Here is a 123,703-nt window from a genome sequence, read left to right as displayed (position 1 = left end):
ACCGCTCTGCTGGCCTGGGCCCGGGTGGGAGCTCCTTCCCACGCAGGCTGGAATCAGCAGGGGAGCCCATTGCGCAATTTGTATTCTGGTGCATCTGGGGAGCCCCTTGACACCCGCCAGGTTCCCAACAGCCAGACACGCCTGACTCAGAGGCTTAGGGAGGCGGAAGGCCTGTGCGGCAGGTTTCTCCTGTAGGTCTGGAAATGCAGGCCACCTCAGCCACCCCCACGGCCTGGCCGCGCTCAGCCCCAGGCCACTGGTCAGCAGGGGCGGTGGTGACCTCTAGTGGAAGCAGAAGGCAGAGCGCCGGGAGTGTCCCTGACCAGGGGACTGGGAAGCAAACCCGTGGGCAGGGAGGGGCCGTGGAGGGAGGGAGAGAGGGAGGAGGGAGCGGGCGGCCAGGCAGACTGATTGCGAACCTCTGCCTCCCCCGACAGCCTGTAAACCAGCGTCTGCTGCCAGTGTGCACCGGTTGGCTCTCGGAGCAGAAACAGCTAAGGGGAGACAACCTCAGGCCTGCCTGGGAGGGGCCCGTGCCCAGGGCCCTGCCCACCACCTAGGTGGAACCTGTCCTCCCTGGCCCCTGCTGTCCTTTCTTCTGAGATTTTTACAGGACAGGACTGGAGTCTTCTGGGCAACCGAGGCAGTGTGAAGACCCCCATTCAAGCCCCGATTCTTGCAGTAAGTCAGGAAGATTTCAGAGCAACAGGCACAAGCCCAGTAGAAGGGATGGGCAAGGGGAAGGGGCCACTCTGGAGGGAGAGGGAGGGAGAGGGGCAGCATGCCCCTTCTGCTCCAGTCTTATCAACAGTCCCAGGGAAGCTTCCAGGGAGTCCCACCCAGGTCCACCTCTGACTGACAGCAGGATGACATCAGATTTCAAGTCCCCACTGCCATGACAACTCTAGGCCACTTGGGCCCATGCTGACCAGTCCTAATTGGACTCTGGGGGAATTATCCTTATCTCCTGAACTCCAGGGTCTGGTCTGCGGAAGGGCCACAAGTCCTCCCCTTTAGGACTTTGTGTTCCTATTGACATTATTTCAGACCTAAATTTCTCCTGCAGATAAGGGGTAGTCTGCTGAGGAATGTGACGTGTCCTGCCCACTGAGGCCAGGCAAGGCTGCAGGCAAACTGCTTCCTGGAAAAGAAGGCGTGTGGGGTCGGCATGGAGGGCCTGTCAGAGTCACTCCACCTGGGGTCTCGTTCCTTCAAGACTGGGGACGGCAGCCGGCTGGCCCTCAGCAGCCCAAGGGGCACTGTGGGCTCGCTCGCAGGCCTGACTCGGACGTGCTCTCCTTCCAGCTCCTTTTGGTGAGTGCACCATTCAGGGACGGCTTGGGGCCACAGGACAGCAGTAAGGGGCCAGCAAAGCTGGCTTCCGGAAGCAGCTGAGAGTGCAGTGCCCCTGTGCTCAAGCTCCAGAGCCTTCTAGAACCCCACCCCGAGTCCCCGCTCTCCAGACACCCTTCATCTGGACAGGTTGTTGGTGTCAAACCAATGGAAAGACTGCAGACTGCATCCTAGCACGTCCCTGGGGATGGTGACTTCCCCCAAGGTGTCCTACCCTCTTTTAAGCTGTCCCTGAAGGTACCGAGTCCTCCTCCACCTCTGCCCTTGCTACTGTGGACAAAGCCCCAGGAGGTAGGGCCAGAGCGCACGTCCTCGCGCCCAGGGTCAGAAAAAGGTAGGACAAGACTCTCAGAATAATTTATGTTTATACTGCATTTAAAGCAGAATGGCATCGGGCTCAGTGGGTAGGGCGCTTGCCTGGCATGCATTAGGCCCTGGGTTCACTCCCAAGCACCACAAATAAATAAAACAAATAAAACAAATAAAACAAAGCAGGACGGCAGCAGAAGAAGCTCAGGCTTGGGGAGCTGCACCCTGCAGACGTTCTCTGCACCGCAGGGAGACAGACGAGTTGCACCCCACCCAGCCCCCCAGCAGGGGTGGCTTCCTGACACCTTCAAAAGGCACTGAAGAAGGGAGGCTGAGGCAAGAGGGTCTCAAGTTCAAGGTCAGCCTCAAACTTAAGAGAGACCTTGTCCCTAAATACAAAATAAAGGGCACCGAGGAACCATTCCCAGGCTCAAACCTCAGGAGACACTGTCCCCTGGGGACAGTGCACAGAGGGAAGCCTGGACGGGCCTTTCCAGCTGCCTAGAGCACTTCCTGTCTCCACCCAGCTGAGTGAATGGGCTTCAGATTCCAGATTCAGCTCTGGCAGAGCCCCTTAAAAGCTGGGTATTTCAGGGAAAATACATAGGAAACATTTTAAGGCAAATTGGTACCTATCTGCTTCTACCTCACCTCCCTCAGCACAAGCAATGACCGTCTCCAAACCTCTGCAACCAACTAACCCTCCACAGCCTTTCCATTTAGCCGCTGCAAAGCCCTGCGACCCCACCCACCCTCCTCCACCGTGAGCCAGGCCCAAGCAAGGCTCAGAGCTGCGTGAGGTGTGTGACCCAGGACCAGGGCCCCGCTGGCGCCAGGAGACCAAGGGCCCCTGCCTGGGGAGGGCACTCGGCCGCCTGCGCCTCAGGCTGCAGGTGTTTCTGCACACTGGCGTCTGACGGGCTGGCAGTCACACCTCATTGGGTGCTTAACCCGGGCTTCATCCAGAGCTGTACCCCAGCTGACAAGCAAATGTCTCCAGAGTAATTTACAGAAATCTCAAATTCTGCTCCCCAGAAAAGTCTCCAGAGTAAAAACAAACCCAACCAAGCTGCAGGGGTAAGACACTCACATCCTGAGTGCCAGGCGCCCCCAGAGCAGCTGCAGAGGTCATGGCTCAGAGGCAGCCTCGGCTTGGGCTGTGGGAAGGGCCCGTGCCCGAGGGTCTTGGGAGAGGCAGCTTCTCTGGCCACTACTCTGTGGCCACCTGCTGGGGGATGTGGGATGTGCTGGCCGCGTCACCAAGGGTGTTTCAAGGGCCCAGGCTCCTCCACCCGCTCCTGCTGCTCCACTGTGCCCGGCCCCTCCCCATGACCCCTCCCCACGGCCAGATCCGCTTTCCCTCCAGGGACAGAAATGACTGCGGCGAAGGCAGAGGTGACTGTGGGTGCGTCTGTTTATTATGACATTCTGAACACATCCCGAGCCTGCAGACACCAGGGCCAGGTAGCAGCCCGCACAGTGGCCTCCGCATCTCGGTGCAGCGCGGCACGGGCTCGGCAGCAGGGTGGCAGGGTGGCAGGGCTGCGCAGCTTTCCAAGGACGGCGGCATCACGGCTCCCAGAAGCAGCCGTCTGTCTGGGCGTGGAGGAACAGACCCGGTGAAACGGACCCCAGAGGCAAGGCCGGTGCTCCAAAGGGATGCCTGCCAGAACTTCCTGGGCACCTGCTTCTCCGGAGACTGCAGGCCACAGGCACAGGGCTTGGTCCCAGGACCCCTGCTCTGACCGCGACAGGTGCACCCCTCGCCCTGCTGCTGCAGGCAGGGGCCCCCAGCCTTGCTGGGCTCCGCGGAGAGACCTGCCTGCTGCGGGAGAAGCCCCGCACCCCTCCCCAGGCGGGACCTGCAGGGCCGGGTTGGGAGAAGGGGCCGAAGCTTGCTCTAGGCCGCCGGGAAGCCGTGCCAGCAGCAAATACAACACGAGGTATTTCTGCCCCACTGTCCAGTCCCCTGGTGGCAGCTTGGCATTCCGCGAGGCTGAGGCCGACCAGTGAGGCAAGTCACAGCCAATCACTGGCAGGCCGAGCAGGACGTCAGGTGAGGGTCGGCCGCCTCCAGAAACATCCCCAGCCGAGATCGCCCCTGCTCTGTCCTAACTGCCAGCCAGCAGAGTCTGCAGGACACGCCCGGAACAGCCCGCGACTCCAGGGCCTCCGATGACAGCCAGGGTGCAGGGGTGGCCGGCAGGGAGGACACACAGAAGCCCCTCGGGTCCTGAGCTATGTGCTGCTCTGCTCTCCAGCCGCAGCCTCCTCCCTCTGGGCCTTTGGGCGCTGGGAGGCGGCAGCCTCTCACGACCCTATGTCCCAGGCGCCAGCCTCTGACTGAGGGGGCAGCACTGGGCACCAGGGAAAATCTAGGCCTGAGCTAGCAGGAGGGCAGGTTTGGGGACGACGATGACAGTGACTGGCGTGGCACTGACAGGACAAAGACCCGAATTACCATCACAGAGTCCTGGCCACCGACACAGCGGAGTGCATGTATTTCCCGGGGGCAGCACTAGCGCTGTGAGCCACCAACACCGCCACACGCAGCTGCGTGGCCACAGCGGGTCCTCTGCCGGGCACAGGCCCTCCGCAGGGAGGGGCCCGCAGCCTGTGGGAACAGCCAGCTCAGCCGGGCAGGGCCCCTCCAGGAGACTCGCGGAGAAGTCTGCAGCGGGAGGCCGGCCACCAGGACTTACAGCCTGGCCACCAAGTCACACGGCCCGCGTCTCAGCCTCGATCTTCTGCTCCCCGTGCAAGCTCTCGGGGTCCTGCAGCTGGACCACACTCTGCCGGATGGCAATCTCCGGGCCGCCCCCGTACAGGCTGCTCAGGTAGGCCCAGGTCTCCTCCGAGATCTGCCCGTAGTCAGCCCCTGTGGGGCCAAGGGCACACTGGGGCGGGGCCGTGGCTTGAGCCGTGGCCTGTGGCCTCAGTGGTTCACAAGTGCAAACTGCAGACTGTCCACAGGGACACGGTTTTCTGCGGACCCCGAGGACACACCTCTGACTGCAGTCCCTATGTCCCAGGGCAGGGCTGATATAAAGGGTGGGGTGGGCACGTCTGAGGGAGGGGCCTGGAGGACCCACATGCAGCCCTGGGGCCTCGACCTGGGTGGGAAAACAGCCTAACTCTGAGGTGGGTGGCAGGGGGCTCCTGCCGGGATCAGGACTAGCAACCACCTGGCAGTCAGGAGGGACAGCAGCCTGGCTGGCCTGGAGCCTGGAGGCTCACCTTGCTTTAACTGGACGTGGCCACTTCCTTTGACCTGCGCGATCCTGCTATTGTCAATGGGTCCAGGAGGCTCTGGAGGAGAACGGGTACAGACTCAGCACCTCCAGGGCCCTGCGTGTGACAGAGCCCTTCTCCAGGGAGGCTCCGACGCCTGTGTCCCGCAAGGCTGTCCCAAGCCTGAGCCTCGGACAGCTTGCAATCTGCTTGTTTTTTCGGTACTGCAGGTTGAACCCAGGGGCGTTCTACCACTGAGTCACACCCCAGCCCTTTTGAAATTTTAAGACAGAGCCTCATTAAGTTGCCCAGGCTGGCCTGGAACTTGTAATCCTCCTGCCTCAGCCTCTCAAATGCTGGGATTACAGGTGTGCATCACTGAGCCCAGCCAGCTCAGAACATTCAACAGGGAGGTGCCTGGAGTACCAAAGGGTCCTCTGCTGCAGTGTGAGCCAAGGGGCCCCGGCATCCTTGGACCCAGCAGAGGGAATTTCCAGGATGCACATGATCACCTCAGACCCCAGCATACTGGCAACAGTCTGGCAGGTGAGCGATGTCCTAATCTCTGCTGGCAGCTGTCATGAATCCCCTTTCCATGAGTCCCTCCATTTAACCTTCAGAAATCACAAGGTCAGACTGTTCCTTCAGACAGAAACTGAGGCCTGGCCCGGCTAGGCACTCCGCAGGGCCAGAGCTGGCGGGTGGCGAGGCCCGTGGCACGGCCAGGGCTGGGGCTCCACTGTTGTCCTCAACTACAGCCACGTCTGACTGCTTTGGCCAATGCTAGGGAGGCTGCCGGTGTCCCTGGAACCCTCTCCCTGCCCGTCAGGGGCCAAGCTGTGAGACAGTGAGATGCAGCCCCTCCTGAGCCCTGGTGGGTGCGTGTGCGCCCAGCGGGTGGCCGACATGCAGGACATGGATCCACTGAGTCTGCTGACCTTGCCAGGGTCAAGGGGCCTGGGGGCCAAGGGTGGGCTTCAGGGGAGCAAGGGTGTTCCCATCCAGGCCAAGGTCTGTCCCTGCTGATCTTTGCTGGGGACAGTGGGGGACCTGGGAACTCTCTGGTCATGGGGTCTGTACTACCTCTAAATCTGAAGGCTCAGAGACAGTAGCAGAGCCTTTCCTGAGAGTCTGGGACAATCGACTGTGCAGGGCCCAGGGACCCCCAGGACTGGCCTTGCAGGAGAGCGGGTGGCAGCCTGGGTGTCAGTGGGGAGTGAGCGAGAGGGAGGGAAGGACACCTGGAAGGGCACCGAGTGCTCTGCTCACCCTGGAGGGCAACAGAGACCTTGTCGGGGCCTCGCCTCCCAGAGTCCCTGCAGGTGGCCAGCGCCAGGCGCGGAGGGCGGCTCACTCACCGCTGTCCTTGCCCTTGACGAAGGCCTCCCACTCCCGGAACCACTGCATGCTGATGCAGAAGATGACGCTGGGCGACTCCTCCGCCTGGAACGCCTTGTTCAGCTGCGGGGCGTGGGGCGGCAGGTCAGCGCCTCTCCCTTTGGCGGTCCCAAGGCCCCAGCCCAGCCCCAACACCACCAGACAAGTCCCATGAAATGTCGACGGTATCCCACACCAGGCGCCCGCTGCCACACTGCCTCTCGAGACCTGCTTTCCAGGGCTGGGCGGAGCCCAGGCAGGGTGCGTGTGAGCAGGCCGGGGCCTCTCTCTAACCGCGGGACGGCGGGCAGCCACGCTTCCCGGGGTCGTGGCCTCCCGAGGTTCCTCTTGCTCACTGCCATCCCTTCGCAGCAGGCGGCACCCTGCTTTGCTTTTTGCAGTGCTGGGGATGGAATCTAGGCTCCGCACGTGCCGTCATGGGCCGCACCCCAGGCCCTGACGCGAAGTGGGCGCCACGTGGCTGGGCCGCACCCCAGGCCCTGACGTGAAGCGGCGCCACGTGGCTGGGCCGCACCCCAGGCCCTGACAGTGGCACTTTCTTTTGCTGGGGCTGAACCCAGGGAGCCACATCCCAGCTGACCCCCAGGACCCCACCCTGGCGAACCTTGATGAAGGTGTCGATCTCGACGCGCCTGCGCTTGGCCAGGGCCTCGATCTCCACCTGACAGATGGAGCACACGTACAGGTGGTTCACGGCAGGGCCGCCCCCAAACCTGCACTCAGGGAGAGGGAGAGACGTGGCCCTGAGGACAGGGCAGGTGGTGGCTCAAGCAGAGCAGGGCGCCCTCCACAGTCCCCCTTGCTAGCTGCGTGCCACCGCACTGCTGTGGAGGCCTGGCAGACTGCAGGTCGCGCAGACCAGGCAGCCTGGCCTGCTTCCTCTGGGCGGGTGCCGTGTGCTTGGAGCCCAAGACGCCGTCCTAGGGAGGCTGCAGGCAGGAGAGTATGTGTCCCTGGCCCAGGGGGCCCCACAGGATCGAGGGACACATCTCCCTGTAAGTTTCTGACCCCCTATTGGCAGCTGGGCAGGCGGGAGGTGGCTCTGGCCTGGGGACGGATGTGGCTGGGCTGGCCTAGAGTGGGGCCAGGGCAGAGAGAGCTGACCCCACTGCCCACCCGCTGCAGAGGGCCTGGCAGGGCTGGGCTGCAGCAGGAGAGCCGCCTCTGGATTCTGACAGTTCCCGGGAAGGGCCTCTACGGGAGGACGAACACACCTGCCTCTGTGGGAGCCTGTTTCCCATCCCTCACACGTGTGAGGGACCAGGTGTCCTTTTTGAGAAGAAACACTAACAGGAGGGCTCCACGCCACCCCCGCAGGACAGTGGCCCCAGCCTGCCTCCCCGGCCTCCCCAGGCCTCACCTGTTGTAGAGGTGCTCCCACACGTTCTGGGGCAGGATGACCACCAGGTCGTCGATGTAGTGGTACTTGTTGGGCGGGATGCCTGTGGAGCGGGCACAGGGAAGCAGAGCTGGGGCTCAGCCCGCGCCCCATGCCAGCATCCCCGGGGTAGGCGCCTCACCTCCGTGGGAGCAGAGGAAGGTCTGGTTGGTGATGGGCCCCGGCTCGGCGAAGGTGTTGAACTTGTTGAGCCACTCCCGGGACACGTAGAACCGCAGCAGGCTGGGCTCCCGCATGGCGGCCAGGGACACCACCTGCTGCCGCTCCCGCACGGCCTCCTCGCTGCTCTTCCTGGGGAGGGGAGGGCGGTGTGGGCGCGGCCTGGCCTGGTGCTTCCGAGAGGCCAGGCACCAAGGCGGCCGGCCGCGCCCACCTGTAGAAGAGCACGTAGGCCTCGGCGTGCTGCACCACCGTCTCGTGTACCTCGGTGACGTACTGGTCGTCAAACTCGTACCACTGCCCGTTGATCACGTTCTGGCAGTAGGCGACGTAGTGCCCGCCTGCAGGAGAGCGGCCGGTCACAGGGCCTGCGGGGGGCAGGCGGGCGCAGGGGCCGGCCGCGGGGCTGCCACTCACTGCCTGCCGTGCCATGGTGGCAGATGACGGAGAGGAGGTCGTAGGTGGTGATCTGGGACGTGCACTCCTTGGCCAGGAAGGGGCGCAGGTCGAGGCCCTCGAGGGGGAAGGAGACGTGGCTGCTGATCTTGAACGAGTACATCACCTCGTGCCGGAAGCGCTTCAAGTGGATGCACAGGATCTGAGGGCAGAGGGCAGGTACGGTCACCCCACTCATCTTGGTGGAAATGACGAGAAGCCCCCTGCTGAAGCCTCGAGCAGACTGCTGGACACCAGGTCCCACGAGGCAGCCGGACAAGCCCACTGTAGGTCACAGGCTCTGCTGCCAGAGGCCAGGCTGAGAGCTGGCTGGTCCCTACGGGAAGCTGAGTCTGTTACTGGCCCACCAAGTGTACCATCCACGAACACCGCCAACCAGCCCTGCCGGCAGGACGCCTGGCAGCTACTCCGCAAAGGCTTCTGGATCCTGCGTGCCATCTGGGCCCGCATCCTGGGACAGCCTCCCAGTTACTCCTGCCACGCCCATTCCTCCTTAGGGCTGTGCCCATCTTCCTGCCTCATCAGGCTGACAGCAGCCTCTACCCTGGAGGTGCCACTCAGAGGTCACCTCCTCAGAAGGGCCTTCCCTACTGCCTGCAGGCCGAGGCCCCACGCAGCTTCCTTCCAGGCCTCGCGCGGGCCTCAGTGCCCAGGCCACAACAGGACACCTGAGGAGCAGGCCCCCACGGGCCGCCAAGTCTCTCGGCCTCCCGGGACCTGGCCCTCCTGGATGCCCCTAGCAGCCCAGTGCCCACCACAGCGTGGAGAAGGAGCCGGCCAAGCCACAGCCGCTCACTCACCTCGGGCAACCGGAGGACTTTACAGTACTTCACGCCGTTGCGCAGCCTGGGAGGAGGCATGAGGGAGCACGGTCAGCGTCCCGTGGGGAGCAGAGGGGCGTGCTGGCAGGCCCGCGACCCCGCCACTCTGGAAGCCGACTGGAGCTCTCGGGGTGGGCGGGGAAGCATGGAGACGGGAGGATGCTGGGAAGGGGGCTGGGAAGGGCCCGAAGGCGCACTTACTTCCTGCACCGCTCGCAGCTGTACATGTTGTCACCTGCAACAGAGAAGCGAGGCCGGCTAGCGGGGCGATGGGAGGGAGGGAGCAGAGCAGCAGGCCAGGGGCGCGAGGGGCGGGACCCCACAGGGCACAGAGCGCGAGTGTACCCTGGGGACCCTGAGATTCCACGCAGACAGCGCTAAACACGGAATTAGAAGTTGACGGGCAAAATGTGAGGGAAGTGCGACGTTAGAGCCAGAAAACACTTCCAAAGCTCTAAGGCTCGAGGGGCCTCGCCTGGCCTCCCGCCCTCACAGAAGCCAGCTCAGAGGGGACCGAAGGCCTGGGCAGACGCGGGCAGAGCTGCAGAGCAGCACGGTCGACAGCTGGCCTGGCTCCGCCACGGCAACGGAGGCAGAAGCAGACGGTGCAGCTGCATCAAAATCCAAGATCCCCATGAACCAGAGACAGAGGGAGGTGAGCACAGGACGGGAGGTGTTGCCACACCAGCACCAGACGCAGTCCCAGTCGAGGGCAGAAGAGCCCTACTGCAGCAGAAGAGCCTGATCGCAAACGGACGGGGCTGGCGCAGACCCTCCCAAAGCCCAAGCCGTGCAGAGGAGGACCGGCACTGAGCAGACGCTCCAGGTCCAGGCCGCCCCACCGGCCAAGGCCAACCTGACCTTGGGAGACGCCACTACCTGCAGGTCTGCTGCAAGGGCAGCGCCACAGCAGAGGTGAGGTGCGCAAAAACCTGAGCCTGGGCACCAGGCAGGATGCACAGCACCGACCCTGCAGGAACCCGAGTGGTGGATCCTCAGAAAGTCGCAGCTAGAACCGCCACGTGCTCTAGCAATCCCACTCCTGAGTGCATGCAGTGGAATTCAAAGAGGTGCCTTGCTCACAGCTGCATTATTCACGAGAGCTAGACCCAGAAGGAACCCCAGCGTCCACTGAGGGGCCAACGGATACACAAAGTGTAGTGGAGCCACTGAATAGAATATTACTTAGTCCAGAAAAGGAAGTGCTGGGGTGCGACTCAGTGGGAGAGCACCTGCCTGGCATGCACAAGACCCTGGGTTCAACACTGCAAGAAACAAAAATAAAAAGGAAGGAAATTCTGATGCACACTACATGGGTGAACCTTGGGGATACGATGCTCAGCAAGTCAGTCGCCAACAAGCCAGCATTATGACTCCACTTATATATGAAGTACCTGGAAAGTTAAGTCTGCCATTCAGAAAGCAGAATGGTGGCCACCAGGACTGGGGTGGGGGTCATGAGCTGCTTAACGGACACAGTTTCTGTTTTGCAAGATGAAAATGTTCTGAGCGGGGTGGGGCTCATGCAGAGCACTCTCCTGGTGTGCACAGGGCCTGAGTTCCAGACTGAAACCCCACGTATGCACACACGCACATGTACACAGGTAAAAATGGAGGGCTGCACTGTAAGATGACTACTCAACACCACACGGCGGAACACTGTTTGGAACAGCACTGAAACAGGCTGGGATGGTACATGCTGTGTTGTCTGTATTGGGCCACAACTGGAAGTTGAAAGTTTTCCCAAAGATGAACATGATACCGAGCAGCCAGGAGGACGGGTGTGGGAAATTGCAAAGAAATACAGTCGATACATTTAATGAAAAGGATTCAAACTCATCGACAATCAAGGACATGAAAACCTGAAGCAGAATATCACTTCTGCCACCAAACTGGTAAAAAGATGAGCAGATGAACCCCACGAGCCATGAGGCATGTGCGGAGGGCAGTGGCCACAGGGACTCGGGCAAGCTCAGCCCACGCTGGCCGCACGCTGCCTGTGGGGTGGGGCCCGCCCGCCCGTCCCCCTCCGGCAACCTCCCCCCGTCAGCCAGGCCTCTCACCCTTCAGCTCATCAGCTGCAAAAAAGGCGGCGAGACAGTCTTCCAGGGTGACCACAGGCCCCCAAAACCAGCTTGGGGTACAGGACACCACAAACCTACAGAGACAGAACGGGGGTGCGGTGTGGCCAGGGCCTGGGCAAGAACAGGACTCCGCTTTGCTGGGCACTGCTCAGGCCTCAGGCCCAAAAGGTCCAGGAAGCCCGCTTGGCAGAGGTGGCGCAGGAGCCTGGAGTGGACCCCACCAGGTCCTCCCTGGCGTGACAGGTTCCTCACGTCGGACACAGCAGGCACCTTGGCATGCAGCAGGGCTCGGGAAGGCCACCCGCTGCTCTTTCCATGGGGCAGGCTGGCGCCCGCTGCTGCCCCACCTTCAAATGCCACTTGGCCCCTTGCTGCCCCGAGGCGTCCCGGGAGCTCCCCCCGCTGCCCACCCAGCACGCTCCCGCACCTCCTCAGCCCAGCTCCCTCCCGGCTCTCCCCGGGCCAGTCTGTGTCCCTCTCAGCAGAGCCGGGCAGGCCCTGGTTCATGGCCCCGCGGGTGGGAAGAGGGCATACCGCCGGATGTACTCCACGATGAAGGCCAGCCAGCCCTGGGTGGCATAGCTGTCCCCACAGGCACCTGGTTTAGCCGGTGCGCTCTGGTAGATAGCCGAGTGCAGCTTGGCCAGGTCCTCCTTGCCAGGGATGGGCAGTGACAGGTCCTGGAAGGTCTCCACCGTGGTCGACACCTGTGGGGAGGGTCAGCCTGGCGCCCACCTTCTGGCAGCCCTGGACCCCAAGCCTGCTCCAGGCCCTGGCCCCAGAAGCCCATAGCCAGGCCCTCCCCTAGAGAAAGGCAGGCGTCCGCGGGACGGCCCTCCCAGCCCGGGCACCCACCCGGTCACAGGTGAGGCACTGCACGAGGCTGAGGATGGAGCCATCAAAGATGTCTGAGATGACGCTGCGGTAGTGCTGCTCCTTCCGCCTCCGGCTGCCCGTGCTCGGGGCCTGGGCTGGGGGCACAGCACAGGACTAGGCCCGGCCTCCCGTGACGGGCTGGGGCAAGGTGCAGACACTGTGCCTCCCGTTGCCAGGATGTGGGGTCAGGTAGGTGATGGGCGTGTGATCCAGCTCAGGCACCGCAGGCCACCATCTGGGAAGCGGGGCTCCCTGCCCACATCCCCTGGGTGTGCCCACGTGAGGGGCACTCAGCCCCGGCAGCCACGTGTGCCTTGTCCACGCCCAGCCCGAGCTCACTGCCCCTGCTGGCCCCGAACCTTTCTTGAGCGTGTACGATGGCCCCATCCTCATGGGGCTCGCGCGGGGAGGGCTGCTGGACAGCTTGGCGTGGCCCTCATGGTGGTGGACCGGGCTGCAGGGGCGAGAGGAGCTGCGGATGTGGGCATCATTGTCCGGCTCTGGGGGCAGAGGAGGGATGGTACCAGCCAGGGAGCCACGCAGGCTCCTCGGGCCAGGAAAGGCCCTGCCAGCACCCCATCAGGACCAGGCCCCTGCCCACCATCCCACCTACCCTGCGCCCCCGCGACCCCACCAAACACAGGGCACGGACTGCCCTTCTGGTTCCCAGGGGCCCTCATGGATCCAGCTGCTGGTGAGAGGCCTGGGTGCTGAGGCTGCGTCTCACCCGTGTCTACCTGGGGCCAGGATCCAGGTGGGCTGCTGTGCGCTGGGCTTGGCACACAGTGGCTACTGGGCAAAGGGGCTGTGACCCCCGCAGGCCAGAGTGCTCCAGGCTCACCGATACCTGGGGTCCGGCAGGGGCTGGTGGACCGCGGCGATGGTGGCTGGGCCTCGGTGGGCTGCTCATCAAGGGCGGCCATGGCGGTGTCCACGTCTGCATCCTCGTCCAGCTGCTCTGAGTTGGTGCGCTGCTGGCCCCAGGAGAGCTTGCGGTCCTTCATGCGCTCCTTCTCGGAGATGGCGCGGCCGGTCTCTTCCGGGATCAGCAGCTCTGTTTCGGCCTGTGAGCCGCCCCCGCCGCGCCCCTGCCCGTCGCCCTCACCCCGGTCACTGCTCGAGTCACAGGACAGGAACTCGTCCTCTGAGGGGCTCCGGTCGCCCTCCCGCTTCTCGTCTGTGTCGCTCGAGTCTGAGTCCCGAGCCTCTGTGAGCAGCGCCATGGCGGCCACCGCGGGCTCCTTGAGCTCCTCATGCAGCTGGTCCATCAGGCAGCGCAAGAACTCCTGGGTGTCCTGGAACCAGGGGCTCTGTCAACAGCCTCCCCGGGATGGGAGGAACCAGCCGCACCTGCCCACCGCCTCTGCCCACAAGGATGCCAGCTGCTGCTAGCGGGTCCTGGCAGGACCCGGGCAGACCAGCTTCTCCGGCCCTCGGGGGGCCTCCAGGGCGGTTCTGTCCTCATCTCCAGCCTACTGAGCAGGACACGCGATTCAGAGAGGGTGGGACCTCCCAGGTCTCACAGCTACCAAGTGCCAGGCAAAGCCAGGTGCATGCCACACCTGCAGCACAGTATCTCCCACTGAAGTCACCTGTTCCCTAATGAGAGGCCAGTGTGGGCAGGTGGGGAGCCCCAGGGTAGAGAAGGGCAGGACACTGAAGGGCAGGCTTGCAGAGCCCCGCAGGAGGAGCGCCACCCGGCAGGCCCGCTGCCTGCGTGCTCCACCCATCCTTGGTTCTCCTGATGTCCCCGTCCTGCCAGGCCCATGTGCCTGTACCTCCCCTTGCCAGGTCACCAGGCAGCAGGGAGCCAGGGAGCTGCGCTCACAGGAGGGGGTCTGAGGGGTTCCTGGGGGGCGAGTATGACCCGCCTGGACAGCTGAGGGCACTGGAGGAGGCCCTGGGTCCCATGTCCAGTTCTAGCATTGATAGTCCCTGACCCGTCCGGGCCCACACAAGGCAGGGAGGGTAGTGCAGCAGAGCCAAAGAAGCCAGCCAAGCCCCCAGCCCAAGAATGGAGGCCCCAGGATGGCTTCCCCTCAGCAGGACCAGAGAGTCCACCACCAGCCTGTGTGTACAGGGAGTACACAGGGGCCTGGGACACTGAAAGGTCCTTGGGAAAAACAGGTCCTCAGTCACCACATGCCTTCTGGTCCTTCCTTTCAATACAAATATCATATGTTCTTCGACAAATTCTCAAGTGGAAGCATGAGAGTGTCCCTCAGCCACGAGAGGCCCACAGCTGCACAGCATGTCAGACTCAGGAGACCCAGGGAGGGCGGCTGTGGTCGGGTGCAGGCGGCGGCCACGCAGCACAGAGCTGCCCCGACGGCTCCCTCACCCAGGGCTGAGGGACAGCAAGGAGCCTCGCCAGGGAGGCCAGTGCCGTGAGGGATGGGCTCCACAGGGCCCCTAGTCCCTTCCCTGCTGAGGTGCGGAACCTCCCCCAGGTGACAGTGCCCCCTTCCGGGTGGGCAGTGCAGGTGACGGCCGAGGATGCTCCCTCCCTAGGCAGGGCGCTGTCAAGGCAGCGTGGGCTCCTCCCAGGGCGTGAGCAGAGATAGAGCCAGCAGCCCTGGCCTGGGATGCCTGGCAGGCATGTTGCGGGGAGAGCGTTGCACCCGGGAGGCCTCTGCTCCACCCAAGGGCCCCACGCTCACGCAGCACCCAGGAGATGCAGACAGGCCTGGCTGAGAAGCCCTGGGGACCTGGAGCTGGGACTCGCCGGCTTAGCGCAAGGCTGAGGCCCACCTGTGGCTGCCTGTCTTGGTCCCACAGTGTGTGAGTGCGCATGCACGTGCCAGGGGTCAAGCCCAGGGTGGCGTGCATCCTGGGCAGGCTCTACTGAGCTGTGACCCCTGCACTAGGCCTCGTGGTTTTACAAAACAGGAAAAGATACAGCTGGTTTCAAAGGAGTTCTCTAGATTTAAAGAATCATAATCGAGATCTTTAATACAAGTGACTCTCCACCTGAAGTCTGTGCTGCTGAGTGCAGGGCTGGCAGCACACCGCAGCCAAGCTGCCCTGGCTCAAAGTCCCCTCCACTGCACATTGGCTACGCTCCAGGACTAGTGACAAGGCCCCTGAGCCTCAGCCTCTCTGTAGAGTGCGGCTAAGCACCAAAAGGCAGCTGGGAGGCCCCACGTCCCGGCAGGAAGGGCTTACGCAGCGTGTGCGGTCCAGGGCCTGCCCATTCAGGCCCCTTGCGGCACTGTGCTGGGTCCACTCTGGCTAATGAGAAGATGCTGGGTGTGCCTCGGGCAGCTCAGTGGCTTACCTGCTGGGCATAGCCTCGGAACATCGGGTTAACCAACTTGATCCCATGGGACAGGCTGGTGGGGACCACATAGCTTGGTCTGTGGGAAGACCAAACCCATGAGTCCAAGTTGCCAGCTTCAAGTTACTGGTGCTGAGATGCAGGTGACTAGTGAATCTAGGATGGCCTACAGGCACAGGCACCTGGCCTGGTATGGGGGACACCACAGGGGTGTGTGCAGCTCTGCAGTCAGGAATGAACCAAGAGTCTGGCTGCTGCCTCGACAGGCAAGGAGCTCTGGGCTGGGGAGTACCATTCCCCTCCTGCCCAGATGAGCCAATCTGGTTTTTTTTTTTTTTTTTTTTTTTTTGGTACTAGGGATTGAACCCAGGAGTGCTAAATCACTGAGCCACATCCCCAGCCCTGTTATTTTGTCTAGTCAGGGTCTTGCTGAGTTGCTTAGTGCCTTGCTAATCTTCTGAGGCTGGCTTTGAACTTGTGATCTTCCTGCCTCAGCCTCCAATGTGCTAGGATTACAGGTGTGCACCGCCACGCCCAGTCAACGTGGTTTTTTACTGTGAAACATCTAGAATGTTTTTTCTAATTTTAAGAGCCATACCCTGCCGGGCACAGACATCTGTGAAGTGCTGCCATCTGGGTTCACTGCCACCCTCAACCTCAGTTCTGTCTTTCACAAGCCCCGTGACTGTGAGCAAAAGATCTCAGCACCTCGTGTCCCCACTGGTAAAACAGGGCTACGTGCAACCTGCTGTGAGCATCCCATGGGTCATGTAAGGCAAGTGCTCAACCCAGGACCAAATCCAAAGGACGTGCCCAATCAAGACAACTGACAGAAATCTAGTCCCCGTGTACCTGCCCAGGTCAGGGGCTCAGTCTCTCACCGTTTCTTGTGCCAGACCTCAGAGACCAGCTTCTGGTAACTCTTGCACAGGGCTGGCTTCTTGTCGGTGCGCACCAGGCCGCCACATTCCAGGAAGAACTGGGTCAGCGGAGGGCTGGGGAAGGGAGTATGAACCAGGTCAGAGGAGAAGAGGGAACGAGATCATCTAGGAGGAGCTGGGCAGAGAGCAAACGCCCCAAGGGACAGAGCTCCCACATCCAGAAATGCCTGCAGATGATCAGAAGGACCCCATAAGGACTAGACTGTAGCCCCCCACCAGCTCATTAAAGTCCTAACTCCTAGAACCTCAGAGCATGACTTTACACAGCTACAGGGCCCTTTTTTCCCCCCTAGTACTTAAGGTTGAACTCAGGGACCTCACTGAGTTTCCCAGACTGGCCTCGACCTTGTGATCCTTCTGCCTCAGCCTCCTGAGTCTCTGGGATTACTTTAAAGAGGAGCGATGTTAGAACGGGGCTGTTAGGCAAGCCCCAATCTGGTTAGACTGGTGTCCTGGTAGGAGGAAAACCAGGCTCAGGGCCCGTGTGCACACAGGAGAGGCCATGTGAGGACCTGGAGGAGACAGCAGCTGCCAGTCAGGGAGAGGCCTGAAGAAACCAGACCAGTCAGCACCTTGGTCCTGGGCTTCTGGCCTCTGAAACTGGGGCAGTAGGTTGGTGGTGGTGAAGCCATCAAGCATGTCACTTGTTACCCTGGGACAGGAACACAGCCCTGTCTCCTGGGTCAGATGCGACTTCTGCTGAAGGGCCTGAGGCCAGGGGCACGAGCTGCATGGAATGAGCCGAGGACGCCCTTTCCCTGCCTGCCCATCTGCACAACCTCCCAGGCCTGGAGGCGCCTCCCCCCTTCCTTTGGTTCATTCTTTCAAAAGTTACCTGATTGTACAACATACATTTGCTATTTTAAAAATTAGAAAATACAGTAAGCAAACTATAACAATTGACCATCTGGTCACCGGTGGACAGCTACTCTGAGCATTTGGGGGTTTTTCTTTCCAGATTTTTCTACATACACATATCTGTTCCCTCTTTCACCTATAGATACTGAGTCCCTTCCCAGTGGGAAATCCTGTGCCAGGCATGGGCGACACCCCCAGCCAGGTGGAATTGACAGCCTACCCTCCAAGGAAAGATCTCCCCTGAAACAGACCCACACCTGTTACCACAAAGCCTGGTAACCCCACTTTCCCACTTACACATTCTGCACCCTTTCCTGTTGCAGGAATGCTGTCATATGCCATTTCTTCCTGCATTTCCTATAAGACTGGGCTACCCAATTTATACCCCTTGCAAAGGGGCTTTTTAAATTTTTTTTTGATAGGGAGCTGGGGCGGAACCCAGGCCCTTGTGCACACCAAGGACTCTCCCCTGAGACATGTCCCAGCCCCAGGTGGGCCTCCTGATGGTGCCCAGCAGAAAACCCTGGCAAGCAGCCTCACACACATCTGCTCAGCTCTGCAGGGGGCGCTCCGACAGGAAGGACTAGGAAGGACTGCGGGTCAAAGGCCACGCGTTCAGGCCAGCAGCTTTGCCAGGCCGGGCGCGGCCAGCCCTGGGAGGAGGGGACCACCTACCAGTTGGACAGGGCCTGAAGGGCGGCGTTCATGTAGCAGGAGTTCCCGAGGTTCTTCATGCCCGTGAGGCCTGGGGGACAAACACCCGGGGCGGGGTCAGAGCCCAGTCCAGAGAGGCCTTGCGAGGCTGCCCAGAGGCTCTCCACCCAGGACCCGCTGAGGATGGCGGGAAGTGCCCTCCAGAGAGCCTGCCTAAGTCCCTGCGGCTCGGTCCCGTAACTCCACAGGCCTGAACGCGTGAGGTAAACGGGCTCCTAAGCCATGCTGCCTACCTGGCCACTCCCGCCCACACAGGCCACGTGGCCACCTGCAGAAGAGCCACCTGCCCAAGGCCACACAGCTGAGGGAGGACACCAGGCCTCTAGGACCTCAGCTGGGCAGGCTACCCTCCCAGGGAAGCTGCTGTGGCTGTCCCTCCCCCTGACCCTAGCGCTCCCAGCCCCCAGCTCCCCTTGTTCTGTGGCCGATACCTCGAGGTTTCAGGTCATCGTCCTCTGACTCAGACTCTCCTTCGTCAGCCACAGCAATAGGGACAGCTTTCAGGGGGTGAGAGGGTGGCGGAGAGTCCTGTGTTCAAGACCCAAATAGAAGAAAAATGGGGCTGGTGGGGAGAAGGGCGGGGGAGGGGGCCACCTGCCTCCTCAGGGCCGGCCCGGACCTCAGCCCCACAGCAGAGTGGACCAAGTCGGCCCATCAGAGCAGGGGACACCCTGGAAGAGAGGTCATCAGCAGCCTAACGTGAGCACAGGGTCACTGACTTGTATCTTCTGTTTGCAATAATGAATAATTTTATTTCTAATACATCTGGGGAAAAACAGGAACATACAGAAAAACTTCCGTGAGAGGAGCTGATGACTCTAACATGCAGACTGCAAGCTGCTCACACACTCACTGCGAGCTGGGTGCTGCTTTATTGGTGTATTTTTGTTTTCATCTTTTGTTTGAGGCACTGGGGATAGAGCCCAGGGGTGCTCTACCACTGAGCTGCAGACCTTTTCCATTTTTTATTTTGAGACAGGGTCTAATTAAGTTGCTGAGGCTGGCCTTGAACCTGCCATCCTCTTGCCTCAGCAGTGGACCCTTATGCCTGGCTGTATATACTGCTTTATAGCCTTTATTTAAAAAATCCATAAATACTTCCTGTGTTTAAAAGTGTATCCGATAGGGGCTGGGGTTGTGGCTCAGTGATAGAGCACTTGCCCTGTACGTTCGAGGCACTGGGTTTGATTCCCAACACCACATAGAAATAAATAAATTAAATAAAGTACAATCAACAACTAAAAAATATTTTTTATAAAAAAAGCACATTCAGGGCTGGGGAGATAGCTCAGTTGGTAGAGTGTTTGCCTCGCAAGCACAAGGCCCTGGGTTCAATCCCCAGTACCGCCAAAAAAAAAAAAAAAAAAAAAAAAGTATATTCAATAAACGCTCATCAAGCACCTATCATGTGACCGTCTAAATGAGGAGGAGATACGAGCGGCCTGGCCTCCCCTGGGTGTTGACTCCAGTCCACTGTTGTGACACAGCTGGCTCCCTGGCCACTCTGGAGGTTGCCCGGGGCCTGGCTGCTTGCAGGGACTACTCTCTGGCTGCCATGGCACCCAGGCCACCTCCCTGTGTTTCCCACAGATGAGCACGCTGCAGTGACCACTTGTGACCCCTCAGGATATGCTTCAGGTCTGGGACAGTCAGGGACCATCTGTGACCTTGTCAAGCCCCCCCATAAGGCCTGGGAGGTCCTTGGGGCCACCCCAAGGCGGCTGGGCTCCTGAGGGGACCCTGCTCTAGGCCACTCTGCACCCTCAAGCCCCAGGCGGCCTTCAGACACAGGAGGGCCTTGACACATGGGGGGCTCGGTGAGCGTTGTCAACACAAGCTCCTCAGACACCCGAGAGCTCGCTGGCCAGGAGCACTCCAGGGCTGGAACCCACTGAGCACTCTCCACAGACGACTGGCCCCCACCCGACATTGTCAGAGCACCAAGGCGACCCGGCTCACCTGCTCAGAGAACTTAGGCGGGGAGCCGGGAGGGTGGGCCGCCAGCCGCTGCTCCAGGAACACCTCCCGCTCGCAGGCGTAGCACCACACCCGGAACGTGGTCAAGTTCACCGTCAGGTTGTGCTTCTTAGCCTGGAGGTGAGGTCCAAAATAAGGCCCAGGAGACCTGGCCTAACAGGTGGGCAAGCTGTGCCAGAGCCGCCTCGCTCTTTGGCCTCAGAAGAGGTCACTGGGGTCGGAGGCTGAGAGCAGGTTTTGCCCGCCCTCCAATCAGGAACCCAAGGACCGTCTGCAGGTCAGGCGCCTGTGCAGCGCTTCCTCCTGCCCTCCCTCTCTCCTGTTTCTCTGTGGCTCCCTATGACTGTCCCCACTTCACAGCCCTAGCCACTGAAGCCTGGAGCAGGCAGATGGAGTGGCAGGCTGCCTGACTGCATGGCCTGCGCTCTGGCCACCACACCTACCTGCGCGTGAATGGTGCTGTGGTCAGCAAAGGACTCTCCACAGCCAACGTAGGGGCAGGCAACCTGGGAGGGAGGAGGTAAACGTGGATTGGGACCAGCAGAGGATGGTGTCAACACAGGAGCCCCTTGCTCCCCCCAAGCCAGGGTGGCCCAGCTGTACCCCACAGGCACCACAAGCAACTGAGGTGCTGCTGCCCAAAGGAGTACAGGTCTATCCACCTGCAGCTCAAAAGGGGCGGGACAGCCACCATGAACAGTGACTTGTGTTCCTAGTGAGAGGGCAGGGGCTCTGGCCTGGTGCTCTCTTGCAAGAAGTCCAGGCAGGGTCAGAGCTGGAGTCCAGCTGCTTGGGGCCCACACCCTGTCCTACCAGAACACACTTCCTACCAGGCACAGTGGTGCAGGCCTGTAATCTCAACTACCTAAGAGGAGGAGGCAGGAGGGTCATAAGTTCAAGACTGACCGGGGCAATTTAGTGAGACCCTGTCTCAAAAATAAAAAAGGCTGGGGGTGTAGCTCAGTGGTAGGTGTAATCCCCATCACCAAAAACCAAAGCACAGGCGGAAGGTGGCTGGGGCATGCTGACGCCACGTCTCAAGGTGCCTTTAGCCCTGTGTTCTCCTCTCCAAGATCTGCCCATTTCCCAGGCTCAGCTCAGGTATCTCCACTACGGAGCTGGCAGTCAATGGCCAGGTGTACCTGCCCCTCCCTGTGAGGGCCTGGTGTCACTTCCATCGAGGGTCAGCAATGCACAGGCTGAACTCTGGTTTTTGTTTTGTTTTGTTTTGGGTTTTTTGGTAGTGCCGGGAATTGAACCCAGGGCCTTGTGCATGCAAAGCAAGTACTCTAACAACTGAATTATATCCCCCACAGGCTGGAGAAATGTTCTGGGAAATGGCTTTAAGCTGAGTTCACGAAGTCATGGCCAAAAGGCACCACTTCCCACGTAAACTTCCGACTGTCTGTCTGGAGGACCTTGGGTTCCCCGGAGGCAGGGCCACATCTCACCCTTCTTGCTGTCCCCTGGGTGTCCAGATGCTGTCCTGCAGTCTACATCATGCTAAGTGAAGGCCCTAATAGAAGAGGCCAGAAACCCACTGGGACCTCGTATCTCCGGCAAGGACTGTGTCTTGAGCCCCAGTGCTACTGTCCTTTTTGCTTCTACTTATGGATTTTAAGAAACTTTAGGAAATTTTTTTTTTACTTGATTACAAAATCTATGATTATAAAATGTAATATATACTAGAGAAAATTTGCAAAATGTTACAAAGCCATGTAGAAAAAAATGGAAATCACTTGTAATCCCACCACCCAGAGGAAACTGCTCTGTTAGACGAACCCACTTAGTGTGATGAGCAACGATCACAACACAACACCACCGATTTTCCTGCATGCTATCTGGGCTGTGCCCATGCCAAGCCAGTCAGGGGCAGCTGTCTTGTCAGGTTCTACCTGAAGGCCATTTGTGGGCACGGCTGTGGGTGAGACAGTCCCTACTTTCCATGTGGGCAAGGGCAGGCCCAGCCCAGGCACCCATGCGGACTGCACACATCAGCAGAGCTCCGCTGTGGGTGGAGGAGGAACCTCAGCCTGGCGTCTTCTCCAACCTGCTCTTTCCTCTCGTTACTCTTGACAGCAGCCAGAGCAGCCTGCCCAAGGGCTGGCACTGCCAGCAGAATCTGGACTGAACCCACACCCCAAGGGCTGTGAGGATCCCTTACCTGAAGACAGGCCCACAGGTTGGGCCCAGCAACACCACACGACTGGCAGGTTCCCTGTGTGAGTGGAGGTGAGAGAGAAGAGTGAGAGAGAGCCACCCTGGGGGCAGAGCCGGGTTACCCTGCCATCTCCACTGGTCTGAGCTGCAGATACCACCAAGACCCCCTCTTCGTGGATGAGAAACCGGGGCTGAGAGGCTCATGCCCCTGCAAAGAGCAAGGTCAGATGGTGAAGCCAAGGAGCCTGGGCCCCAGAGCAGGAGTCATCCAACACCCAACGAAGAAAGCCTGGTTCCTCCACGGTGGCCATTTGGGCTCCAGGCCTCCACAGGAACTTCTGTCCAGGCTGCGTCCAGGACCCTCAGTGGGTTCAAGTGAGGAAAATGGAGCCGAGACCAGTAAGGCCTGCTCCCTCTCACTGAAGATCACCGTTCAGTCTGGCAGAGCCAAAGCAGCAGCGGCCTTTCCGAGCCTGCGCCTCTCTCACGAGATCTGATTGCACAATCCGCCCTCACCTCCCAGGTGATTTCTGTTCAGGCATCTGCCTGCTTGGTGTGACAGCTCATCTCACACACGTGTGCTGCATGAGGGGCGAGGCACACACGTGCTGGAATAACTGAGTCCGTCCCTCTGTTCATCCTTCGCATACAAACATGTAGGCATAGACCTGGGGGCACTTTTGGCGGAAGTTAAGGTCATACAGAACACCTCTCTCCGTAAGCGGTCCTGGCGCCTGCTGTGGTCTGTGCGTGGAGACCACACCTCGTTCTTGGCAGTTGTGACACCAGGCCCTCCTTGCCCAGTCCCTCAGGGACGGCTATCAGGCGGCCACCAGCGTCCTCCTCCACGAAGGTGCCTGATAAATGCTGCTGTGCCTGTCTTCAGATACACGTGCACCGGACGGAGCCCAGCCCGCCTCCCCTAAGCAGGGCAGTCTCTCTGTCCCTGTCCATCTGAAGATGGCAGCGCCGTTTCCTGACGCCTCAGGCAGGGGAGGCTCCCGGACAGCAGCGCTTCCCTTCCCTTACTGTGCACTGCCTGCTCAGGTCCTGAGTGCTGCAGAACAGCTGGGTGTGCCCAGAACTTCCTGGACGGTCGGGGAGGTGCTGAAGATAAGCCGAGTCTTGCACTCCAGGACACCAACAGACTTCTGGAAGGCCCAGGCCAGGCCTTCCCAGGTCCCACCCCCAGGCCTGGCCATCTCCTCCTCTCTGCTGTCTGCCCTGACCCCTGCCTCCGAGGGGACACCCTCTCGGTTGCTCTGCTCTTTCCTTGGTGGAACTTGGAAAGAAACCCAGCGACAGTGCACAGATCTGCACTGGAGTCTCACTGCCCTGGCCGACACCACCAGATGCAAACTCACTTTGGAAGCAGCTGCAGACGCTGAAGAAATTCCCTGCACCGGGCCCCACAGCCCTGCTCAGGCCAAAGGCCACCGTGCGGAGAGGCAGAGCTGGAAAGAGCCCCAGCACATGCCGGGAATCTGCCCACACAGCTCTGCCACGCCACAGCGACATTCTGAGGCCACAGTGCAGCCATCCCCCGAGAGGGGCAGTCACCGTGTCCACAAGGAAGCACTGCGAGGAGGACAGGGCCTCTCTAGAACAAGGTCGAAGAGCTCCAGAGGGGCTGCTCTGTGCCTGAGGCACTTCACACAAAGGGACCACAGTCTGCCTTCTTTTTTGCAAGATAGGGCAGAATGGAGTATTTGCATAAGAAACTGAAAAGGTACAACACCAAGGCAGGTGTTACCTAGGGGCCTGGGTGGGGTGGGGACTTCCTGACATGTACCTTCTCCTGCTATTCCATTCTTGACCATGTAACAGCATTATTTTTCAAAATATTTTAATTCAATAACAAAAAGACAATTGCAGCGCATCCTCCCACTCAGAAGCAGCCTGTCTTCCACTCAGGAGTTCTGGGCCTGAGGCTCCTCCCCACACCACAGAAGCAAAATGAAGCTGAGCAGCACTCAGTCCTGGCCTTGCAGAGGCTTGCTCGGCCCCAACAGCTAATGGCCTGGTTCAGGCTTACTTAATGGCGTCGGCCCCGGCCCTGGAAGACGCCAGCCTTCCCATCTGCACAGAGGCAGAGCGCCCAGGGCAGACAGCGCTGCCTGTTTCAGCACAGTGGCCCAGGGTGCCAGCGCTGGCTGTAAGGTCTGCCCCTTTACCTTAGATTTGAGCAGCAAGTCCTCTTTGGTCACCTCCCCTATGGAGTCCAGGTGAGGGCAGAGGTCCCTGGGGTCCCCCATTCTGGCCTGGGCTCACCTGCAAAAAGACACAGGCCATCCCCGGTCAATGGCAGCCTCTGCTGGTGGGAGGCAGGGCAGCCTAGATGTGAAGCACCTGACTGGCTTTGAGTCCGGCTCTGCCACACACCAGCCGGTGACCCAGGGAAGCCCTCAGCCTCTCCGAGCCTCGCTTCTCGTCTGAGAAGCTGGAGCTGCCCCAGAGGTGGCCAGGACGACTCGGGGAGACCAGCAGAGCCTGATGCGGGCGGGAAGCTGGGAATCCTGGGCAGGAGGCGGTCCTGCCGGTGCTCAGAGCTACACACTGAGGACAGAAGCTGGGACTGCTTCCTCAGCAGGAGGCCACTCACCAAGAGGGCTGGCGGGGGAAGGCTGTGTCTCCAGAGGACAAGGACCAGACGCTGACCGGGGCCTGGTGGTCCTGAGAGCCCGTGGGAGGCCCAGGCCCTGCAGCCCTTCTCCTATGGCTGCATTATCAGCAGGAACCAGGGAGGCAGGTGACCGGCTGCCTCTGGAGAGTGTCCAGGGAACAGGGGGACAAGCAGAGCACAAGGCAGCAGCCACCTAGGAACCAGGTGAAGAGTGCTCGCACAACCTTGGAACAGTGTGTCTGGGCAGGTTTCAAGCAACGGGCAAACAGCTTTGTTGCTTTTGTTTAAGTGACCTAAGAAAATACCGAGTATAAAACAAGACGAGTCCCTGAGGCAGGGCCAGGCCCCTCCCCACACTCCTGTCGCCTTAGGAATACGTGGGTACCTGCCCACTTACGCAGCGGCACTGGGGTCCCTCCCAGGGCCTCACATGCACTGGTTAGTGCCCTCAATAAGCTACACCCGCCCTGTTTTATCTTATTTTGAGACGGGGTCTTGCCAAGTCACCCAGGTTGCTCTTAACTCGAGACCCTTCGGCCTCAGCCTCCTGAGTCGCTGGACCACAGGTGTGGCCGCTACTCCCCATTATCTGCTTCCTTTTCTTTTTAGATCAACTTTGTTTTTTCCCCCTTTTCCATTTCCTTTTCTTTTTCTTTCTTGCAGTCTGGGGATCAAACCCAGGAGTGCTCGACCTCTAAACTACAGGCCAGCCCTTTTTACTTCATTTTGTGACAGTCTCACTAAGTTGCGGCTGGTATTTGTGATCCTCCTGCCTCAGCCTCCCAAGTAGTGGGGATGATGGGTATGTACCACTGTGCCTGGCCCAATTCTTCTACATACCATTTCTCTCTCTCTCTTTTTTTTTTTTCCCCCCTCGGGGGAGAGGGTGCTGGGGATCGAACCCAGGGCCTTGTGCTTACAAGGCAAGCACTCTACCGACTGAGCTATCTCCCAGCCCCCTCTTTCTCTCTTAAATCAGACAAAAAAAAAAAATTATTTTGGTTTGCAAAATTAATGCTTCATACTACAGTGACACAGCCACATCATTTACAGCAGCTCAATTCACAGTAGCTAGCTATGGAACCAACCCAGGTGCCCTTCCACAGTTGAATGGATAAAGAAAATGTGGTACATATACACGATGGAATATTACTCAGACAGAAAGAAGAATGAAATTATAGCATCTGCAGGTAAATGGATGGAATTGGAGACCACCATGCTAAGTGAAATAAGCCAATCCCTAAAAACAAAGGTTAGGAGGGCTGGGGTTGTGGCTCCGTGATAGAGCACTTGCCTCACACTGAGTTTGATTCTCAGCACTGCATATAAGTAAATGAATAAAATAAAGGTACACAACTAAAAAAATTTAAAAACAAAAACGAAAGGCTAAATTGTTTTGCCTGATATGTGGGTGCTGATTCTCAATGGGAGGTGGGTTTAGAGAATAGAAGTATTTTGGATTAGTCAAAGGGGAATGAGGGGAAGGGAGGGGGGATGGGAATAGGAAAGACAGCAGAAGATACTGGACATAACTTTGCTATATTCATATATGAGTACACGGCCAGTGTGATTCCACATCACGTACAAACAGAAGAAGGGGAAGTCACACTCCATATACGTATATGTCAAAATAACACTACTCTCATGTACAACTAATCGGAATAAATTCTTAAAAATCAGAGCTTGGCTAGAGGGAGCACCTTGGCGGTGAAGAACCAGCGGTGTGAGAGCATGGTGGATGCGCAGACCCATGCGTGTGCTCGACACACGTTCACACCCCACGGGGTCTGCAGCGCCTGTGAGACCTGGGCAAGCTGGGCTACACGGCATCCCCCAGCGTCACACTGGGGCCAGGAGGAAGATGAGGATGAAGATGTGGTGCCCTGGGGACCTCTAGGTGCATTCTCACGACTTCTATTAATCTGTCGATTTCAAAACAAGACATTTCAAACTAGACAACGATGGTGCTCCAGCCCCCCAGTGTGTCCAGAGTGTCTGCAAAGTCACTCAGCAGCCCACTGCGGACTCCAGCCCTGCGCTACTGTCAACAGGCCCAAACCAACCCCACGTGTGAGCAGAGCCAGGAGGCACCAAGGCAGAGAGGGTGGGCACCAGGCCCCTCCTGAGGCCACTGCCCACTCCCAGTGGCCAGCCAGGGCAGACGGGCCCAGGTCCCCAGCCAGATTGTGGGGCGCTGAGCTGATTGGAGCCAGCCCCAGGCACTGCCACAGGCTCTGCTGCTCCCCGCAAGGAGGACTAGGGCCTTGCGGATGGGCACAGGGGAGCACAAGCTGAGCCCACGTCAGCCAGGGGCCTGCAGCCCCACCCTCCTGCGCCCTCTTCACCTGCAGGAAATGTAAGTCCACAAAAGCAGGTGTAGCCGCGCACGCACTCCCAGGTGCCCAGCATCACGGAGCACCAGCTCACGCCCGTCCACTTCCCCCGCCTCGTCTTTCTTCCACTTCTTACAAACGTCAGGCACACATGAAATCACATTCTATCTGCACATTTTCTAAGAGATGGGGACTTGGAAAAAATGACCCATAAGTGCAATTCCATTACTTTATCAAAAAAAAGAGATCCAGCTTCCTCCCTGGTCCCTGTCTGGGCGGTGTGCCTGCGGGGGCTGCCGGCACTCGGCTTCTCTGCCCACAGCTGATGGGACAGGCTGTGGTGGTCTGCAGCAAGGGCCTCTTGCAAGGAACTGGGGCCAACCCGGCTGCACAGTTCTCTTATTCCAGAACAACTCCTGGCACCAACTGGAGAATAGAAATAGTTGGGAATGCACCCTAGAAGGGGCAGGTGCTGGGGATGTCCACAGGCTAGACGCACCCAGTCCATCCACAGGGACAGGAAAAACGCCCCCAGGACACTGCTAAGCTGGGCGGTGCTGGGGTGGGTGTGGACCCTTCACTAGGCACTGCATTACCTCTGTGACCCCCGGAGAGGAGACCCTCTCAGGCTGCTCCTTCTGCTGCCACTGGGCTGCCACAGCCTGTCAGCCCCCTGGACGGGAGGGCCTAGCCACTTCCACACGTGCCACTGGGTCCCTCAGGTCATCCTCTGAGCCTTTCAAGAACTCTGTGCGGCTCCGAACCGGAGCCCCGAGTCTTCAGCAAGCCCAGGCCCCGGCACAGGGCTCATCGCACATCAGCACTGCTGCCTTCCTGGGGGGCCGCAGTTTTGCAGGTGTGGGCAGTTCACAGAGGGAGAGGCAGTTAGAAGGTGACATTTAAAACAGTCACATGACAACACAGGGTTCAAGGTTCTAAATTCCAAACCTCGCTGGAAGCAGGTTCCTTGTTTTAATCTTTTCTACTGAGGCCACGTGCCCTGGGTCGGCACTGGTCCTCAGCTATTTTAAGCACAGGGTGATTTTTTAGTGTCTTTGTACATGCCCCCTCTCTTCAGCTGCACGGCCAGGGCAGGCGGGAGCCAGGGGATCGTCCTGATGCCCAAACCAGGAGGAGGGGAATAGGACCCACTTCTGATTCACAGGAGCAATCAGACTGGCGTTCCGGCACCTTCAGAGAGAAAAAGCCGTCTGACTAACGACCCTAGGGGACTTCCACAGACGAGAAGACAGGGCTGAGCCGAATCAGCTACAAAGGAGCTCAGCCAGGTCAGTGGCCCAGGCAGTGAGTGCCTGGTGATCAGACGTGTCCAACGCAAAGCCTGCCCCACAGCAGGGCTCAGCAAACACTCAAAGGACCAGATAGCGGACAGCTGAGGTTCCATGTGCCAGATTAACCTTTGTCAATTCATTATCTTTTTTTTTTTCTCCTAACCCTTTAAAACCATTCTCAGTTCACGGGCTGGGGCTGTACGTGTGAGACACAGGGTTCGATCTCAGCACTGCTTATAAATAAATGAATAAAATAAAGGTTCATCAACAACTAAAAAGAAAATTCTCAGTTCAAAACTGTACAGCACAAGCCTGGCCCACTGCGACACCCATCAAGGATCCACACTGCTGGGCCTCCCGAGAGCAAGCGCACAGCACAGGCTGCACAGCCAGCGGCGCCAATCCAACAGCTTACACAAGGCCAACGGCAGAGAAGACAAGGGAACCTGGCTCCAGGTCAGAGGAAGGTAAACCAGGCGCACATGAAGACACAGGCTTGCTCTGCAGCATTGCTACTGATTGACAGGAAGACAGACACAACCTACGTGACAGGCACCCGAGGACACGACACGACATGCTGCTGTGGCCACGGCCCTAACAGACACGATGGCGTCGAACCCTCCAGACTGAGAAGTCAGACCAAGATAAAGGAGAGACGCCATGCTCATGGGCGAGCAGGCTTGTGCTGTTGAGACATCCACTCTCCCCAAGTTACCTACAGATTTGAGGTAATGCCAATCAACATTCAGGCAGGCATTTCACAGAAACTGACAAGCAGATTCTAAAATGCACACGGAAACACAAAAGTCCTACAACAGCAAAACAGTTTTGGAAAAGAAGAAAGTCGTGGGACTCACACTGCCAGACAAGACCGTACAAAGCTGAAGTGACCAGGACACTACGGCACCGAACAAACACAGACATGAGTGTGTGAACAGAGTCTAGAACCAGGCCTGCACCCGCATGGCCTGTTGGGACTGATGTGCTTTGGCAACAGATGGTACTGGAACAATGATACCCCTGTGGGGAGAGATGAACTTTAACCTCTACCTCTTCCATACATAAAAATCAGTGAGAGCCAGGGGTAGTGGCGCATGCCCATAATCCCAGCAACTAGGGAAGCTGAGACAGGAAGATCACAAGTTCAAGACCAACTCAGCAATTCAGTAAGGCAAGCAACTTTGACCCTATCTCCAGATAAAAAACAAAAAGGGCTGGGGATGCGGCTCAGGGGTACAGTGCCTCTGGGTTAAATCTCCAGATTCCCCCCACCCAAAACAATGAGAAATGCACAGCAGACTTTAAAAAAAGTAAAACTCTAAAACTTCTAGAGAAAAATACAGGAAAAAGTCTGCAACTCTGAAGTAGGCACAGGGCACAGAAGGCATCAGGATGAAAGGGAACCTGATAAACTGGACTTCATCAAAGTTAAGACTTTTCAAAGATGGTAAGTTCATGAAAAGGCAAGCCACAGCCTGGGGGAAGAGGTTGATGATACTTATATTTGATAATGAGCTTATTTCTAAAATACATGAAGTGGCTTTGTTTGTTTCGTTTTTGCAGGGCTGGGCTGGACCTGGGCCTCATGCATACTAGGCAGGTGCTCTACCACTGAGCTACACCTCCAGCTCCTTTTATTTTAAATTGCCCAGGCGGGCCTCAAACTTGTGACTCTTCTGCTACAGCCTACTGCGTCACCAGGATTACAGGCATCAGCACCACGCCTGGCTATAAAGAACTCTTTTATCCCCAAAAAGATCCAGCAACTCCACTAGAGGGTATATATCCACAGAAAAAGAAAACAGCACGCCAAAGAGACACCTGCACTCCCGTGTTGACTGCAGCACCATTCACAAGAGCCAAGCGGCGACCCACCTGGGTGCCCACTGCACATGAATGGATAGCGAAAACATGGCACTGTACACAATGGAGTAACCAGCCACAGAAAGAGAAAAAGAGTGAACTCCTCTCACCTGGCAACGTGGGTGGAGGTAGAGGACAGTGTGTGAAGTGCGCGTGGAAAGAAAGCGCTGGGCGGAGGACAGGGCTCGGTGGTAGAGCGCTCACAGGCACGGGAGGCCCAGGGTACCATCCGGCACCCTCCTGCCCACACACAGACACAAAACCACAACAGCAACAACAAAAGAAACAGAAGCACAAATGTTCTCACTTACATGTGGAGGCTAAACAATCTGATTTCGCAAAAGTAGAAAGTAGAACACAGGTTAGCAGAGGCTGGGAAGGGTGGGGTGGAGGCAGGAAGAGGACGGTCACGTGCAGGGTACAGGTGGACAGGAAGACTCATTTCTGATGTCCTGTGGTATGCTATTTGAAAACGGCCAGTAGGCTTTTGAATAACAAACACCTGGGATAATGGATGTGCCAATGACTGATCTGATCTTCACACACTCCACGTGTGTGCTGAAAGAGCACACTGTACTCCAAGATGTTACAGCTATGCATCAAGTAAAATATACACGTATCTGAAACAAACAGCCCAATTTTAAAATGGGAAAATGATTACCAGTTACTTATCAGTTAAAATGGCCAGTAAGCCAGGTGCGGTAGGGCATGCCTGTCCTCCCGACCTCGTGGGAGGCTGGGGCAGGAAGATCCCTTGAGCCCAGGAGTTTGAGGCCAGCCTAGGCCACATAGCAAGACCCTGTTTAAAACACACAAACAAACAAACAAAAACCCCACAACAACCCCAGTTTCAGAGACATTCAAGTTAAAACCACAGGATAACACCTCCCCACTAGGATATGAAGCTGGGAAGACACCCTCTGCGCAGTGCTGCTGAGGATGGCTGGAGACCACGTAAGTTCTGAAGAGAAGGTAAAACGGCACAGAGGCTTTGGGAAGGCGTGGCAGCTTCCTACAAAGCACACCCCTGTCACGAGCTTGCAGCCCCCCACTCTTAGGAGAAACGAAACACCTGTCCACACAAAGGCCTGTCCGCATCCTGCCAGCTCTACGTACAGGGCTGAAGGAAACCAGAATACGCTTCCCCAAGACGTGCCTGACTGCCCTCCCCATCTGCCTAAAACCAGGACATACAATTGTAAAGCAGTCCCCTCCCATGTGGTCCAGGAAGGACAGAAGCTAACCACTGGGCACAGCCTGTCAGCCCAGTGAGCACCAGGACAGGAGTCTGCAGACCCACCTGGGCGTGACTCTGTTCCATGCCAGTCTCTTCCGAGGTTCCCACCTCTGAAAGCACAGGGCGCTGTCCCTTCTCCTGTCACTTCTCAAAGTGAGTGTGCTATGTTGAGGCTGTTCCATAAGCTAGAGTCCAGCCCTGCTCGAGTGACCTTTCATGGGGCTTTTGTCCCATGTGATGTGCCCTGCCCACGTTAATAAACAAGCTGGCTTTTCTTGTCGATCCTTTGCTGCACGGGACTGTTCGTTATGAACTCACAAGTGTTGAGAAAAAATTATCAATCCTGCCAAGTGTGGTGGCAGGATCCCTGGGAGGCTGAGGCAGGAGGAATGCAAGTTCCAGGCCAGCAGGGGCGACTTAGCAAAACCCTGTCTCGAGGAAAATAAGAAAGGGCGGGGCCGTGGCTCCATGGTAGAGCACCCTGGCCTTATTTCGCAGGATGGCAAAGAAAAAGAGGAAAAGGAAATTATATGTCCTCCCTCACAAGTTTTTGGCAAGACAGCCAGGATTTCTGGTATAATGCACTGGTTCTGGAGCCTGTGGATGGATCCTGGTAACTGGCAGAAGCTGGCAGAAAAAGGCAAGAATTCATAACAAAGTCAGCTCTCCTGCCTCTCTACCTGGTGCCTGGGAGAGAGAGAGGTGAAGGTTTTTCCCTGTTCTTCTAAACTCAGATTTGCAGGAGAAAGAATCTGTGAAAATTCATTCTTAGAATTTGCAACTCGTATAGAGGCGGGTGGGGCACCTATTGGTATTGATATTTAGCCTCCGAGAGATGGTCTTTGTTTCCCTTTGTCTTTAATGACATTTGTCATAAAGAGGAGAACTACAGGGAAGAACACAGGCGCACACACTATGAGCCTGTCCCTTGGGCCAGTCTCGCAGACTGGTCCATTGATGTCTCTCCCCAGACTGGCATCTGAATAGGCAAACTCAGCTATGGGTCCCCAACCGAAAAGTGGAGTGAAGTTTTCCTTTGGTCTTATATCCTGAGAACTTGGCTTTGTGACCAGAGAGGACAGGTGTTCTGGACTCTGTGAAGCAATGGGCACAAACTTCAGGGTCAAAATAAGCGTTCTGAGAGCTCCGGATAAGGACCAACCACTTCCCTCCAGAAAGATCCCATAAGGATACCTGCCAGCAGCGCATGAGGGCTCAACATGGAAAGTCTCCCCTCCCCAACATGAAAAGCTTAAAGCTTACTAACCTTTTAAAAAATTAATGGTTAAAAATTTGTTAATGTGAACACAAAAATCCAGTGTTAGTACTAAACTTTGGGTGCTTAATGTTCCACCTGTGGGTCCGAAGATCCAGTAGCACACCGTCTGCAGGAGTTACAGGTCTCTGTTGTCTGAAAGTTACCATTTGCTTTGCCTTAGCACCCAGCCAACATGGACCAAGCACGTCCTCAGGGCCAGTGAGCTGGGGCCTTGAAGGCCAGGCCAGGTCACGCCTGGGCCCTGCTCTCAAAGGGACACAGACCCTGGATTCTGACCCTAGGCTGCCCACAGACACACACTGGGCAACTGCCTCTTCCTGAACCCTTGCCACAACTCAGCTGCCTCACACACAACTCTGGGCATGACCACAGGGGTTACAGAAGGCAGTAACACAGGTGGCCAGCTCGGGTCCAGCACCCCACTGTCACTTGCAAGTTTGTGGCTTTAGATAAATCACTCAATCCTCAATTTCTTTATCCATAAAATGGGGACAACTACAGCAACTAGATCACTGAGAAGATGACGTAAGGCAATGCACAGGAAGCATTTAGCACAATGACTTCTGACCACAGACTTTCAGAGTGGCTCGGATTGCTGTTGATCAGCATGGCAGGAACACTCAAAAAGTGTTCAGTACTCTCAATTGTGTTGCTGGCCGTGTTAGATCAGGACACTGGGATTGTAGGAAGTCATGGGCCCAAGGTGACGCAGAGGGCCCTCTCCAGCAGACTTCACTCAGGGCTCTGCAGGCCCACCAGCCCAGCAAAGAAAAGTGGTGACCTTGGTCAAGTTGGACATGAAGCAGGTGACTGACGGGTGGTAACTCCGATTCTTGGAGCTACTTTTTAAGATCCAAGCTCACCTCCTAATGCTTTTGACATCAGAGAAAAAGCCAGGAAGGGTGACCCCATGGACTAGAATCAACCTTCAAACAGCTTTCTTCTCCTGAGAAGCCAGCACCTCTGACTCTATGTTACGGTTTAGATGTGAGCATTCCCCCAGAAACTCACGTGAGACAATGCAAGAATTTTCAGAGGTGAAAAGCTTAGATCATAAGAGACAGAACCTAATCAGTGGATTGCTCCACGGCTACAGATTAACTGAGCAGTAACTGTCGGCAGGCAGGGTGTGTCTGGAGGAAATGTGGGGGCAGGAGATGTGCCTTTGGGGTGTATGTTTTGTCCATGGTGAAGAGCTCTCTCTCTCTGCTTCCCGGATGCCGTGTCCCAAGCTGCTTTCCTCTGCCACACCCTTCCACCATGATGATGTGCCTTATCTCAAGCCCACAGCTATGGAGCCAGCTGACCATAGATGGGATCTCTGAAAGCAGGAACCCCAAATAAACTTCTCTTTTTCTAATTGCTCTTGTCAGTTTTTTGGTCACAGCAACACAAAGCTGACGAAACTACCCCAGTGCCTCTGTGCACCCCAGCTCTCCTGTGCCTGGATAATTCACTTTCTCAACAAAGGCTGAGAAACTGCTCCAGACAGAAAACTCAAACTCTCTGTGGATCAAGGGGGCAAATGCCAAAAAGAACAGCACTGGTCAGAATGAAGTGGCCCTGACTTTCCAGCCGTGTTTGCATTCGTGACAGGGTAACACCACATTATGCATGACCACAAAAGTGGGACCTGACACAGCAAGTCACTTTACGTAGATTCCGCCAAAATGAATTCGACTGTCGTGTATGACTAAAAATAAAACTTAAAAAAGGACAGTATTAAGACAATTGGAAAATGTGAATATGGACTACATATTAGATGACAGCATTTATTATGGACTGAGAATACCCCCCAACCCAAACTCATATGCTGAAGTTCTGACCACCAGTACCCCAGAATGCAATGGCATTTGGAGATCAGGTCTTTGAAGAGGTCATTAAGTTAAAATGAGATCTATTTTTTTGTTGTTGTTGTTTTTTGTTTTTGTTTTTCTGGTGCTTGGGATTGAACCAAGGGCCTTGTGCATGCAAGGCAGGCACTCTACCAATTATATCCCCAGCCCTAAAATGAGATCTTTATGTGGCACATGGTGGCACTCACCTCTAATCCCAGTGACTTGGGAGGCTGAGGCAGGAGGATCATAAGTTTGAGGCCAGCCTTGGCAACTTAATAAGACCCTGTCCAAAATAAAAATAAAAAATAAAAAGATATGAGGATGTAGCTCAGTGATAAAGTACCTCTGGGCTCAATTCCTAGTACCTAAAAATTAAAAAGGGCTGGGGGTATACCTCATGAGATCTTTACTGTAGGCTCTAATCTAATCAGACTGCTATCCTTATGAAAATAGGAAAAACTTTCTACACAGAGGCACCAGGGGTGCATGCACACAGAGGAAGACCAGATGAGCACAGTGTGAGTTGGCCATCTCCAGGCCAAGGAGAAAGGCCTCAGAAGAAGCCAAACCCATCGACACCTTGATCCTGGACTTCCAGCCTCCAGAACTGTGAGAATATAAACCTCTGTTTAGGCCACCCAGCCTCTGGTGCTTGGTCATGGCAGCTCTGGGAAGGGATCACAGTTCTGTAGCAACATTAAAAGTTTCTGAGGATGTGGCTCAGGGGTAGAGTGCTTGCCTAGCAATGCACAAGGCCCTGGGTTCAATCCCCAGCACTGCAAATAAATTAACCAAGGGTCTATGATTAAAAAAAGAAAAAAAAAAAAAAGCCAGGAGTGGTGGTACACACCTGTAATCCCAGCAGCTCTGGAGAACCGAGAGTTCAAAGCCAGCCTCAGTAACTGAGCACTGCACTAAGCAACTTAGCAAGACCCTGTCTCAAAATAAAAAATAAAAATAAGGGCTGGGGGATGCAGTTCAGTGGTTAAGCGACTCTGGGTTCAATCACTGGTACCAAAAATTAAATTAAATTAAAATAATAAAAGTTTCTGAAGATGAAAATCACCCTCTGGTTATACAGGATAACATCCTTATGCTCAGACGATTCCCTGAGGAATGCAGGATGGAGGGCCATGATGCCTGTAGCTTACTCCTATAAGAACCAGCAAAAATAATTATGACAATAAGCATGCAGACAGAGTCCTTCTAAATAAGGCTAAAATGTTAGTGATCGGTGAATCTAGGTGAAGGGGTAATGGGGGTTCATGGTATTATTTCTGCAACTTTTCTGTAAGCTTGCCATTTTTTCAAAATGGAAAGATTTTTAAAAGCCCAGCGTGCCAGCACTGGCCTGTAATCTCAGGAACTCAGGAGGCTGAGGCAGGAGGATTGGAAGTTCCAGGCCAGACTCAGGAACTTAGTGAGCCCTGCCTCAGAATAAAAAAAGAAAAGGATGGGAGGTATAGCCAAGAGGCAGAACACCCTGGGTTCAATTCTCAGTACTGTAAGGAGAGAAAAAAATCTTTAAAAGATTCCCTTCCTCTCACTGAGGTGGGAGCAGGGAGGAGCAGCCCAGTTGTCGATCCAGGATGCAGGCGGGCCGGATGCCAGGCATGCGCACAGTGCCTCACCTGTACCGTTTCCTCGAACACCTCCCTCTCAGGCCAGGGAAGCTGATGGACAGCTTAGAGAGAAAGAACGATTCACCTGCCTGAGACCACACAGTAAGGAAGTGACCGGGCTGGAAGGAGCAGGCTGTCTGCCTTCACGGCCTCCCACCTGTGCCTCTGTGCAAATAAACTGGATGTGCACAGCAGGCACTTAATAAAGGCTAAAGGGGCAGGCAGCAGTGCTGCTCAAAGAACCAGGTCTGTGTACAGACCCCCTTGAGAGCCGCTGGGCCCCTGGGAAGCGGGTGGGCTGCAACTTGCCCTGGTACCCACTAGTCCCTTGGGGCTGGAGAGCGCCGGAGATGAGACTCTGGCAAAGAGCCCGCCATTCTTGGCTCTGGCTGAGACTTTCAAGATGCTTCTCCTGATGAAAGGGAGGCACTTGGCCCTCCCACCAGGGAGGGGCAGGTGTGCCCAGTGCTGCCTGCCGCCCCTGGCAGCCTCGGGAGCCCTTACTCATCATTTTCCCAGAGGTTCTGGGCACACCCTCCTCCTACCAGGGAGGAGCTAGTCCCTCAGGGCCGGGAAGGTGGCGCTGTTGAGCCCTCCAGTCATGCAAGATGCCTGGTCCTCACACTAGCCAGTCACAGCCGGGTCCCTGCACCCGGCAGCCTCCGCCCCTTGGAACTGTGCCCTTTCTCTCCCTCCTGCTCCCGCTCTCCCTTCTCCCCAAATTCCAGACGCTCGGTCTTTCTTTCGGAAGAGCCTACCATCCTGACTGAAGCAGACCCTCAGGCCTCCTCCACACTGAGCAGCCCCACTCCTGCTCTGCCCAGCCTGACCCACCTGGCCCCTGCCCTGATGGCCCAGTCCCCATCTGACACCAACAGCTGTTCTCCCACAAGTGACCTGGTGGATCCTGACAACCGTGCCGGGAGGCAGCAGTGAGGCCCATCACTAAAGGTGCGGAACCGGCTGAGGTCATGCAGCTACTGAGCTGCAGAACCAGGATCCAGTGCTCTGAACCACCCCGCAATGTCCCAAGAGACCCGCCAGCCTGCACGGGGAGGGTCTCTACCTCCCAGCTCCAGATGCCCAAGCAACGTCTCAGGAGCCTCCCCAACTCACCCAGCGACACAGAGTGCGTCTCTGCTCAGCTCAATTTCCATACGTCCAGGATAGTATCTTTGCACAGCTCAAAGCCTGACACTGCTCCCTGCTCGGGGTTCCCGGAGAGTCACTTAATTGGAGAGGGCACAGGTTTGGGGCTACCCCAGGCTGGTAGTCCCTGGGAGTTATCTGGTCAGGGGAAACAACTGGCCCAGGTCACAGGAGGCCCCAAGTTCTGGGCCTTAGTGTGAGCAAAAATTCGGCTCAGAAATTCAGACCTCAAACCTCAGAGGTCACCAAGCTAAACTCCTAACTATGGGCCATGGAAACCAAGAGCCAGGAAGATCCTGACTTCTAGGACTTGAAATAAGACCCTCCTTATTAAGGTAGTATGATCTGCATCCTGCTTCTGCCAAGCCATCTGGGAATTTAGAGGGATTTAGGGAGCATTCATCTTCCTCTGGGCCTCGCATGTGCCAGGTAGTGCTCTACCACCGAGCTATGCTGCCGGCCTGAGTCTTCCTTTTTCCCCTGTACTGGAAGACTGACCCAGGAGCATTCTACCTCTAGCTACATCCCCAGCTCTTTGTTTTGTTTGTTTAAAAATTTGAGACAGGGTCTCACTAAATTGCTCAGACTGATCTTGAATTTGTGATCCTCCTGCCTCAGCCTCCAGGATAGCTTGAATGACAGGCATATACTGCCAAGCTCTTAGGATGGGACTGTACACCATAAAATCCCTGTTGGTTGTTTGTCCAAACTCTCTTTGAGCCCAGCCATTGATGATAAAATCACCCTATTCCCAGAGGGTGACTCTGGTTATTTCAGTCTTAATAATAAATGGAAATTGGCTTTCCTGAAATTTCTACATACAGATTCATTCCCACTCACTGCAAAGAGAACTGTCACTTTTCTGTCTTTTAGTGTCTGTTGTCAACTTTCAAATCTCCTACAAGTGCCCTCTTTTCATGCCAATGTGAACCAGTTGTGTTTGGTTTAGTTTACTGTCTGGCCAACTTGAAAAACTAAGAAAAGCTTGACTCTTCCATCACTGTTATACAACCTGAGCTTAGAATGTATACTGCAAATAAGTACTTTTGTAAAAGAAAAAATTCAAACGTTCAAACCTGAAGACCCCAAATGCGATCAAGCAGCTGAGGGTTAGAGGTTCACACCAAAGGTCCCAGAGCTAAGCAGGTTCTCCAGTGAGGAAACAGACTCCTAGCAGGGTAGGCTCCTCCAGACTCACAAGCTGACTAAAGTGGGACTTGAACTTGGGGCCTGCAAGTCAGCCCACTGCATCCTGTTGCATTACCAACCAGATCACAAACCAGAATACGATAATTTAAATTTGTAACTCGTCTCTCCATGGCTGATTTCTTTGCAGAATTCTATTTTTTTTTTTCTCTTTTCCAAAGTACTTATCACCTAACACACTAACATACTTTACTTACTAAGTTATTAGAATAAAAAACTCTACCACATTCGGGATCTTATGTCTTTTTCATTCACTGATGTATTTTAAGCAGTGTCTGATTCATGTAGTAAATGCTCAATAAATACCTCTTTTCTTTCTTTTGTTTTGTTTTGTTTTTTCCTTCAAACTTAGAATGGAACTCATGGGTGCTCTACCACTGGGCTACATCCCTGTCCTTATTAATTTTTTTTTTTACTCTAAGACAGGGTCTTGCTAAGTTGTCAATACTGGCCTTGAACTTGTGATTCTTTTGCCTCAGCTTCCAAGAAGCTGGAGTTTATAGGCATGCTCGGCAGTAAATATCTCTTGAATAAATAAATTAGTCCAACAAGCATTTATTGATTACCTACTAAGGCTGGGCAGTGAACTGAATCACTCTGTTGGCTCCCAATCCATCCAGACATCACATTCCCTGAACCACGTCATCATTTCATCTAGTGTCACAAAGAGCTAGTGAACCAACCAAAACCCAGGTTTCTTGAACAACCAAACTCCCAAACAAAATTAAAACGTAAGAGTCATCTTTGAACTGAAAAGAACCTAAATTTCCTGGAGGCCCCCTCTCAGAAGCAATCTCGTTCCTCAACAAAACAGAGGGACTGCAGTCCCTCAGTCCTGCCACCCATGGTCAGACTGACTACTGCCACTTTTCCGACATTACTTTTTTGAGGTACTGGGGTTGGAACCCGGGCCTCATGCATGCTGGACAAGTGCTCTTCCACCGAGTCACATCCCACCTTCTTAATGGTGTCTAGTACCCCCAGATGGGAGGGTGGCTAAGCAGACAAAGCAGAGCACCTCTGAGAGTGAGAGAGCTGAAGACCCTAAGTCCCTGGTTCCTGCAGCAATTCCCAAGTAGCCTCTCCTGTTGACAGGAACACAGTGTCCAATGACTGTCATGTGCATCTGGGCTTGGTTGAACCGGAATGCAGAGAGCAAGACTTAAGACTTTTGATGTATAGCTTTTGATGGAAGTCAAAGGCTGTCTCAAGAAGTCCTAAGTCTATTTGTTCCAGTCCAAAAAAAGAGAACAATCTCAGAGAAGACTGTTCCAGAGAAAAGTAAGGCATTCCAGAAATGTTGCCCTGCTTTAGAATGGTCTTCCAGAAAAAACAGTCTCCATCAGCCCCTCCCACAGCCAACTGGAGCTGCGGCGGCTGCAGCCGCAAACACCAACAGAAGCCAACTGTGCCAGGTACTGCACAACCCCTAGACAGAGAGACACCTACCACTGACCCCTGCTCCACCTTCAGGCTGTGCATCCTCCTTCATGAAGCAGAAAACAACTGAACCTGCTTCGCAGGATTTCTGGAAGAAATCGAGGAGACAAGGCTTAGCCAGTGCCTTAACAAGAGGGTCTTCTTTTAAAGAAGCGGTCCCTCATGGAGAGGAGAAAAACTATTACTAGAAAAACTATTACTAAGCATTTTTTGCACTTTTTTATTTCCTAAGCATTTGCTGATACCCGTTTTTCATATGAACTTTATCCTCAGAGCATCTGCGGGGTGGAAGGTGCGGAGGGCAGAGCGACCGTCCTCCTGGTAGGAGAAGGAAAACAAGGCCTGTGCCAGTGCAGGAAGGAGGCCAGCAAGCACCCGAGGTGGAGCCCGGGCCTCAAGCCCTCCCGAGTGGCTTCAAGACGTGCGAGGCGTCTTTCTGGAGAGGTGGCCGGAGGCCATTACTACCCAGGCAGTCGGCATTGCGACTGACACTCACCACCGTGAAAAAGTGGTCATCTTTTGTCCATAAAGGGAAAAAAATGCACGTCAGGGGCCAAAGCTGGAGGAAATAAAGTCAGCGCCGCAAGACGCCATGCGCACGCTTTCAACGCTGGGTCAGGCCCGGCAGACGTGAGAGAGATGGACGGCCCCTGTTTGGAGGAAGCCTCGGGCCCTCCGGGGCTCGACGCGGGGCGCCCGGGAGGCCCCTGGGCGCCGGCAGGAGGCGGGGAGAGGGGCGGCAGCGGCCGGGGCATCCCGGGCTCCGCTCACCTGGCCGCGGCGTTCCGCGCATCTGGCAGCGCCAGGCCCCACGGCCCAGAGAGGGACTGCGGTCTTCCCTGCTCAGAGAGGCCCAGACCCCCGAAGCAGCCGACGGCGGCCCGGAACTCACCTGCCGTCGCCACCGAGCCGCCGCCGCCGCCTGTCAGTCAAGCGCGCCCTCCGCTGCGCCGCGCCGGGCCGTGGGGCCCGCAGGCCCGCCCCGCCTCCTCCACCTCGGCGGTCCAATCGGAAGAGGACGACGCCACGGCGGGGGCGGGGCCAGGCGCGAGGCGTCCGGGGGCGGGGCCGGCGCTCTGACCGCAACGCCGCGCGCCGGAAGCGACCGGGATCGCGGCGCGGCTCCTCGGCGGCCGGGCCCGGGGCCGCGCCACCATGCGGGTCACCGGGAAGACGTTCCGCCGGCGCCGGGCCGACTCCGAGTCGGAGGAAGATGAGCAGGATTCCGAGGAGGTTCGGTGCGTTTGGAGCGGGGCTTCCAGGGGCCAAGGAAAGCGAGACCGGCACGGGGACTGACCACTGGTCGGGCGTCGCCTAGACAGTTAACTGTGAGCCGGGGTTGTCCCTGCTGTGGACAAAGAAGTTGAGGCTCCGCGGGATGAGGCTGTCGCCCCAGGCCGCACAGATGGGGCGGTGCCCCGGGATGTGCCTGGATCTGCCTCCCAGTGATCCAAGGCGCAGGGTCCCTCTCAAGCAGCCTGTTGGCTCTGGGTTCTACGGGGGGGGATCTCTCAGCCTAGGCATTGCTTTTTTTTTTTTTCCCCAGGTTAAAACTGGAAGAGACCCGAGAGGTGCAAAACTTGAGAAAGAGGCCCAACGGGGTGAGGTGGGTACCACTGAGAGAGCCAGGTCATGGGCGGTGGTGATGACAGACATGCCCCAGCCCGGGTCGTCATCGCAAAACATCTCAGGCGTAGCTTTTCTTAACACATCTGCACATACTGCCTGGAGAGGGGACCGACGTTGTTTGGAGACTTTTAATCATGACATGCCCAGAGAATGGTGATCTTGGGGGGTGCCCTAGAGGTACAGAAACAAGTCATGAATTCGAATTTTAATTTACCCGGTTAATTGTGAAATACACATTGACTATTAAGAGTTTGGAAAATAAAAAAAGTTTGGAAAATTTAGAAGAATATAGTCAAACAGTACCAGCTGGGCATGGTGTTGGCCACCAGTAATTCCAGAGACTGGGGAGGCTGAGGCAGGAGAATCACAAGTTCAAGGTCAGTCTCGGCAACTTGGTTAAACCCTCTGCAGCTTAGGGAGGTCCTGTCTCAAAAAAATAGAAAGGACTGGGGAGTAGCTTAGAGGTAAAACACTCTTGGGTTCAGTCCCCAGAACCAAAAGATAAAAAAATGAACAGCACTCATAATTTGCTAATCCAGAAGTAACTAAGGTTAACATTTAATGTTCTTTCCAGTGTGTTTCCTCTATCTCTTTTGTGAAGATTGTAAGCAATTTGATATACATACTTTTTCCCTTTTTTCAACTCATTATGACATTGTGGGCATTCACTCATATTGTGGAATACTTTTCAGAAAACCTTTTTTGAATGGCTACATAATATTTTGCCAAAACTATGTGCTGTAATTTGCTAACAAATCTGTGTAGGTCATTTATAAATTTTCACCATTGAAAATGGCTGCAGTAGATATTCTCTTGCATTTATCTTGTACTGCATTTTCCCTGATGACAGAATCTTAGAAATGAGATTTCCAGGCCAACGTAATGACAACTGGTTTTATAGGAAAGTGTACTACTTTCTCCTGCCCTCAGCATCCACAGTGAGCCATTTTATTTTAACTTAGTCGTGGGATTATCCAGCTGGCTTTCCTGTTCATCCCTCAGAGCTTTCCCTTTATACTAATGTTGTATCCTGCAAACCTCCTGACTATTCCTCCTCATTGCTGAATTGTGATTTCTTATTTTTTTGTTTTGTTTTGCACAGTGCTGCTGCCCTGCTGGTGGGAGAAAAGGTACAAGAAGAAACCACACTAGTGGTAAGTTACGGGATCCTTCTGGTGGCTGCTCTTTTGTAGGGGATTGTGCCTGTTTAAAAATCAGTGATGATTGCCAGGCATGGTGGTGCACGCCTGTATTCCCAGCGACTCAGGAGGCTGAGGCAGGAGGATCACAAATTTGATGTCATCCTCAGGAACATAGTGAGGCTCTAAGCAACTTAGCAAGACTTTGTCTCATAAACTAAAAACTAAAAGGGCCTGTGGAGGTAGCTCTGTGGTTAAGTATCCTGGGATCAATCCCTGGCGCTGGAAAAAAAAAAAAATTAATGATGGTGATTTCACTGCCATTGCCATGTGTGCTTCCTCTAAGCTGTGCTTGCTCTCTGCAGGATGATCCCTTTCAGATGAAGACAGGTGGTATGGTGGACATGAAGAAACTGAAGGAAAGGGGAAAAGATAAGTATGTGCAGGACAGACAGACGCAGGTTCATTCCAGCCTCAGCACCCTCAGAGAGTGGGGGGAGGGAGCTGCAGTGGCACCTTTTATGAAACATCAGAAGTAGCCTTTATGCTTTGCAGAGGGCATGTTATTTAAAGAAGGGCACTTGCCTAGCATGCTCAGGCCCTAGGTTTGATCCCCAGCAACCCCCCCCCCCAAAAAAAAAAAAAAAAAAACTCAAACAAAATTCTAAAAGTTAGTTCAGAGCCAATAAGTAGGTTGTTTGTAAAAGTGCCTCGTTCATTACCTTTCAAACCCATATGGAAGTTTTATAAAAGAAAACCATTATAAAAATAATACATTCAAATATTACAAAGCTTGAAAAACAGATTTCTCAGAGGTATCACCAGAAGCCAACAGTTTGCCTCAATTTTAGTTTTTATATCATGTCATATATTTTTGCCCAACCATAAAGAGAATATTATACTTTCTGTTGTACTCTTGTTTCCTTCTTATGTCATAAAAGCTGGCCACACTGAATTGTGACTGGGAGTCTCTGCCTCACTGCTATTTCTTTCAGGATCAGTGAAGAGGAGGACCTTCATCTGGGTACATCATTTTCTGCAGAAACCAACCGGAGGGACGAGGATGCAGACATGTAGGTGCCAGTCTGTTTGGCTGTGAGTGAGTGGGACTGGGCTGGAGTCAGACAGGGTTAAGATACTCAGTCACGTTTGACTTTTCTAGAGTTATCTAGAAAACGCCAAAGTTGACCTTTCTCCCCTTGCCTCTCAGGCTCGAGAACTTTGAAAGCTTCTTCTTTTTTTTTTGGTGCTGGGGATCGAACCCAGGGCCTTGTGCTTACAAGGCAAGTACTCTACCGACTGAGCTATCTCCCCAGCCCCTGAAAACTTCTTTTAAAAGCTGGGCATGGTGACATACACCTGTAATCCCAGAGACTCAGGAAGCTGAGGTGGGAGGATCCCAAGTTTTAGGCCAACCTCAGCAATTTAGCAAGGCCCCAGGCAACTTGGTGAGATCTTATCTCAAAATTAAAAAATAAAAATAAAAAGGGCTCGGGATATGGCTCAGTGGTTAAGTGCTTCTACGTTCAATCCTGGTAGAAAGAAAGAGAGAAAGAGAAGGAAGGAAGGAAAGATGAAGACTTCTTAAAAACTCTTTAGGGGCTGGGGTCATGGCTCAGCGGTAGAGCGCTTGCCTAGCACGTGTGGGGCACTGGGTTCTATTCTCAGCACCACATACAAATAAGTAAATAAAATAAAGGTTCATCAACAACTAATTAAAAATATTAAAAAAAAAAAAAAAAAACTCTTTAAAGGGTGATTCTTGAGATTTTAGATTCCCTGACTAGTGATATTTTCCCAAAATTACAGGGATAAACATGAACTTGCTATATTATTTTGCCAAGTCCTTTAAAAACAAATAGCAGAAGGCATGGTGACACATGCCTCTAATCCCAGCAACAGGCTGAGGCTAGAGGATGCCGAGTCCAAGACCAGACTGGGCAACTTAGCGAAATCCTGTCTCAAAATAAAAAAAAAATTTTAAAGGTGGGACTGAGGATGGAGCTCAATGGTAGAATGCCCCTGGATTCACTCCCCAGTGCAGCAAAAACCAAATATAACTACCGTCTTTTTGTCTTCAAAGACTTAATACCATAGTTCAGTAGGACATGACGTAGATTGGTACTTTAAGTTGAAATTTTCTAACTTGAAAAACAAGTTTTTTTTTTTCTCAGTTCTCTGAACTGAGGAGTGTTTCTTTGTGGACCATCATGGGTCTGTGGGCCAGTGTTGGGGACTCCTAATTCAGAAGATACCCAGCATGAGCTCCTGCCCTCTCTGATGCCTGTGGGTTTCTGTTTTCAGGATGAAGTACATTGAGACAGAGCTAAAGAAGAGGAAAGGGATTGTGGAACATGAGGAACAGAAAGTCAAGCCAAAGAATGCAGAGGACTGTCTGTATGAACTTCCCGAAAACATCCGCGTCTCCTCTGCAAAGAAGACTGAAGAGATGCTTTCCAACCAGATGCTGAGTGGCATCCCCGAGGTGGACCTGGGCATTGAGTGCGTGTCAGACCCATCTGCCTCTCCCTGCCCTGGGGCACTCGGAAGAGCTGTCTGCTTTCTAGTTAAAAGTTATGGGGACCATTTCTTCTTTGTGACCTTGGAAATCCACAACATAAATTCTGTTCTTTCTGGAAGGTTATTGCCAGGAGTTTCTCTGGAGGCTTGGTCAGAGTGGTCGAGACCTAAGGGACCCTGACCACTGAAAGAAAAAGTGCTTCCTTGGCATTTACTCGCAGCCTTGGGCTTTTATTCTGGTTTCTTCCAGTGGGAGCTGTTAAAGGCTCCCCCAGGCCTCCCTAGTGATCCTCCTTTCACTTTTAACTACAAAATACCTGCTTTAGAGGGGGAATGTCACAAAAGAAATACAATAACCCACACCCTCCCTGAGGAGGGTGGACAGGAGACTTTGGGTTCTCACCTCTTTCCTGGCCTTGCTGACTTTGAATCGTGGGCTTGATTTCCTGTTGATCAGAAGAGAGGAACAGCTCCTGGTCTCCCATGACTATAAATGGTCCACAAGAATGTGGCTGTGAAGGCACCTGGTGAACTGCAGAGAGCCTCGCCCTGGGACAGACCATTTCTTTATGCAGGGGTGGGCTGCCAGCCCACCAGTGAATCACGCCTGCATGCCAAAGGGCTTGTGATCTAACGTGGGGTGTGATTCTTCTCTCCCCATAGTGCAAAAATAAAAAATATCATTTCCACGGAGGATGCCAAGGCCCGCCTGTTGGCAGAGCAGCAGAACAAGAAGAAAGACAGCGAGACATCCTTCGTGCCCACAAACATGGCTGTGAATTACGTGCAACACAACCGATGTAAACACTCGGGAAAGCAGCCCTGCCGTGCCCCGTTGGGATAGGTGCCCAGGAGCCCCATAGTCTGACGTGCACCCTGCTCTCTTTTGGTCCAGTTTATCATGAGGAGCTCAATGCCCCCATCCGGAGAAACAAAGAAGAGCCCAAAGCCCGGCCCTTGCGAGTAGGTGACACAGAGAAGCCAGAGCCTGAGCGTGAGTACAGCCGAGGCCTCAGTTCTTGGGTGGCCTGTGTAGGCCAGGTGGGGCGGGAGAGGGCAGAGCTCTGGCTTTTTTTCAGCCCACGCTCCGGCCCATCCCTTTCCAAGTCTCAGCTTCTTCGTCTGTACAGTGGGGACAGTAATAGAACTTCACTCCTGGGGTTGTTCTGAGGATTCACTGTGCTACCAAGTACAGGGGAGATAAGCCAGGGAAGTTCAGAGGGCAGAAATGAAACAGGTACCCACCCCAGGCCCTCTTGTGCTCCTGAGCCCTGACCTAGGCCAGGGAACAGGGGACGGCCCTTGCCTTTAAACAGCTGAGACGCGTGGCAGGTTCCAGCATGGCAGACTGTCTCCTGTTCTCCTCAGGGTCCCCTCCTAACCGCAAGCGTCCTGCTAATGAGAAGGCCACTGACGACTACCACTATGAGAAGTTCAAGAAGATGAACAGGCGGTACTGAGACGTCGAGGGGACGTGACCAGCTCGCTGCCGCACAAGGCCCAGGTGGGCCGCTCCTTGGCTGGCACATTCAGTGTTGGGCAGACGCAGTGCAGCTGCTTCCTGCTGGCTTTTCAAGCACTGAATTTGTGACCTTTTGAAACAAAACTGGGTAGTTTTCCTATTTGTGGGCAAACTGTTCTTACAAGCATCATTAAATCTTTTTTGTAAATGTGTTGACTTAACGTTGTTCTTGCAGGAGGCAATAGCTGTGTGCTCCTGGTGGGATGATGTCCTTCAGATTGTGCTTTTATGATCATATGTGAGCATGTTGTCTGCTTTTGTGTATTTGGAATGGGGTTCAAGTCTGCATCCTACTTTGCTTGGAGTGGGTCCAGCAGACAGCTGGAAAATTATGGAATAGGATCAGAGATTGGTATTTTCAGACTTGTACAAAGTTACCTGTATCTCTTTATTAAAAAAGAAAAATTGAGCCAAGCACAGTGGTGCACATCTGTAATCCTAGTGGCTCAGGAGGCTGAGGCAGGAGGATTGCAGGTTTGAGGCCAGCCTGGGCAACTTACACCCTGTTTCAAAAAAAAAAAATAAAAAGGGGTAGGGATGTAGCTCAGTGGTATGCCCCTGGGTTCAATCCCCAATACCACAGAAAAAAAGAAAGGAAAAACTGCATTTCTTACCACTTTTAAAACTTTGATTAAATTGAAAATGAAACCAACTTTATTGTTTGTGTTGTTTCTTTACATTAACATCAGGTGATGTTTTCAAAGCCTGGGGTGGGGCAACGCAAATGTAATTATTAAGATAGATCTTCTCCTTGAGTTTAAAAGAAATGGACTTGCCCCAACCTGCTTCCTGTCAAGTTCCTTCCCAAACTTGCTGCCATCTTCCCTGAGGTGTCAAAGCCACCAGGACGAGGAAAGAGCAGTCCGTTGACCCCTGGGCTGATTTAGCATGGGCACTGGCTGCAGGAGCTTGGCTCTGAGGTCAGCCAGAGCCCTGCTCACAGCTCACCGTGTTCTTGGGCCAGTCCCTTCCCTCTGAGCCTGTTTCTTCATATGCAGTAGAGAATGTCCCCCTTCGAGTGGAATGCAGGGTCACAGCAGGCAGGAGCCATTTGTGCCTCATGTTTTTCTTTGAATCCCTGGAACCTAGTCGGAGAGACACAGGCAGTCCTCCAAACTCCACGTGAGGGAGGAGCCCTCGTTCCTCCAGCGTGCAGCAGTGAGCACGGTCCGGTGGTGTCGCTTACAAGAAGTGCTCGATACTGTTCACTACGTTCAATACAACAGGAAAAAGATGGCCCTTCACAGTGTTTACAGAGTATTTCAACAAGCATCAGATTCCCATGATGTGCAGGGGAACACCAAGTGATGGAGATACCAAGGGCCTCGCACATCCCCTGGAACATAGGCACACAACAGATATTTATGGGATGGGAGGGCAAAGAAGCGCATACACCAGAGTTCCCTTTACTGGAGCGTAGCTCAACTTGAAAGTGGCCCCAGAGAGTAGGAGTCAGACTTCTCATGCTGGAGTGGGGTTTCACAGACAGGTGAGGGACACACCACCCACGGGATGGGCGAGAGTTGGAGATGTCAGTGGGAACTCACGCGTGGCTTCATAAAGTACGAGAGGCACACGTGGGAACAGCATAGATCTGTGTACGCAGACATCTCATTGGTATCAACTTAGTCTGGAAGAAATAACGCCTCAGTAGCAAGCAGCACACTCAGCACCCAGATCTCCAATAAAGGAACTTACTGTAGATAGGTCGATTCTAAGATGGGCAGGAAATGCATAAGATGAGCCAACAGTGCCGGAAAGTAAGGAAGTGCTCAAATCACACCCCAGCAAACACTGATACTTGTCGGGTGTGTGGAAGGAGCTCAAGGAACCAACTTAAATGCCCAATGGCCCAAACAAGAACTTCAGCAAACAGTGGTATTGGACTATCCAAAGTATGAAATAAATTATGGGTCTGTAGTGATATAAATGATTGAATAAATACATAAGGGAGAAGAGACCAATCTTCCAGGCAGAATTCCAGATAATTTCTGTAGACTCTGCCCTCAGTGAGGTGGGACACAATTCCCCACTCTCCTGGTAGGATAGTGGCTTTCTTCCAAAGAGTACAGTAGGGAAAGGAAGGACAGGAGGGAGGAACTGACAGCTGAGAAACATGACAAACACTGCTGAGTCAGGTGATCAAGGTCAATGTGGCTGGGTAAACCATACTGACAGTATTGCTCTTGGTATGATACCAAGAAAAGAGTACTTTATCTCCATGATCCTTCTTCCAGAACCCATAATCCTAGGCTTATCATAAGAAAAATATCAGATAAATGCCAACAAGAGGCATACTACAAAAGATTTGAGGTATTGGGGATATAGCTTGCCTGATGAACAGGACTGTGGGCTCAGTCCCTAGCTCCCCCTGGCCTCTCCCACCAAAAAATAATTTAAAAAATCAAATATTAGAACAAGAAATCTTCCTAGCACCACTATAAAGCCTGGGTGGGTGTAGCTCACTAGTGAAATGCTTGCCTAGCATATAGCATACCTGTAGGGGCCCTGGGTTCCAACCTCAGCACCACCAAAAAAAAAAAAAAAAAAAAAAAAAAAAAAACATTAGGCCAGGCCAGTATTTCTCAAAACTATCAAGGCAAGATCTTGGGGGCGGGGGAGTAAGTAAGTCAATTTTACAGGAGTCACAGGTTGATACATTACAACTAAATGTGATGTGCAAAAAAAGACATTAAGTAAGAGAATGACTTTAGTTAATATATCAGGAGTGGTTCATTAATCGTAACAAATGTAGCATAGTGATATAAGATTTTAATAAAGGAAACTGTGGGGGAGACAGGATGTGGGAACACTCTGAAGTATCTTCTCAATTTTTCTGTAAACCTAAACTGTTCTTAAAAACAACATCCCCCCCAAACAAAAACAAAAACAAAAACAAAAACAAAAACAAAAACAAAAACAAAAACAAAAAAAACCAGTGACTGTTAGCGCATGCCCACAACCAACACTTCAGAAGCCTAGGCCGGGGCGGCGCGGGGCAGGGGTGTTGAGGGGAGGGCGGTGGAGGACCCTGCCCCTAACAAAGATGGCGGCCTCCCGCGTCAGGGGCGGGACTGCCACGAACAAAGAGGGCGGCCACGGCTGGGCGGAACCGGAAGCGCGCGGCTGGCGGGGGCGCGGGTGCAGGGTCAGCGCAGGCTCGCGCAGGGCGGCGCGGGTCCGGGCATGAAGCTGGGCCGGGCCGTGCTGGCCCTGCTGCTGCTGGCGCCGTGGGTGGTGCGGGCGGTGGAGCCCATCAGCCTGGGGCTGGCCCTGGCCGGCGTGCTCACCGGTTACATCTCCTACCCGCGCCTCTACTGCCTGTTCGCGGAGTGCTGCGGCCAGAAGCGGAGCCTGAGCCGGGAGGGTAGGCGCGCCGGGCGGGCCGGGCTGCGGGGGGCTGCAGGTGGCACCGGCGCGGCGGCCGGCAGCGTCTGACTGGGGCCGGGGCCTGCCTGGGGGACCTTCTCGCGGAGCGCCCGCCGGCCGCCTGCCCGGTGGGAGGAGCGGGCGGGGCCGAGTGCCCGCGGCGGCCGGGAGCGAGCGCGGCCGGCAGGGCGCTCGCCGGAGCCCGCGGGGCTGCCCTGGGCTGCTCTCGGCAGCCGCTCCTGCCCTCCCTCGACTGGCTTTGTCTTTCCCAGCGCTGCAGAAGGATCTGGATAACAAGCTCTTTGGACAGCATCTTGCAAAGAAAGTCATCTTAAACGCTGTGTCTGGTTTCCTAAGCAACCCGAGGCCCAAGAAACCTCTCACGCTCTCCTTGCACGGGTGGACCGGCACGGGCAAAAATTTTGTCAGCAAGATCATCGCGGAGAATATTTACGAGGGCGGTCTGAATAGTGACTACGTTCACCTGTTTGTGGCCACGCTGCACTTCCCCCACGCCTCGAACATCACCCTGTATAAGGCAAGGGCAGAAATTTGGAGGCCTTCCTGGATGAAGCTGGGTGTAGGGTCTCTGTTGTGGGTGAGACTTGGGGGTACCGTGTTGAAATGAGTGAGCCTGAACATGGCACCAAGTGTCGGTTCCCCTTTGAAAGGTGTGGAAGTTACAGAGGGTTGAGGTCCCCAATCTACACCATCAGAATTGTGGTGGTTTCTGAAAGTAGGCCCAGTGAGACTAAGCATGGTCATAGAGTTTTAGAGAGGGAAATGATTAAATCCAGCTTAAAGTTTGTCACATCCTACTCGTTTTATGCAAAAGGGAGCATTCTAGAGAGGGCTAAGCTTACTTTAACTTCACTGCTGCCGAGTGCTTTTTACAGTTTAGTCCACTGAATAATCAACCACCCAGGCTCTGGCAGCTGACACCTGGACTCAAATCCTGACTCTCCCTCCTAGCAGCTGTGTAGCCTTGGGAAAGGCACTTGACGTCTCTGACAAGCAGGTTCTTCATTACACTGTGGTGCTTGTGAGGATTCGGTGAGCTCTGTCAGTCCAGCAGCATCATGCTTGGCGCTCGTACGTTAAACAAGTTCAAGCCTGTTGCCTTTTAGGATCCACGCAACAGACCTGCAAGATAGGCAGATTCCTCAGATGCTTAGTCCTCACCCCTCGAACACATTTTCCTTCTGCTCTGGTGAGCATCAGGGTCACCAGCTGTCTAGGGCTCCTGAGGTTTTGGACTTCCAGCATTGAAACTGGGCAAGTGCTCGGCCACTTGGGATGAGTTGATTGTCACAGTTAGGATTGAGGCACCACCATCTTAACAACTGGCTTTGGGCAGGTTGCTCAACCTCTGTGCCTGCATTTTCTTATCTGTCAGAAAGAGAATGCAGTAGTGTTCGCCTGATGGCCTTAGTGTCTTGCCATAGTGAGTGCTGTCTACATCGGGGTAGCACAGTGGGAACTCCTTGGCTGTTAGGGCCAACTGAGCAAAGTGAGTCCTTTGTAAACAGTGACTCACCAGAATCTCAGAGCCACTTCAGACTCCAGAGTGCCGGTGTAAGTGGAAGCTAGTTCAGACCTATAGAGCAGGATCGCGGCTTAGATTAGACACTCACAGGGACCATTGTAACCACAGTCACAGTAGCCAAGGAAAACCCCAAAACAATAAGACAAACACTGTAACTTCCAGAATCTTCCTTAGAAAACAAATAGCTGATTTTCCTACCTCACCTGGAGGGGAAAAATGTCTCTGAATTTTATAGAACCATACCCCAACTTTCTGATGAAAAAAGCTTCAAAGGTCTCATTCCTTCCTTTGATCGCTTAGTATTTTATAAAATACTCTGGACTGGGGTGTGGCTCAGTGGCTAGTGTGCCCCAGGGCCTGGGTTCCATCCCCGGCACACACGCAGATAAGTACCCAAATGTGTTCATGGGTATATTTCTGGGTAGGCAAGTTCACTTCAGGAACCCCCAGGAATTGTGCAGAAAGCACCTGTGTGCCACCTCAGCAAGACATCCTCTCAGTGGCATGCCCTGGACTCGAGCTGCCTGTCCTGAGGGAGCGGGACCACTACCTCTCCATCCATAGTTAGGGCCTTGCTTCTGAGGGAGGGCAGAAGCCATTCGATTTCCATCTTCCAGAAAGCTTGGGGCACACGGCCTACGTGTTTCACTGCTATCTGAGAACCAAGGACCAGCACCAACTGACTGTTGGTCTCACAGCAGAGGAGTCGTCAGAGTGTGGGGCCTGGAGTCAGGAGGGGCGGGTTCAGATCCTACTCTGCTACCTGTTGTGTAATCTCGAGCACGTTGACCAAGCTTCCTCTGCCTCAGTGTCCTCATCTGGACCCTGAGTGGGATGTGCCCGCTCCCGGGTGGTCACGAGGAACAAAGGAACCTACGCATGTCAAGTTCTTGGTGCAGACTCCCAAAACGTACCTGTCGTTCTTGGTGGCAGAAGTCCTTTTACACGCTGCGGTGTGGCTCAGTGGTAGATCGCAGGCCTAGCATGCAGGAGGCCCTGGGTTCAGTTGCTAGCACCGTGCTTGCTGGGGGCTCTGAACCTGCTTTTCCCCTTGTAATTCAGGACCAGTTACAGTTGTGGATTCGAGGCAACGTGAGTGCCTGTGCGAGGTCCATCTTCATCTTCGACGAGATGGACAAGATGCACGCTGGCCTCATAGATGCCATCAAGCCTTTCCTGGACTATTACGACGTGGTGGATGAGGTCTCCTACCAGAAGGCCATCTTCATATTCCTCAGGTGGGTCAGGACTGGGACATGGCTGAAGGTCTGTGAGCGAGCCCGTGGGCCTCGGGAAGCCCAGTCCTCCCTCACTGCAGCTGTTTTACAGCAATGCTGGAGCAGAGAGGATCACAGATGTGGCTTTGGATTTCTGGAGAAGAGGGAAGCAGAGGGAAGAAATCAAACTCAAGGACATGGAGCACGCCTTGTCCGTGTCAGTCTTCAACAACAGGAACAGTAAGTGGGCCCTGTGCCCCTTCATAGTCCCACACCCCTGTGTTTGGAAGTGTCAGCGTCACCATCCCTGGGAGCTGGGTAGAAAGGCACTTCTCAGTTACCTTCCAAGTCAGAACTCCTAAAGGGAGTCTGGTGACAAACTCCAGGTGACTTTTATGAACACTGAAGTTTGATCAGTGTTGTTTTGAACAAAGAGGGAAATTGTTGAAACCTTCAAAATTAGTTCTCCATTTTCTTTAGCTAAATATTTTCTCTGTTGTGGAAAAGCAGAGGAGGCTGCTGTGGGAGGCTTGTGGGGAGAGGGGACCCCAGAAGGCCCCTTCCTTTCCTGGCTTTGCCTGGCACTCAGGTCCTGTGTCTGAGAACACAGAGCCAGGGCGGGCCCTCACCCTGTCCGGCCATAGGCCCAGCTCCCCCCGCATCGCCTTGCTGAGAGGTGGCTGCCTCCCACTGTACAGAGGAGGAAAGTGAGGCGCAGCCCGTTAGGTGTCTTCGCTTCCAGAACCTGAGCTTTAGACTCGTGGCTCAGCTGCCTCTCCAAGCAGTGTCACACAGACCTTTGACTTTGAACCCTGGGAGTGTTCAGGCCATGGCGGGGCTGACTCACTGGTGATGGCTCACTCAATGCAGGTCACCTGGTGGCATCTTTACTCAGGTTCTTGAGACTTAATAGAAGGCCTTGGGAGTTTTTTGTTTATGTGTGTTTGGGTTTTTGGGGGGTTTTTTGGTAGTGGGAATTGAGCCCAGGGGCTTAACCACTGGGTCATATCTCCAATCCTTTTTTTATTTTATTAGAGACAGGTCTGAGTCTGAGTTGCTCAGGGCCTCGCTAAATTGCTGAGGCTGACTTTCGAACTTGCAGTCCTCCTGCCTCAGCCTCCAGAGCCAGGGATTACAGGCGTGTGCCACTGAGTCTGGCCCAGAAGGCCTCGTTTGAAACACACTTGCTGAGAAGGTCATAGTGGAATTTCAGGAATAGCGTGGGCATTTTATGTAAACTCATACCAGTGGAGTATTACTGAGGAAAGACAGGTAACTGTAAAATGTTGAAGTCTCTCGTCATGCCAGAGACACGAGCAGGCGTGAGGGGAACTGCAGTCGCCAATGGCCACGACAAGGCCTGGGCCGAGACCATGCTGGCAGGCTGCACAGTGGCTGCGGGGAAGACTGGGCTCAGCGGCTGTGGACCGCCCTTGGCGGGAACTGAATGTTTACCCCACGCATGCTCACTGAGCACCTGCCAGGCACCGGCCCGAGAACTGGGGACAGATCTGCCAGCATACAGGAGTGCTTACCCTCAGACCTGCCGAGACGATGACGAAGATGGCGGGTGCATGGGCACGAGCGTGTGTCCCTCTAACCCGCAGGTGGACACGTGCACCCACACGTGCATATCCCCCCCGTGGGAAGCAAGAAAGGGCCTGGGCCGCTGGATAAGTAGCAACCATGCCTGGAGTGCCCTGGGAGGCTCGGGCGGCACTCGAGCTGACCCAAGGGAGCGAGCTCTGTGGACAGCTAAGGGACAGGGTGCCTCTGGGACTGCAGGTCTGGCCTCTGGGGTGGGCACCTGCTGGGGTCTTGAGATGGACGGTGGTGAGGAGATGAGCCCTGGCCTCTTGCCCCAACTGAGGAGAGTGCCTGGAGGTCTGGTCCCCGTTTCTCGTGGGACCCTGGCCACTGTGGAGAACGGATTGAAGATGGCAGGGGCAGAGAGACCGGTGTGGTGGCCGAGGCCTGGCCGGGTCTGGGTGTGCTCTGAAGGTAGGAGCCAGGTTTCCTCCCTGAGAGAAGTGCCCCGCTGGAGCGCGGCTTGTGGGGGCCTCAGCTTCCCTGCATCCCCAGCAGGGACACCCCAGGGAGGTGTCCTGGCTGGAACACAGCTCCAGAAGTCACAGGAAGTGTCCTTGGTGCTTCTGCTGCTGGGGCTGGACCCAGGGATCGCACCTGCAGGCAAGCGCTCCACTCACCCCACCCCCACTCCTTTTATTTTTTGCAGCAAGTTTCTCTAAATTGCCCAGACTGGCCTTGGGCTCATGATCCTCCTGCCTCAGCCTCCTGAGCAGCTGGGATTACAGGGGTGCACCACCGCGCCCAGCCAGTAGGTGGTTTTTAAGACCGTAGCTGAGGTTACTGGTTCTGCTCTACACTCTCTGGGCCTATGTGGTCAGAGCCTTGTCATTATGGCTGAACTCAGAGGTCGCCTCCTTCACTAGACCCTGCCCGGCCACCCCAGCTGCCTGATCCACTTCATAGTGTTCAGTGCTCCTGGCCCTGTGGGAAAGCGTGCCTCCTGCCTCTGGTGGTAAGCCCCGTGCCAGCAGTGTCCGTGGCTGGCTGGCTGGCTGGCTCTGCTGTCCCCAGAGCCCAGTACACGCCTGGCAGTGAGCCATCCTACTTGTTACTGTTTGGCCCTCACTTTTCTTTTCCGTGACCACGTGCTCCACCCCATCCAGCTGGTCAGGTGGATTGAGCATAGTGGTGTGCAAGGCACTGTTGAGAAGAAAGCCTAGACCCAGTCCTCAAGGAGCTGGCATTAGGGGTGGAATTGCAAGATTAACCAGCCAAGCAGAGGATGTGGAGAATCGTGGGCGATGGCGATCCAGTGGGTGCTGCGTCATGTCGCAGGGAGTATGCACTGGGTCAAGAGTCCCAGGAAGCTGGGTGCGGTGGTGCACACCTGTAATCGCAGGGACTCAGGAGGCTGGGGCAGGAGGATTGCAAGTCAGAGGCCAGCCTCAGCAACTTAGTGAGGCCTTAAGCAACGTAACAAGACCCTGTCTCAAAATAAAAAGGGCTGGGGATGTGGCTCAGTGGTAAAGCACCCCTGGGGTTCTGTTCCTGGTATCAAAAAAAAGTCCCAGGACCCAGAAGGGATAGGCAGGGGCAGGGAGACCCTCAGGGGGAAGGCCTGGCCGGGCCTGTGCCCTGGTGTACAGCGTCACATTCACACTTGGTGCTCGGAGTCCAGCTTCTGGCCCTGGGATGCTCTGCATGTGTGGGCTGCACTGTGGCGGCGGCTGCTTTCTGCCCGGCTGCTAGTGCACGTGCCAAACTTCCAGGAGAGGCCAGTGTTTCCAGGACTCGTCCCAGCTGCTGTTCCAGGGCACCAGGACACTGGCCTGTGACTGACGCTTCCCCCCCTCCTCGTATCTTTCAGCCTCCCTGGGCTTGCAGTGGGGAGGTGGAGGTTTCCCTTTGCACCGTCACCCTGCCCCTGCCCCTGGTAGAAGTGTCACAGCCGTGGGTGTTTGAGCAGCCCTAGTGGGTACGCGCTGATGGACGGACTGGCAGGTGATGAGGGGTGAACAGCACCTTTTCCTTTTTCCAGGTGGCTTCTGGCACAGCAGCCTGATTGACCGAAACCTCATTGATTATTTTGTCCCCTTCCTCCCCCTGGAATACAAACACCTGAAAATGTGCATCAGGGTTGAGATGCAGGCCCGGGGCTATGAGATCGATGAGGACATCATAAGCAGAGTGGCTGAGGAGATGACGTTTTTCCCCAAGGAGGAGAGAGTTTTCTCTGACAAGGGCTGCAAGACGGTGTACACCAAGTTGGATTATTACCTCGATGACTGACGGCCAAGACGTTGCTTTCAGGGGAACGTGATAAGTCTGCTGCAGCTCTTTTCCCGGGAAGAGCAATCAAATGGATGTTTCCCAGTGGATTGCAGCAGGAATTCTGGGCCTCGTTCCCAACCCTGGGAGGCCACCACGCCACACCTTACAGACCCTGGATTGTGGACAGGAAGCTTCTGGAGCCTTCAGAGGAGAAACTAATAGCTCCTAGCCGACCAGCTCCAGGGCTCATGATTTTTAAAAAATTATGTTTTAATTTCACTTGTTTCTGTTTCAAGGAAAGACAAATAAGTTTTACTGGAAATGTGGTAACTTTATTTAAGATGGTTTTTAACATTATGAGGAACTCTTCAAATTGTTTCTGGCTTCATGTGATTTTTTTCAAATCCCCATCATTCTACACCATTCATGTCTACTGCATTAAAAACAAAAAAAGCCCAAACACAGATCCTTGGCATCTGTTCTGTCAGATGGCAGAACAGGGGACCCAGTGCTGTCCCAGGATGACCAGAGCCCTGCTGGACCCAGGGAGTGTGCAGACAGGACTAGTACTTAAGAGGGTCCAGGTGGGCCCTGCGGGTAAGTCCCATGTCCTCTCCTGGGGTTTGCATCTCAGCAACAGTGTGAACTGCGGGGTGAGCTTGGTAATGCTGCATACATCTGTCAGAATTTGAGTCTTTTGAAAGAAACTTTCAGAGCCTGGCACAGTGACACCCGCCTATAATCGCAGACTAAGGCAGGAGGATCAGAAGTTTGAGGCCAGCCTCAGCAACTTAGACAGCCTAGTGAGGACAGGGTAGTGAGACCCTGTCTCGAAAAGAGCTGGGATGTAGCTTGGTGGCAAAGCATCTACAGCTCCACAGCGATCATACTGGGTTGGTCCCCAGTACCACCCCCACCTGCAAAAACAAGAACCCTCCTGCCCGCCCCTGCCAGCCTCTACCGTCTCCCCGCAAGAGATGGGCTTCTGCTGGCTTCTAAGCTGTTGTGTGGTGGGTTTTCGCATACTTTTAAAAACTCTCATTTCATTTGTCACTAGTTTTTGTTATGTTAAATCACAACTCCCAAAATCTAGGAGAGCTTAGCTGCCCCCCTAAGAAGGCCAAGAACAGTGTTTGTAAGTGCTTCCACTTTACAAGAGAATTCTCTCACCCAGGGCCTTGCACACGCTAGGCGAGCGCTCTAGCCCTGGGCTGTGCCCCAGCCTCACAGACTCTTGGATGCGTCGCGTCGTCTGTGGATATGTTTTTGAGTGTGCTGGAGATGGAACCTGGGACCTCACACGCGCTAGGCAAGCACTTGGCCACTGAACTATCCCCACAGCCTTTTGAGTATTTTTTTAAAGGGAAAAAGCCCTTCACCATGGGCCTTGTGAGCTTAGGCCAAGTGAAGACCAAGGCAGTTCAGGTGGGAAGGAACCTCAGTCCAGCCCTCACCTAGCTGCCTAGGGCAGTGCACGCCACTGCCAGGACCCATGGAGCTCCTGGCACCTAGCTGTGGCGCTGCAGTCCAGCTAGATGCAGGCAGTAGAGGGCTCCTGGAGGCTCGCTGTGCAGCATGTGTGCCCGCTGAGGGGCGGGGCTCCTGGGGCTGGTGTGGAGCGCGCCCAGGAAGGCTCAGTTGGCTTCGCGGTCAGGCGCCAGGGGCTCTATGCAAGGCCCTGGGCTCAGTTCCAAGCACAGAAATAATGCCAGCCTGGCTGCTGGGCTCCATGGGAGCCCTCTACCAAGGGCTTGTCTCTAGGGCGGCCTGGTCTCCCTAATGATGGTCCAAGTGTCCCCAGCAGTCACAAATGAGCTCCAAGCAGCCATCTGAAGATGGCAGCCCTAGCACCTGTTAAGTTCCTAACTAGGAAACATGGGTCCTCTGACTTCATTTTGCAAAGTTCAGTCTTAGCAGAGGAGGCAGTTTGGGGTAGTGCAAAAACTGCCTTAGGCTGAGAGCCAGACTAAGAGAATAGGTCCCCTGGGAGCTGAGCATCTTCAAATGAGAAATGGAGGAAGAGGGCAGAGTGATGAAGAGGGTGTGAACTTTCTAGAAAGCTTCCAGTCCTGTGAAGAGTCCATGATGAGATCATTGCCAGGCTGAGTGCTCAAGGTAAGATCCGGGTAACCAGGTTGTCATTGTCATTGTGTTCTAGTTCTGGGTGGGGACAGCCAGGTGTTTCCTCACCTGTGCTGGGGTCCTGGGGCTTCAACTTCGGCATCCTGTGTTAACCTCAGGATGTATTTGCTAGAAGGAAGCCCACCTGGGTCCCAGGGAGCACCTCCATCAGCTAACTCGGGGGCTAACAACCATTGAGGCAAACCTCAGTCGAAATGCAGAATGTGGGGCAAGGTTCATCTAACGACATAAAAATGAGCTACTGAAAGGCCTTTATTCTGCGCTCAGACTTTGCCTCCGCATAAACTAGGGGCAGAAAAAGGGACATCTCGCAACATGACATTTAGGCTTTATTACTCTCTATTGAGGAGGTCAATTCACAAGAGGTCCACATCTCACAAGAGGCAGGAAGCTGGGCCTTTGCAGTTACAAATCAGCAGCCGCAGTCCAAAGGTGGCCGCACGTGTGAGCTTATTGCATCACTGTAAACAGGAAGCCTGCCTCCTCCTGACCACAGGCCCGAAAGGCTATGAAAGGTAACTCAGCTCCAACGGGAGAACACATCCTGAACCTCAGGAGCCTCGCTATGGCACTTGCGTTTGTCTTCTTGGTGGTCCGGAGACGGAAGCCAGGTCTCGTGCATGCTAGGCCAGCACGCCACCTCCAAGCCACGTGCCCTGCCCACCTTGGCATTTTTAGACTACACGTGATACCCCATAAGGCATTTCCATGATGTAAAATCTTCATTCTTGCACATTTAACACATATAAAAACTTGACAGTTTCAATGACATGTCTACAATTACAACACAACTGTGGGTCAGGCAGGACACACTGGCTAGAATTTTCAACTCTTTATTTCCCAATGATTGGAGCCATCCAGCCTGGGGCTGGCATAGAGGGTCAGCATCAGATGACACCCAGACCAGCCATCACTCAGATGACCTTCTTTGATCTATAACTGTGACCATATAGTACCTGGCACTTAACAAAATTCATGCTTTTTCCCCAGCACAAAAAATAAAAATAAGAAACCTACGCTATTTAAGAGGATCTGAGAATTAGCAATGATTCCATTTTGTGTCTTTCCCAGGTTTAAAAATATGCGATATCCTCTGTGTTATCCTCTAAGATTCAAAAGTAAAAACATCATAAAATATACCTGTCTCCGAGAAGGCAAGCATTCTTCTTCCTTGCAATCAGACTCCGCGCAGCCCACTGCAGCCCAGGGACCCAGCCCGTCCTGCCAAACTGCATGTGACCACATGTGACATGTGACAGGCAAATGTAGCATGATGGAACAAGGGCACGGTTTCAAAGCAGCAGTCTTGTTCTGGTGACTAGTGACGATGCGGCTGAGGGGAAACCTGGATGCAGTGTGGGGCGCTGGCAGGCTCATCAAGGGGGAGGTGGGGCTCCATGGCCAGGCCAGACCTGAGGGGCTCTGGGTCCTGGTCCGCTTTCAGGGCCTGGGTGGGAGCCCCCGCCCTCACGATGACAGTCCAGCCCAGGACAAGGGTGGGCGCCATGCAGCACCACATCTTCCTCACAGTCACCATCTGTACCTGCAGGTGCCACCAATGTCAACTAAAAATAGTGCCAGTCCGTGAATGCTCTCCGTGCAAAGAAAAGGCAGAGCAGGACGATTCTGGCACATGAAAACATGATGCTCCCAACTGTGGCAGGGCCCCTGAGCCCCTCAGTCCCAGCACTGGGTCTGAAGGCCAGGCCATGGGTCACCAGTGACCCTCCACCTCACACACAGCTGTTTGCAGGCACTTCTGTGAAGCTTAGTAACAGTGCATGAGGATTAAATGCTCATGTTCGACTGCAGGCAACAGCTGCACTGCCATCACGCAGCACGCACGACATATTAGTGTCATTTCAATAGTCGACTCTTAGAAACTTCTAGATCCCGAGTTCACAGGTGCAAATGTGCAGAACCCTGAAGAGGTCATCAAAGTGCTTCTGAAGGGTAACGCCCAGGTGTGGGTGAGCGCTCAGTGGAAATCTAGCCGGGACTGCACGGTCTTGCAGCCCTTGTCTGAGTAGATTTTCTCATCTTTGGGGAAAAACGTCATTTCCTCTGCCACCCTGGTCACAATGTCTTCATCTACAGCAGCACCACGGGCCCGCATCTCTGCCCTCACACACATCTTCACGTGTCTGTACTCCAAGGGCAGGAAGGGGATGAAGTAGTCAATAAGGTTTCTGTCTATCAGTCCGCTGCGCCACAGGCCACCTGCAGAACAACACAGAGCTGTCTCCTGCCTGTAACTGCCACCTGGTCAAACTCCACACCTCATCTCAGCCCACAGCATCTTCTTCATGTTTTCACTCCTTGCAACAGTCTGTTAAGTATGCGAACCCTGCTGATGCCTAGGAAACCCCACGCAGCACAGCCCCTGGCAGGTGGGCTCGGTGGCTCTGCAGAACACTTAGGAGAGCAGACGGTGCCTGCTGGCTCCTCGCCCTGGGGACTCACTGTGTTTATTGTTGAAGACTCCCACAGACAGCACAGGTTCCAGGTCCTTCAGCTGGATGTCTTCCCTCTTTCTTCCCGCCCGCCAGAAGTCCAGCGCCGTCTTAGTTATGAGGTCCCCACCTGCGTTGCTGGGTTGGCCAGGGAAACAGATTAAATCACATATCAAGACGTCTGTGTTTCATGGGGAAACGAACATGCTCTAAGGTTTGTTTATTTTTCTGGTGCTCGGAATGGAACCCAGGGCCACATACGTGCTAAGCGTGCCACTGCTGTGCCACTGAGCTCCACCCCCGCCCCTCAGCTTCGGTCTCTCCTGGGAGTGCTGTGGGTGGAACTCGGGGTCTCATGCATGTTTGGCAGGTACTTACCACTGAGCTACACATCCACCCTCTGATGCTTTCTTCTTAGGCCAAATTTACTAAGTGCTACTACACAAAAAAACTGCCCTCAAAGAACTTAAAATCTGTTTGTTTTGTTTTGCAGTACCAAGTATTACACCCAGGAGTGTTCTGAGCTACACTCTCAGTTCTTTTAAAATTTTATTTTGAGATAAGGTCTAGCAAAGTTGCTGAGGTTCACCTCAAACTTTGAATCCTCCTGCCTTAGTCTCCAGAGTCACTGGGATCATAGGCATGTACCCTCCGTTTCCTTTATTAATTTATTATTTATATTGGCACGGGGATTGAACCAGGGGCATTTTGTCACTGAGCTGCATCCCCAGCCCACCTTTTTTTTGGTACTGGGGATTGAATCCAGGGACACTTAACTACCTAACCACATCCCCAGCCCTGTTTTTTAAATATTTTATTTAAAGACAGGGTCTTGCTGAGTTGCTTAGGGCCTTGCTGAGTTGCTTAGGGCCTTGCTAAGTTGCTGAGGCTGGCTTTGAATTTGCAATCCTCCTGTCTTAGCCTCTCAAGCCAGGCGATCACCATCCTTTTTTCTTTTTTATTTTGAGACAGTTTTGCTAAGTTGCTTACAGCCTTGCTAATTTACTGCGGCTGACCTTGAATTTGTGATCCATCTGCTTCAGCCTCCCAAGTTGCTGGGATCAGAGGTGTGTGTCACTTCACCCAACACCATATGTTTCTTTATAGCTTTCTGTGATCATGCTGTGGTTTTTATAACCCTCGGAAACAACATGCAGTTAATAAAATTGTCTGTTATCAGCAATTACTTCCTCAGCTCATTCATCCCTGCCCATTCTATGCCATGCTGGTTTTTGGGAACCAAAAAGTTAAAGTGACTTTTACCAGGCAGGCACTTCTGTCCCTGGTAAACAAAATGCAGTTGGTCACAAGGACCTCCTTCTAGCACTGGGGGGATGAAGGGCTGTGTGTCCCCAAGAAACTGCTTCTCGCTGACCTGAGAAAGATGAAGATGGCTCTGCAGTAGGACACTCCATCCACCTGCTCGTAGTAGTCCAGAAAGGGCTTGATCGCGTCAATGATCCCGGGGTGCAGCTTATCCATCTCGTCAAATATGAAAACTGAGCTGGCACACGCACTCACGTTTCCCCGAATCCACTTCTGTAGCTGCTCCTGGACCAACCATAAAAGAAAGAGGTGGTAAAGGCTCAGAGCACGCACCCAGGGGGCCCGAGCACCGCCCTGCTCCTCTGCTCCGAAGGACCAAGGAGGGGCTCTCTGGGCTTTGTCAAGAACTCTCAGAAGTGCACCCTCACCTCTATTCCCTGAGTATTACCTTTTCCAAACTCCACAAAAAGTGTAAATGGGCACAAAGATAAGTGCTGAACTGCAAAGACATTTTTCCGACTTCAAATATCATGCTAACTTTAACTTTTTAAAGGTCTAAAAGGTAAAGAAATGGTTACCCTTCACAGTGACCACCCTTAGCTTTCGCCTCACTGTAGAACAAAATCTCAAGTCAACACTGCCACATACACTGAGGAATAATGAACTAGATTAAGACCTGTGCAGTGCTGGAGACCAAGGCTCTGGACTAATGCAAGGAACTGACCCAGATGACATTTCACGAAGAGTCTGTTCCCAGGCTCACTGGTTTTATTTTTTTTTTCAGTGCTAAGGATCAAACGCAAGGCAAGTTCTGTACCACTGCACCTCACCCCAGCCTTGATGCTCTTCTTGAAACAAAGACACCCAAGCAACAAGCTCTCAAACCCACAAACATGAAAGGCCATGACCATGAACTGCCCTCAGATACACTTTCATCTATTTTACCATATTTCAAGAGATTTACAATACAATTTGAAAAAAAAAAAAATTATTTCTTCCTTTTGGCAATCTTCCCTGTTTGAGTAGTAAACACTTTCACTTCCTTGTTCAGTTAAGTTTCTATTTCTCATTTTGGTTGGCATCTAACAGCAGGAATAATAACCTTGTTAAGGACACATTCATTTAAAGAACATTTAACACCTTAAACATGGAAAGAGTATCTCAAAAAGAGAAATACTCATGAGGCTTTCTTTGAGCAAAGGCAAGGACTTGAAGGTTGGGAGAAACAAAGTACAAAAACTATTTAGGAGGGGAATAAAATCCTCTAGTCTACCTTGCAAAATGCAGAGGTACGCTGAAACCACCCTGGGAACAGGGGGCTTTAAAGGAGGCCACGCCCACTCTAGCTACTGAGACTGCACTTACTGCAGAGGGTGGCTGCCACCAAAACAGAGCTAGGAGGTTTGAGTTCAAGCTTTTTCTCTGCCAAAAGGTCACAAATATTTTAAGGAGCAAGTCACCTTGCCTCTCTTGGTTCCATCTTTTAAAGGAAATTGCATCACCTACCCTGCTGGATTATTAAGGAAAAATTTGTAGGACACCTTCATAGCCACCCTGGACTACATGTGCCTTAACTCGACAGACTCTGGGACTAATGCAATACAAAGAAAAGACAAGTAGAGACCAGAGTAAGCAGGCAGGTCACCCAGGCCACTCTGAGAGGCCTGCCAGGAAGTAAGAGTGGGTTGGTTCTCTTGCCTGGTACAGTTTTATCTTCTGCTCATGAGGGAAGTGCAGAGTTGATACAAACAGGTGGACAAAGTTGCTCTTCAGGCCTTTTGGGTGAAGATTTTCAGCCACAATTTGACTGGCAAAATTCTTGCCTGTACCCGCCCAGCCATGCAAGGACAGGGTCAGTGGTTTCTTGGGATTTTTGTTGTTCTTGAAGCCAGACAGCGCCTTGAGAATCACTTCCGTGGCCAGATGCTGTCCAAACAGCTTCTCCTTCAAGTCCAACTTGAGGGCTGCGGGAGCCGACCCCCGAACAGAGAGAAAAACACGTTAAAAATGCATCAGAGAAGCGGCACTTTCCCAGGCGACCGAAGCGAGAGGCAGTTTAGCGAGCGATCCTGCAGGGTCTCTGCCAAACCCCGAAGCCGAGGCTGGAGGCGGGGGGCTAGCGTCAAATGATGCCGCTGAGGGCCAGGTCCTGTGGCGGCGCTCCCGAACGCCCACGCGTCTGGCAAGGAAGCCAGAGGGCTCCTTCATCCAGGGCGACCCAGCTCCCGGCGAGCTGCAGGCTACTTTCCCGCCATCCCTGCTGCCTTGCACGGAAACCAAGCGCCAGCGCGGGCGGCCCGGGCGGCGCTGCACGGAGGGCTGCGGGGGCGCCGGGCCGGCCGCGCCTCGCCATCGCAGACTGCTTCCAGCCGCGGCCGCCCGGCGTCCCGGCGTCCTCCCGCCCGCCCCGCCGCGGGGACGTACCCGAGGCGTTGAGCGGCTGCTCCTCGCGGCAGCACTCGGCGAAGCGGCAGTACAGGTCCCGGTAGGACAGGTAGCCCGTGAGGGCCGACGCGGCCCCGATGGCGATGCCCACGCTGAGGGGGTCGAACGCCGCCACCAGGTGAGCGGCCAGCAGCAGCAGCAGCGCAGCGGCGTCCCCGAGCCGCCAGACCAGCCGCATGGCCGCCTCGCCGTCCGCAGCCGCTGCGCAGGACCCCGGCCCGCCGAGCGCCGGGGCGCACTTCCGGCATCCCGTCACTTCCGGCCGCAGCCCACTCACGCCGGGCGCCATGTTGGTGAGGGGCGGAGAGACGGGCGCGGCGCCATCTTTGTGAGTGGCAGGAAGGTGTCCAGTGGTACTTCTCTTGCCTGGAGCTCTGCTTCTGTCCCTTAGGAGTTTTTCTTTTCTCTTTTTTCTTCCCTTCCCTTTCCCGCTGCTGGAGATGGACCCCAGGGCCTTTCGCAGGTGTTGTACACCTCAGCCACATTCCCAGACCCTCATGTGTCTCTAGAGCCCGCTGACTTTGCTGTCACCCCTCCCCGCGAGCTGTGATGAGGCTCTCAGATCTGCAGGCCTTCCCCTGCGGCCTTCCATTCATGCTCACCGTTCCTGCGGCGTGCCACGTGGCAGGGAGAGAGCGGGCCCTGCGTGGGCGGGGGCGTCCAGGCCAGGGCAAGGACCACACTGAGCGTCACAGTAAGGGGACCCCGGTGCAGGGAAGGCTTTTGTTGCCTAAAGGAGGATCGAAGGAGGTAGTCAAGCAGAAAGGGAGGAGTAGAGTTCTACAGAGAACAGGATGTGTAGAGGGTCAATTTGGGGAACTGAAAGCATCTCACGTGGCGGTGTATGGAGCTGGGCCCTCTGAGAAACACAGGCAGCGCGCAGACCCCCGTCAAGCCCGGACCCTGTGATCAAGTGAGAAGGGTTTCGGACATGTCTCAGAGCACAGAATGAATTTATTGAAGTGATAGGAAAGGGGAAGGGGATACTCTCAAGGGAGAGATCGGGTCCTCTCAGGACAGGCACAGTGTGCCTCTCCTGCACTCCAATTTTATTGGGGATCCCAGAAAAGTTTCTGGAGAGCCCTTTCAGGTCCACCTCTTGACTTTTGGCTGACACGGGGTGACATCAGACTTTCAATTCCTCATTGTCATGGCAACTTTAGGTCACCTTGGCCCATGCTGACCAGTTCTAATTGGATTCTTAACCATATATTCTTACAATTTCTGTGGTTAGGAGATACTACCCTTGTCTCCTGGATTTTCAGGATCTGGAAGAGACGAAAGTCTCTTCCTTCAAACTAATTTGGGTTCCTCTTATCAACATTATCTTGGGCCTGAACAGATAGATTGCTGAGGAATGTGGCATATCCTGTCCGCTGAGGCCAGGCAGGGCTGCAGGTAAATTGCTTCTTGGAAAAGAAGGGATGTGGGGGTCAGTACAGTGGGCCCAGTTTATGGACTCATTCTCTTAACGTCCTGTTGCCACGACCCTCATCTGTCTGTCCCCTAACAGTGGAGGTGGTGAGAGATGGAGGCAGAGAACTAGGCGGAAAATGGATCCTACTGTCAAGTATAACTAAAAAGAACCAACAAAAGAGAGAAAGAGAGACTATGACAGAGATGGGAATTTGAAGAACTTGCAAGTGCTGTAAGGAGTTTGGCCTCTGTTCTAGAGGGTAATAGGGAGCCACAGAAGGTTTTACATAGGGAGCAAAATGATCAACTCATACATCCTTCTGGCTGCTGGGTTCACCAGAGACAGAGAGAGGGCAGAGGCCAGTGAGAAGGATGTTGTAGTGGAAGCTAGGATATCCAAGATCAAGGGGCCACTGTATTCGGTGTCTGGTGAAGACTGCTCTCTGCTTCCAAGTAGCTGCTTGTTGCTGGAGGGGAGGGACCCCCCCCCCCCCCCCGCCCTTGCCTGGCAGACAATGAAGGGCAAAAATGGCCTTACTGCTATGAATCCCGTTTGCCAGGACAGTGCCCTCTAAAGGCCTCACATCTTTTATTCTTTATTTATTTTCTCGACGCTGAAGGTTGAACCCAGGGGCACTCTATCACTGTGCTACACCCCCAGCCCTTTTTATTTTCTATTTTGAGCCAAGGTTTCACTAAGTGGCTGAGGCTATCCCAGAACTTGCGATCCTCCTGCCTCAGCCTCCCGAATTGCTGGGATTACAGCACCCGGCTCCTTTCAGCTTTTATATGTAGTGCCAAGTGATCTACACACACTTATATGTAGTGCCAAGTGATCTACACACATTGGCTCATTGGGGTAAGCTCGAACGGGCTCGGTGGGCTCAACGCCGGGACCAAATGTAAATTCGGCGGGTCTCAGCAGGCACAGTTAGCAGCCAAATAAAATGGGACAGAAAAGTGGCAGAAGCAAGCTTTATTGGAATTTGGCTCTCGGGCAAAATTCCCAGACCCCCGGGGTATAGGAACCCGGAGAAAATCACAAGTGGCCCTGACTGCCCAGGGTTTTTATAGACTAGGATGGGAGGGGGTCCTGTTGAGTGACAGATGGGCGTGAAGGGTCTGTGGAACTTTCCATCCACCTTGCTGCGAACTTTCTGGTCACCTTTGGCGGGCTGGTCTTTGTTCTAGCTGCTCAGCTGTGCTCCCTACAGTTGCCAATTTCCGACCACCCAATTGGTACCCCCAACAACTCCAAGAAGGAACTGTCCTGATCGCCAGTCTACATGTGGAGGTCCAGGGAGGGAACATCCCATATCCAGAGCCACTCAGCTAGAAAGAGGGAACAAAACCAGGTTCTGTGACTTCTATAATCCCCACCTTTACTCCCCCTCCCAACTCCGTCCTCCCATGTTGCAAAATCCCTGGAGACTGCAGAGCCGACCCTTTACCTCTGCAGGGGAACACGTGAGACTTTCTCCACTGCGTACCTAAGACTCTGTTCGCAAAGCCAGCTGGGGAACAGATTGGATTGAACAGATAACTTGGTCCTGGTAGCCACCAGCCCTGGCAGTAAGGCTAGTCAGATGACCCTGGAAGAGACACTGACAGCTGACTTCCTCTGGGGTTGGGGTGTCAGCCTTTTCCTGCCCTGGGCCAGCTGACTCCAGCCTGTGTGTGTTCCCTGAGCTGGGAAGACTTCCCAAGACAAGCAAGATGGGAAGGACCACATCCCAGGTGGCACCTCCTCCTCCTCAGGCTCCCTGGGAAGTTGAAAATCATTTAGTAATTTCCTCTGGGGATACACTAAATAATTGGAAAAGAGGGCGAGCACCCCATCCCTCTCATTAAGAGACACATTTTCCCTAAAAATTGAATGCTTCATCTAATAATAATTGTTTATTAAAAATTTATCACACATTTGGGCTGGGGTGTGGAGGGATAAAGAGCTTCCCTAGGGGCTAGGGAGATAGCTCAGTTGGTAGAGTGCTTGCCGTGCAAGCACAAGGCCCTGGGTTCAATCCCCAGCACCCCCCCCAAAAAAAGTGCTTGCCTAGTGTGCACAGGGCCCTGGGTTCGACCCCCAGCACTGAAAACAAAGCTGATCAGTGACTTGAATTGTTTTATGTTTTATTGTGCAAAAATATCTCAATGTGTTGTGCTACTGGTTTAACAGGAGGGAGGGTGTCATTTGGAAAGGACAGTGCCTGAGAGACGCTGGGCGGTCCTGCCGTGTGCTCTTTGAGTGTGATTATCGTTTAAAAACTGAAGTACCCCAAATTGTGCCAATGCTCCATTTACCAGAATAGCTTAAATGAGTGTCTAGAGAAGAAAGTCTATTAAACATACAGTTCCACAAATATCAGTATTATTTTAATGAGCCTAATAAACTGAAATCCAAAGTTAGAGAAAACTGACATGAAACACATTTTCCATAAGAAATGTGGCCTTGTCGAGCAAGCTGGGACTTCCATCTTTTTAATTTTGTCATAAAGATTGTGTCATTTTCAAAGTTATTGTTTATCTACTTATTTATTTATTTCTAGCACTGGTAATTAAACCCAGGGGTGCTCTACCACTGAGCTCTTTTTTTTTTTTTTTTTTAGTTCTCGATGGACCTTTATTTATTTGTAAGTGGTGCTGAGAATCTAACCCAGTGCTTACACATGCTAGGCAAGTGCTCTGCCACTGAGCCATACCCCAGCCCCTTTTTATTTTATTTTTTGGGTACTGGGGATTGAATTCAGGGGCACTTGACCACTGAGCCACATCCCCAGCCCTATTTTGTATTTTATTTAGAGTCAGGTTCTCAGTTGCTTAGAGCCTTGCTAAATTGCTAAGGCTGGCCTCCAACTTGAGATCCTCCTGCCTCAGCCTCCTGAGCCACTGGGATTACAAGCGTGCACCACTCTGCCTGGCTTATTTTTCATTTTGAGACAGGGTCTTGCTTGGTTGCTGAGGCTGGCCTTGAACTTGGGATCCTCCTGCCTCAGCCTCCCCAGTTGCTGATATTACAGACATGTGCCACTGCCCCCCAACTGTTTCATTTCCAAGTATAAAGAACAGTGTAATGTACAAAGCTGCTCTCCCTGTCCTTTCCATTGCAGCCATTTTCCCCGCCTCCCAACTACTGTCAGTCTGTGAACATCCTAGCTAGCTATTGGTTCATCAGTCAGCTTGCAAGTATCCTCCTCCGTTATTTGGTCCCGTTAGCCCGGCAGAATTCAACTGCTTCGCGGTAGCTACCCCGCCATCTTTTCTCTTGCTTTTCTCTCCTACACACTTGCTTACTTCTCCTCCTCCCTTTTCACACTCTTTCTTGTACGCACATCTTTCTCTTCCCTTTCTTTCCTCTCATTTTCTCTCTTACCCTGCAGGGAGACCCTCTGTTTGCTTAATAAACTCCCTTATGTGATTTCCCGTGTCCAGCGTGGTTTTCCTGGGATTCCTCACATTGGTGCCGCGATCGGGATGGGCCTTCCACTGTCTCTTAAGCGAGTGGAACCCCATCTGAGCCCCAGTGCCCCCGGACACGGCCCCACCTTCCATCTGCCCGGACGCTCTGCTCTGCATCCATCACCGGACTTCAGGTTGGTGAGTCCTCTAGGCGGGTTCCCTTAGGCCGGTTTATCCCGGACCCTCGAGGCGGCTGAGGGGTGGGGGTACCCCAGCCAGAACTTTTATAGTCACGCCTGGCCCCTACAGTCGGTCTTACCTGCCGGGTGGATTCCTGATTTTATGCTGGGGATTCTCTCTCAGGGTTGACGCTCATCTCGCGCTCACGCACTCACTCGAAAACCCTGATATCAGGTCCTCGACCCTTCTCGGCTTTTGCCTGGCCCCACATGGATGTTTGTGTGACGACACCATCTATGTGCTGCCTTCTCATCTCCAGCCGACGACTCTGTGGCCTCAGGACGCCCTGGCCACAGACGCGGCTGTATCAGTCTCCACCATGGGACCTGGGTCCTCCATTCCAGCAGATTCAACCCTTTGTCTGACTCCCGGCTTTTATTTGGCCACGTACCCTTCAGATAACCAATCCAAAATGGCCACATAATGGCCACTTTTGTGTTAAATATAAGCGCACATAAAAATTAAAATTTAAAAAATGTATCCAAATACTTTTAATTCATGTGACTTAAAAGCTTCAATATAAATTGTGTAAACTAATAGAAGTAAAATGTCTTTAAAATTAACTCACAAGTCTCTAGGTGGTCAAACTAATAAAATGTTGATGTTTATAAAATGTCTAACATCAATTTTTCTAGGACTTTTCTTCAACAGGAAAGAGACGGCAAATACTGTTGGTACACTTGTCTGATATCTTGGTTTTTTTACAATAAGAGAGTGAATTAGAGTTGACATGTATGGGATTACTCAAACGTGTTCGTTAGAGACATCTGATTAATTTACAAAGTTATTCCATGGAGTAACATACTTAAAAACATTATTCTTTGTATATTAAATGTGTTCATATTTTCCAGGTGTACAGCCTTTAAAGCAGAAAATTTATCAAGCTGCTATTATCCAAATTAAACTTGTCTGTAATGGTAAACCTATCATTTAATGTTCTATTATAGGACCTGTCACCAATGGGGTATATGTAAAATTTGTTAAATGTATTTCTAAAAGTTATTGAGAGTCTGATTTGTTTAAAGGTTAAACATGAAAGCATTTTGCCACTTTGGACAAAAGGACACAAAAAGGACACACAAAAGGACAGTTAAAACTTTATTTTCTAATACTCCTTTGCCCCTCACTGAACTTGAGAATTTGGTCATGCTGGTCATGGCAAAAGAGGAAAAATTAGCTTCAGGATTAGAACATTTTACCTAAGATTTGTGAGAAGCCCTGCCTTACCTGAGATAAGGCTCTGCCTCACAACCCTGCTGCATGTTAGAATGGCCCCAAAATAAGCCAGACTTTAACTCACTTAAAGTTGTGTTCAAAAGTTTGATGTTTTTTTGTAAAGATTACTGTGATCTCAAATGGGATATAATGAATAACTCAGCCAAAATTCAAGATAGCTATTGCACACACTGAATGTTTTACTGTTGGTGATTCCATTTTGTATTTTCCTTGTAAACTCTAATTGTTGCCTCATATTTTGCAGAAGTACACCATAGATTAACTTGAAAAGCCATCACCTATGGGACAGATAATGTAGACCCCAATTAGATAAAAGGGGGTAAATAACTGTAAAGTTATAGACATTGAAGTTAAAGCCCAGTACTCTTACTTTATGACCAGTGAGACTGGCTTGCTTGATGGTTAAGATCAAACTTAGAGATTGAGATTAAATACAGAGGTCAAGAAAGGCCAAATTTGGGTCTTGCCCTCAAAGTCAGCCTGAACCCAGGGAACAAGAGGACTTCTGTAAGGAGCTTTGCAACTCTGGGTGGGTCACACAACCTCCTGATCAAGGAGATTGATGAGGCCACTAGAGAATGAAAAGCCACTCAGTGCACCTGCTGCAGATGAGGATCATGGAAAAAGGGAGACAACATCCCTTGATGCTTCCAAAGGAAGCCACCTCATTGAGGAGACCCTGCCTAACCAATGGCACTAATGGAGCTAAGAAGCTGCTCTTAAGTTCTCTATGAGTGACCCCTGTGAGAACTCAGCTGACTCTTTAACAGACAGGAACAGGTCAATTTGACCAGCTTGGTCTTAAACACCTAGCAAAACAGTTAAAACCAAAATATAGCCATTCTTGGGCGTTTCAAAGAAATAATAGTTAAATGTAACTTAGGATGTACACTTGTGTTAGCCCACTAGAATAAAGACTAAAAGCTACAAAATAGATATTCTTATGCAAATGTGCCTGATAACTATCAAGAGAAACTGCCAGTCAGAAGTTTTTTAGTCAGTTTAAGGCCTACAGACCTTCCTAAGCTACACAAATAGGCTTAATCTGTGTTTGCTAGTATGATTATCTAGCCCTAAGTAACAGAAGTATAGAGATCTCTACTAAACACAGGTTACATTCCTGATAACCTGGACAATGTTAAATTTCCCAAGAAAGGCCTTGTCCTTTCCAACTTTGCTAGGCCTTGTTATGGGAACAACTTCTCAGTTCTTCCCCGCCCCCCAGTGAGGAATTATTGACTTCTGTCATCTGTATGATATGCATTGGCATGTTCCAGATTCTGCAACATTTATATTGTTATCAATCTCATTTTAGTACTCACATCTTTTTGTTCTTCTCTCATAGAAGCACCCATCCCCAGATGCCTTTACAACCTGCTCTTCCCCAACCAGACTTCTATCACCAACCCCTCTATTGACTGGATTTCTAAAAAGGGAACTCTGAACTGCTTGCCCCACGCAGCCCCCTTCCAGCTCAAAGAAGCCAGAGCGGTCATCAACCCCCTTTCCCTATAGCAGTAAAGGAGTTCCTAAAATTATAGGGGTGAATGAAGCCAGACTTGGGGACAGGGAGTTAGTGTAGAAATAGGGGATAAGTCAAATCGAGGAAATGAAGTCCTTGAAAACCATCTGCCTTTGGAAGTCTGGAAGGAGAATGGACTTTTTACATCTCACCTGCAAAACCAGCCCCAGTCACTTAGGCAGGAAGGAGAAAGAAGCCTTCGGAAAGAACTGGAGGACAAAAGATTTTCTTATAAAAACGGAAATGGGGGGAATGTAATGTACAAAGCTGCTCTCCCCACCCTTTCCATTGCAGCCATTTCCCCACCTCCCAACTACTTGTCAGTCTGTGAACATCCTAGCTAGCTATTGGTTCATCAGTCAGCTTGCAAGTATCCTTCTCCATTATTAGTCCCCTGTTAGCCCAGCAGAATTCAACTGCTTCACAGTAGCTACCCTGCCATCTTTTCTCTTGCTTTTCTCTCCTACACACTTGCTTACTTTCTCCTCCTCGCTTTTCACACTCTCTCTAGCATGCACCCTTTCCCTTTCCCTTTCTTTTCCTCTCATTTTCTCTCTTACCCTGCAGAGAGACACTCTGTTTGCTTAATAAACCCTCTTATGTGATTTCCCATGTCCGGTGTGGTTTTCATGGGATTCCTTACAAACAATTTTGAAATAAATGAGTGGAGGAGAGATTAATCACCCATGCAGAATAATTCCAAATCATTTACACAGATACTGTACCCTCTAGGATGTGAACTGACGGGAGATCCAAGATGGCAGACTAGAGGGAGGCTACATTCCTTGTCGCTCTATAACTCGGGTTTCGAGCAGAATAGATCTGTTTCTCTGTGAGGCAGTCTTTGATGATTATCTATCCCCTGCTATTTACCCCATTTGTCCACTAGGGCACATGCAGTCTGCTAGGATATCGACTACTTTTTGAGTTAAGATTGCTTACTGACTGGCGCCTATCATCCACCATTTGCCCGTTTGCCTGCCTCTTGCCTGTCCATCACCTGCTTTTCGCCAACTCATCACCCACCACCCGAGGTTCACCTGCTGATCATCCACCGGTAGCCTGCAGATTGACTGCAGACTGCCAGCAGATTGCCAGTTGCCTGCTGTTGCCTGGAAGTCCCCACCTCCAGGACCCTCCCTGGCTGACCACACCCACACCCCTAGCTGCAGCTCCCCATTTGCCAACACATTTGGAAGCCAGAGCAGCCATCTTGGATTATCCTGGAAGCTGTAGCTCCCATCTTTAGGTGGGGCAAAACCCATCCTGAGACGCCTGCAGGAGACTTGAAGCTCATTGTTAGGTACCTCTCATGCATCAGGCTACTGAAGACTGGGAGGTTTGAATACTATAGAACTGTTATAGTGCAGATTTTCTTTTTTCTCCTTATTGAACAATTTAAAGTTTTTATTTCTTTACTTTTCATGCTCTCTTTTCCTTTTGTTTACCTGCTCCCTCAAAGTCTTTCTCCCTCTTTGCATGCTAACAACCAATTTCTTTTGATTATACTCTCACTCTTTCTATTATCTAGAACTTCTATATATTATTTTATTATCCCATTAACAGCTACATCCTACATCCCTCTGCATCCTCTTTGTCCTCCATTAGAATTGCAGACCTTATTGCAAATCTGTTTGTTATACTGAAAATAATAATTGAACTCATTCTGTTTATTATGCCATTATTGTTAATGTCCTCTTAGGGACTATTTGGTCTAGGATTGCATAGTGTCTGAATTGGGCACTGCTAATATTGATCTCCCCTTAAAGAAAAGTTTTTGGAAACCTATAGGGCCACTATAAACCTATAAGGGGGAATCTGGAATACCCCAGATCTGCACTGCTAGAGGGGAAGATAAATGAACAACATGAAAAAGCAAGGGAAGAAAATAGTCCAAACAAATCTAGATTCTATATTCATAGAATCTAGACAATACAATGACAGTATTGTAGAAGAAATGTCAGCAAAGGACTTCAGATTATACATGATTAAGATGATTCATAAAGCAAAAGATGAGATAAGACAGCAAATGCAGACAATGAATGATAAATACCAATAAGTAGTTGAAAGAGCAACTGCAGGAAGCAAAAGACCATTTCAACAAAGAGAGATTTAAAAAAAAAAACCAAATGGAAATCCTTGAAATGAAAGAAATAATAAACCAAATAAAAAACTCAATGGAAAGCATCACCAAAAGACTAGACCACTTGGAAGACAGAACCTCAGACAATGAAGAAAAAATATTTAATCTTGAAAATAAAATTGACCAAACAGAGAAGATGATAAGAAATCATGAACAGAATCTCCAAGAACCATGGGACATCATGAAAAGACCAAATTTAAGAATTATTGGGATTGAGGAAGGCACAGAGATACAAACCAAAGGAATGAACAACCTATTCAATGAAATAATAGCCAACACCAAATGCACAAAATCACAAAAGATCCACACCAACGTACATTATAATGAAAATGCCTACATACAAAATAAAGACAGGATTTTGAAGGCAGCAAGAGAAAATCATCAGATTACATGTAGGGGAAACCAATACGGATATCAGCAGATTTCTCAGTCCAGACCCTAAAAGTTAGAAGGGCCTGGAACAACATATTTCAAGCTCTGAAAGAACATGGTTGCCAACCAAGAATCCTATACCCAGCAAAACTAACCTTCAGATTTGAAGGTGAAATAAAATCCTTCCATGATAAACAAAAGTTAAAAGAATTTATAAATAGAAAGCCTATGCTACAGAATGTTCTCAACAAAACATTCCATTAGGAGGAAATGAAAAACAACAATGGAGGTCAGCAAAGGGAGGAACTACCTTAGAGAAAAACCACTCAAAGGAGAAACCAAGCCAAGTTAAAAACCAAAAATAAGCCCAAATGACTGGGAATACAAATCATATCTCAATAATAATCCTGAATGTTAATGGCCTAAACTCATCAATCAAAAGACATAGACTGGCAGAATGGATTAAAAAGAATGACCTAACTATATGCTGCCTTCAAGAGACTCATCACATAGAAAAAGATATCCACAGACTAAAGGTGAAAGGATGAGAAAAAACCTACCACGCACACGGACTCAGTAAAAAAGCAGGGGTTTCCATCCTTATTTCAGATAAAGTGGACTTTAAGCCAAAGTTAATCAGAAGGCATAAAGAAGGACATGTCATACTGCTTAAGGGAACCATAAATCAGGAAGACATAACAATAGTAAATATTTATGCCCCAAACAATGGTGCATCCCTATACATCAAACAAATCTTTCTCAATTTAGGAATCAAATGGACCACAACACAATAATTCTGGGTGACTTTAACACACTGCTGTCACCACTGGATAGATCTTCCAAACAAAAACTAAACAAAGAATTCATAGATCTCAATAACACAATCAATAACCTAGACTTAATAGACATATATAGAATATTCCATCCATCAATGAGCGAATTCACTTTCTTCTCAGCAGCACATGGGACCTTCTCAAAAATAGATCATGTTATGCCATAAAGCAGCCCTTAGGAAATGCAAAAAATAGAGATACTGCCTTGTGGTCTATCAGATCATAATGGACTGAGAGTAGAAATCAATGACAAAATAAAAAACAGAAATTACTCCAACACCTGGAAACTAAATAATATGCTATTGAATGAAACATGGATAACAGAAAACATCAGGGAGGAGATAAAAAAAATTATTAGAGGTCAATGAAAACAACGATACAACATATCAAAATCTCTAGGACACTATGAAAGCGGTGCTAACAGGAAAATTCATTGCATGGAGCGCATTCCAGAAAAGAATGAAAAGTCAACAACTAAATGACCTAACATTACACCTCAAAGTCCTAGAAAAAGAAGAACAGAATAACAGCAAAAGTAATAGAAAACAGGAAATCATTAAAATCAGAGTTGAAATCAATGAAATTGAAACAAAGGAAACAATTCAAAAAATTGACAAAACAAAATGTTGGTTCTTTGAAAAGTAAACAAAATAGATAAACCCTTAGCTACACTAACAAAGAGAAGGAGAGAAGAGAATCAAATTCCTAAAATACATGATGCAAAAGGAAATATCACAACAGACATCACTGAGATACAGAACATAATGAGAAGCTACTTTGAAAATCTGTATTCCAACAAAATAGAAACTGCCGAAGACATTGACAAATTTCTAGAGACATATGCTCCTCCCAAACTGAACCAGGAGGACATACACAATTTAAACAGATCAATATCAAGCAACGAAATAGAAGAAGCCTTTAAAAATCTACCATCCAAGAAAAGCCCAGGACCAGACGAATTCTCAGCCGAGTTCTACAAGACCTTCAAAGAAGAACTCATTCCAATACTTCTCAAAGTATTCCAGGAAATAGAAAAGGAGGGTACCCTACCGAACTCATTCTATGAAGCTAATATCACCCTCATACCCAAACGAGGAAAAGACACATCAAGGAAAGAAAATTTTTAGACCAATGTCCTTCGTGAATATAGATGCAAAGATCCTTAACAAAATATTGGCAACCGTATCCAAAAACATATTAAGAAAAATTGTGCACCACGATCAAGTGGGGTTCATTCCTGGAATGCAAGGATGGTTTAACATCCGTAAATCAATAAACGTGATCCATCATGTCAATAGACTTAAGGATAAGATCATATGGTTTTATTTCAATTGACGCAGAAAAAAGCATTTGACAATATACAACACCCCTTCGTGCTGAAAACACTAGAAAAATAGGGATAGTAGGAACATACCTGAACATTGTAAAGGCTATTTATGCTAAGCCCATGGCCAACATCATTCTTAATGGAGAAAAACTGAAACCATATCCCTTTAAAAACGGGAACAAGACAGGGATAGTCCTCTTTCACCACTTCTATTCAACATTGTCCTCGAAACTCTAGCCAGAGCAATTAGTAGACTAAGAAATTAAAGGGATATGAATAGGAAAAGAGGAACTTAAGCTGTCACTATTTGCAGATGACATGATTCTATATTTAGAGGATCCAAAACCTCCTCCAGGAAAACTTCTAGACCTCATCAATGAATTCAGCAAAATAGCAGGCTATAAAATCAACACACATAAATCTAAAGCATTTTTATATGCAAGCAACGAAACAGCTGAAAGGGAAATGAGGAAAACAACTCCATTTGCAATAGCCTCAAAAAAAAAAAAAATACTTGGGAATCAATCTAACCAAAAGAGGTAAAAGATCTCCACAATGAAACTACAAAACACTGAAGAAAGAAATTAGAAGACCTTAGAAGATGGAAAGATCTCCCATGTTCTTGGATAGGCAGAATTAATATTGTCAAAATGGCCATACTACAAAAATGCTATACAGATTCAATGCAATTCCAATTAAAATCCCATGATGTACCTCACAGAAATAGAGCAAGCAATCATGAAATTCGTCTGGAAGAATAAAAAACCCAGAATAGCTAAAGCAATCCTTAGCAGGAAGAATGAAACAGGGGTTATCGCAATACCAGAACTTCAACTATACTACAAAGCAATAGTAACAAAAACAGCATGGTATTGGCACCAAAATAGGACAGGTAGATCAATGGTACAGAATAGAGGACACAGACACAAACACAAATAAATACAATTTTCTAATACTAGACAAAGGTGCCAAAATATGCAATGGAGAAAAGATAGCCTCTTCAACAAATGGTGCTGGGAAAACTGGAAATCCATATGCAAGAGAATGAAACTAAACCCATATCTCTCACCCTGCACAAAACTCAACTCACAATGGATCAAGGACCTTGAAATCAGACCAGAGACCCTGCATCTTATAGAAGAAAAAGTAGGTCCAAATCTTCACCCTGTTGGCTTAGGATCAGACTTCCTTAACAGGACTCCCATAGCACAAGAAATAAAACCTAGAATCAACAACTGGGATAGATTCAAACTAAATAGCTTTCTCTCAGCAAAGGAAACTATCAGCAATGTGAAGAAAGAGCCTACAGAGTGGGAGAATATCTTTGCCTCTCATACTTCAGATAGAGCACTAATTTCCAGAATATATAAAGAACTCAAAAAACTCTACACCAAGAATACTAATAACCTAATCAACAAATGGGCTAAGGAAATGAACAGACACTTCACAGAAGAAGATGTACAAGCAATCAACAGATATATGAAAAAATTTCACCATCTTTAGTAATAAGAGAAATGCAAATCAAAACTACACTAAGATTCCATCTCACCCCAATTAGAATGGCGATTATCAAGAATACAAGCAACAATAGGTGTTGGAGAGGATGTGGGGAAAAAGGTACACTCATACATTGCTGGTGGGACTTGCAAATTAGTGCAGCCACTCTGGAAAGCAATGTGGAGATTCCTTAGAAAACTTGGAATGGACCTAACCATTGACCTAGCTATCCCCACTCCTCGGCCTATACCCAAGGACTTAAAATCAGCATACTACAGAGATACAGCCACATCAATGTTCATAGCAGCTCAATTCACAATAGCCAGACTGTGGAACCAACCTAGATGCCCTTTAATTGATGAATGGATAAAGAAACTGTGGTATATATATACAATGGGATATTACTCAGCTATAAAGAATAATAAAATTATGGCATTTGCAGGCAAATGGATGAAATTGGAGAATATCATGCTAAGTGAGATAAGCCAATCTCAAAAATCCAAAGGAAGAATGATCTCACTGATAAGCGGATGATGACACTTAATGGGGGGTGGGAGTGGGACAAGAATTGAGGAAGGAGGGACTGTATAGAGGGAAAAGAGGGGTGGGAGGGGTGAGGCGAAGGAAAAAATAATGGAATGAATCAAACATCATTACTCTATGTAAATTTATGAATATGCAAATGGTATGCTGTTACTCCATGTACAAAGAGAAACAACATGTATCCCATTTGTTTACAATAAAAATAAATTAAAAAAAAAAAAGCCCAGGACCAGACGGACTCTCAGCCGAGTTCTACAAGACCTTCAAAGAAGAACTCATTCCAATACTTCTCAAAGTATTCCAGGAAATAGAAAACGAGGGAACCTTACCAAATTCATTCTATGAAGCTAATATCACCCTCATACCCAAACCAGGCAATGACACATCACGGAAAGAAAATTTTAGACCAATATCCTTGATGAATATAGATGCAAAGATCCTTAACAAAATATTGGCAAACCGTATCCAAAAACATATTAAGAAAATTGTGTACCACGATCAAGTGCGGGTTCATACCTGGAATGCAAGGATGGTTTAACATCCGTAAATCAATAAACGTTACATTGTGGTGGGACCTGCAAATTAGTGCAGCCACTCTGGAAAGCAGTGTGGAGATTCCTTAGAAAACTTGGAATGGACCCTCCATTTGACCCTGCTATCCCACTCCTTGGCCTATACCCAAAGGACTTAAAATCAGCATACTACAGAGATACAGCCACATCATGTTCATAGCTGCTCAATTCACAATAGCCAGACTGTGAACCACCTAGATGTCCTTCGATTGATGAGTGGATAAAGAAGCTGTGGTATATATATACAATGGAATATTATTCAGCCCTAAAGAATGATAAAATTATGGCATTTGCAGGCAAATGGATGAAATTGGAGAAATCATGCTAAGTGAGATAAGCCAATCTCAAAAAGCCAAAGGAAGAATGATATTGCTAATAAGTGGATGATGACACATAATGGGGGGAGGGAAGGGTTAGTGTTAGGGTTAGAGTTAGGGTTAAGGAGGGGGGCAAGTATGAAGGAAGGAAGCTCTTTATAGAAGGAAAAGAGGGGTGGGAGGGGTGGGGGGAAGGGAAAAAAATAACAGAATGAATCAAACAACATTACTCTATGTAAATTTATGATTACACAAATGGTATGCCTTTATGCCATGTACAAACAGAGAAACAACATGTATCCCATTTGTTTACAATAAAATTTAAAAAAATGATAACAGCAAAACAAATATAAAAAAAAATCAATAAACGTGATCCATCATGTCAATAGACTTAAGGATAAGAATCATATGGTTATTTCAATTGACACAGAAAAAGTTTTCGACGAAATGCAATACCCCTTCTTGCTCAAAACACTAGAAAAAATAGGGATAGTAGGAACATACCTGAACATTGTAAAGGCTATTTATGCTGAGTCCACGGCCAACATCATTCTTAATGAAGAAAAACTGAAAGCATTTCCTTTAAAAATGGAAACAAGACAGGGATGTCCTCTCTCACCACTTCTATTCAACATTGTCCTTGAAATACTAGCCAGAGCAATTAGACAGACTAAAGAAATTAAAGGGATACAAATAGAAAAAGAGGAACTTAAGCTGTCACTATTTGTGGATGACATGATTCTATATTTAGAGGATCCAAAAACCTCCTCCAGAAAACTTCTAGACCTCATCAATGAATTCAGCAAAATAGCAGGCTATAAAATCAACACACATAAATCTAAAGCATTTTTATACGCAAGTGACGAAACAGCTGAAAGGGAAATGAGGAAAACAACTACATTCATAATAGTCTCAAAAAATAAAATAAAATACTTGGGCATCAATCTAAACAAAGGGGTAAAAGATCTCCTCAATGAAAACTACAAAACATTGAGGAAAGAAATCGAAGAAGACCTTAGAAGATGGAAAGATCTCCCATGTTCTTGGATAGGCAGAATCATATTGTCAAAATGGCCATACTTCCAAAGGTGCTATACAGATTCAATGCAATTCCAATTAAAATCCCTATGACATTTCTCACGGAAACAGAAAAAGCCATCATGAAATTCATCTGAAAGAACAAAAGACCCAGAATAGCCAAAGCAATCCTGGGCAGGAAGAGTGATGCAGGGGGTATCACGATACCAGACCTTAAACTCTACTATAGAGCAATAGTAACAAAAACGGCATGGTATTGGCACCAAACTAGACAGGTAGACAATGGTACAGTATAGAAGACATGGAGACATACCCACATAAGTACAGTAACCTCATTATTAGACAATTGTGCCAAAAACTTGCAATGGAGAAAAGATAGCCTCTTCAACAAATGGTGCTGGGAAAACTGGAAATCCATATGCAGTAAAATGAAAGTAAACCCCTATCTCTCAGCCTGCACAAGACTCAACTCAAAATGGATCAAGGATCTAGGAATTAGACCTGAGACCCTTCACCAAATAGAAGAAAAAGTAGGCCCAAATCTCCATCACTTTGGCTTAGGACCAGACTTCCTTAACAAGACCCCCATAGCGCAAGAAATAAAAGCAAGAATCAATAAATGGGATAGATTCAAACTTCTTTCTCAGCACAGGAAACAATCAACAGTGTGAAAAGAGAGCCTACAGAGTGGGAGAAATCTTTTCCACACACACACTTCAGACAGAGCAGTCACCTCCAAAGTTTATAAAGAACTTAAAAAACTTTACACCAAAAATATAAAGAACCCAATCAATAATGGGTTAAGGAAATGGACAGACACTTCACAGAAGAAGATACACAGATGATCAACAAATATATGAAAAAGTGCTCATCATCCCTGGTAATTAGAGAGATGCAAATTAAAACCACCCACAGATTTCATCTAACTCTAATTAGAATGGCTATTATCACGAACACAAGCAATAATAAGTGTTGGCATGGATGTGGGGAAAAAGGCACACTCATACATTGCTGGTGGAGTTGCAAATTAGTGCAGCCACTCTGGAAAGTAGTATGGAGATTCCTCAGAAAGCTTGGAATGGACCCACCATTTGAACCAGCTATCCCACTATTTGGTTTATAGCCAAAGGACTTAAAATCAGCATACTACAGAGATGCAGCCACATCAATGTTCATAGCACCTCAATTCACAATAGCTAGATTGTGGAACCAACCTAGATGCCCTTCAATTGATGAATGGATAAGAAACTGTGGTATATATACACAGTGGAATATTACTCAGCCATAATGAAAAATGAAATTATGGCATTTGCTGGTAAATGGATGAAGTTGGGAAATATCATGCTTAGTGAAATAAGCCAAGCTCCAAAAACCAAAGACCGAATGTTTCCTCTGATAAGTGGATGACAATATATAACGAGGAGGGGTGAGGGGGAAGAGAAGAATGGAGGATGGTGTAGAGGAAAAGGGGGTGGGAGTGGGGGTGGATGGGAAGACAGTAGAATGAAACAGTATTACCCTGTGTACACGTATGATTACATGAATGGCATGAATCTACATTGTGTACAACCATAGAAATGAAAAGTTGTACCCCATTTGTGTACAATGAATCAAAATGTGTCTGTAAAAATAAAAAATATTAATAAAAAAATAATAAAAAAAGAGAGACTGCTCTAGAGAACAATCACAGCAAAATATCCCATGAGGAGGAAAAGAAAAACAATGTAGTCAGCAAAGGGAGGAACTACCTTGAAGGAAAATCCAACCAAAGGAGAAACCAAGTCAAGTTAAACACCAAAAATAAGCCCAAATGACTGGGAATACAAATCGTATCTCAATAATAACCCTGAACTTGAACGGCCTAAACTCATTCATCAAAAGACAGAATAGCAGAGTGGATTAAAAAGAAAGACGCAACAATATGCTGCCTTCAAGAGACTCACAGGCTAAAGGTGAAAGGATAGGGCGTGGACTGGAACCTCCTGCCCCCTAAATATGAGCTGCTCCTGGCGCCCGCCTTCCACAGGAGGAACAGCATGGAAAGCGGGAAGAAGGGGCAGTAGCTACCGAGGAGAAAGCCGGCAGGCTGGCTGCAGTGGGCCAGGGTCCACATGGACAGTCATCAGTGTGCGGGTGGCAGGCACCTTCCACAGGACCTGTTGCAAGGACAGCACTCAGCGGCCTCTGTGGTCCCCCTCCTCAAGGCCCAGAAGCCCAGTCGAGTCATGAGGGTGCAGTTCCCAGTGTGCCCAGTCCTCTAGGTCCCCAGGTGCCCCCGCCCGGCTGTCTGCACCCCGCTCTTCCTGTCAGTGCCTGGGAAGATGGATGAGCCCAGCTCGAGTCCAGCACTCCTGGCGCCCGTGTCTGACCCGGTCTTCCAATCATCCCAGCCTTTGGGGGGATTCTGGGGGAAGACGTCGGGTCTGCAGGCCCCTTTCAAGAGCTTTCAGCTTTCCCATTTCCCCAGGAGCCCAGCCTCTGCCGACCTGATGGGCAGCGGCTGGAGCGGGCTTGCGTCCCTCCCCGTCATGTGCTGGCCAGAGGCGGGGGCCCGGGCCCTGGAGCGCATCCTAGGCCACCGCAGGGCACCCAGGGCTGTCCGGTGGTATCTGCGTCCATGTTTTGTCACGAGAGAACCGTCACCCGCCTCTCCCGGAAGATGGAGCGCGGGGAGAGTCACTAATTCCGAATCTGAGTTTCTCCGAGTGCCCGGGCTCCACTCTGCCATTCCCAAACGCGCTCTCTGCCCAGGTCTTCTGCTGGTCCTGATGCTCGGGCCTCCCCGGGCGTGTTAGAGGGACACAGGGCGACTCAGGAACATTCAGCCAAAGGTGCTGAATGACAGCTAGAGAGGGGCAGGGTCCGGGCTGGGGTGTGGGATTCATGGCGGGAGCCCAGGGGCCCGCCGCGTGGCTCTGCCCGCGGCTGGATCTTGGAGAGGGAGGGTTTGGGCGGCCCTCGGGAGTCAGTTGGCCCTGGACAGCTAGCCCTGGGCAGAGGGCGGTTGTGACTGGGTCCACGCCCACCAGCTGGCCTGTGCCTGTGAACCAATGGGCGTTTCCTGTCTATCCATCTGAGTCTCCCACTGGAATCCAGGGCTGGTGGAGGGGCCTCGGGACCCTGGGGAGCAGTTCGGGTGACCGGGACACACCTGAGCCCTAGCGCCGGCCCCTTCTCCCACTGCAGGATGAGCTCACACCTTCTGCGACCCATTTCCTCTTTGTAAAAAGTTTTGGGACTGCGGTTGTGGCTCGGTGGCAGAGCGCTGGCCTAGCATGGGTGTGGCCCCTGGGTTCCATCCTCAGCACCACGTAAAATTTATTTAAAATAAACAAAGTTATTTATTTTTAGTAAAAGTTTTAACTTTTTACAATAAAACAACACATTTTTGAAACAAAATTAGCACCATCTACAGTATCATAAGTCGCCTTCCAATGAGAACTTGCACTTTGAGGCCTCCGAGACTCACCTAGCACATTCACCTCCACGGACAGGGACACGTGCAGCGCCTGGGGTTTTCCTTCTTGATTAATTGCTGCAACACTGTCCCACAGGTGGCTGAGGGAGTTTTATATTTTCCTTCCATCGTTGGTGCCAAAGCTGTTGCAGGACACCTTTGAGGCTACATGAACTCTGCCCTCTTTCGGGCACCGTGAGGCTCCTGGGCCCCCCACTCTCTCAGGACCATGAACTCTGTCCCTGTAGGTCTTACGGAGGGGGCGTCAGGGTGTTCAGGCCCCGACTCTATTTTCCGTTGTTTTGCTGTGTTAGCTCCTATCTTTCATTAGCACAATTTCCTGTCTCCTGGTGGTTGACGCAGTGAGTCAGCAAAGCTGGCCACAGGGATGTCTGCCAAAGGGGCTGCCCGTTCAGCTCCAGCTGCAGGTCCACGATGGGCACCCCTGATGAGGGCAGCTGACCACGCCGTCCTCATCCAGCTTGCAGGATTCAGGGACAGTGGACTTGACCTCTGTTGTCCTCTACTTCTTTGGGAGAGTGGCATAAGACCTCTTCCTCGTCTGGACACCACCATGAAGTCGGGGAGCTGAGGCATGGCCTCCTGAGTGTCCCAGTCAGTGGAGGCCTGCAGAGCTCCATCTTTGCTTACCCTGGACCTTGGCCTTGACATTTTCTAGCAAGCCAGGTCCACCATCTATTGGTTTTTTTTTTAAAGCATTTTTACCTTAATTTAATTAATTTATTTTTATGTTGAGGATGGGACCCAGGGCCTCATGCATGCTAGGCAAGCGCTGTGCCACTGAGCCACACCCCAGCCCCCTGCCATCTACTTTGAGGCTGTGCACTGGGTTTCCACAGGCTGAGCTGGTGGCAGCTGTCCCTGGGAGGGCGGTGGCTCCCTCTTATCCTGCTTCACCCCTGCACACCGCTGTTCTCCTTCCTGTCGTGACTCTCTTGCAGCATCGCCCACAGTGTTTAAATAGTGAACCCGAAGTGTCCAGCTGAACTCCCTGGGGACAGCCAGGCCCCAGCAGCCTCGGGAGGGCGACTGCTGCTGGCAGGGAGGGCTCTGCACTTTGGTTTTGGGTTTGGCTGTAATTTTCAGGACCACAGACAGCGCCCTCTGGTCCTCACCTGTTTCCCTCAGAGTTTGGGACTTGGGAACTTTAAGGCAAGATGTCCCAGGCTGATAGGCAGAAATGGCCCAGGCTGGGAGACATCAAGGGCTCACACCAAGGGGCTGGTAAGCTGCAGGTCCAAGGACTCAGTGAGTCCAAATCCCACTCTGTTGCTAACCATCTGTAACCTTCAGAAGGTGGCAAAAAATAATGATTAGGAAATGTTCAAAAGCCCAGATTTTTCCAGGTGCAGTGTGCATACCTGTAATCCCAGCAGCTCAGGAGGCTGAGGGAGGAGGATTGCAAGTTGGAGCCCAGCCTCAGCTGTCGGGAGCCGTTTGTGAACTATGGACATTTGTTCAAGCCATTAAGAGAGGGAAGCTCCTTCTCTGGGAACTCCTGGTGAAATTCCCCAGTTCGAGAAAGCCCAGATCATGCTGCCACCCCGACCTAGCTCACAGCTCCATGTTCAAACCGGGCTGCGGGAAATGGGCATGGCCTGCCAAGAACACCCTATTTATCCCCACTCTTATCCTCTCCCCCAAAGGAGATCCCTACTGAACCACTATAAATATTGCAATTTGGGCTTTTTTTCTGTTATAAGTCAGGCCCCTCTTGTCTGACTTAGCGAGGACCTGAGCAACTGAGTGAAACCCTGTCTTAAATTTTTAAAAAGGGCTGAGGACGTGGCTCAGTGTTTAAGCATCCCTGGGTTCAATCCCTGGTACCAAACAACAACAACAACAACAACAACAGCACTGTTATTAAGCATTGCATGTCGTTCTCTTCGACAAGCGTGCGAGTGCAGGCTCCAGGGCGCAACCTCAACTCGCTGCGGGGTGAGTGGCACCAACAGGGGGTAGCGCAAGCGCCCACTCCACAGGGAAGGACGGTGAGGTGCAGAGAGGCTCGGTAACTTGCCCGAGGAAGTGACTCCAGAGTAGAAGGAGGTGGCCCGAGAGACGCCTGGGCCTGAGTCAGGCCCCACCTGGGCCCTGGCCAGCTGTCTGCCCCCCGGGCTCCCTCACCAGGGCAGGAGGCAAATGTGGAGCCTTGAATTCTGCCTGACCCTGACCCTGAGGCCACGGGCCGCTGCTCAGCCTCCCTTTTGCAGAGGGCCGCCGCAGCCTTCCCGCCCTCGGGTCCCTTGAGCACAGGACAGGCAGTAAGCAGGTGACCTGTGGGGACGAGTGCAGCAATGTGGATGTGAGGGCACGGGGGTCTTGCGAGGCTGTGCGGAGGGGCTGGTTGGAGCAGGAGGCAGAGTTTCCAGATTGTTCTCTCCTTGAACCGGAACCATCCCTTCTAATTGTGTTGGAAACGCAGTCGTCGTCCACTAGTGGTCCACAGCTGCCTGTGTCCAGCACTGGGATTCTAGAGTAAGCAAGAAAGTCTTGGTGCCCGCCTCCCGCCTCCCGTCTGGGGATGGGGGTGCGCGTCCCCTGCGGTTGGTCCGGGATCCCGTGTGATCTGTGGCGTGGTGGTTTCCTTCCTCATGTTCCACTGGCCTCGTTGGAGACTGATCTGCCACCCCATGGAGGATGCTTTTTGTACTGGGGATTGAACTAAGAGGTGCTCTACCACCAAGCTACACCCCCAGCCCTTTTTATTTTTTGTTTTGAGACAGTGTCTCACTCAATTGCCCAGGCTAGCCTCGAACTTGGGATCCTCCTTTCTCAGCCTCCTGAGTGAGCCTTCTCAGTCCATTTTGTAGAAATACAGTTGGTTCCTGACTTATGATGTTTCACCTTACAATTTTTTGACTTTATAATGGTGCAAAAGCAACATACATTCATAAACTGGTACCAAATAATAATAATTGAACCCAGAGGTGCTTAACCATACTTCAAACCATACTTCGAAGTTTGTATTTTGATCTGTGTCTCTGATGGGAGGTACAATGCCCTCTGGCATGGCTGCTCCCAGCCAGCCTCTCCAACACAAGAGGAACCCACTGAGACTCCACTGGGTGCTGCCTCACTATGTCTGGTGGGTCAGGCGTGGTAACTGCAGATTTTTTTATTTATTTTTGTTTTGTTTTTTTTGGTACTGGGGATTGAACTCCAAGGCACTCGACCACTGAGCCACATCCCCAGCCCTATTTTGTATTTTATTGAGAGACAGGGTCTCACTGAGTTGCTTAGCACCTCACCAAGTTGCTGAGTCTGGTTTTGAATCCTCCTGTCTCAACCTCCCAATCCACTGGGATTACAGGTGTGCACCACTGCGCCTGGCTGATCACTGCATTTTTGACTTGCAGAGTTTTTGGCTTGTGATGGCTTTATCTGGATGTAGCCCCATGGTGACCCGAGAACACAGGCACAGCTCAAGGATGTCATCACTGCTGCGGTTGCTTCCTGCCCTGTGGGCTGATCCATGCCACTCTGTTCTCTACCAGTCTTCCTCCAGCCCCCAAGCCCATCACAGCTGGATGGTCAGGAGCCGGGCTGGGGAATTTCTGATCTGAAGCTCAGCCACACTCCAGGCTGTGTGACCTTGGCCATCATTCATTTTTGGTCAAGCCTCAGCTGTCTGTTGTGAATTCCCTGCAGAACATGGTCACCCCCAGGCTGGATTCTTCTCCCCTAGCACTCACCCATTTCCTTTGACCTCCCAGCGCTGCTAGCTTCCTCACTAAGCATAACAGAACAGGGAAGGGAAATCTGCTCACACTGACCCCACATGCACTGCCAAGGTCCAAGTCCAGGACTGGAGAAGGCAGTTGATGGATTGCATCTGTGGGATTTTTTTTTTTTTTTTTTTTTAAGGGGTGCTGGGGAACTTTGGAGTGAACCCAGGGGTGCTTCACCATTGAGCTATATCCCCGTCCTTTTTTTTTTTTTTTTTGGCATGGGGGTTTGAACCCAGGGGCCTTAAGCACTTAGTCCCACATGCCCAGCCCTTTTTAGGCACTTTTTATATTTTACTTAGAAACAGGGTCTTGCTGAGTTGCTGAGGCTGGCTTGGAACTTGCCATCCTCCTGAGACGCTGGGATTACAGGCATGTGGCACCCTGCCTGGCCCTTTTTAAGTTTAAACTTGAGACAAGGTCTAAGTTGCTGAGACTGACTTCAAGCTTCTGACCCTCCTGCCTGGGCTGCCTGAGTCTCTGGATCGCAGGTGTGCACCACCAGACCCAGCTGGGGGTGTTAGCTTTGAAGTGAAAGAAAACACCAGATGGATTGGTGGGGGCTGAATCCTAGGTCCAGCGAGCCTCGCAGGGTGTGGTGGGGGTGGAAAGGGAAACCTCGAGCCAGGGTGCTGGCCTCTCTCCCTACTCCTTTTTATTTTTCTCTCCATAGTAGCAGCATCTGCTTCTCCTGGAAATTTGAGCAAAAGCCAGACCCAGGGAAAGACCCCCTCGGCCATCCCCTCCCCCACTCCCCCTCCTTTCCTCTCCTGCTCCCTCCCCCATTCCAAAGCCCCAGGGAAGAGGCCGGCTTGGCCGATTGGCCAGCTTGGGTCAGGTGCTCCTGACCCAGTCATCATGGCTGGACTGACCAGCATCACATGGAATGCCAGTGGCCACCCGGCTGTCACTCTGAATGCCAGAGGGCAGTTCCCACCGAGGGACCCTCATGCGTCTCCACTTGGAGTGCTGGCTTCTGCAGCCAGGTGAACCTCCTCCGGTCAGTGCAGTCCACTGTGTGACGACCGCCCTTTCGTGGGGCAGAGTCCGGTCACCGTCCTCCCTCCCTCCCTCCTCAGCGTGGCCTCCCAGCCTGCCAGGTGGCACCCAGCCTCTCCACAACCTGCCCAGCCCGCCTCCAGCACTACCCACATCCACCCACTCACTGGCCTGGGCTGCTCCAGGCCCACGAAGGATCAACCGCAGACAGGACCCCTCTCGTGGGCGGTGGCAGACAGACGTGGACCCTTCAGTCGAACACTTCAGGAGAGGTGCCGCCAGCGCCTCTCCTGGCCCTCAGCCTCTCTAGAGGAGCCCGGGGCAACTCTTTTCTTTCTTTCCTTTAATGTACGTATTTTTAGTTGTAGATGGACACAATACCTTTTTTTTATTTATCGGTCTATATGTGGAGCTGAGGATCGAACCCAGTGCCTCCCGAATGCTAGGCAAGCGCTCTACCACTGAGCCACGACCCCAGCCCCAATGCTGACTCTTCTCTTTTGTATCTTCTAGGTCTTGAAGGGACAGCTCTGCACACGGTGGGAAAGGGAGATGTTTTGTCAAGAACTGGCTCAAGAAGGGCCTGAGAGTTTGTCCTGCTGGCCAGCTCTTAAGGTGGCCTGCCAGCCTCAGTGACTGGCAAGGGCACCATCCTCCTGGGTCAAAGACAAAGAACTTTACAACTCACAGAAAAGCAGATGTGAAAAACATCTGTGGGGCTGGGGATTGAGCTCAGTTGGTAGAGCGCTTGCCTAGCATGCACACAAGGCCCTGGGTTCCATCCCAAGCACCACGGGGAAAACAAAAAGACACAAAAGTTTCTGTGAAAACTGGGCGTGGTGGCACATGCTTATAACCCCAGTGGCTCAGGAGGCTGAGGCAGGAGGATCGCAGGTTCAAAGCCAGCCTCAGCAACTTAGTAAGACCCTGTGTCAAAATAAAAAAATAAAAGAGCTGGGACGTGGGCTGAGTGGCTAAGCACCTCTGGGTTCAATCCTGGTACATAAAAAGTTTAATTAAAGATGTAGAGACCGGAAGCAAAAAGGACAAAATGTAACATTTAACATAAATGTTAAATTGGGTGGTGAATCAATGAGTGTTATGTCATTCCTTTCAGAGGGGAGATGCTGGGGTGCAATCCAGGGCTGCTCTACAGTTGAGCTACATCCATCGCCAGCTATTTTTATTTTGAAGCAGCGTCTAAGTTCCTGAGGCTGGCCTCAATTTTGCAGTCCTCCTGCCTCAGCCTCCCAAGTAGTTTGGAATAACAGGCATTCAGCACCACTCCCAACATTTCCTATCTTTGATGAAATAGTTTAAAATTAAAATTTTAAGAGTTTATCATTAAATGAAAAGGTCAAGACAGCACCAAAAAGGGTAACTTAAAGACATCTGGAGAATCTGGCCTCTGGTAACTTTGGGTTGCTATTTTTGTTTGTAAGGAAAGGGCTAGAAAGTATCCATTTCCTTCCAACCTTTCAGGTCCCCGGAGGTGGTCAGGAGTCAGGTGTGCTTCCCAACTCTGACCACCAGATGGAGCCAGCATGCAGGGTTGGAAGTGGGTCCACTCCAGGGAGGGGTGCCCGTCTCTCTGGCAACCTGACATAAGGAAGAATCAAAATTTGCAAGAGAGAGGCTCAGGCAGAGAATTGCAGAATGTGCATGGAAGATGGAGGTAGAAAAAAAGAATTTAAGTAGCAAAAGGACCCCGGTTGAAGAGGAAATACCATGCACAAGTGTTGACGAACTACCATTAACCTGTTTACCCAAGATGCAATTGTTAGGCGTTAGAATTGATGTCAGTGAGCCGGTCGCGGTGGTGCAAGTCTGTAATCCCAGCTCCTCAAGAGGCTGAGACAGGAGGATGGCACGTACAGTTTGAGGGCACTGGGCAATTTAGCAAGACCCTGTCATCATTAAAACAAACAAAAAATAAAAATAACTAAATAATGCTGAGGCGCTACCATGGGTAGCTCAGTGGTAGAGTGTTTGCCTAGCATGCACAAGGTCCCGGGGTCCCATCCCAGTACTGCGGGGGGAAAATTGATGTCAGTGAGGAGATCAGGGAAACTCAGTTCCTATCCTGACTCCTCATATTATACCACTCCTGTCTACTGAATAACCAGGGGGTGTGACTTCAGGAGGCTGGAATGGTCCGTGGTTTGTCTAAAGCACCTGGTCTTTGGCATGAAAACTCTGAGTTCACATCCTGGCTCTATTCTTGGCTGTAAGCAGAAATAACCAACAGGGTTCTGGCACCATAATGAAAATGCAAATAACCGGGACTGGATGGAAGGAGCGAGGTCAATCAACAGGCACTGGAGGGCTCCTTTTCGGGTATGGAAATAGCCCTTGGGTTACAGCAGTCTGAGTTTTACAGTTTACCGTGAGGGTGAATTAATCACTGGAGACTGCAGATGGACAGTCAGGGACCTGGTTGCACAGGTTAAAATTTTAACTCAGGAAGGCAGCTGTAAAAAGTTTGAAACTCATTGTTACTGGGAGAGACAGGCGCTCAGATTCCGAGGGAAGAATGCTCCAATCCCACCCACTGCTTTTCTCCTTCCTCTGGGACCCATCACTACCTAGAGCTTCACTATTTGCTGTGCCTCCACTTGGGACTAATTTGCAATGGGAGAAAGTCAAAGTCTGGAGCCCAGCACTCAGATCTGCCCCCTTCCTTTGGGGCCCATTGTGGTTGGAAAGGGGTGAATATTTGCTTTTGGTGGAGATTCTGGGGATGGACCCAGGAAGGGACGGAAGTTTGCTTTTTCCCTTAACGTTACTTTCCATAACCCTTCACTGGTCAGCTGTTTGACCCTGGGCAACTGCTGAACTTCTCTGGACCTGTTTTCTGACCTGCGTACTGGGGATAGTAGTAGAGCCTATTCCATGGAACCTTTGCAAGGAGTAGGTGAGATTCCCCACAGGAAATGCTGGCACACAGTAGGCCTTTGGGAAATTATGGAAACAGCCCCTAATGCCCAAAGTCAGCAGTTCCAGGGAGCAACAATGAGATTTCAAACCAGCCGTGCTGAAGCTTCTTGCTTCACGAGGGGTTAACACACTCCAGGTATCCATTGGTGGGCAAGAAAAGGGCTTAGGGGCCTGGGGTGTGGCTCAGTGGCAGAGGCTTGCCTAGCATGTGTCAAGTACTGGGATCATTTTTTTTTTTTTTCAAAACATTTTTTTAGTTGTAGATGGACATAAGACCTTTATCTATCTATCTATTTATTTAATGTGGTGCTGAGGATGGAACCCAGTGCCTCACACGTGCTAGGCAAGTGTTCTGCCACGGAGCCACAACCCCAGCCCCTGGGTTAATTTTTTAAATTAAAAAATCAAGGTCTATCGACAACTAAAAAAAAAAAAAATCTTAAAAAAAGAAAGAAAGAAAGAGAGAGAAAGAAAAGTGCTTAGGTGTTTGAGACCCTGTAAAATGAACTGCTAGAAACCCCCTCCCCCCACCTTTACTGAAGGGGAAGAGAACTCCAGGACCAAGATGAGCACAGGGATCAGATCCTGCCAGTGGAATCCTGGGGTCCCGTGTGCTGGCGATGGGATAGTTCTTCAAACATGAAGTTCCTTTTTTTTTTTTTTTGGGGGGGGGGGACTAGGGATTGAGCCAGGGGTGCTTAACCACTGAGCCACATCCCAGCCCTTCTGGGTTTTTATTTTGAGACAGGGTTTCACTAAGTTGATGAGGCTGGCCTCTGACTTGTGATCCTCTGGCCTCAACCTCCTGAGGATTATAGGTGTGGACCACCACATTGGGCAAACATGAAGATTTTTGAAATTAAAAAAATAATCAGGTCTGGAGTTGCGGCTCAGTGGTAGAGCGCTTGCCTGGCATGTGTGAGGCCCTGAGGTTCAATTCTCAGCACTGCGTATAAGTGAATAAAATAAAAAATCAATTGACAACTAAAAAAATATTAAAACAAAAAATCATTAAAAAAAAAATAATCAGGGTGCTGTGGCACAGGCCTGTAATCCCAGGAACTCAGGAGGCTTGCGAGTTCAAAGCCAGCCTGGGAGACTTAGTGAGGCCCTGACTCACAAAAAGGGGCCGGCTGGGGATGTAGCTTAAGAATCTGGGCTTCAATTCCCAGTTGCAAAAAAAAGGAGAAATTGTCCTTGAAATACTAGCCAGAGCAATTAGACAGACTAAAAAAATTAAAGGGATACGAATAGGAAAAGAGGAACTCAAGCTGTCACTATTTGCTGATGACACGATTCTCTATTTAGAGGATCCAAAAACTCCTCCAGAAAACTACTAGACCTCATCAATGAATTCAGCAAAATAGCAGGCTATAAAATCAACACGCATAAATCTAAAGCATTTTTTATACATAAGTGATGAAACATCTGAAAGGGAAATGAAAACAACTACATTCATAATAGCCTCAAAAAAAAAAATAAAATACTTGGGCATCAATCTAAATAAAGGGGTAAAAGATCTCTACAATGAAAACTACAAAACATTGAGGAAAGAAATCGAAGAAGACCTTAGAAGATGGAAAGATCTCCCATGTTCTTGGATAGGCAGAATCAATATTGTCAAAATGGCCATACTTCCAAAGGTGCTATACAGATTCAATGCAATTCCAATTAAAATCCCTATGACATTTCTCACAGAAACAGAAAAAGCCATCATGAAATTCATCTGAAAGAACAAAAGACCCAGAATAGCCAAAGCAATCCTGGGCAGGAAGAGTGATGCAGGGGGTATCACGATACCAGACCTTAAACTCTACTATAGAGCAATAGTAACAAAAACGGCATGGTATTGGCACCAAATAGACAGGTAGACCAATGGTACAGTATAGAAGACATGGAGACATACCCACATAAGTACAGTAACCTCATACTAGACAATTGTGCCAAAAACTTGCAATGGAGAAAAGATAGCCTCTTCAACAAATGGTGCTGGGAAAACTGGAAATCCATATGCAGTAAAATGAAAGTAAACCCCTATCTCTCAGCCTGCACAAGACTCAACTCAAAATGGATCAAGGATCTAGGAATTAGACCTGAGACCCTTCACCAAATAGAAGAAAAAGTAGGCCCAAATCTCCATCACTTTGGCTTAGGACCAGACTTCCTTAACAAGACCCCCATAGCGCAAGAAATAAAAGCAAGAATCAATAAATGGGATAGATTCAAACTTCTTTCTCAGCACAGGAAACAATCAACAGTGTGAAAAGAGAGCCTACAGAGTGGGAGAAATCTTTTCCACACACACACTTCAGACAGAGCAGTCACCTCCAAAGTTTATAAAGAACTTAAAAAACTTTACACCAAAAATATAAAGAACCCAATCAATAAATGGGCTAAGGAATGGGCAGGCACTTCACAGAAGAAGATACACAGGTGATCAACAAATATATGAAAAAGTGCTCCTCATCCCTGGTAATTAGAGAGATGCAAATTAAAACCACCCACAGATTTCATCTAACTCCAATTAGAATGGCTATTATCACGAACACAAGCAATAAGTGTTGGCATGGATGTGGGGAAAAAGGCACACTCATACATTGCTGGTGGAGTTGCAAATTAGTGCAGCCACTCTGGAAAGTAGTATGGAGATTCCTCAGAAAGCTTGGAATGGACCCACCATTTGAACCAGCTATCCCACTATTTGGTTTATAGCCAAAGGACTTAAAATCAGCGTACTACAGAGATGCAGCCACATCAATGTTCATAGCAGCTCAGTTCACAATAGCTAGATTGTGGAACCAACCTAGATGCCCTTCAATTGACAAATGGATAGAGCAACTATGATATATATACACAACAGAATATTACTCAGCCATAAAGAAGAATAAAACTATGGCATTTGCTGGTAAATAGATGAAGTTGGAAAATATCATGCTAAGTGAAATAGGCCAAGCCCAAAAAACCAAAGGCCAAATGTTTTCTCTGATAAGTAGATGACAATATATAACGAGGAGGGGTGAGGGGGGAGAGAAGAATGGAGGATGGTGTAGAGGAAAAGGGGGTGGGAGTGGGGGTGGATGGGAAGACAGTAGAATGAAACAGTATTAACGTATGATTACATGAATGGCGTGAATCTACATTGTGTACAACCATAGAAATGAAAAGTTGTACCCCATTTATGTACAATGAATCAAAATGTGTCTGTAAAAGTAAAAAAAAAAAAAAATTAATTAAAAAAAAGAAAAAAGAAATTTAAAAAATAGTCAACATATTCTAGTGCATTTGACTTTTTCTTTTTTCTCCTTATCTGTCTTTTTCTTTTTTTCAGTACTGGCGATTGAACCCAGCAGTGCTCTACCACTGAGCCACATCCCCAGCTCCCTTTTTATATTTTATTTAGAGACAGGGTCTCTCTGAGTTGCTTAGGGCCTCACTAAGTTGCTGAGGCTGGCTTTGAACTTGCAATCTTCCTGCCTCAGTTTCCCAAGCCTCTGGGATTACAGGTGTGTTATTTTTACTCTGAGGTAGGGTTTTGAAAAGTTTCTGAGGCTGGCCTAAACTTGTGATCCTCCTGTCTCAGCCTCCCCTGTTGCTGGGATTACAGGTATGTGCCCACTTAAATTTGAAAGCAGTGATATTATCTGCTCTGCTGGGGCACATTCTCAGGAGAGGCTGAAGCGACCGTCTCAATGTGACATCATTTTGGGGCAGGACGTGGAGCTTTGGGACGATTTAGTCAGACATGTGCAGGAAATGTCCACCCCATCTGAAGCAGAGTTGGCCTGCGTCAGAACCTGGGGACAGGGAGCGCGAACATGGAGATGGGGTGTCCTGAAGACGTCCCGTGACGCCACTGTCCTTCTCCACAGCTGGTCTCCAGGCCTCGCGAGCCACAGCTGGTGTGCCCCTGAGGTTCCCGGCGTGCCAGTCCTCCACTGAAGAGGCTGGCCCGGCGTCCAGGGAAGGTGCGCCCTCTGGCCTGTCTCTGGCGGCCCGGACGTTCGGGTTATTTCCCTGCTGCCGGTGTCTCCTTGGAACTGGAGACTCGAGCGTGCTGGATAATTTTGTCACTGTGGTCCACTGTGTGCTTTGAATACAGCCCTTGCTGCTCAGCCACTGAGACTTATTTTTTAAAAATCCTTTATTTAATTTATTTATTTTCATGCGGTGCTGGGACTCGAACCCAGGGCCTCACACATGCTAGGCAGGCGCTCTGCCACTGAGCCCCAGCGCAGCCCTTGTGTTTGATAAGGACGTGTTTCCTTCCCTTCCTCTCCTGCTCCTCCCCTGTCTGCCCCCTCCGTAATCTCGGGGGACACAGGACCACCCTTCTTCCCCGTCCTGGGCCGTCACCCGTCCTCGAGGACACACCACCACAGGAACCAAGTCATCCAGACTGGGGGGATGGCCCCCGAAGACCTCAGAAATGACCACTTCCCAAATCAGCACGCGGACCTCGGCTCCAGCGGAGAGCCCTGAGGGCAGCCTTTGAGTCTCCTCTCTGAAGCCCTGTGCCGGCTGATGGGCAGAACCCCAGCCCCGGGACAGAGGCCCCTGGGCTTCTCCCTTACTAACAAAGCAACAAACCTTTTTTCTTTTTCTAAAACTGTGTCCTCATTATTGTCTTGACGTCAGGGACAAGGATGGAGGTTTCAGTGACAATTCCCTGTGTCAGTGAACTGGGCCACCAGGTGCCTGGACATTGGGGAGAACGTTATTCTGGGCGTGTCTGTGAGGGCAGTTCAGGTCAGTGCGAGAAGTAAAGCAGAGGGCCTCCCAGTGAGGCTGGGCCTCCCCAGGTGACGGGCCTGAAGAGCACAGGAGGCCAAGATAGAGGGACACCAGTGCTGGGTTATGACACGAGTCTTCTGTCCTTGGCCTGAAACTTCCGGTCAGCTCTCCTGGGTGCCAGACCTTCAGGCCTTCCTGGGTCTCCCGCCTGCCCATGGAGGGCTGGAGGCCTCAGCCTCCACAATGGTGTGAACCAGTGGCTCAGTAGCGGTGACATAATGCCTGAGGATGTCAATCAAGAGAGATTTAAATTGGCCGATGTTTCCGAGGGTTCAGTCCATGCTGGCAGCTCCGCCGGGTTTAGGCGTCTGGCAAGGGGAAACACCTTGGTGGGGAGCAGATGGCCGAGCAGCACGCCAGGAAGCAGGGACAGAGGAAGGGCAGGGACAAGACCTGGCTTCAGGGGTGAGCCCCAGCACCCTGCGTCCTCCTTAATGTTTGCACAGCTCCCAAGGAATCCACAAGCAGACGAATCCCGAATCCCGTGACAGTCAGGGCCCCGGGGACCCAGTCACCTCCAGATGGCCTGCCTCCAAACCCTTCCGCCTTAGGGACCCAGCCATCAGCACCTGAGCTTACCGGAAGTTTAGATCCCAACCATGGTGTGAGTGAGTGTGAGTGAGTATGAGTGTGTGTTGTGTGGGTGTGAGTGTATAAGTGTGAGTGTGTGTGTGAGTGAATTGTGAGTGTGTGTGAGTGTGAATTGTGAGTGTGAGTGTGTGTGAAAGTGTGACTGTGTGAGCGAGTGTGTGTGTGTGTGTGAGTGTTTAAGGGTGTGTGAGTGTGAGTGTGTGAGTGTGTGCTCCTGGTTCTCTTTCCTAGCAATCCCTAATGCACAAAGCCTGGCTGCATGGTGGGATACGAGCCTGAGATTCAAGTCTGCAGCAATACAGATGTGGTCAGTCAAGGAGAGAAGGTGCTCTGCTCTGCCCAGCCCTGTCCTTGTCCCCTGAGATGGGCCCTATGACTGGCTTTCTCTCTACTTATACAGTGTGCAACTGCAACTGCCATTATGTGTGGATGATTCCTTTAATCTTAAGCTTTTATGAGAGAGAGAGAGAGAGAGTTTTTTTTTTTTTTTTAGAAATCAAACAATAACCTGGATCTAGTGGTGCCTGTAACCCTGGTGACTCAGGAGGCTAAGGCAGGAGGATCTCAAGTTGGAGGCCAGCCTCAGCAACTAAGCAAGACCCTACCTCAAAATAAAAATAAAATGGACTGGGGATGTGGCTCAGAGGTAGGGTGTCCCGGGTTCAATCCCCAGCACCTCAAAAGAAAAAGGAAAGAAGGAAGGAAACAGTGGATTTGGGTTGGGGGTCCTTCACCATGTGGAGATGAAGCCTTTGACCACAGGCCAGGCCTCAGCTAGAGTGGGGACAGCAGACCACCCTGGAGGGTCATGGAGGGACACCCCCTGCCTTCCCCAATAATGCTAGGTGGTGGGCTTAGGGGAGGACAGAAGTCATGAACTCAAAAATTATTGGATAATCTCAGTTTTAGGAGGCAGTACTGGGAGGGGAGTTCCGGCCCTTGAAGGACCGGTCTCTGTGCAGTACCTGGGAAAGGCGGCCTGAAGGACATTCAGGGACAGTTGCTTGGCAGAGTGCGCCTGCTGGCTTCTTCCTTGTGCCTCTCCCCTTGCTGTGACAGGGTGTGGGGCAGGAGATGGTAGTGTAACTGGGTCTGAGACCCTAGCTGCCTGTTCCCTGCTGAGCCTCACACCTGACTTCTTGCCGGGCATGTGAGGCAGGGAATGGCTCTCAGGTGACGCTAGGCAGCTAAGCGGAGCTTGCTCTTGCCGAGTGGCTGGGGAACTCGGGCAGGACAGACACACACTGGCCAGTGCTGTGGACTGAGGTATGTCCTCCAAGACTCCATGTTAAACTTTAAAAAATTTTTTTAACTGGGAATTAAACCCAGGGGCATGTAACCACATCTCAGTCTTTTTCCGTATTTTATTTAGAGCTAGGGTCTCATTGAGTTGCTTAGGGCCTTGCTAAGTTGCTGAGGCTGGCCTTGAACTTGTGATCCTCCTGCCTCAGCCTCCAGGATTGACAGGATTACAAGCTTGCATCACCGTGCCAGGCACCATATGTTAAACTCTTAACCTCAGTGTGATGCTCAGAGGGGCTTTGGAGGTGTTAGGGTTAGCTGAGGTCATGAGGGTGGGCCCCAGGATGCAATTAGTGCCCTTGTAAGAAGAGGATGCGGTTGGTTTGATTCTCTGCCGTGCGAGGACAGTGAGCGGGCACCTGTGTGCAGCCCTGCCCATGGCGCTGTGCTGCAGCCCTAGGAAGCCGGCCAGGCAGGAGCTTCAGGGCTTCCTCTCCAGGTGCCCCATGGGACACGCTCAGTGACCTGCGCTCTGGTCCGGGGATGAGCCTCCCTTGTTCCCGAGGCTCCACGGTGCTAGAAATCGCCTTCCCTTCCCTGTGATCAAGTAGGAGTGGGCCTCCCTGGCATCCCGGGGCCTGGCTCTGCCTCTGGGTTTATGAGCCCTTTGGAGACATCTCTGGTCTCCCCACCCCAACTGCCGGTACTGGGAATTGAGCCCAGGGCCTCGTGCATGCTCGGCAAGCGCTCTGCCATTGAGCTGTATCCTGGCCCTTTTTATTTTTTGAGACAGGTTCTCTCTAAATTCTATAAATTCTTCTAAATTTCTAAGGCTGACTTCATATTTGGGATCCTCCTGCCTCGGCCTCCTGAGTGGCTGGATTACAGGCGTGAGACACCACACCCGGCTTCTTGACTGGCTTCCTCGGGTGCTTCCTGTTGGGGGGGGTCTCTTGCCACACACCCTTTCCCTGGACACCTGTGCGTCACAGCTGCCTGGGGTTCACTGCCTTCTGCAGAGCAGAATGCCACCTGTCTTCTTCTTGATAGTGAAACTGTCCATGGAGCCCAAGGCCACACTGGCCTTTGCAAACTAAAGTCACACTCCTTTTGTTTGTGGGCGGCTGTCAAACCCCATGTGGATATTTAGGAGCCGACGTGCAAATTCTGAGGAAAGACAGCATCTGCATTAGCTTGGACCTTGCACTTCTCGGCCGGTCCCGCCCCCAGTCCCTGTCTGGCCACAGCCAGCATGCTCTTTGGGACGCTTCATTTTATTTGTGTGTTTTATGTGGTGATAAGGATCGAACCCAGGGCCTCACACGTGCTGGGCAAGTAAGGGCCCCGCCACTGAGCCCAGCCCAGCCGGAGCAACCTTCAAACCATGTTTTCGGCCAGGCATGGTGGTGCACACTTACGTCCCCAGCGCTTCAGGAGGCAGGAGGATCTCAAGTTCAAGGCCAGCCTGGGCAAGGCCCTGTCTCAAAATAAAAATAGAAAGGGCTGGAGTGCAGCTCAGGGTGGGACGCCCTGGGGTTCCATCCCCAGTACCAAAACCAGCAGCTGCCGCTGGTCCTCGGTCATGGGCCAGGGTTGTGGGCAAGCCTCTGGGTCCGTGCCGCCCCTCCAGGGCTGGAAAGACCCCTCTGAACATGAGGCCCCTCTTCCTACACTGCCCCCTACCCAGACTGCAAGCTCGAGGGGGGACCCAGAAGCAGCCCCCCACCTCCTTTTCCTGTCCTTAGTGCCCAGGACAAGGCCTGGCAGAGAGTTGGCACTCTTCAAATGAATGGATGAACTCATGGTCAGCGCTGTTAGAAATGTAAATGGAGCCAGGTACGCTGGCCTTGCCTGTAACCCCAGCAGCTGGGGAGACTGAGGCAGGAGGATTGTGAGTTCAAAGGCAGCCTCAGCAGCTTAGTAAGGTGCTAAGCAACTCAGCAAGGCCCTGTCTAGATAAAATACAAGAAAGGGCTTGGGATGTGGCTCAGTGGTTAAGCGCCCCTGGGTTCAATCCTCAGTACCAAAAAGAAAAGAAAACAAAAACAAAAACAAAAAGGCACGTAAATGGGCCAGACCTTGTAGGCAACGTCAGCCAGAGGTCTTAAAGACAGGCTGAGTGTCTGACCCAGAAGTTCTGCTTCTGGTAGAAGCAGATCACCCCAGCAGTGTGTGTCCTGGGCGATGCCCCAGGAACGCCTTCAATACCCAACAGCTGATTAGGTACAGACCACCTTGGTCTCCTCTTCTTCTGTGGTTTGAATGTGTCCCCCAGATGTGATGCGTTTCCCAAAAGTCACTGGTCAGTGGATGAGAGAGGTGGCACCTGGGGAGGCTGTCAGGCATGAGGCTCTGTCCTACTGGACAGACTAATCCACTCGTGGAGTCGAGGCGAGGGATGAATGGAGTGATAGTCACGTGGGAGTGGCTTTGTTATGAAAGCCAGCGTTTTCTGGCTTGTGTGGGTCTCGCCACACCGATGCCCTCCATCATGCCACGAGGCAGCAGGAAGCCCTTCCCAGATGCCAGCATCGCCATGCTCCTAGACTTCCTGCCTCCAGAACCTGAGCTAAATGAACTTCTCTTCTTTATGAATTACCCAGCCTCAGGTATTTTGTTACTGCAACAGAAAATGGACCAAGACATCTCCTGAGTCAGTGACTCTTCCAGGCTTCCCATCACAGTAAATGGCCCCTTGTCTGTTTAAGTCAGAGACCTGGGCACCAAGGTGTTATTTTTTTATTGAGGCATAATTTACCTACAGTAAAATGGGTACTTCTTAAAAACTGTACTGGGGATTAAATCCAGGGACATTATCCCACTGGGTTACATTCCCAGCTGTTATTATTTTGTCTTGACACCAAATCTCACTAAGTTGCTAAGACCGACCTCAAACTGTGATCCTCCTCCCTTAGCCTCCCAAGTTGCTGAGATTACAGACATGCACAATCACACCCAAGTTAAAAGGCAGAAATCTTGCCTGGTGCAGTGGCCCACGCCTGTAATTCCAGTGACTCTGGAGGTTGAGGTAGGAAGATTCCAAGTTCAAAGTCAGCCTCAGCAAGTTAATAAGGCCTGGTCTTAAAATAAAAAATAGAAAGGACTGGGGATGTAGCTCAGTGGTTAAGTGCCCCTGGGTCCAGTCCATGGTACAAAACCGAAACAAATAAAATAAACCGTACAAACCTTAAGTTCACTCTTTAGCAATGTAGATGGAGACTGTCATTTCTTAGCACCCAGAAAGTTCCCTCATGTCCTGTCCCAATTGACACCTTTCCTCCTCGCCTCTCTGGTGGGTAGCAGAGAGGTGCCCGCTGTCTGGCTCCTAGGGACTTTGTTTTCTCACCCCCCTCTGTACACCTGACGCCCTCTGTCACCAGCCTCTCGGTTCTTCATTCTATATCCCCGGGCGCTGTCGCCTCTTCTCTGGAGAGCAGCACCAGGCTCCTCCTTGTCCCCTCTTTCCTGAGTCCCACTGCCCCACCCTCCCAGCAGCCAGGGACCCGATCCTGTCACTCCCTGAAGGCTCCCTGGTTCTGTCAGGAGAGGCCAGCTCCCTCCCTCCTCCTGCTGCGTCTGAACCACAGCCCAGGTGGAGGAATGGAAGAATGACAGGGACCTCACTGGTCCCTGGTGGCCACGGTGACATGTGGTGTCGTGGGACACTCCTGCAGAGGCCTCACACTGGAACCTGCTCTCCATGGTGGATGGCCCATTTCAGACTTGCGTTCTCAGAACTGTAGCTAGCTTTTGCAAAACTCTCGAGTCCCATCGCTACCCAGTTGAATTTGGCTATGAGATCACTTTTGTGGCTGGAGAGGAGGAAAAGGAGGAGGAGACCAGAAGGGGAGGAGAAGAAAGGGCAGGAGGTCTGGATGGACCCAGTGGGGCCGGATAGGGGCATCTGGAGGCAGCTTCCCTCCCCGTGGCAACCTCCTGAGCATTGGCCTGAACCCCATGTGGCCCCATCTGAACCCTGACCTTCAGCAGGCTGAGACCACCCCACCCCCAGGGTCTGTGGTTTGAGTGAGGAAAGGATTTCGTAAAAACAGAGCCTGGCCGCAGCCTGGTCGCTGGCTGAGTCATGCTTGAAAGAGGAGGCGAAAGCCAGAGCCCCGAGCCCTGGATTTCAAGCTGGCCCGGGTTCCAGTGTGATGTTGCTGAAGTCATGGCCTGAGGAGTTCAGGCAGAGGTGCCTGGGGACAGGTAAGAGGCAAGAGGGAAGGCCGGGCTGGCTCCAAGGAGGCTGGGCTAGTGGAGGGAGGGAGGCCCCCCTGCCCCTGGGCACTCCCCACGTGCTGTTCCTCAGGCCTCGTGCTCCCCAGCTCCCCAGGGCTAGGCCTGCCTTCGGGCCAGCACCTGCTCTTTTCAGGTGCTCCAGGTGTGCAGCTCCATCTGGGTGGGGCTGGGGGCCTGCAGTTCACAGCCGAAGGCCATGCCACTCCAGGGCCTGGTGGGCTGCTGATCCAGAGGAGAAGGTCAGGGGAGCTAGGCCCTGCTGTCTCTGGTGCCTGGGGCAGGGTCAGAGTGACAAGGGACGTTTTGGGCCACTTCCTGGCCCTGACCCCGGGTCTCCTCAGGGATACCACCCCAGCCCTGAGCTCTGGCCTGAGAAGTCAACTCTAATGCACCTGCTCCCTTGCGCAGTTCTGAGAGAGTAACCAGGACTCCGACCAGAGCCAGGCACAGTGGGTGAGGTCAGAGCATCCAGCTGGGACGCCTGTGGGGGATCAGCCGGACGGGCCTCCCACACCCGGCACTGGGCATCAGCCCTTCTCAGCCAAGTCCTCCGCTAGGCTCTCTGAAGACTCTTTTCACTGGCCTCAGAGGATATAGCTGTATCTCACCAAAGTGTGGCACAGCCATTGGCTGCCATGTCACTCTGCACCTCAGTCTCCTCATCTCTAAAGTAGGGATAACAGGGCCTGGGCTGTGGCTCCGTGGTAGAGCACTTGCCTTGCATGTGTGAGGCACTGGGTTCCATCCTCAGCACCACAGAAAAGTAAAGAAATAAAGATATTTTGTCCACACACAACTAAAAATATTTTTAAAAAATAAAATAAAAAAATAAAACAGGGATGATGATAATAGGCCCTCTTGGTAGAATTGCGACCAGAAGACGAGGAGCTAACGCACACAGGGCACTGGGCACAGTGTCTGCCGGTTAGCGTTAGCCATTATTGTCGTCATTAATATCGTATATGTTGTACACTGGTTTGATTGCCCAACTTGTGGTCCCAGACGTTCTGACTCTTGGCCACCCTGTCCTGGAGCTAAAAGCTTATCCTCTTTGGCCTTCTGCTTTCCTGGAAGCCACGGGTGTCTGCTCACCTCTGGGTCTGGGCCCCCCTCCGGGTGCTGGCTGGCTTCTCTCATTTACTGCTACCAACATGCCAACGGTGCCCCAGTGGTAACTCGTTGCCAGAATCACGCCTGGAGGGCAGGCTGGCAGGAAATGAGCCAGGAGGAGAGGGCTGCGGGTGGCCAGGGGTTCATGTGGGTCAGTACTGTGACACTGCGGGGGGCCAGGCTCTGGGCAAGGGGAGAGCTAGGAGGCGTGTGTGGTGGAGTGGGGTGTGGGGGCGCCGGCATACAGGAAGTGTGCTCAGCCTGCTTTGCCCAGAGGACAGGGAGGTCCCCAGGGCTTTGGGAGTCCTCCTCTTCCCATCCACCCGGGCACCCCATTGAGCAGGTGGCTGAGCCCCGTGAACTGGTTTGCGGCAGCTCATTTGACTTCTGCGCTGCTGGGGCGGACGTGCGCGGAGGGCCCTGGATAAAAGGGTTTGCTGGGAGGGTGCTCAGGGTCCCAGGCCTTGCGGGGTACCGCAGACAGGCGGGGAGACCAGGGCTGGTCAGGAGCTGAAGCGATTTCCCAAGAGGCATTTTGTCACCCCTGGGCGTAAGTATCCTTTGGGCAGCTCCTGCTGCCTGAAGTGACCCCAGCCCTGGGCCCAGCCTCCTTGCTGAGCTGGGCGTGTCTCTGGACACCTTTAGTTCACAGTCGGGGACCTGTTGGGTGTGCTCCCCAGGCTCGTGGTTTCATTGGGTGCTGGGTAGCCTTGCCATTGGCTGCCCGTGGTCAGGTGCTCTGTGCTGCCCAATCAGCTGTGGCCATGGTGACAACCGGAATGAGAAGCTCAGGGGCCACCACGTGGGCAATTGCCTAGGGCTATTTCTTTGGGAAAGATGTGACATAGAGGATGAGGACCCCTCACAGGGTCCAGCGAGGGGCCTGAATTCAGGGCTGTGTCCAGTACAGCCTTTGATTTCCATCCAACCAACCAGGTCCTGGGGACCCACCCAAAGCCCTTTCTCCTCTGAGCTTCTCGCCTGGTGTGCGCTTCAGTACAATCCCGTCCTCTTGTGCATGAGAGGCAGTGTGTGACCTGCCCTCAGGCAGGGTTTGCTGGGTATGTGCTGTCTCAGGAATGGGGGCAAAGGGGTGCTAATGTCGCCAGAGGCACAGGGCGTGGGTTACATAACTCCCATGAGAAGCTGCGTCCTCTGTGGGCTGTGCTGGCCCTGATCTTGGGTTTAGGGTCCTTCACAGATGAGTTAACTTCCTCTGGGTCTAAGTGGCTGTCCTGCATTTGTCGAATCTCCCTGAGTGATTGCTGTAGGCCCCCTCACTTCCTGCTCTTTGTTGCTGGTTGGACCTGCTAAAAGCTTGTCCTGTGAATATAAGTTTTGCCTCTGGAATTAGACTGACCTGGGTGGATCTCACTTCAAATAGTCATAGTGCCATGTGATGCCACTTGCCTGTAACCTCAGCAGCTCTAGAGGCTGAAGCAGAAGGATGGCAAGTTCAAGGCCAATCTCAGCCACTTAGTGAGACCCTGTCCCAAAATAAAAAATAAAAAGGGCTGGGGGTGTAGCTCAGTGGTAAAGCACCCCTGGGTTCAATCCCCAACACCAAAATAAAGCAAGCAAGCAAAACAACCCAGGAGTGCCAACAGCAGCGAGCTTCCGCGTAAGGCAGTGGAGGGAGGCAGGTGCTCAGCCAGGAGGTAGTGGAGCCTCGCTGTCCAGGCTGTGGCTCAGAGCATGGCTTCCTTCCTGCTTCTCAGCTGGGCCTCATGAGCAGGTTGCTCAGCCTCTCCAGGCCTCCGTTTCTCCTCGTCCAAAAATGTGGTAAGAAGATCTAAGGGTGAAGCAGTTGGAGAAAATAAGCACTTTTCAAGCTCGCCTCTAGCTTGGCATTATTATCACAGGCGAGAAGAGGTCTTTATATTCTTTGAACAATAAATTGGGATTTGCAGACCAGACCCTTAAGGCCAGCTTGCTCAATGCCAGCCCACAAATGGCAATAGCCACAGCCCACTCCCGGGTCTTGAGGTATGAGCCAATAGCAGGTGCTTCATCTGTGCCCTGTCACCTCTGGGACCATTGTGCCTGGGGTCTGAAAACAGCAGAAGACCAGAAAAGCATAAGTCCTGGAGCACTTTATCATCCAGTGAAGATGTTAGTCCTTGTCTCCGTGTGGAACTGGGCTGCCCGCACAGCTGCCGCGGTTGACGTGGGCACCAGGCTCCCAAAACGTGTTGAGTCCAGCTGAGGAATGCTGTGAGTGTAAAATCCACACTGGATCCAAGGCCTGATATGAAGGACGCTTGAACTATCTCCTCGGTTCAAAATATCGATTGCATTTGAAAATAATATATTGATAAAAGACCCCCCCACACACTATTTAACACCAAATATGTGGATTTTCCACACAGAAATTTTGAGACCAACTGCCAGGCTCACGAGATTATGCTTCAGCTGTCAATTGCAAGTCTTCTGACCAATGGGTGATAAATCAGAGGTTCTCACAACTTCCTCCTCAATTTTAGGAGTGAAGGGGTGTGTTACACTTCAAAATAACTCCTGGAGTTTTCTAATTTATACAGACAGAAATCTGGGGTACATGTGTGAGAAATGCTTGAAGAAATAAAATTGAATCAGGTGTTCTATATTAACATAAATTCTGTCTTAGTGTGTTTTCTGATGCTATCACAGAATCCCTGAGGCTGAGTAATTTATAAAGAAAAGGAGTTTATTTCTTACAGTTGTAGAGGCTGGGAAGTCCAAGGGTAGGGGCTGCATCTGGTGCACCACAGCTGCATCTTGCTGTTGGGACTCTCTGCAGAGTCCTGAGATGGTGCAGGATTCACATGGCCAGAGAAAACCAGCTGCTAGAGAAAGCTCCTTTTTAAGCAAGCCACTCCTCCGTAACCCATTAATCCATGAGTAGGTTAATCCATCCACCAGGGCAGAACCCTATGACCCAGTCATCTCTCAAAGTCCTCATCTGCAAATGCCTTTAACATGGGCGTTGGGGATTACGCTTTCAAAACGTGAATTCCAGGGTGCACACCACACCAACAGGCTCGCCAGACAGGAACTGCCTTCACCAGCACCGCTGGGGCCTGGGAAAGGGCTCCAGCAGTCGGGTTGCCTGGTTGGCTGAAAGGCGGATCCAAAGGTGGCACACCACGATCCAGCTGGAAGTGCTGGGCGTACTTTGGGTTCACGTAGAGGAAGGGAGTCCAAGATTGAGGGAGACTGGCGTGTTGGGGTGTTTAAAACCTGCTCGCCCACACGGAGGGGTCCAGAAGATGTGCCCCCACCAGGACTGGAAGGGGTGAGCTCGGCGGAATGCCCCTCATCCCTGAAGAGCTCCGCCAGGGGGCCTGGTAGGCCAGACCTGGTGGTGGGAGGCAGGAGCTGCGGTCCCTAAAATGGGAACCCTAAGTGCCATAGGAATAATTGGATACTGGGATGGTGGGACCAATGGCAGCAGTGCTGACCACCACAGGCAAGGTGGGCCTGGTCGCTGTCACGGACAGCAGAGTCAAGCAGCAGCTGGAGCAGTGTGGCTCACGCAGACGCCTGGTGCTGGCCAACGGGTCCTGGTTCCTGGGAGCGATAAGTAAGAAGCCTGCTAAATCCCAGTCAGCAGCAGTGGTGCTGAGATTGAGCCCAGGCCCTGCACTGCCACCGAGCTGACACCAGGATCTTTTTTTTTTTTTTAACATAGAGTCTCACAGAGTTGCACAGACTGGCTTTACACTTGCAGTCCTCCTACCTAAGCCTCCTGAGTAGGTGGGATAACTGGTGTGTACCACCAGCCCGGATCAAAGCCTTTTTTATTTTTATTTATTTTTTTGGTACCAGGGATGGAACCAAAGTACAGTTACTTGATCTGTACAGGCGGAAAAGTTCTAAGTCAAATAAACCAAAGTCTAATTCAAATGATGAGGACGGAGGGTCATGTCCCGTTAATTCAGTACACCCAGAATCTCGTGCATGAAGCTCCCCAGCCGCCACGCACATTCCTGAACAGATGGCTGAGATCAGGGCAGCCCTCGAGGTCTTGAGAGAGCAGGGGAGGACCGCCCCCCTCTCCCACCTGGCTGTGGGGCTGTGGAGAACACAGGTGGATGCTGGGTAGCGAGAGTGCATCACCGTGGGCCGATCGGGCGGCCCTGGAGGCGTGGCTTCATTGCCCGAGCAGCACAACGCATCCTCTTGCTCCTGGGGCACAAGCAAGGCCTGTCCTCCGTTCTCACCCACAGAGAGTTTGGCGTCGGCTGGCAAGGCCAGCCACATCCCTACGCTGACCCCCTGGCGGCACACCAACTCTCCAGCCCCGTGTTAGTCAGCGCACGTGGATCGTGGTCGCCTCTCCGTTGCGCGGGGATATCACGCAGGTGCGTTTTACGCATCGGACCTGGTGAGTCGGAGGCGGCACCAGCTTTCGAGTTACTGTAAGAGAGCTGCAGGTCAGAGTTGTAAATAGATCCAGCTGGACTTCAGGGGCCGTTTAGGAGCTTTGCAGGGGTCCAGTGCTGGGGGTGTGTTGAGACAGCCCTGTCCAGACGATTAGAGATGGCACTTGTCCCCCACAGCCAAGGAGCAGGCCTCATGCCGAATGGCCTCTTTGGAGTCAGGAGGCAACATGCATTTACCAAGGTAGCCAGAAAGCTGCCGTCCAAGCTGCTGGGCAGGCTGCTCTGCCACCGGGTCATAGGATCCTGCAGAGCCAAGGGGGCCTGGAGTGAGAGTGGCAGAGGGGGGCAGCCCTGTGAGTAGCCCTGGGCCTTAGGATCCTGGAGCCTGCCCCTTCAGCCTCTGCAGACAACTACTCTTGTTTCCAGAAGCAGCTCTTGGTCTGCGACTGGGCCTAGTAGAGACTGAACATTTAACCCAGCCACCAACAGACCACGGGACCTGAGCTGGCCATTACCGGACCTACCAGGCCATAAAGTCAGGTATGCACGTCAGCACTCTGTCACAAGTGGAAGGGACACATATGTGATGGAGCCCAAGAAGACCCTGAGGGCACAAGTCGGTCACAGGAACACGTGGCCCAAGTGCCCACAGTGCCTACTCTGGCCATACTGTCTCCTCCTCCCAGCCTGCACCCAGGCCTCACGGCAGACTTCCCCGCAGTCAGTTGACAGAGCAAGGGGAGCCTGAGGCCTGTGCCAACATGGACTCTGCAGCACTCTAACCCTCTCGGGGACATTCCTTAAGGCCTTGGTGAAGGGACATCTTCCCAGTGGACAGAGCGGTGAACGTTGCTCCTGGCTGTGCAGTTCTCTAGGAGAAATGGCCGGATGTGCAGTTGCGTACCGATTCATGGATCTGGCCAGTGGTTTGGCTGGAAGGTCAAGGACTTGGAAGGAAACGAATTGGAAAATTGGTGACAAAGAAATTCGGGAAAGAGGTATGTGGATAGACGGCTCTGGGAAGAGAACAGGAGGTGTTTGTGCCCCATGTGAACGCTCACAGAAGGGCCCACAGAGTAGCCATGGTGGCCTGGAGGGAGGGTGTGCTCGGGCTCAGCAACATGGACTTCCACTCACCAGGGCCGACCAGTTATGCCCGCTGCTGAGGGCCTGACCTGCCAGTCACAGAAACCAAAGCAAGTCTCAGTGCGGCAGCATTCCTGGGGTGACCGGCCAGCTACCTGGGCAGGTCGTATAATCAGTCTACTTTCTGTGGTTATAACAGAATACCTGAGACCAGATAATTTATAATGAAAAGATATTTATTTCTTGCGGTTCTGGAGACCAGGAAGTGCATGGTTGAGGGGTGTACCCAGTGAGGACTTCCGCTGGTGGGGACTCTGCAGGGTCCTGCAGGGATGCACAGCATCAAACAGGGAGACAGAGCAAGTTTGCTAATCCAGGTCTCTCTCCTCCACTTGTAAAGCCCCTAACAGAATTATGGGAAACCCTCCCGCATGATCTCATCCCATCCCGATTACCTCCAGAAACCATTAATGTTTGAGTCTGGGGATCAAGTTTCTAGCACATGAGTCATGCAGGAAACGCCCACATGGCCCACTTCCATTGTGGAAGGGGGTGTGTTGTGTCCTCACTGAAGTAGACAAGAATTAAACCCAGGGGCACTTTCCCACTGAGCCACATCCTCAGCCCTTTGCTTATTTTGAGACACGGTCTTGCTAAGTAGCTGAGGCTGGTCTCAAATTTCAATCCTTCTGCCCCAGCCTCCTGAATCCTCCCAGCTGGGATATAGGAGCACTCCACTTGCCCAGTGCTTTGGATATTGAATTTGTCTTCCATCCATGCAATTCTGCTGCCAAAACTACCCCCCCATGACTAAATATGATATTGCATGCCTATAATCCTAGCAGGACACAAGTTCAAGGTCAGCTTCAGTAACTTACAAGACCCTGTCTTAAAAAAATAATAGGGTTGGGGATGTAGTTCGATGATAGAGTATTCCTGGGTTCCACACCCAGTACCACAAAAATCTTATATATATATATATGCTTAAGTAATACATATCAACTTACGTAATGTACATATCAAACACCAGCTGTAGCCACATGACCAGTCAGAAGTAGAAATTTCAATTGTTGTGAGCTTGTCCTTCCTATTGCTATGCGTGCCTGTGTCTTTGTCTCTGGAGGGACAGTTGTTAGTGGCATTATGATGTCACCACTGTCTTCCTTGGGAGACTAAGTGTGGCTAGGAGGTGTGTGCATTGTTTGACACCCGGGGGCATGTTTTAAAAAATATTTTTAGTCACAGATGGACACAATACCTTTGTTTGGTCTATTTAGTTGTACCAGGTGCTGGGGGTCCAACCCTGTGCCTCACACGCAACAAGTGCCCTGCCCCTGAGCCCCGCCCGCGCCCAACGATGGTGGGGGTGGGTTTTGATGGTTGGCTGGTGTGGCTGCCAGGTTACCCCCTGCTGGGTGTCCCTGAGGTCCTAGAGGAGAGCCTTGCTCCGCTGGGGGCACACAGAGGGCCCTCTCCGGTGCCAGCCTCAGGGGACCCACGAGGGCCCCGGGTGGAACGGGAGGCGGGGAGGCGGGAGTTTGCTTTTCCTTGCTGCATGGCTCGAGCTTGCTGGGTTCTTGGCTTGCAGAGAGCGGGTCCTGAGACCCCAGCCCCGTCAGCACGATGTCCTCTTACGCAGAAGGAGTACGGAGCCGGACACTCGCATCTCCTGTTGCCTCTCCCTCCCTACGAGCCCTGCCTAACACGGGCCCTATTTCCAAAGAAGGCGGCTCACAGATGCCAGGGGTCAGAACTTGACATTTCCTTTTAGGAGACACCTTCAGCTGACTAGGAGCAGGTCACCTGGGGGGCTGGTGAGGGCTGGGTTGCAAAGGGCCTCAGGGCGTGGGACTGGCCAACGGAGGAGCTGTATATATATATATATTTTTTTTTGGTACCAGGAATTGACCCCAGGGGCGCTTAACCACTGAGCCACATCCCCAGCCCCTTTTTGTATTCGATTTAGAGACAGGGTCTCACTGAGTTGCTCAGGGCCTCGCCAAGTTGCTGAGGCTGGCTTTGGACTCGCGGTCCTCCTGCCTCAGAACCCCTCCCGCCAGCTGCTGGGATGACAGGTGTGGCCACCACGCCCAGCCTGTGGATCTGGTTTGAATCCTCCGCTGGTGATCACTGCGCTATGGGAGCGTGCTCCCCTGAGCCTCTGAACACAGTGGTGCTGGGAGTTCTTCTCCAGGGGGCTGTCGTGGGTAAGAACTCCTGGTGCTCACTAAGCAGGTAGCTCTGAGGTATGCAATGACTTCGCATCTCTGTTTTCTCATCTACGAAATGGAAATAACAATAACACCTACCTCAATCCACATAAGATTAAGCTAATAAGTCCCAGGCACGTAGTAAGCATTATGTAAGTACGGTTTAAGGAGCATCGCCCAGCGCGTCTGAAATCCCAGCAGAGTCTTGCTAAATTGCCCAGGCCTTGTGCTTGTGATCCTCCTGCCTCAGCCTCCCAAACTGCTGGAATTATAGGCATGGGACCCTGCACCCTGTGGGATCCCATGTGACTCCCTATTTTGAAATTCTCAATAACTTTCGCACAAGGGCTTTGTATTTTTGTTTTTTCCTGGGGCCCCACAGATGAAGTGGCCAGAACTGCTTGGAGTCACAGTTCTGCTTGTAGCAGCAAGGGATGGCAGACCCCTCTGGTCCCCACTGGGTCAGTGGCCTGTGGGTTATGCCCCACTGGGAAGAACTTTTATAAATCGGAAAGATCTGGTTGTGGGACTGGAAAATGAGAACCAAGCTGATGGGGTGGTGGCTGTGCGGCCTGCCAGAAGAGATTAGGGTGGACCCAGCGGCGTCCACCAGTTCTGAAGGGCACTGGGGAGTGGGTGTGTCCTTGGCCCTAAAGGCAGATCCAGCTCCGCATAGGAAGGGATTTTGAACAAGGACACTGTTGTGCAAGATGGGAATGCTGGCTGGAATTCCAGCCCCAGCCCCGCGGGGGGAAGGGGGTGGGCTCTGGCTGGGGACAGCTGCCGCTCAGTCTAGATCTGAGACCTTACGTAGGTAGGGTCGTTCACAGCCCTGGACCTCCTTCTTCACCTGCGAAATGCGGCTGAGGATGCTGCGCAGTGCAGGGCGAGGGTGCTGGGATCCACCAGCTGGGACTCGCAGCATCTCCAGGACACTGGCTGGGGATGATGGCGGCAGCTGCTGCTGCTCCTGCCAGGACTAACATGGAGCTCCCCGGAACGCTGTCGATCCTGGCAGCTCTGGAGGCTGAGGCAGGAGGATCGCGAGTTCAAAGCCAGCCTCAGCAACTCAGAGAGGCCCTGAGCCTCTAAATGCCCTAGTGGGGGCATACCCCACGTGCCGCTGTCTCTGAATAAAATATAGAACAGGGCCGGGGATGTGGTTCAGTGTAGGCACCCCTGGGTTCAGTCTCTGGTACCAAACAAAAAGAAAAAGACCCTTGCGTCAGAAGTAGAGGAAGCGCGCATCTCGGCCCCTAGACGATGTCAGCATCTGGCATATTTGGGGGATTAGTAAGACGCAGTCATAAAGTACTGTCTCGTGACAAAGGCCCCGTGGGGGAGGGGTGGTGCCTCTCGGAGGCTGCTGGGGAAGCAGGAGGGGCTCCTACCCTTCCAAGTGTTTCCAAACCCTGGCCAGCTGTCCTGGGGGCCAGCGCTGGCCAACCCAATGTGAGGAATGCAAAGCTCCCCACAGGGCTTCCTGGGAAATGGGTCCCTGACGTGACGGAGAGCTGCACACGGGATCACCATCTGCGCTGCACGGGTGGGCAGTGCCCCCGTGAGCGCAGGACTCCTGAGCGCCCTGGATGCCTGAGCGGCCCAGCTCAGGCATGGGAGCGTCTTGGCTCTTCCCACTCCGAGCTCTGCCGGCGACAGCAGCTTCCCTGGAAATGCCTTGGCAGCAGTTTGTGCTGAGACAGACACTTCTGTCCCTCTCCCATTCACCTCTGCAGTCAGCTGGGTCCTGCGGGGTGTAGGGAGCTGCATCCGCAGCTCCAGGCATCAGCAGCCACAGGAGCAGAGGCCGGGAGTCCGAGGACAGCAGATGGCCTCCATCAGGGGCTGCTGTGGTCAGAGCTTGGCACAGACTCAAGTGTGTTCGTATGTCCTGAAACAGGAGAGGAGGATAGTCCGGCCAGGAATTGAGCAGCACTTCATGCATCTGAGTGGACAGTCTTCCCTAAATATTTACTAAGTGCGGCTCTGCACACACCACGCTAGGCGCTGCCAGTACAGTCACAGATAGGACAGAGGCCCTGGTTCTTCTCTTTTTTTGGGGGTAGGAGTAGGTACTGGGGATGGAACTCAGAGGCTCTTTATCACTGAACTATATCCCCCAGTCCTTTTTATTTTATTATTTTTTTAAATTTTGAGACAGGGTCTCGCTAAATGCTGAGAATCTCACTAGATTGCTGAGGCTGGCCTCAATCTTGCGATCCTCCTGCCTCAGCCTCCTGAGTTGCTGAGATTGCAGGTGTGCGCCTCTGCACCCAGCTCTCTTCTCTGTAACATAAAACGAACCATGTAAAATGTACCATTTGGAGACTGAGGCTGTAGCTCGATGGTAGAGCGCTTGCCTAACTATGCAAGGCCCTGGGTTCCATCCCCAGCACCACACAATTAGTAAACAGCACAGCCGAGTGCTATTAGTACAGTCCCACCACTGTGCTCCCTGAGCCTTGTCCACCTCCAACACGTGGCCTCCGGTCTGGCTTCTTTCCCTCAGCATGGAGCTTTCGAGGTTCACCTGTGTCGTGGCAGGATCAGGAGGTCCTTCCTCCTGGTGGGCGAGCCACGGTCCCCTGCGCCCTGCATCTTCTCTTACTGCTGGACCTGGTGGCTGAGCCACCTGCTTTCCCTTGCTCCCAAGAAGAGACAGGCTCCTTGGTTTTCCTGACTCAGGAAATCACGGAGCTGGAGAGTGGGGGGAACTGAGATTCCGCAGGAGAAGCTACCATGTCTTTGGTGCTTATCACATACCAGGGGCCAGGTCACGCGCCTGCAGCCCCATGGCTGGAACAGTGACCCTCTGAGATGGGAACAGCCACCTCTATCAGAGGCCAGCCGTGGGGCCAGGCAGAGCACAATCCCTGACCCAGCCTCAGGCCCCACATCTCTAAAATGAGTGTGTTAGTTGTACCTTGAATCTGATGACTCTGTGATTTGCCTAGTGTGGGTGGGAAGACAGTGCTTGCCCAGAGACCCAGTGGCCATGACCCGATCTGGCTGCTGTCCTTAAGAGGGGAGGCACCATCCCTGAAGGCCATCTCGGCTCTCTGGGGAGTGGGTGTTGGGGACCAGGCTGGTTCGCTGCTGGACAGCTCCCCACACTAACCACTTGCGCCCATCAGTGGGTGCCCGTGTCTTGTTCCCACCCAGCTGGGTGTTTCTGTCAACAAGCCACCTGAGCTTTCACTCCTAGCTGAATGATCACCAGAGGCAGGTGCTTGGGGCCAGGCCCCAGTTATCGGTTCCTGTGCCAGCCTGCCTGTCAGCCTGCCCCGTTCAGAGACTCACCGACCTCTCCCCTGGCCCTCTCCCCAGCAGGAGACAGGCAGCCAGGCCCCTCGGGGCACCCCAGGAAGCAGGGGAGCAGGAGTCGGGACCTGGAGCCAAACTCCTGAGACAAGCTGTCTCTTATCTTAAGCTAGATTCTTTTGGATATAAGGGACATAAATTCAAATCAAATTAGCGTCTGCGGTTGTGGCCATGTCAGGCATGGTACTAGTCCCTGTTGGCTCATCAGTGAACCAAAGACCCTGCTCTAAACAGCTGGCAGGTGGTAAGGGTCTAGAGAACCCAGGTGGTGTGTCCTTGGAGCCCTGTGCTATGGAAATCAAGCAAACTAGGGGCAGGAGAGGCCCAGGGCCACTCACAGAGCTGATCAGGTGTTCAGGCCAGCCTCCTGCAAGATCAGATCGGAGCAAACACTTGAGGGAGATAAGGCGTCAGCCCGAGGGCGCCGGGAGAAGAGAACTCAGGCACAGAGATCAGTCAGAGCGGAGGCCCAGAGGCAGGACTGTGGCCTTGCTTGAGAGGACAGTGTGGCTGGGAAGCCATAGAGGAGGAGCATAGAAAGAAGATGGACACCAGATGGGAGGGGCCCGGTCCAGACTTCGACTTTGGCTGTGAGTGAGCCGGGAGCCATGGCGAAGTTTGGAGGAAAAAAAAATGTAATTTGACTGTTTTTTTTTTTTTTTAAACAAAAAAGGAAAGCCCTGGACTTCTAGGCCTGGTGAGTCAGAGGCTGGGGCCTCCTTCTCTCCTGGACGCAGGTTCCCTTCACACAGAGGAGGTGCGTGGCAGACCAGAACTATTCACAGTCTTGCTTTGGGGGTCACTTTATCCAAGTCAGCATATAAACTTGCAGGCAAGGTCTCTGATTGGCCCTGCTTGGACCAACCCTTGTGGCCAAACAGTGATGGCTGGGCTTGGGTCCCTCCACTTACTGGAGGCCACGCTGGAGGGCACTGTTTGGCAGTCCCACCAGGATGACTGTCCGTGGACACAGTTCCTGAAAGAAAGGGTATGATTTTCCAGAAGGGAAGAGGCAGGGGTGAGCCGGCCCACAAAGCAGCAGCACCTCACTGAGTCCTTCATCCCGAGGGAGTCCAGGGCCTCCTCTGGTGGGCCTCCGCCCAGGAGGCTGCGGAGCGTGGGAACGTGCCCTGGGAGTTCCTGTGCGGCCACACACCCCGCGTCACAAACGCTGCTCCTTGCGTGGGACCACTCCAGTGCAGGTCTGACTTCAAGGGCCACCTTGCCACCATCAATCTTCCCTTTCACCACCGGGCACTGCTTCCCCGCTCAGCAGCCCTCCAGGCGGGGCGGCTTCCTCCTCCCCAGGCCTCCTCTGAAGTCGCAGACAATCAGCCAGCGGACTTTGAGATCCTCAGGAAACGCAGGAGGGAGGCAGCTGGAATGGGCCCCGGGGCTGCAGCCCTTCTGAACCGAGGGTTGCAGAATCCAAAGGGGAGAAAGAAAGAGCGGCACATGCCAAGCGTCAGGAGGGCGGGGGACTCTCGTGCAGTACCCGCCTGTGTCGCCAGCACGTGACGAGGTTCCAGAGGCTTCTGCCCTCATCTCCGGGCCTCCACCTCCCAGCTCAGCAGGGGCCCCCATCCCCCTGAAGGCAAAGAAAGCGAAACTGAGAGAAGTCGCCCCACCACCTCCCAAAATGTGGGTAGCAGCTCCCAGTGACTGAAATTCCTGGCCAATGATCAGAGGAGGGCGATCCTTCCTGTTGGGCCTTGGCACAACTGGCTCATTTCAGCAGATGACGAGGAAAGATTTCTACCCCGGAGTCACGTACCTCCGTCACGAGAATTTCCTTGAAAAGTCCCTCTTGCTTTTGGCTCAAGGTAACCTCACCATGGAGCCCTTTATTCTTTATTTATTTTACTTTTTGATGCTTGGGATGGAACCCAGGGCCTGTGTGCTCTGTCACTGAGCTGTGCCCCTAGGCCCTACAACTGAGGGTTTTTTTTTTTTTTTTTTTTTGTAGCAGGATTTAACCCAGTTGTATCCCTAAGCCACATCCTCAGGCTTTTTTATTTTTTATTTTGAGACAGGGTCTCACTCAGTTACTTAGTGCCTCACTGAGTGGCTGAGGCTGGCTTTGAACTTGTGATCCTCACGCCTCAGTCCCCTGAGCCGGGATTACAGGTGTGTACCACCATGCCCAGCTCCCAGCCCTTTTGATTTTTTAATTTTGAGACAGGGTCTTGCTAAGTTTCCAAGGTTGGCCTCAAACATGCCATCCTCCTGCCTCAGCCTCCACAGTGGCTGGGCTTACAGGCATGCGCCACTGCGCCCAGCCAAATAAACTTTTTGATGAGGGGACAGCCACCCTCAGCAATCCCCCCAGCTGGGGTCCAAGAAAGGCAGGCACCCTCTGTTCCCAGATGAAAACATCGATAAGGAGCACGCTCCCTTGGCTCCTGTGACATGCAGCCAGAAATGAAATATGTATCAGGACATCCCATGCCCGCCATGTCCTGCCCCTGAAGATGGCCTCCCATTTGTCTAGTGGGGGCCCGGCCTGGCAACTTATGCTCTGGAAGCATGACTCTCAGTTTATCAAGCACATCTTTGGTCCAGTAAAGAAATACTTGGCACATGGTGAACAGGTGAGAAGCCACCCCTCACTGTCCCCAGCAGCAGGGCAGGGATTTCCAAGTCTCTTCCTCCTGACAAGCTGACTGAACAGGGACTATAGCCCTATTTTGAGGAGGCAGAAACTGAGGCTCAGGGGCTCTGACTGAAGGAGAACCTACTGTGTGCCTGGTACTTAATAATTATGATGTGTAGACACGATTCCTTTTAGTTTCCAAAACTGCTGTGGGAAAGAGCTGATGTTCATCTGCATTTTACAACCAAGAGAACCGGATCAGAGAGGGAATCTGCTTGCCTGGGACCACACAGCTGCAGCTAGGGGCTGGCTCTGGAATCCAGTGCCAGCTGCTCATGGCTGAGGCCAGTCCTTTTTTTGCTCTCTGCTGCTTTGGGGCCCAGGCCAGACCAGTACTGCTGTCCAGCTGGGCCAGTGCTGTCCTTAAGGACTGACTTGGGAGGCTGGTTTTTGTCTCTTCCTAAGGCACCTCCTAAACTGTCAGCAAAGTGAAATGGGGGGGGGGGGGGGGATGGCTAGAGAACGCCTTTGCCAAGGTCCTGCCTAGGCCCCAGGAAGGGAGTGGGACCAGCAGGTGAGGAGTCAAAGGGTCTTAGTCACCAACTGACCATGCTTTCTAGTGAAGAGTTGATGGACCTCTCAGGAAAGAGTCTCCTAGAAAAGCAGGCTTTGGAGAGTGAGGTGCTGCCTCCCATGGCACCGGAACAAGTCACCAGGCTGAAAACAGCAGGGGTCAGCGTCTTGCGTTCTGGAGGTCCAAGGTCTGCAACAAGTCTTTTTGGGCTAAGAACAAGGCATTGGCAGGGCCACGTCCCTTCTAAGGGCTCCAGGGAAGAATCTGTCCTCTCACCTTTCTGGCCAGGTGTGGTGGTGCACACCTGTGATACCAGTGACTTTGGAGGCTGAGGCAGAAGGATAGCAAGTTGGAGGCCAGCATCAGCAACTTAGTGAAACTAACTCAAAATAAAAAATAAAAAGGGCTGGGGATATGGCTCAGTGGTAGAGCACCCCTGGGTTCAATCCCCAATACCAAAAATAAATAAATAGATAGATAAATTAAAACAAAACAAAACAAAACAAAACAAAACAATAAATGGTTCCAGCTTCCAGAGGCCGCTTTGGCTCTGGATGGGAAGCCGGCAGCGCAGCCCCGACTTACCTCCTCTGTCCATTCCTCTTTGCTTCTGACATCTTTCCTCTAATCCTAAGCCTCCCTCATAGAAGGGCCTAGGGTCGCATTGATCTCATCCAGACAGTCCAGGACAGTCTTGAGGTCTTTATCAAATCCCATCTGCAGTTCTTTCTGCCACATAAGGTGACATTTGCCAGTTCAGGGGATTGGAACACGGGCTGTGCATGTATGGAGGGCATTTTCTGGCCTTCAGGTCAGTGTGTGGAGGCTGTGGTTTCAGGGTTGGGGCGAGTGTAGGGCCTGGTTCTCACGCCACTCCCTGCCCTGACCCTTGGGGAGGTAGAAACAGACCAGCAACAGGCTCCGCAGGTGCGGCTCATGCCAGGGGGTCGCCTTGTTGCAGCCCCGGAGGGTGGGTTCAGCCGCACGCCCCAGGTCCCCGATGGGATTTGAAACCGATTTGAAAGTGCTTCCCGGTGTGCCGGGGTGGGTGGTCCAGAGCCAGGGCTGGGGGGCGGACCCGCCCGCGCTCTGCTCTGCAAGCATCGGGGCGCAGAGGTTGCCGTCGGGTGCTGGGGGCGGTGGAGTGGGCGGGGCTGGCTGCAGACCCGCCTCCTCACGCTCCGCCGCTCCTCCCGCTCCCGCAGGAGGCTGCGTCCCGCTCGCGCTCACAGTCACGCCGTCCCGAGCCCGAGCTCCCGCCAGCCGGCCGCGATGCCAACCCCCAGCCTGGCGACGGTGAGCGGACAGGCGCTGCCAGCCTTCCTGCTCTGCAGCACGCTGCTGGTCATCAAGATGTACGTGGTGGCGGTCATCACAGGCCAAGTGAGGCTGCGGAAGAAGGTACGCGCAGCCCTCGGGGCCCCCAGCCCGGGCCGCGCTCGGGGAGGTCGGGGAACCGGGAGCCGTGGCCAAGGTGCGCGTGGGCCAGCGCGTGAGGGCCGCGGGGCCGTGCTGCCCTGCCCTGCCCTGCCCTGCCCAGGCCGGCCGGATCCCGGGGCTTGCAGCCCACTGACTTGCGGGCCGCCAGATTGAGACCCGGCAAGTCCCGGAAGGTGCAGCTGAGGATACAGCACATCCGACCTGGTGGCTTCCCGGCAGGGAGGTCCAACCTCTGGGTGGACTGGGAACCGACGAAACGGGAGGTTGAGAAACTTAAAGTGGAAATTCCCAGCTCCCCGGCAAATGTCGCCTGCGGACCTACTGCAGCCTCGGAGGCCAGGGCGGCCAGGCTCCACCAGGGTGTTTGGGAGGAAATTCCCCTCCAAATCCGAGTCTCTGGTTCAAAATAACAAGAAGAGCGGGGCCAGGGCCGCGGGAGGGGCAACCCCACCCGGTGCGGCAGGCTTTGCCCCGCCGGCGGGTCTGCAGGGTTGCAGCAATCTGGTCAGCACGCAGAGGCGCACCTGTGCATTACCGGCCAGGTGTTTTGATAGACGAGCCTTTTCATCAAGTGCAAGGCGAGGCCGACTGAATTGGATGTGGGTGGGCCCTGGGGGTGGGGATCTTGCCAGAGAACCAGGCTTAGCCCCTCTGGCAGGCACGGGCAAGATTAAAGGCAGGACAGCAGCTTGGTGACAGGACGCCTGGAGGCCCTTGCACACTGGTCACTTCTGGTTCTCCCACCTTGCCCTGCCCTGGGACTTGGAATGCAGGGGCAGCTGCAGTCACTCACAGCCCTTCCTGGGTGGGGGTTGCCCAAGCTGAACATGGACTCCCCACCTTAGTTGTGAGGGTGCAGGGGGAAGAGCCATTTCCCCTGGCTTTCCTGGGTTGGGGGAGGAGACATCACTTTTGGAGGGCCCAGGTATCGGGCTCCTGAGCTCATAGTCTTGGGGGGCAGGGGTTCTGGAGTTCTAAACAACAGGCACAGTGGTTTCCTTTTCTTTCTTTTTTGGTACCAGGGATTGAATCCTAGGGCGCTTTACCACTGAGCTACATCCCCAGTTCTTTTTCTTATTTTGAGAGGGCTGAGCTAAGTTGCTGAGGCTGGCTTTGAACTCGCTATCCTCCTGCCTCAGCCTCCCATGTTGCTGGGGATGCAGGCGTGCACCCCGACGCAGGCCCAGCAATTTCCTTTCAAAAAGGTAAATTCAGGGAAGGGAGGAGGTGACCCTGCCTGGGCCTCTCTCTTGAACTGCTGAACCAGGCAGGAGGAAGCCACCCAAGGGGCTGGCCCGGGCTGGGTGGCAGCTCCTCATGACCAAGCGCTCCCTCTCATTCCTGCCCATGCGCTGTCAGTCAGGAAGGACCTGGGGAAGGGCAGGGAGCAGAGATGACAGATGCAGACTGCCTCCACCCACCTGGGAGCTCAGTGACCCTGTGAACAGGGGATGCAAGGCCCGGCCCTGAGCAGAGCCCTGCCAGTGGCCAGTGTTAGTCCTCATGGTTTACTAGTAGCCCAGCAGCCAGGGTCACTGGGAGAGTGTCCACAGGCCAGGCCTGTGGGCCACAAACACCAAAGGCCCATGCCTGCTAAAGGCAGAGGCCCTTAGGAAGGTGTGTGGATCCCAGGACTCTACATGGGGCGGTCAGAGTTGGCAATGTGCTGGCCTAAGGACCAGCAGAGGGCAGGGCGCACTGCCTGCCTTACCATGAGCCGGATTCACCTCAGGGCAGGGCAGGGGCAGGCCCACCTCCCGGGACAAACCCACCCTCGGGCAGAGTCTTGAGTCAGCGCAGGGTTTGGCACGGATGAGCAATTTAGAAACCTGCTGCTGAGATTCAGGTTCTGCTGTTTCTGCTGTGAGGTTGGCAGGGTCGGCTTTGCCTGGATGGTGGTGGAGACGGGGTGGCGTGAGCCATGGCCTGGGCCTTCCATGACTTGTGTGTGGTCTGATGTCTCTGCTCTCCAGCGAGAGAGACGGGTGTTCACTGGGCGCCTCCTCGTGCCCCGGCCTCGTCCTCCAGGTCTCTCCCGTGGGCTCAGGAGCTCCATTTCCTCCTGAACTTCCTGAGGAGGAAGCTGAGGCACAGGCGAGGTCTAAGGCTCTGGGGGCTTTTGCTTATTGAACCCAGGATCTCGTGCATGCCAGGCAAGGGCTCGGCCTCTCAGCCACACCCTAGCCCTCTAACTACTTGGGAAGCATTTTTCCACTTAATTTTTAGTTATTTTGCAATTTAGAAATTGCAAAGACCTTGACGTGCTACCACAGTGCCTCCAGCTCCCTGCAGGAACATTTTGCTTTTGGTATTGTTACTGAAAGCTCAGTCCTCATCTCCGATGCCAATCCAATGTCTAAGACAAGGTTTTGAAAAAAAGGAAAAAGAGGTTTTATTGCTTTACTAGCAAAGGGAAAGTATAGGGGCCTCCTGTCCCAGAGGCTGTGATTCTGCCCATCAGCAGGAACAGGGGACATTTAAAGAGCGACTCAAAGGTTACGTTCCCATGTTCTCTGGAGTTGTAATTTACTGTTAATCTGGGAGATAGTCATTTCTGAGATTTGGTGCCATTCCCAAAGCCTGGATTATTTTGTCACTGTGGTGTGCGTGTGCTCAAGGACAGATAACGGCCTAGGATGGGGAAGAAAGGTGATCCTGTTTCCCCTGAGATGAGGGAGGGGGAGAGATTAGGGAGGAGCAGGGAGAGAGGGAGAGGAAGAAACGCCCTTATCAAAAATAAGTCACGGTGACAGAGCAGCAAGGGCTGTATTCAAAGAGCGGAGGGGCCCACCGTGGCAGCCTCGGGACCTCTGGTGTCCTCTGCAACTTTGTCTTGGGGCCCTGTCCCTTGCGCTCTGTGCTTCAGCTCAGCTGGTTTTCTGTTCTGCAAACTGGTGCAGTGTCTTCCCATCTTGGGCTCCAGCGTCCTGCGCCGGGGGGTGTCTGACCTCCCAGCCTCAGCTTTGGTGCCACCCTGTCTCAGCAGCTTCTCCCACCCCAGAGTCACCAGGTCCCCATGAGCGTTCCCCAGGCCGAATCTGCCTCCCCTCCTTCCTCTGCTGAGGAGGGGCTCGCGGGTGCTGGTTGAGTTGGGGGTGTGACTGCAGCTCTGTGGTGCCCCTGGGAATCGGTCCTTGGCTAAACAGGACGGGTGCCCAGAGGTCCCTGTGGCGCAGGGTGAGTCTCGGCTGATGTGTTGCAGGCTTTCGCCAACCCCGAGGACGCCCTGAGGCACGGAGGCCTCAAGTACTGCCGGAGTGACCCCGACGTGGAGCGCTGTCTCAGGCAAGTGCCCTCAGGCCTGGCCCCAGCCTGCCCGCTCAGGTCCCCTCCCCAGCCCAGGGCCTTGCGGAGTCCCAGGAGGCTGAGGTTCTCCGTGTTCCTTCATCCCTCTGACAGTTTTAATTCATTGACTGATTTAATTTCTAATTAATCTTGAAAAAAATAATACATGCTCATGCCTCAGTTACGCAGTTAGCCAAGGATGCTCAGAGAAAGTTTAGTCTCCCTCCCGCCTCCCACCTCGGGTACTGCCCAGTGTGACTCTGCAGCGCTGGTGCTGTGACCAGAGTCTCAGCCTCTTCCCTGGAGGCTCCGTCCCTGC

General features: G+C 52.3%; 5 protein-coding genes across 7 annotated transcripts in view; 3 read left to right on the top strand and 2 right to left on the bottom strand.

Annotated features, from left to right (window-relative positions):
- Positions 1–3,257: 3,257 nt before the first annotated feature.
- Positions 3,258–40,874, bottom strand: USP20 (ubiquitin specific peptidase 20). 2 transcript variants are annotated; one of them, XM_079111704.1, is made up of 25 exons: positions 40,788–40,872; positions 34,685–34,761; positions 24,188–24,284; positions 22,018–22,071; positions 20,297–20,359; positions 19,836–19,967; positions 18,308–18,404; positions 17,838–17,907; positions 16,245–16,358; positions 15,364–15,442; positions 12,934–13,381; positions 12,446–12,586; positions 12,066–12,181; positions 11,745–11,917; positions 11,190–11,284; positions 9,328–9,361; positions 9,106–9,151; positions 8,267–8,447; positions 8,064–8,190; positions 7,812–7,981; positions 7,652–7,733; positions 6,896–7,004; positions 6,252–6,354; positions 4,900–4,971; positions 3,258–4,540 (listed from the first exon to the last, which is right to left on the bottom strand). In XM_079111704.1, the coding sequence occupies exons 3-25, from the start codon at positions 24,266–24,268 to the stop codon at positions 4,380–4,382; spliced, it is 2,748 nt and encodes a 915-aa protein (XP_078967830.1). In that variant the 5' UTR covers positions 24,269–24,284; positions 34,685–34,761; positions 40,788–40,872; the 3' UTR covers positions 3,258–4,379. The 2 variants fall into 2 exon arrangements, 1 of the variants encoding a protein (XP_078967830.1); XR_013759430.1 differs by lacking the exon at positions 3,258–4,540 and having other exon boundaries at positions 4,936–4,971; positions 6,896–6,952; positions 40,788–40,874.
- A 116-nt stretch (positions 40,875–40,990) lies between these two features.
- Positions 40,991–47,283, top strand: LOC306644648 (splicing factor C9orf78 homolog). Its single transcript, XM_079111789.1, has 9 exons — positions 40,991–41,133; positions 41,442–41,501; positions 42,627–42,678; positions 43,029–43,099; positions 43,659–43,736; positions 44,968–45,165; positions 45,847–45,983; positions 46,079–46,177; positions 46,552–47,283. Exons 1-9 carry the CDS (start codon positions 41,051–41,053, stop codon positions 46,641–46,643), a joined length of 870 nt encoding a protein of 289 aa, XP_078967915.1. The 5' UTR covers positions 40,991–41,050; the 3' UTR covers positions 46,644–47,283.
- Positions 47,284–49,822: 2,539 nt separating this feature from the next.
- TOR1A (torsin family 1 member A) lies at positions 49,823–57,013 on the top strand. Of its 2 annotated transcripts, none has more exons than XM_079111775.1 (5): positions 49,823–50,072; positions 50,347–50,612; positions 52,683–52,858; positions 52,950–53,090; positions 56,692–57,013. In XM_079111775.1, exons 1-5 carry the CDS (start codon positions 49,892–49,894, stop codon positions 56,855–56,857), a joined length of 930 nt encoding a protein of 309 aa, XP_078967901.1. In that variant the 5' UTR covers positions 49,823–49,891; the 3' UTR covers positions 56,858–57,013. The 2 variants fall into 2 exon arrangements, with proteins under 2 accessions (XP_078967901.1, XP_078967900.1); XM_079111774.1 differs by having other exon boundaries at positions 49,824–50,072; positions 52,950–53,077; positions 56,406–56,817.
- Positions 57,014–59,086: 2,073 nt separating this feature from the next.
- On the bottom strand, positions 59,087–65,248 carry TOR1B (torsin family 1 member B). The gene is made up of 5 exons (XM_079111772.1): positions 64,924–65,248; positions 64,198–64,463; positions 62,609–62,784; positions 61,244–61,371; positions 59,087–61,000 (listed from the first exon to the last, which is right to left on the bottom strand). The coding sequence occupies exons 1-5, from the start codon at positions 65,231–65,233 to the stop codon at positions 60,759–60,761; spliced, it is 1,122 nt and encodes a 373-aa protein (XP_078967898.1). The 5' UTR covers positions 65,234–65,248; the 3' UTR covers positions 59,087–60,758.
- Positions 65,249–119,839: 54,591 nt separating this feature from the next.
- PTGES (prostaglandin E synthase) overlaps positions 119,840–123,703 on the top strand; it is a 10,314-nt gene continuing 6,450 nt past the window's right edge. Inside the window, exons 1-2 of the mRNA XM_079113967.1 lie at positions 119,840–120,060; positions 123,302–123,384. Coding sequence (XP_078970093.1) covers positions 119,932–120,060; positions 123,302–123,384 — 212 coding nt within the window. The 5' untranslated portion in view covers positions 119,840–119,931. The remainder of the gene's footprint in view (positions 120,061–123,301; positions 123,385–123,703) is intronic.

Source organism: Sciurus vulgaris (assembly GCF_902686455.1).
Source record: "Sciurus vulgaris genome assembly, chromosome: 15".
NCBI classification, from domain to species: Eukaryota; Metazoa; Chordata; class Mammalia; order Rodentia; family Sciuridae; genus Sciurus; species Sciurus vulgaris.
Note: the sequence above shows the minus strand (reverse complement) of the source record. Positions and strands in the feature narration are given on the sequence as shown.

Coding starts and splice junctions, on each gene's coding strand:
- USP20 (XM_079111704.1), bottom strand. CDS start 24,268: ATGGGGGACCCCAGGGACCTCTGCCCTCACCTGGACTCCATAGGGGAG. Junction 18,405..19,835: donor CGCCTAAGTTCTCTGAGCAG/GTGAGCCGGGTC, acceptor TCTTGAACACAG/GACTCTCCGCCACCCTCTCA. Junction 9,152..9,327: donor AGCTGCGAGCGGTGCAGGAA/GTAAGTGCGCCT, acceptor GCCTCCTCCCAG/GCTGCGCAACGGCGTGAAGT.
- LOC306644648 (XM_079111789.1), top strand. CDS start 41,051: ATGCGGGTCACCGGGAAGACGTTCCGCCGGCGCCGGGCCGACTCCGAG. Junction 41,134..41,441: donor CAGGATTCCGAGGAGGTTCG/GTGCGTTTGGAG, acceptor TTTTTTCCCCAG/GTTAAAACTGGAAGAGACCC. Junction 45,166..45,846: donor GAGGTGGACCTGGGCATTGA/GTGCGTGTCAGA, acceptor CTCTCCCCATAG/TGCAAAAATAAAAAATATCA.
- TOR1A (XM_079111774.1), top strand. CDS start 49,892: ATGAAGCTGGGCCGGGCCGTGCTGGCCCTGCTGCTGCTGGCGCCGTGG. Junction 50,073..50,346: donor GCGGAGCCTGAGCCGGGAGG/GTAGGCGCGCCG, acceptor TGTCTTTCCCAG/CGCTGCAGAAGGATCTGGAT. Junction 50,613..52,682: donor CGAACATCACCCTGTATAAG/GCAAGGGCAGAA, acceptor CTTGTAATTCAG/GACCAGTTACAGTTGTGGAT.
- TOR1B (XM_079111772.1), bottom strand. CDS start 65,233: ATGGCGCCCGGCGTGAGTGGGCTGCGGCCGGAAGTGACGGGATGCCGG. Junction 61,372..62,608: donor GCCATCTTCATCTTTCTCAG/GTCAGCGAGAAG, acceptor TGGCCAACCCAG/CAACGCAGGTGGGGACCTCA. Junction 61,001..61,243: donor AGTCTTCAACAATAAACACA/GTGAGTCCCCAG, acceptor GTTGTTCTGCAG/GTGGCCTGTGGCGCAGCGGA.